This window comes from Rhinolophus sinicus, chromosome 11, assembly GCF_057876585.1.
Source record: "Rhinolophus sinicus isolate RSI-liver-muscle chromosome 11, RSI-T2T, whole genome shotgun sequence".
NCBI classification, from domain to species: Eukaryota; Metazoa; Chordata; class Mammalia; order Chiroptera; family Rhinolophidae; genus Rhinolophus; species Rhinolophus sinicus.
Genome location: NC_142511.1, coordinates 26,826,234 through 26,929,145, shown reverse-complemented (window position 1 = coordinate 26,929,145; position 102,912 = coordinate 26,826,234). Strand labels below are relative to the sequence as shown.

Below are 102,912 nucleotides of genomic sequence, written 5' to 3'. Positions count from 1 at the left end.
CCCCCCGTCCCCCCGGTCTACCTGTCCCCATGTCCCCTCGGTCCCCCCGTCCCCCGGTCCCCTGGTCTCCCCGTCCGCCGGTCCCCTGGTCCCCCCATCCCTTGTTCTCCCCGTATCCACGTCCCCCCGTCCCCCTGGTCTCCCCATCCCCCGGTCCACGGGTCCCCCGGTCCCCCTGTCCCCCGGTCTCCCCGTTTCCCGTCTCCCCGTCCCACCTGTCCCCCTATCCACCGGTATCACCATCTCCCCTTCTCCCCGGTCCCATGATCCCCCATCCCCCGGTCCACGGGTCCCCCGGTCCCCCTGTCCCCCGGTCTCCCCGTCCCCCCGTCTCCCCGTCTCCCCGTCCCCCCGGTCCCCCGGTCGCCCCGTCCCCCGGTCCCCCGGTTCCCTGGTCTCCCCGTCTCCCCGTCCCACTGTCCCCCGTCGCCCTGGTCCCCCCGGTCTCCCCGTCCCCCGGTCCCCCGGTTCCCCGGTCCCCCGCTGTCCCCGTCTCCCAGTCTCCCCGTGCCCCCAGTCCCCCCATCCCCCGGTCTACCCATCTACCAGTCCACAGGTCTCCCCGTCCCCCCGTCCCCCCATCTCCCCGGACTCCCCGTCCCCCCGTCCCCCCGTCCCCCCGGTCTCCCCGTCCCCCAGTCTCCCGGTCCCCTGGACTCCCCGTCTCCCTGTCCCCCGCTCCCCCAGGTCCCCCGTCCCACCGTCTCCCCGTCCCCCCTTCCCCCGGTCTCCCCGTCTACCCGTCCCCTAGGTCCTCCCGTCCACGGGTCTCCCCGTCTCCCTGTCCCCCCTGTTCCCCAGGTCCCCCACACACCCAGTCCCATGGTCTCCCCATCCCCCCGTCCCTTCAGTCCCCCGGTCCCCCGTGCCCCGGTCTACACGTCACCCCTCCCCCAGTACCAACTGTGTCCCCGTTTCCCCGTCCCCCCATTTCCCCTGTCTCCCCGTCCCACTGTCCCACGTTCCACACTTCCCCCTTTCCCCCAGGCCCCTGTCCCTCGGTCTCCCCGTACCCCCGTCCCCCCATCCCCCGGTCTCCCCGTCTCCTCGTCCCCCCGCTCCCCCAGGTCCCCCGGTCCACCCTTCTCACGTCCCCCTGTCCCCCGGTATTCCCGTCTCCCCGTCTCCCCGTCCCCCGATCCCCCGGTCCACCGGTCCCCCTGTCCCCCAGTCTCCCAGTCTCCCTGTCCCCCCATCCCCTTGTCTCCCCGTCTCCCTGTCCCCCCGTACCCCCGGGTTCCCCGTCTCCCAGTCCCCCCTTACCCCCGGGCTCCCCGTCCCCCGGTCTCCCCTTCCCCCTGTCCCCCGGTCTCCCCGTCTCCCTGTCTCGCCGTCCCCCTGGTCCCCGGGTCTCCCCGTCATCATGGTCTCCAGTTCCCCCGGGCCCCCGTCCGCCGGTCCCCGGTCTCCCCATCCCCTGTTCCCCCGCTCCCCCAGTCCCCCCGTCACCCGGTCTGCCCGTTCCCCTGGTCCCCACGAACCCCGGTCTCCCCATCCCCCGGTCCCCCGTTCCCCTTGTCCCCCGGTCTCCCCGACCCCACTCCCTCGGTCCCTCGGTCTCCCTGTCTCCCCGTCTCCACATCCCCGAGGTCCCCCGGTCCCCCGTTCCCCGTTCCGCCCGTCCACCGGTCTCCCCGTCCCACCGTCCCCCCGTCTCCCCGTCCCCCCGGTCCCCCGGTCGCCCCGTCCCCCCGGTCCCCCCATCCCCCCGGTCTCCCTGTCTCCGCGTCCCCTCCATTCCCCGGTCCCCCTGTCACCCGGGTCTCTCTTTCCCCCGTCCCCTCGGTCCCTCCGTCCCTTGGTCTCCCTGTCTCCCCATCTCCCTTTTCCCCCGGTCCCACCGTCCTTATGTCTCCCCGTCTCCCCCTCTCCCCGTCCACCCATCCCCCCGTCTCCCGTTTCCCCAGTACCCCCGTCCCCGTGTCTCCCCATGTCCCAGTACCCCCGGTCCCCCCGTCTCCCGGTCTCCCCGTCTCCCCGTCCTCCCGTCCCCCCTGTCTTCCCGTCCCCCGGTCCCCCAGTCCCCCGGTGCCCCCATCCCCCAATCTCCAACTCCCCCCGGTCCCACCGTCCCCCCGTCCCCCCGGTCTACCTGTCCCCACGTCCCCTCGGTCCCCCCATACCCCGGTCCGCTGGTCTCCCCGTCCCCCGGTCCCCCGGTCTCCCCGTCTCCCTGTCTCGCCGTCCCCCTAGTCCCCCGTCTCCCAGTCATCATGGTCTCCCGTTCCCCCGGGCCCCCGTCCGCCGGTCCCCGGTCTCCCCGTCCCCTGTTCCCCCGTCCCACGGTCCCCCGTACCCCGGTCTCCCCGTCTCCCCGTCACCCCGTCCACCCTTCTCAATGTGTCCTGGTCCCCCCTTCCCCTCCGTCCCCCAGTCCACCGGTCCCCCGGTTCCCCAGTCCCCCGGTCCCCCCGTCCCCCAGTCTCCCAGTACCCCGTCCCCCGGTCTCCGCGTCCCCCCGTTCCCCCAGTCCCCAGTCCCCCCAGTCCCCCCGTTTCCCGGATCCTCGTTCCCCCGTCCCCAGGTCTCCCCTTGTCTCCGTACCCCCGGTCCCCCCGTCTCCCGGTCTCCCCGTCTCCCCTTCCTCCCGGTCCCCCCGTCCCACGGTCCCCCGGTCTCCCCGTCCCCCTGTCCCCCGGGCCCCCTGTCCCCCGGTCTCCACGTCCCCCCGTCCTCCCTTCTCCCGGTCTCCCCGTCTCCCCGTCCCCACGTCCCTCGGTCCCCCCATCCCCCCGGTCTCCCCATCTCCACATCCCCCTGTTCCCCCGGTCCCCCGTCCCCCAGTCTCCCCTCCCACCAGTCCCCCCGTCCCCCGGTCCCCCCGTCCCCCGGTCTCCCCGTCCCCCAGTCTCCCCTCCCACCAGTCCCCCCGTCCCCCGGTCCCCCCGTCCCCCGGTCCCCCAGTACCCCGGTCCCCCCGTCCCGCGGTCTCCCCGTGTCCCCGTACTCCCGGTCCCCCTGTCCCCCGGTCTCCCCGTCTCCCCATACCCCCGGTCCCCTGTCCCCCTGTCTCCCCATCTTCCCGTGTCCCCGTCCCCCCGGTCCCCCCATCCACCGGTCTCCCCGTCTCCCCATACCCCCGGTCCCCTGTCCCCCTGTCTCCCCGTCTCCCCGTCCCCCCATCCTCTCGGTCCCCTCGTCCCCCGGTCTCCCCGTCTCCCCGTCTCCCTGTCCCCCCTGTACCCACGACCTTAGGTCTCCCCATCTCCCCGTCTACCCGTCCCGCCATCTCCCCGTCACCCCGGTCCGCCCGATCTCCCCGTCCCCCGATTCCCGGTTCCCCAGTCCCCCTGTCCCACGGTCTCCCCGTCCCCCTGGTCCCCCCGTCCCGCGTTCCCACAGTCTCCCCGTCTCCCCATCCCACTATCCCCCCGTCCCCCGGTCTCCCCATCTCCCTGTCTCCCTGTCCCCCAGTCCCCCAGTACCCCTTCCCCAGTCTCCCCGTCCCACGTTCCCACGGTCCCCCCGTCCCCCGGTCTCCGCGTCCCCCTTGTACCCCTGTCCCCCGGTCACCCCGTACACCGGTCTCCCTGTCCCCCCGTCCCCTCGGTCCCCCCGTCCTTCGGTCTCCCTGTCTCCCCATCTCCCTGTCCCCCCGTCCGCCCGTCTCCCCGGTCTCCCCGTCCGCCCGTACCCCCGTCTCCCTGTCTCCGCGTCCCCTCCATCCCCCCGTCCCCCTGTCACCCGGGTCTCCCTTTCCCCCCGTCCCCTCGGTCCCTCCGTCCCTTGGTCTCCCTGTCTCCCCATGTCTCTGTTCCCCCGGTCGCACCGTCCTTAGGTGTCCCCGTCTCCCCCTCTCCCCGGTCCTCCCGTCCCCCGGTCCCCCGGTATCCCCGTCCCCCCTTCCCCCCTTCTCCCGGTCTCCCCGTCTCCCCGTCCCCACTTCCCTCCGTCCCCACATCCCCCTGTTCTCTCCATCTCCCCATCCCCCGGTCTCCCGGTCCCCCTGTCCCCTCTGTCCGCCCTTCCCCGGTGTCCCTGTCTCCCAGTCTCCCCATCCCCCCAGTCCCCCCATCCCCCGGTCTACCCGTCTCCCAGTCGCCCCGTCCTCCCAGTCCCCCCGGTCCCCCGGTCTCCCCGTCCCCCCGGTCCGCCAGTCCCCCGTTCCCCCGGTCTCCCAGTCCCCCGGTCCCTCCGTCCCCCGGTCTCCCCGTCCCCCGGTCCCCTTGTCCCCAGGTCTCCTTTCTCCCAGTCCCCCTGTCCCCTCGTCCTCCCGGTCTCCCCGTCTCCCCGTCTCCCCTTCCCACCTTCCACCCGTCCCCCGGTCCCCCGGTCCCCCCATCCCCTGCTCTCCCCGTATCCCCGTCTCCCCGTCCCCCGGTCCCCCCGTCCCCCGGTTTCCCCATCACCCTCTCTCACCATCCCCCTGTTCCCCCCGTCCCCTGGTCACCAAGTCTCCCCGTCCACCCGGTCCCCCGTCCTCCGGTCTCCCCGTCTCCCCGTCTCCCCGTCCCACTGTCCCCCGTCACCCCGGTACCCCCGGTCTCCCCGTCCCCCGGTCCCCCGGTTCCCCGGTCCCCCGGTGTCCCCGTCTCCCAGTCTCCCAATGCCCCCAGTCCCCCCATCCCCCGGTCTACCCATCTCCCAGTCGCCCCGTCCCCCCAGTCCCTCCGGTCCCCCGGTCTCCCCGTCCCCCCGGTCCCCCCGTCCCCCGGTCCCGCGGTCCCCCGGTCCACCTGTCCCCCGTCCAGCGGTCTCCAGGTCCCCCCGTCCACTCGTACCACCGGTCTCCCCGTCTCCCGGTCTCCCGTCACCCTGGTCCAATCGTCCCCTGGTCCCCCGGTCCCCCAGTCTCCCCGTCTCCCCTTCCCCCCATTCCCTGGTCTCCCCGTCTCCCCGTCCCCCCATTCCACGGTCTCCCCGTCACCCCGGTCCCCCCGTCCCCCAGTCTCCCCGTCCCCCCGTCCCCCCATCCCCCCGGTCTCCTGGTCCCACGGTTCCCCGGTCCCCCTGTCCCCCGGTCTCCCCGTCTCCCCGTCTCCCCGTCCCCCGGTCCACCCGTGCCCCAGTCTCCCCGTCTCCCCGTCTCCCTGTCCCCTGGTCCCCCCGTCTCCCCGTCCCACCGTCCCCCGGTCCCCCCGTCTCCCCTTCCCACCGTCCCCCGGTCTCCCCGTCTCCCCTTCCCCCCGGTCCCCCCGTCCCACTGTCCCCCGGTCTCCCCGTCCCACTGTCCCCCGGGCCCCCTGTCCCCCGGTCTCCCCTTCCCCCCGTCCCCCCTTCTCCCGGTCTCCCCGTCTCCCCGTCCCCACGTCCCTCGGTCCCCCCATCCCCCCGGTCTCCCCATCTCCCCGTCTCCCCGTCCCCCGATCCCCCGTTCCACCGGTCCCCCTGTCCCCCAGTCTCCCCGTCTCCCCGTCCCCCCATCCCCTGGTCTCCCCGTCTCCCTGTCCCCCCGTACCCCGGGTTCCCCGTCTCCCAGTCCCCCCTTACCCCCGGGCTCCCCGTCCCCCGGTCTCCCCTTCCCCCTGTCCCCCGGTCTCCCCGTCTCCCTGTCTCGCCATCCCCCTGGTCCCCCGGTCTCCTCGTCATCATGGTCTCCCGTTCCCCCGGGCCCCCGTCCGCCGGTCCCCCGGTCTCCCCGTCCCCTGTTCCCCCGCTCCCCCGGTCCCCCCGTCACCCGGTCTGCCCGTCCCCCGGTCTCCCCGTCCCCCACTCCCTCGGTCCCTCGGTCTCCCCGTCTCCCCGTCTCCACATCCCCCAGGTCCCCCGGTCCCCCGTTCCCCGGTTCCCCGGTCTCCCCGTCTCCCCGCCCCCCGGTCCCCCTGTCCCCCCATCCCCCGGTCTCCCCGTCTCCCCGTCCCACCGTACCCCCGGGCTATCCGTCCCCCGGTCCCCCGGTCCCCCCGTCCCCCAGTTTCCCGGTCCCATGTCTCCACGTCCCACGGTCACCCTGTCCCCCGGACTCCCCGTCTCCCTGTCTCCAGGTCCCCCCGGTCCTCCCGTGCCCCGTCCCCCGTCCCCCCTTCCCCCATCCCCCGGTCCCCCGGTCCCCCCGTCCCCCAGTTTCCCGGTCCCATGTCTCCACGTCCCACGGTCCCCCTGTCCCCCGGTCTCCCCATCTCCCTGTCTCCAGGTCCCCCCGGTCCTCCCGTGACCCATACCCCGTCCCCCCTTCCTCCGTCACCCCGTTCCTCCGGTCCCCCAGTCACACCGTCCCCCGGTCTCCCCGTCTCCCCGTCCCCCAGTACCCCCGGGTTACCCGTCCCCCAGTGCCCCGGTCCCCCGGTCCCCCCGTCCCTCGGTCTCCCCGTCTCACCGTCTCCCCGTACCCCCGGGTTCCCCGTCTCCCCGTCCCCCCGTACCCCCGGGTTCCCCGTCTCCCATTCCCCCGGTCTCCCCGTCCCCGGTCTCCCGTCCCCCTGGTCCACTCGTCCCCCGTTCCCCGGTCCCCCCGTCCCCTGGTCTCCCCGTCCCCCCGTCCCCCCGGACCCCCAGTCCCCCGGTCTACCCGTCCCCCGGTCTCCCCTTCCCCCCGTCCCCCGGTCTCCCCGTCTCCCCATCCCCCCGGTCCCCCGGTCCCCCCGTTCCCCAGTCTCCCCTACCCCAGTCCCCCCGTCCCCCGTCCCCCGGTCTCCACGTCTCCCCGACTCCACATCCCCCCGGTCCCCCCGTCCCCCGGTCCCCCGGTCCCCCGTTCCCCGTTCCGCCGGTCCACCGGTCTCCCCGTCCCCCCGTCCCCCCATGCCCCCGGTCTCCTGGTCCCACGGTTCCCCGGTCCCCCTGTCCCCCGGTCTCCCCGTCTCCCCGTCTCCCCGTCCCCCGGTCCACCCGTGCCCCAGTCTCCCCGTCTCCCCGTCTCCCTGTCCCCTGGTCCCCCCGTCTCCCCGTCCCACCGTCCCCCGGTCCCCCCGTCTCCCAGTCCCACCGTCCCCCGGTCTCCCCGTCTCCCCTTCCCCCCGGTTCCCCAGGTGCCCCGGTCCCCCCATCCCCCGGTCTCCCCGTCTCCCCGTCTCTCCCTCACCCCGGTCCCCCGTCCCCCGGTCTCCCCGTCCCCCCGGTCCGCCAGTCCCCCGTTCCCCCGGTCTCCCAGTCCCCCGGTCTCTCCGTCCCCCGGTCCCCCGTCCCCCGGTCCCCTTGTCCCCAGGTCTCCTTTCTCCCAGTCCCCCTGTCCCCTCGTCCTCCCGGTCTCCCCGTCTCCCCGTCTCCCCTTCCCTCCTTCCACCCGTCCCCCTGTCCCCCGGTCCCCCGATCCCCTGCTCTCCACGTCTCCCCTTCCCCCCGGTTCCCCAGGTGCCCCGGTCCCCCCATCCCCCGGTCTCCCCGTCTCCCCGTCTCTCCGTCACCCCGGTCCCCCCGTCCCCCGGTCTCCTTGTCTCACCGCACACTGTACCCCGTTCCCCGGGTCCCCCGGTCTCCCCGTCTCCCCGTCCCCCCCGTGACCCCGGTCTCCCCGTCCACCGGTCTCCCCGTCCCCCCTTCCCCCTGTCTATCTGGTCTCCCCTTCCCCTCGTCCTACGGTCCCCCGGTCTCCCCTTCCCTCTGTCACCCCGGTCTCCGCGTCACCCCGTCCCACCGTCCCCCCGGTCTGCCCGTCTGCCCATCCCCCCCGTTCCCCCGTCACCCTGTCCCCCTGTCCCCCGGTCTCACCGTCCCCCCGATCCTCCCATCCCCCATTCCCCCGGTCTCCCCGTCCCCTGGTCTCCCCGTCCCCCCGTCCCCCCTTCCCACTGTCTCCCCGTCCCCCCGTCCCCCCGGACCCCCAGTCCACAGGCCCCCAGTACCCCCGTCCCCCGGTCCCCCGGTCTACCCGTCCCCCGGTCTCCCCTTCTCCCCGACCCCAGGTCTCCCCGTCTCCCCATCCCCCCCCGTTCCCACGTCCCCCCGTCCCCCCGGTCTCCCGGTCCCCCTGTCCCCTCTGTCCGCCCTTCCCCGGTCTCCCCGTCTCCCCGTCTCCATGTCCCCCCTGTTCCCCGGTCCCCCGGTGTCCCTGTCTCCCAGTCTCCCCATCCCCCCAGTCCCCCCATCCCCCGGTCTACCCGTCTCCCAGTCGCCCCGTCCTCCCAGTCCCCCCGGTCCCCCGGTCTCCCCGTCCCCCCGGTCCGCCAGTCCCCCGTTCCCCCGGTCTCCCAGTCCCCCGGTCCCTCCGTCCCCCGGTCTCCCCGTCCCCCGGTCCCCTTGTCCCCAGGTCTCCTTTCTCCCAGTCCCCCTGTCCCCTCGTCCTCCCGGTCTCCCCGTCTCCCCGTCTCCCCTTCCCTCCTTCCACCCGTCCCCCTGTCCCCCGGTCCCCCGATCCCCTGCTCTCCACGTCTCCCCTTCCCCCCGGTTCCCCAGGTGCCCCGGTCCCCCCATCCCCCGGTCTCCCCGTCTCCCCGTCTCTCCGTCACCCCGGTCCCCCCGTCCCCCGGTCTCCTTGTCTCACCGCACACTGTACCCCGTTCCCCGGGTCCCCCGGTCTCCCCGTCTCCCCGTCCCCCCGTGACCCCGGTCTCCCCGTCCACCGGTCTCCCCGTCCCCCCTTCCCCCTGTCTATCTGGTCTCCCCTTCCCCTCGTCCTACGGTCCCCCGGTCTCCCCTTCCCTCTGTCACCCCGGTCTCCGCGTCACCCCGTCCCACCGTCCCCCCGGTCTGCCCGTCTGCCCATCCCCCCCGTTCCCCCGTCACCCTGTCCCCCTGTCCCCCGGTCTCACCGTCCCCCCGATCCTCCCATCCCCCATTCCCCCGGTCTCCCCATCCCCCGGTCTCCCGTCCCCCTGGTCCACTCGTCCCCCGGTCCCCCGGTCCCCCCGTCCCCTGGTCTCCCCGTCCCCCCGTCCCCCCTTCCCACTGTCTCCCCGTCCTCCCGTCCCCCCGGACCCCCAGTCCACAGGCCCCCAGTACCCCCGTCCCCCGGTCCCCCGGTCTACCCGTCCCCCGGTCTCCCCTTCTCCCCGACCCCAGGTCTCCCCGTCTCCCCATCCCCCCCCGTTCCCACGTCCCCCCGTCCCCCCGGTCTCCCGGTCCCCCTGTCCCCTCTGTCCGCCCTTCCCCGGTCTCCCCGTCTATCCGTCTCCATGTCCCCCCGGTTCCCCGGTCCCCCGGTGTCCCTGTCTCCCAGTCTCCCCATCCCCCCAGTCCCCCCATCCCCCGGTCTACCCGTCTCCCAGTCGACCCGTCCTCCCAGTCCCCCCGGTCCCCCGGTCTCCCCGTCCCCCCGGTCCGCCAGTCCCCCGTTCCCCCGGTCTCCCAGTCCCCCGGTCCCTCCGTCCCCCGGTCTCCCCGTCCCCCTGTCCCCTTGTCCCCAGGTCTCCTTTCTCCCAGTCCCCCTGTCCCCTCGTCCTCCCGGTCTCCCCGTCTCCCCGTCTCCCCTTCCCCCCTTCCACCCGTCCCCCGGTCCCCCGGTCCCCCCATCCCCTGCTCTCCCCGTATCCCCGTCTCCCCGTCCCCCGGTTTCCCCATCCCCCTCTCTCACCATCCCCCTGTTCCCCCCGTCCCCTGGTCACCAAGTCTCCCCGTCCACCCGGTCCCCCGTCCTCCGGTCTCCCCGTCTCCCCGTCTCCCCGTCCCACTGTCCCCCGTCGCCCCGGTACCCCCGGTCTCCCCGTCCCCCGGTCCCCCTGTTCCCCGGTCCCCCGGTGTCCCCGTCTCCCAGTCTCCCAATGCCCCCAGTCCCCCCATCCCCCGGTCTACCCATCTCCCAGTCGCCCCGTCCCCCCAGTCCCTCCGGTCCCCCGGTCTCCCCGTCCCCCCGGTCCCCCCGTCCCCCGGTCCCGCAGTCCCCCGGTCCACCTGTCCCCCGTCCAGCGGTCTCCAGGTCCCCCCGTCCACTCGTACCACCGGTCTCCCCGTCTCTCGGTCTCCCGTCACCCTGGTCCAATCGTCCCCTGGTCCCCCGGTCCCCCAGTCTCCCCGTCTCCCCGTCCCCCCATTCCCTGGTCTCCCCGTCTCCCCGTCCCCCCATTCCACGGTCTCCCCGTCACCCCGGTCCCCCCGTCCCCCAGTCTCCCCGTCTCCCCGTCCCCCCATCCCCTGGTCTCCCCGTCTCCCTGTCCCCCCGTACCCCCGGGTTCCCCGTCTCCCAGTCCCCCCTTATCCCCGGGCTCCCCGTCCCCCGGTCTCCCCTTCCCCCTGTCCCCCGGTCTCCCCATCTCCCTGTCTCGCCGTCCCCCTGGTCCCCCGGTCTCCCCGTCATCATGGTCCCCCGTTCCCCCGGGCCCCCGTCCGCCGGTCCCCCGGTCTCCCTGTCCCCTGTTCCCCCGCTCCCCCGGTCCCCCCGACCGGTGGACGGGGAGACCGGGGGACAGGGGGCCCGGGGGACAGGGGTACGGGGAGACCAGGGGACCGTGGGACGGGGGACCGGGGGGAAGGGGAGACGGGGAGAGCGGGGTACGGTGTACCGGGGGGACGGGGACACGGTGAGACAGGGAGACCGGGGGATGGGGGGACCCTGGGGACGGGGGGAACCTGGGGAAAAGGAGACGGGGAGACGAGGAGACCGGGGAACCGGGGGTGGGGGGACATGGGGGACGGGGAGACGGGGAGACGGGGAGACCGGGGGACGGGGGGACGGGGGGACGTGGAGACAGGGAGACAGGGAGACCGGGGAACGGGGGGACCGGGGGACCGGGGGACGTGTGGTGGAGGGACTGGGAGACCGGGGGACGGGGGGACTGGGGGGACGGGAGGAAGGGGGGACCAGGGGACAGGGGGACGGGGGGACCGGGGAGACGGGGAGCCCGGGGGACCACGGGAGGAGGGGACCGGGCGGACGGGGAGACCGGGGCACTGGAGGGACTGGGGGGACGAGGCGACTGGGAGATGGGTAGACCGGGGGATGGGGGGACTGGGGGCACGGGGAGACTGGGAGACGGGGACACCGGGGGACTGGGGGACGGGGAGACCTGGGGGACCGGGGCGACGGGGGACAGTGGGACGGGCAGACGGGGAGACCGGGGAACCGGGGGACCGGGAGCCCGGGGGAAGGGAGGACCGGGAGACCGGGGGACCGGGAGACCGGGGGACAGGTAGACCGGGGGAACAGGAGACCGGGTGACACGGTACGGGTGGATGGAGAGTAGGGGGAACCGGGAGTCCGGTGGACCGAGGGACTGGTGGACAGAGACACCGGGGTAACAGGAGACTGGGGGAAGGGGGGACGGAGGGACCGAGAGACCGGGGGACCAGAGGACCAGGAGACAATGGGATGGGGGGACGAGTGGACGGGTCGACCAGGAGACCGGAAGACCGGGGGACGGGGGGATGGTAGGACGGGGAGACCGGGGGACGTGCAGACGGGGTGACAGGGCGACCGGGGGACCGGGAGACCGGGGAGAGCGAGGACGATGGGACCTGGGGAACAGGAGACCTGGGGAATGGGGGACGGGGGGACGGGGGGACCGGGAGACCGGTGCACAGAGGGACGGAGGGACCGTGTACGGGGGACAGGAGGGATGGGGGGACCGGGAGACCGAGAGACCGGGGGACCGGGAGAACGGGTGATGGAAGGACGGGGGACGGGGGGACCAGGGGATGGGGGGACGGGGGGATGGGGAGACCTGGGGATGGGGGGACCGGAGGTACTGGGAGACGTGGAGACATGGAGACCGGGGGACGGGGCGACGAGGGTCCGCGGGATGGGGGGACCGGGGGTACGGGGGGGACGGGGGACGGAGGGACGGGGAGACCGGGGGACGGGAGGACCGGGGAACGAGTGGACCTGGGTGACGGGGGACCGGGGGGAAAGAGGAACGGGGAGACTGTGGGATGGGGGGACAGGTGGACGGGGAGACCGGGGTCGGGGGGACGGGGGGACGGTGGGAAGGAGGGACGGGGGGACGGGGATATGGGGGACGGGGGACTGGGGGATTGGGGGACAGCAGGATTGGGGGTCGGGGAGAAGGGGGACGGGGGGACCGGGGAACTGGGGGAACGGGGGACGGGGAGACCGTGTGAATGGGGGACGGGGAGACCGTGTGATTGGGGGACGGGGGAATGGGGAGACCGGGGGATGAGGGGATGGGGGGACGGGGGGACGGGGAGACTGGCAGACCGGGGAGACGGGGGCATGGGGAGACGGGGAGCAGCGGAAACCGGGGACGGGGGAACCTGTGGACCGGGAGACGAGGAGACCGGGGGACGGGGGGACCGTGGGGACGGGGAGACGGGGAGACAGGGAGACCGGGGGTACGGGGATGCGGGGAGACGGGGAGACCGTGTGACGGGGTGACCCAGGGACCAGGGGACTTGGAGACCGGGGGACGGGGGGACCGGGGGGACGGTGGGACGGGGAGAACGGGGGACGGGGGAATTGGGGGATGGGGGACCGGGGGACGGGGCGAGGGGAGACGGGGAGACAGGGGGTTCGGGGGGACGGGGAGAACGGGGGACGGGGGATCGAGGGACCGGGGGACCGGGGGACGGGGAGACCTGGGGACCGGGGGACGCGGGGAACGGGGTGACGGGGAAACGGGGAGACCGGGGGAGAGGGCGACCGGGGGGACAGGGAGACGGGCAGACCGTGGGACCAGGGAACGTGGGGACTGGGGGGAAGGGGAGACCGTGGGACAGAGGGATCGGCGAACCGGGGGATCGACGGACAGGGAGATTGGGCGGACCGGGGCGACGGGGGGATGGGGGCACGGGTAGACGGGGAGATGGGGAGACCGAAGGACGGGGAGACCGAAGGACGGGGAGACCGGAGGGACGTGGGGACGTGGGGACGGAGAGACCCGGGGTTCAGGGGGACGGGGAGACCGAGGGACGGGGGATCCGGGGACCGGGAGACGGGGGTACTGGGGGGACTGGGGACTGGGGGGACGGGGGGACGCGGAGACCGGGGGATGGGGTACCGGGGGACCAGGGGACCGGGGGACCGGGGGTACGGGGACACGGGAGTTCGGGTGATGGGGGGACCAGGGAGACGGGGGGACGGGGGGACGGGGAGACCGGTGGACGTGGAGACCGGGGAACTGGGGGACCGGGGGACCGGGGGGATGGGGAGACGGGGAGACAGGGAGACCGGGTTACAGGGGTACCGAGGGGACGGGGGGACAGGGAGACCGAGGGGACGGGATGATGGGGGGACGGAGGGGACGGGGAGACGGGGAGCCCGGGGGGACGGGGGGACGGTGGGAAAGGGAGACCAGGGGACTGGGTGTGCGGGGGACCTGGGGAACGGGGGGACGGGGAGACGGGGAGACCGGTGGACGGGGGGACCTAGGGGACGGGTAGACGGGGAGACCGGGGGAAGGGGGGACGGGGAGATGGTGGGACGGGGGTCCTGGGTGAGTGGGGACAGGGAGACGGGGAGACCGGGGGACCGGGGGACCGGGGGACGGGGAGACAGGGGGGACGGGGGGACGGGGGGACGGGGAGTCCGGGGAGATGGGGGGACGGGGAGACCTGTGGACGGGGAGACGGGGAGACCGGGAGAAGGGGGGACTGGGGGACCGGGGGACGGGTAGACCGGGGGACCGAGGGACGGGGGACGGGGAGACCGTGGGATGGAGGGACCGGAGGACCGGGAGACGGGGAGACCGGGAGACGGGGGACTGGGGGTACTGGGACATGGGGAGACCCGGGGACGGGGGTACCGGGGAACCGGGAGACGGGGGGACTGGGGAGACTGGGGACTGGTGGCACGAGGGGACACGGAGCCCAGGGGACGGGGTACCGGGGGACTGGGTGACGGGGGGGCCCGGGGACTGGGGGACCGGGGGGACGGGGAGACCGTGGGACGGGGGGCCCGGGGAACCAGGGGACGTGGGGACCGTGGTGACGGGGATATCGGGGACGGGGGACTGGGGTACCGGGGGACCGGGGAACGGGGAGACCGTGGGACAGGGGGACGGGGGGACCGGGGGGACAGGGAGACCGTGGAACGGGGGGCCCGGGGAACCGGGGGACCGGTGAAAGGGGAGACCGGGTGGACCGGGGCGACGGTGGGATGAGGGGACAGGGAGACGGGGAGACAGTGAGACCGGGGAACGGGGGGACCGAGGGGAAAGGGAGACGAGGGGACAGGGAGACCGGGCGACGGGGGACCGTGGGCGGGGACACCAGGGGACCGGGGGAAGGGAGGACCGGTGTGACGAGGAGACCGGGAGATGGGGAGACAGGGGGACGGGGGGAACATGGGATAGGGGGACGGGGAGACGGGGAAATGGGGGGACGGGGAAATGGGTACACAGGGGGTACTGGGGGAGGAGTGACGTGTAGACCGGGGGAAGGGGGGACCGGGGGACTCAAGGGACGGGGGGATGGGGGGACGGTCGGACGGAGGGACGGGGGGACGGGGCAACGGGGGGACGGGGGGACGGGAAGACGAGGAGACCGGGGGACAGGGGGACGGGGGAATGGGGGAACGGGGGTAGGGGAAGACAAGGAAACCGGGGGACGGGGGGACCGTGGGACCGGGGGACCGGGTCGACGGGTAGATCGGGGATGGGGGGGGACCGTGGGAAGGGGAGACCAGGGGGACGGGGGGACGGCGAGACGGGGAGACAGGGGGTTCGGGGGGATGGGGAGACCGGGTGACCGGGGGACGCGGAGACCGGGGGGACGGCGAGATGGGGAGACCGGGGGACAGGGGGACCATGGGGGACGGGGAGACGGGGAGACGGGGAGACCGGGGGATGGGGGGATCGGGGGACCGGTGGACTGGGGGACGGAGGGGAAGGGGGGACGGGGAGATATTGGGAAGTGGGGACGGGGTGACGGGGAGACCGGTGTACGGGGGACCGTGGGACTGGGGGACGGGGGACCTGAGGACCAGTGGACGGGGAGCCCGGATGGACGGGGAGATGGGGGGATGGGGAGACCGGGGGACGGGGGGAGCGGGAGACCTGGGGAAACGGGGGGACGGGGAGACTGGGAGACCGGTGGACGGGGGGACCGAGGGGACGGATAGACAGGGAGACCAGGGGAAGGGCGGACAGGGAGACGGTGGGACCGGGGGGACAGCGGGACGGGGGGACGAGGAGCCCGGGGGGACGGGGGGACGGGGGGACGGGGAGACCGGGGAGACGGGGGGACGGGGGGACCGGGGGACCGGGGGCATGGGGAGATGGGGAGACCAGGGGGATGGGGGGACGGAGACACGTGGGGACGGGGAGACGGGAAGAACGGGAGAAGGGGGGACGGGGGGACGGGGAGACCGGGGGAAAGGGGGCCCGGGAGACAGGGGGACGGTGAGACCGGGGGACCGTGGGACGGGGGGACCGGGGGGAAGGGGAGACGGGGAGACCGGGAGACGGGGGGACTGGGGGGACGGGGGACTGGGGGGACGGGGGGACGGGGAGACTGGGATACGGTGAGACCGGGGGACGGTGGGAACGGGGAGACGGGGGGACGGGGAGTCCGGGGGACGGGAAGACGGGAATTCGGGGGACAGGGAGACGGGGAGACCGGGGGACAGGGGGACCGGCAAACCGGGGGATAGAGGAACAGGGAGATTGGGCGGACCGGGGCGACGGGTGGATGGGGAGACCGGGGGACGGGGGGACGGGGGGACTGGGGGACCTGGGGGAGCGGGGGGAAGGGGAGACGTGGAGACCGGTGGATGGGGGGACTGGCGGACCGGGGGACGGGGAGACCGTGGGACCAGGGGACGGGGGGACCGGGGGGACGGGGAGACCGTGGGACAGGGGGACCAGAGAACCGGGGGATCGAGGGACGGTGAGATCGGGTGGACCGGGGCGACGGGGGGATGGGGGCATGGGTAGACGGGGATATGGGGAGACCGAAGGACGGGGAGACCGGAGGGACGTGGGGATGGGGGGACGGAGATACAGGGGTATCGGGGGGACGGGGAGACCGGGGGACTGGGGATCGGGGGACCGGGGGACCGGGGGACAGGGAGACCGGGGGGATGGGGAGATTGGGAGACCGGGGCGAAAGGGCGACGGAGGGACGTGGGGATGGGGGGACGGAGAGACGGGGAGACAGGGTGTTAGGGGGGACGGGGAGACCGGGGGACGGGGGATCATGGGACCGGGGATAAGGGGAGATGGTGATACCGGTGGATGGGGCGACAGGGGGGACGGGGAGACGGGGAGACGGGGAGACCGGGGGACGGGGGGAAAGTGAGATGGGGAGACGGGGAGACTGTGGTACGGGGGGACCTGGAGACTGGGGTACGGTGGGACCAGAGGACCGGGGGAGTGGGGGGACGGGGAGACGGGGAGAGGGGAGACCTGGGGACGGGGGGACCGGGGGACGGGTGGACCGGGGGACAGGTTGATAGGGGACCGGGGGACAGGGGGCCGGGGGAACGGAGGACAGGGGGACCGGGGGGACGGGGAGACGGAGAGACCGGGGGACGGGGGGACCGGAGGAACGGGAGACGGGGGGACTGGGTGGACTGGGGACTGGGGTACGGGGGGACGCGGAGACCGGGGGACGGTGTACCGGGGGACTGGGGTCGCGGGGACGGGGAGACAGGGAGATGGGGAGACCGGGGGACGGGGGGACCGTGGGAACGTGGGACGGGGAGACTGGGGAAGGGGTACTGGGGGACTGGGGGACAGGGAGACAGGGAGATGGGGAGACCGGGGGACGGGGGGAAAGTGGGATGGGGAGACGGGGAGACTGTGGTACGGGGGACCGGGAGACTGGGGTACGGTGGGACCAGAGGACCGGGGGAGCGGGGGGACAGGGAGACGGGAAGAGGGGAGACCTGGGGACGGGGGGACCGGGGGATGGGTGGACCGGGAAACGGGGACACAGGGGGTACTGGGGGAGGGGTGACGTGTAGACCTGGGGACGGGGGGACCCGGGGACTGAAGGGACGGGGGGATGGGGGGACGGTGGGACGTAGGGACGGGCGGACGGGGCAATGGGGGGACGGGAAGACGAGGAGACAGGGGGACGGGGGGACGAAGGGACAGGGGAATGGGGGGACGGGAAGACGAGAAGACCGGGGGACGGGGGGACTGTGGGATCGGGGGACCGGGGCGACGGGGAGATCGGGGACGGGGGGACAGTGGGACGGGGAGACCGGGAGGACGGGGGGATGGAGGGACGTGGGGACGGGGAGACTGGGAAACCGGGAGAAGAGGGGATGGGGGTACGGGGAGACCGGGGGACAGGGGGACCGGGGGGCAGGGGGATGGGGAGACCGGGGGACCGGGGGACGGGGGGACCGGGGGAAGGGGAGACGGGAGACCGGGAGACGGGGAGACCGGGGGACCGGTGGACCGAGGGGACGGGGGGACAGGGAGACCGGGGGGACGGGGGGACTGGGGGACGGAGGGGACGGGGAGACGGGGAGACCGGGGAGACGGCGGGACGGGGGGACGGGGAGACCAGGGGGACGGGGGGACGGGGGGAAGGGGAGACTGGGCAGACGGTGGGATGGGGGCACGGGGAGACCGGTGGACAGGGAGACCGGGGGACTTGGGGACGGGCGGACTGGGTGGAAGGGGAGACTGGGGGACGGGGGGACCGGGGGACCGGGGGGATGGGGAGATGGGGAGACCGGGGGGATGGGGGGACGGAGGGACGTGGGGACGGGCAGATGGGGAGACCGGGAGAAGGGAGGACGGGGAGACCGGGGGACCGGGGGACGGGGGGACCGGGGGGAAGGGGAGATGTGGAGACCGGGAGACGGTGGGACCGAGGATCCGGGAAACGGGGGGACTGGGGGGACTCAGGACTGGGGGGACGGGGGGACGCGGAGAAGGGGGACGGGGGGACCGGGGGACTGGGGGACGGGGGGACCGGGGGACTGGGGTACCGGGGGGACGCGGAGACCGGGGGACGGGGGGACCGGGGGACTGGGGGACGGGGAGACCGGGGGACGGGGTACTGGGGGACTGGGGGAAAGGGAGACAGGGAAATGGGGAGATCGGGGGACGGGGGGAAAGTGGGATGGGGAGACTGGGGTACGGTGGGACCAGAGGACCGGGGGAGCGGGGGGACGGGGAGACGGGGAGAGGGGAGACCTGGGGACGGGGGGACGGGGGACGGGTGGACCGGGAGACAGGTTGATAGGGGGACCGGGGGACAGGGGGACCGGGGGGACGGGGAGACGGGGGGACGGGGAGACCCAGGGACGGGGGGACCGGGGTAACGGGGAATGGGGAGACCGGGGCACGGGGGACGGGGGGACCGGGGGACCGGGAGACTGGGGGGACCGGGGGGATGGGGGGACAGGGAGACCTGGGGTCGGGGGGACCGGTGGACCGGGGGACCGGGGGACTGGGAAACGGGGAGACAGGGGGACAGGGGGACCGGGGGAACGGGGGACGGGGGGACCAGGGGGACGGGGAGACCGTGGGACGGGGGGACCGGGGAATCGGGAGACGGGGGGACTGGGTGGACTGGGGACTGGGGTACGGGGGGACGTGGAGTCCTGGGGACGGTTTACCGGGAGACTGGGGGACGGGGGGACCGGGGGACTGGGGGACCGGGGAGACGGGGAGACCGGGGGACGGGGGACTGGGGGACTGGGGGACTGGGGGACGGGGAGACCGGGGAGACGGGGGGACGGGGGCACGTGGAGACCGGTGGATGGGGAGACCGGGGGACTTGGGGACGGGGGGAATGGGGGGAGGGGAGACTGGGGGACAGGGGGACCGGGGAACCGGGGGGATGGGGAGATGGGGAGACCGAGGGGATGGGGGGACGGAAGGATGTCGGGACGGGGAGACGGGGAGACCGGGAGAAGGGGGGACGGGGGGACAGGGAGACCGGGGGACAGGGGGCCCGGGGGACAGGAGGACGGGGAGAACGGGGTACCGTGGGACAGGGGGACCGGGGGGAAGGGGAGACGGGGAGACCGGGAGACGGGGGTACGGGGGTACGGGGACATGGGGAGACCCGGGGACGGGGTAACCGTGGAACCGGGAGACGGGGGGACTGGGGGGACTGGGGACTGGGGGGACGGGGGGGACGCGGCGACCGGGGGACGGGGGACCGGGGGACTGGGGGACGGGGGGACTGGGGGATTGGGGGACAGGGAGACCGGGGGACGGGGGAACGTGGGACAGGGGGACGGGGAGACCTGGGAAATGGGGGGACGTGGAAACGGGGACACAGGGGGTACTGGGGGAGGGGTGACGTGTAGACCGGGGGACGGGGGGTCCGGGGGACTGAAGGGACGGGGGGACGGGGGGACGGGGGGACAGGTGAATGGGGGGATGGGAAGACGAGGAGAACTGGGGACGGGGGGACCGTGGGACCGGGGGACCGGGGCGACGGGGAGATCGGGGACGTGGGGACCTTGGGACGGGGAGACCGGGGGGACGCGGGGACGGAGGGACGTGGGGACGGGGAGACGGGGAGACCCGGAGAAGGGGGGACGGGGGGACGGGGAGATCGGGGACCGGGGGACAGGGGGACGGGGGGACCAGGGGGAAGGGGAGACGGGGAGGCCGGGAGCCGGGGAGACTGGGGGACCGGTGGACCAAGGGGACGGGGGGGACAGGGAGACCGGGGAGACGGGGGGACAGGTGGACCGGGTGGATGTGGAGACTGGGGGATGTGGGCACCGGGGGAAAGGGGGACCGGGGGGACGGTGAGACGGGGAGAGGGGAGACCGGGGGGACGGCGGGACGGGGCGACGGGGAGACCAGGGGGACAGGGGGACGGGGGGAGGGGTCGACGGGGAGACCAGGGCGACGGGGGGACGGGGGGACGGGGAGACCGGGGAGACGGTGGGACGGGGGCACGGGGAGACCGGTGGACAGGGAGACCAGGGGGACGCGGGGACCGGGGTGACGGGGAAACGGGTAGACAGGGGGAGAGGGGCACGGGGGGGCGGGGAGACGGGGAGACCGTGGGAACAGGGGACGTGGGGACGGGGAGACCTGGGGACGGGGGGACCAGGGGACCGGGGGACGGTGAGACACGGGGACCAGGGGACGGGGGGATGGGGAGACCGTGGGACGGGGGACCGGGGGACTAGGGTACCGGGGGGACGCGGAGACAGGGGACGGTGGGACCGAGGTGATGGGGGGACAGGGAGACCAGGGGGACGGGCTACAGGGGGACGGAGGGCACGTGGAGAAGGCGGAACGGGGGGACGGGGGGACGGGGGGATGGGTAGATTGGGGGGACGGGGGGACAGGGGGAAGGGGAGACCAGATAGACAGGGGGATGGGGGGACGGGGAGACCGGGGGACGGGGAGACCGTGGGGACAGGGGGACGGGGGGTAGGGGAGACCGGATAGACCGGGCGACGGGGGGACGGGGAGACCGGTGGACAGGGAGACCGGGGGGACGGGGGGATGGGGAGACGGGGAGACAGGGGGTTCGGGGGGACGGGGTGACCAGGGGACGGGGGATCATGGGACCGGGGAGAAGGGGAGATGGTGATACCGGTGGATGGGGGGACAGGGGGGACGGGGAGACGGGGAGACCGGGGGACGGGGGGACCAGGTGACCCGGGGACCGGGGGATGGGGCGACCAGGGGGATGGGGGGACGTGGATACGGGGAGACCAAGGGATGGGGGGACCAGAGGACCGGGGGACGGGGATACCAGGGGACCGGGGGGAGGTGGAGACTGGGGGATGGGGGCACCGGGGGACTGGGGGACCGTGGGGACGGGGGACGGGGGGACCAGGGGGACGGGGAGACCGTGGGACGGGGGGACCGGGGGGGACGGGGAGACCGAGGAGACGGGGAGATGGGGGGACGGGGAGACCGTGGATACGGGGGGATGGTGGGACGGGGAGACCGGGGAGATGAGGGGATGGGGGACGGGGAGACCGGGGGACGGGGGATCGCGGGTTGGGTACCGGGGGACGGGGAGACCGGGGGACGGGTGACCGGGAGACCGGGGGGATGGGGAGATGGAGAGACCGGGGGGATGTGGGGACGGAAGGACGTGGGGACGGGGAGACGGGGAGACCGGGAGAAGGGGGTCAATGGGGACGGGGAGACCGAGGGACAGGGGGACCGGGGGACAGGGGCATGGGGAGAACGGGGGACCGAGGGACGGGGGGACCGGGGGGAATGGGAGACGGGGAGACCGGGAGACGGGGGGACCGGAGGTACGGGGACACGGGGAGACCGGGGGACGGGGGGACCGGAGGTACGGGGACACGGGGAGACCGAGGGACGGGGGGACCAAGGATCCGGGAAACGGGGGGACTGGGGGGACTGGGGACTGGGGGGACAGGGGGACACGGAGACCGGGGGATGGGGCGACCGGGGGACTGGGGTACGGGGGGACCGGGGGACAGGGGTACCGGGGGGACGCAGAGACCGGGGGACGGGGGGACAGTGGGATGGGGAGACGGGGAGACTGTGGTACGGGGGGACCAGGAGAATGGGTACGGTGGGACCAGAGGACTGGGAGACCGGGGGGACCGGGGAGACGGGGAGAGGGGAGACCTGGGGACGGGGGGACCGGGGGACGGGGGGACCTGGGGACAGGGTGACGGGGGGACTGGGGGACAGGGGGACCGGGGGGACGAGGAGACAGGGAGACGGGGAGACCGAGGAATGGGGGGACCGGGGGACCGGGGGATGGGGAGACCGGGGAACGGGGGACCGGGGGACCGGGGGACAGGGAGACCGGGGGGACCGGGGGGATGGGGGGACGGGGGGACGGGGAGACCTGGGGACGGGGGGACCGGTGGACCGGGGGACCGGGGGATGGGGAGACGGGGAGACCGGGGGACGGGGTGGGGACCGGTGGAACGGGGGACGGGGGGAACGGAGGACCAGGGGACGGGGAGCCCGGGGCGACGGGGGGACCTGGGGAAATGGGGGGACGGGAACACGGGGAGACCGGGGGCCGGGGGGACGGGAGACGGGGGGACCGGGGGACCTGCCGGAGCGGGGGGACGGGGAGACGGGGAGACCTGGGGATGGGGGGACCGGCGGACCGGGAGACTGGTAGACCGTGGGACCGGGGGACGGGGGGACCAGGGGGACAGGGAGACCGTGGGACGGGGGGACCGGGGAACCGGGGATCGGGGGACGGGGAGATCGGGCGGACCGGGGTGACGGGGAGATGGCGGGACGGGTAGACGGAGAGATGGGGAGACCGAAGGTCGTGGCTACAGTGGGGACATGGAGACGGGGAGAACGGGGGATGGGGGACAGGGGGGACAGGGAGACAGGGAGACAGGGAGACCAGGGGAAGGGGGGACCGAGGGGACGGGGGGACTGGGAGACCGGGGTACCAGGGGACGGGAGGACCTGGGGGACGGGGAGACCGGTGGATGGGGGGACCGGGGAACCGGGTGACGGGGTGACCGGGGTAACGGGGATATCGGGGATGGAGGGACCGGGGGACCGGAGGACCAGGGGATGGGTAGACCGGGCGGACCGGTGCGACGGGGGGATGGGGGGACAGGGAGAGGGGGAGACGGGGAATCCGAAGTACGGGGGGACAGGGGGGGCATGGAGACGGGGAGACAGGGAGACTGGGGGACTGGGGCAATGAGGGGACAAGGAGACGGGGGGGACAGGGAGACCGGGGGATGGGGGGACGTAGGTGACGGGGAGACGGGGAGACCCGGGTGACTGGGGGACGGGGGGACTAGGAGACCGGAGGGACGGGGGGACAGGGGGACGGGGAGACCAGGGGAAGGGCGGACGGGGAGACGGTGGGACCGGAGGAACTGGGGGAGCGGGGGACAGGGAGACGTGGAGACCGGGGAATGGGGGACAGGGGGGATAGGGAGACAGGGAGACAGGGAGACCGGGGGAAGGGGGGACCGAGGGGACGGGGGGGACGGGGAGACCGGGAGGATGGGGGGACGGGGGGACGGAGGGGACGGGGAAACTGGGAGAAGGGGGGGACAGGGGGACGGGGGGACGGGAAGACCAAGGGAACAGGGGGACGGGGGGACGGGGAGACCGGGGGACTGGGGGACGGGGGTAACGGGGGGACGGGGAGAATGGGGGGACGGGGAGACGGGGAAGCGGGGAGACCGAGGGACGGGGGGACCGGGGGACCGGGGGACGTGGAGACGTGTAGACCGGCAGACCGGGGGACGCGGGGACCGGGGGGATGGGGAAACGGGGAGACCGGGGGACAGGGGGACGGGGAGACGGGGGGACCGGGGGACCTGGGGAACCGAGGGGATGGGGAGACGGGGAGACCGGTGGACAGGGGGACGGGGAGACGGGGGGACCGGGGGACCTGGGGGAGCGGGGGGACAGGGAGACGGGGAGACCGGGGGATGGGGGGACCGGGGAAACGGGGGACGGGGTGACCGGGGTGACGGGGATATCGGGGACGGAGGGACCGGGGGACCGGAGGACCGGGGGATGGGGGGACAGGGGGACGGGGAGTCCGGGGAGACGGGGGGACTGGGGGATGGGGAGACGGGGTGACGGGGGGACGGGGTAACGGGTGGACAGGAGGACGGCGGGACCTGGAGACCGAGGGACGGGGGATCAGGAGAAGGGGGGATGGCGGTACGTGGGGACAGGGAGACCAGGGGACTGGGGTATGGGGGGACGGGGGAACCGGGGGACCGGGAGACAGGGGGTTGGGGGGACGGTGGGACCGGGAGACCAGGGGGACGTGGGAATGGGGTTTACCCCCAACCGCACGCCCAAGGGTGGTGGAGGCTTGCACCAGCAGGCAACCCTGGGCTTGGGAGTTGTGGGAGGACCCCGCGGCGGCGGCGTGGGCAGCTGTGGAGGAGGCGGCTGAGGCGGCGGCAGCGGGGGCAGCGGCAGCGGGAGAAGCGGCGGAGGCAAGGGAGGGTGGGGAGGTAGGCGATGGCAACCGAAAGGATGGCGCCAGGGCGGCGATGGCGGCGGAGACAATGGGGGCTTTGACGGTGGGCGCTGGGGCAAGTGGGGGGCGATGGCGGCGGCGGGGGCGGGGGAAAGGGCTAGGGCAGCGCTGGCGGAGGGGGTGGTGAGAGCGGTGATCGCGGCGGCGGCGGGAGAAGCGGGAGCTGATCGCGAGCAGCGATGGCGGCAGCGGCGGCGGCGGTGGCGGCGCGGCAGGGTTGCGAGGTCAGCGATGGTGGCGGCGGCAGCGTTGGGGGCTGTGTCTGCGGGCGCTGGGCGCGGGGAGGGTTGGCGCCTGCGGCGGCGGTAGCGGGGAAGAGGGCAGTGCTGGCGGCGGAGGAGGGGAGAGCAGAGGCGGGAGATTGAAGCAGTACAGCGATGGCGGTGGCGAGGGCGGGGGCAGGGGTGAGGGCAGCGCTGGAGGGGGGTGTGGAGATCGCGGTGATGGCGGCGGATTTCGCGGTGGCGGCGGGGGCGAGGGCAGCGCTGGTGGCGGAGGCGGCGACCGAGGGTCGGCGAAGGGATCGAGATGACAGCCTCCGGGACTGAAGAGGCCTGAGAAGAGGGTGTGCGGGGGAGCCCTGGCCGACGGGCCTGGTGTGCGGCCGGGGCTGCCAGCTTGTAGTGCCTGGCGGCTAACCCTCTGCTAGTCAGGGGGACCTTCGGCTGGCTGGGCGGCTGCAGAGAGGCAAGGGGCGGCAGGGGTTCGGAGGGAGCCACGCCTGGGCGGCGATGCAAAAGGAGAGGCGAGCAAAAGCCTACAGGTATTCCCAGGCGGAATCCCATCCAAGTACTAACCAGGCCCGACCCTGCTTAGCTTCCCAGATCAGACGAGATCTGGCGCGTGCAGGGTGGTATGGCCTTAGGCGCTGGGACCCGGCTCCCGGCACTCCAAGAGCCTGCTCCCGGCCTGCTTCTGAGCGCACGCCATGCTGCTGGGCCGCTCGGGTGGCGAGCACGTCTGCCCGAGCGCCTCCCGCCCGCTCCCCGCCTCCTCCGGACGCCGCTGGTGTGGGCGACGGGCTACTCCTGGCCCGCAGCGAGGCCCCTTCGCGCCCCCCAGTGGCTCCACGGGCATCTGTCACTTCCCTGACTGTGACATATGTCTGGGCGCCCTGGCATCCTGGGCCTCCCCAGGCCCCGAAGGGCTTTTACCCCGCCCCCCTACCCCCAACCCTCTCATCTCCCCCCAGCCCCACAACCGCACACCCCCCTTGCTGCTGTGCTGTCCCCACCTCTCAGGGCCACCGAGGGGGTCGCAGGGTCCTCTCAGTCCCCTCCGGCCCTAGGGACGTGCAACCCAGGCCCTGGCCCTGACCGGACCCATCCACTGGCCCAAAGCCAGGGAGAGCCACCCGCCACCAGGGGGCAGCACCTCCAGTCGGCCGCCACCCTTCCTCACACAGCCTTCTTTCTGGGTTGTCACCCCTCGTCAGCGACCGGCGTCCCGCCCGATCACTGTTCACTTCACTGGCTACACGTCACCTCTCCTGACCCAGGGAGGTGAGAGAGAGGATGAGAAAAGGCCAGAGACGGAGCAAGAGAGAGGCGGAGAGAGACAGACGGGGACTGTGGGGACAGACTCGCAGAGAGCACTTTCCAGGCTCTGGGCCTCGCGTGCAGGGGTGCTGCGTGCGGGCTGCATGGATATCAGCTGTGACCGCTTGGCCATCAGCTGTTGCCAGTTGGCCATTGGCCACCGGCAGAGCTGCGGTGGCCAAGCTAGGAAGCGCGGATGGTGGACTGCAAATTGCAGAGGGGCGCGGATTGCAGTGGGCCCGCTTGGCGGGTCGACGGGCGGTGTGTCGGTGGGTTGGCAGAGAATCGGCCGACAGGTTGGGGATCGGGCGGCTCCGGCTTGCCGTGTCTCCGAGCCAGCCGCCCGTGAGACATAGTGCTATGAGCCCCCTATCCGTGGCTCTGTTGGTGTTCCCTCTTGGCCTCGCCATATCCTGCGTTCTTGTGCGGGCAGAGGGACTAGAGTCCCCGCAGGACAGGGACCGACAGAGAGAACGGGAGGAGGAGAAAGAGGGAGCGAGATCGAAATATACACCTATATGTACCTGTATGTACCTAGACATACAGAGAGACATGGACAGAGACAGAGAAAGAGGGGGCTGGCACGCGGGGAGAGAGCTCCTGAGCCAGAGCCAGAGCCCAACAGGCACGTCACAGAGCCAGAGAGACATGGGGTGGGGGAGGGGGGAGGGACGCACAAGCGGGCACACGGACTGGGACAGACGCACTGACGCTGCTTTGAAGTGGCAGCTTCTCAACCGAAGTGTGGTCATGCCCGTGGCTGGGCTCCACTAAGGAGGCAGTGCCCGGGCATTGAAAGTCACCCTTGAAGCCCCCGGGCCGGGCGGGAGGGCCAGTGGGCTCCGAGCCCCGCCCAGGAACCCCCCGCCCCGCGGGAGGAGAGTGGCAGCCCACAGGCACCCTGGTTGAGAGTGTTGTGTGCCTGCGTGCCTGCACTTCCCCTTGTGGTGGTCTCTCCTGGAGTCCGAGGGCGTGCGGTGTGTTGGGGTGCTGCTCCCTCAGTCCCCTGCTTTGTCCCGGCTCTTTGTACCCTGTGTGTTGGGGCCACTGCGGGAAGGGAGGGTTCCTGGCTCTTGTGGGCGATGGGAGGGGGCGCGCGGGGGTGTGGGGAGAGGTGCCTGCCGGCGGAGACACAGGCTCGGCTAACTGCTGCTGGCTGACTGCCTGCCTCAGCGAAGAGGACTAAGAAGAGGGTGTGGGGGTGAGCCCTGGCCGACGGGCCTGGTGTGCGGCCGGGGCTGCCAGCTTGTAGCGCCGGGCGGCTGACCGGCCTCTGGCCAGGGGGACCTTCGGCTGGATGGGCGGCTGCAGAGGGGCAAGGGGCGGCAGGGGTTCGGAGGGAGCCACGCAGGGGCGGCGGCGCAAAAGGAGAGGCGAGCAAAAGCCTACAGGTATTCCCAGGCGGTCTCCCATCCAAGCACTAACCGGGCCCCTCCCTGCTTAGCTCCCGAGATCAGAGGAGATCGGGCGCATTCAGGGTGGTATGGCCATAGACGATGGGACTCGGCTCCCCGCGACCCAAGAGCCTGCTCCCGGCCTGCCTCGTGAGCGCCCGCCATGCAGATGCGCGGCTCCGGTGGCGAGCATCGACCTGCTGGCCGGCTCTGCCAGCACCGCGTCCCCCCCCCCCCAGTCCGGCTCCCCGCCTCTTCCGAATGCCCCTGGCGTGGGCGGCGGGCTACTCCTGGCCGGCAGCGAGGCCCCTTCGCGCCACCCGAGGCTCCATGGGACACTGCCACTTCCCTGATGGTGCCAGAAGTCGTGGAACTCTGGCATCCTGGGACTCCCCGGACCCAGACCGCCATACACCCCGCCCCCCTACCGCCACCAGGTTTACCAACAACCGCACCCCCAAGGCTGGGGGAGGCCTGCACCAGCAGGCAACCCTGGGCTTGGGAGTTGTGGGAGGACCCCGCGGCGGCGGCTTGGGCGGCTGCAGAGGGGGGGGCTGCGGGGGCGGCGGCGGCGGCGGCGGCGGCGGCAGCAGCGGCGGCGGGGGACGCGGCGGAGGCGAGGGAGGGTGGGGAGGTAGGCGATGGCAACCGCGAGGATGGCGCCAGGGCGGCGATGGCGGTGGCGACAATGGGGGCTTTGACGGTGGGCGCTGGGGCACGGGGGTCGATGGCGGCGGCGGCGGCGGAGTCGGCGGCGGCGGCGGGGGCGGAGGAGGCCGGGAGAGCAGAGGCGGGAGATTGAGGGAGTATGGCGATGGTGGCGGCGGCGGGCCTGGGGCGGGGGCGGGGGAGATGGCGGTGCAGGAGGCGGGGAGAGCAGAGGAGGGAGATTGAGGGAGTGCGGCAATGGCGGCGGCGGGGGCGGGGGTGGGGAAGAGGGCAGCACTGGCGGCGGGGATGGGGAGCGCGGTGCTGGCGGCCGAGGGGGGGAGAGCAGAGGAGGGAGTTTGAGGGAGTACGGCGATGGCGGCAGCGGGGGCGGGGAGGGGGCGAGGGCAGCGCTGGCGGAGGGGGTGGGGAGCGCGGTGATCGCGGCGGCGGCGGCGGGAGAAGCGGGGGCTGATCGCGAGCAGCGATGGCGGCGGCGGCGGCGGCGGCGGCGGCGGCGGCGGCTGCGGCGCGGGAGGGTTGCGAGGTCGGCGATGGAGGCGGCGGCAGCGTTGGGGGCTGTGTCGGTGGGCGCTGGGCGCGGGGAGGGTTGGCGCTGGCGGTAGCGGGGAAGAGGGCGGTGCTGGCGGCGGAGGAGGGGAGAGCAGAGGCGGGAGATTGAAGCAGTACAGCGATGGCGGTGGCGAGGGCGGGGGCAGGGGTGAGGTCAGCGCTGGAGGGGGTGTGGGGAGCGCGGTGATGGCGGCGGATTTGGCGGTGGCGGCGGGGGCGAGGGCAGCGCTGTTGCGGTGGCGGCGATCGAAGGTCGGCGAAGGGATCGAGATGACAGCCTCCGGGACTGAAGAGGACTGAGAAGAGGGTGTGCGGGGGAGCCCTGGCCGACGGGCCTGGTGTGCGGCCGGGGCTGCCAGCTTGTAGTGCCTGGCGGCTAACCCTGTGCTGGTCAGGGGGACCTTCGGCTGGCTGGGCGGCTGCAGAGAGGCAAGGGGCGGCAGGGGTTCGGAGGGAGCCACGCCGGGGCGGCGGCGCAAAAGGAGAGGCGAGCAAAAGCCTGCAGCTATTCCCAGGCGGTCTCCCATCCAAGTACTAACCAGGCCCCTCCCTGCTTAGCTCCCGAGATCAGACGACATCTGGCGCGTGCAGGGTGGTGTGGCCTTAGGCGCTGGGACCCGGCTCCCGGCACTCCAAGAGCCTGCTCCCGACCTGCTTCTGAGCGCACGCCGTGCTGCTGGGCCGCTCGGGTGGCGAGCATGTCTGCCCGAGCGCCTCCCGCCAGCTCCCCGCCTCCTCCAGACGCCGCTGGTGTGGGCGACGGGCTCCTCCTGGCCCGCAGCGAGGCCCCTTCGCGCCCCCCAGTGGCTCTAACGGGCCTCTGTCACTTCCCTGACTGTGACATATGTCTGGGCGCCCTGGCATCCTGGGCCTCCCCAGGCCCCGAAGGGCTTTTACCCCACCCCCCTACCCCAACCCCTCTCATCTCCCCCCAGCCCCACAACCGCACACCCCCCTTGCTGCTGTGCTGTCCCCACCTCTCAGGGCCACCGAGGGGGTCGCAGGGTCCTCTCAGTCCCCTCCACCCTAGGGACGTGCAACCCAGGCCCTGGCCCTGGCCGGCCCCACCCACTGGCCCAAAGCCAGGGAGAGCCACCCGCCACCAGGGGGCAGCACCTCCAGTCTGCCGCCACCCTTCCTCACACAGCCTTCTTTCTGGGTTCTCGCCCCTCGTCAGCGACCGGCGTCCCGCCCGATCACTGTTCACTTCACTGGCTACACGTCACCTCTCCTGACCCAGGGAGGTGAGAGAGAGGATGAGAGAAGGCCAGAGACGGAGCAAGAGAGAGGCGGAGAGAGACAGACGGGGACTGTGGGGACAGACTCGCAGAGAGCACTCTCCAGGCTCTGGGCCTCGCGTGGAGGGGTGCTGCGTGCGGGCTGCATGGATACCAGCTGTGACCGCTTGGCCATCAGCTGTTGCCAGTTGGCCATTGGCCACCGGCAGAGCTGCGGTGGCCAAGCTAGGAAGCGCGGATTGTGGACTGCAAATTGCAGAGGGGCGCGGACTGCAGTTGGCCGGCTTGGTGGGTCGGTAGGTTGGTGGGTCTGTTGGTTGGCAGAGAATCGGCCGGCAGGCTGGGGATCGGGCGGCTCCGGCTTGCCGAGTCTCCAAGCCAGCCGCCCGTGAGACATGGTGCTATGAGCCCCCTATCCGTGGTCTGTTGGTGTTCCCTCTTGGCCTCGCCAAATCCTGCATTCTTGTGCGGGCAGAGGGGCTAGAGTCCCCGCAGGACAGGGACAGACAGACAGAACGGGAGGAGGAGTAAGAGGGAGCGAGATGGAAATATGCTCGTATATGTACATGTATGTATCTAGACATACAGAGAGACATGGACAGAGACAGAGAAAGAGGGGGCTGGCACGCGAGGAGAGAGCTCCTGAGCCAGAGCCAGAGCCCAACAGGCACGTCACAGAGCCCGACGGATATGGGGTGGGGGAGGGTGTGAGGGACGCACAGGCGGGCACACGGACTGTTACAGACGCACTGAGGCTGTGTTGAAGTGGCAGCTCCTCCACCGGAGTGTGGTCGTGCCCGGGGCTGGGCTCCGCTAAGGAGGCATTGCCCTGGCGTTGGCAGTCACCATTGAAGCCTCCGGGGCGGGCCGCCAGGGTCTCCGGAGGGCCTGTGGTCTCTGAGCCCCGCCCAGGCACCCGCCCGCGGGAGGAGAGTGGCAGCCCCCAGGCACCCTGGTTGTGAGGGTTGTGCGCCTGCGTGCCTGCTCTGCCCTTGTGGTGGTCTCCCCCGGAGTCGATGGCGCGTGGTGTGTTGGGGTGCTGCTCCCGCCGTCCCCTGGTTTGTCCCGGCTCTTTGTGCCCTGTGTTTCAGGGACACCGTGGCCGGCGGGAAGGGAGGGCTCCTGGCTCTTGTGGTAGACGGGAGGGGCGCGCGGGGGTGTGGGGCGAGGTGCCTGCCAGCGGAGACAGAAGACTCCGGTGGGGCGGGGCGGGTGGGCGTCCCGTTTGCCCGAGGACGCGCCGATCCTGTGTGTCGGGTCCCGGGGGCAGGCGCAGGGATGGGCGTGCCCTGGGCTCGGGCCGAGGTGCAAAGCACCGGCACGTCCTGGGATGGAGAGAGCCTGGTGGAGGCCTGCGCCGGCAGGCAGCCCTGGGCTTGGGCGTTGGGGGTTGCGGCGGCGGCAGGGTCGGGGAGCGAGAGGGAGCCCTGCGATGGCGGTGGCGGCGGCGGCGGCGACCGAGACGCGGCTGACTGCTGCAGGCTGACGGCCTGCCTCGGCGAAGAGCACTAAGAAGAGGGAGTGGGGGGGAGCCCTGGCCGACAGGCCTGGTGTGCGGCCGGGGATGCGAGCTTGTAGTGCTGGGCGACTGACCCTCCTCTGGCCAGGGGGACCTTCGGCTGCCTGGGCGGCTGCAGAGGGGCAAAGGGCGGCAGGGGTTCGGAGGGAGCCACGCCGGGGCAGCGGCGCAAAAGGAGAGGCGAGCAAAAGCCTGCAGCTATTCCCAGGTGGTCTCCCATCCAAGTACTAACCAGGCCCCTCCCTGCTTAGCTCCCGAGATCAGAGGAGATCGGGCGCGTTCAGGGTGGTATGGCCGTAGACGCTGGGACCCGGCTCCCCGCGCCCCAAGAGCCTGCTCCCGGCCTGCCTCTGACCGCGCGCCGTGCTGCTGGGCCGCTAGGGTGGCGAGCACGTCTGCCTGAGCGCCTGCTGCCCGCTCCCCGCCTCCTCCGGACGCCGCTGGTGTGGGCGACGGGCTACTCCTGGCCCGCAGCGAGGCCCCTTCGCGCCCCCCAGTGGCTCCACGGGCCTCTGTCACTTCCCTGACTGTGACATATGTCTGGGCGCCCTGGCATCCTGGGCCTCCCCAGGCCCCGAATGGCTTTCACCCCGCCCCCCTACCCCAACCCCTCTCATCTCCCCCCAGCCCCACAACCGCACACCCCCCTTGCTGCTGTGCTGTCCCCACCTCTCAGGGCCACCGAGGGGGTCGCAGGGTCCTCTCAGTCCCCTCCGGCCCTAGGGACGTGCAACCCAGGCCCTGGCCCTGACCGGACCCATTCACAGGCCCAAAGCCAGGGAGAGCCACCCGTGCCACCAGGGTGCAGCATCTCCAGTCTGCAGCCACCCTTCGTCACAAGCCTTCAGTCTGGGCCCTGGAACCCTCGTCAGCGACCGGAGCCCCGCCCGATGTCCGGTCCCTTCACTGGCTACACGTCACCTCTCCTGACCCAGGGAGGTGAGAGAGAGGATGAGAGAAGGCCAGAGACGGAGCAAGAGAGAGGCGGAGAGAGACAGACGGGGACTGTGGGGACAGACTCGCAGAGAGCACTCTCCAGGCTCTGGGCCTCGCGTGGAGGGCTGCTGCTTGGGGGCTGCATGGTCATCAGCTGTGACCGCTTGGCCATCAGCTGTTGCCAGTTGGCCACTGGCCACCGGAGGAGCTGCGGTGGCCAAGCTAGGAAGCGCGGATGGTGGACTGCAAATTGCAGAGGGGCGCGGATTGCAGTGGGCCCGCTTGGCGGGTCGACGGGCGGTGTGTCGGTGGGTTGGCAGAGAAGCGGCCGACAGGTTGGGGATCGGGCGGCTCCGGTTTGCCGTGTCTCCGAGCCAGCCGCCCGTGAGACATAGTGCTATGAGCCCCCTATCCGTGGCTCTGTTGGTGTTCCTTCTTGGCCTCGCCATATCCTGCGTTCTTGTGCGGGCAGAGGGACTAGAGTCCCCGCAGGACAGGAACCGACAGAGAGAACGGGAGGAGGAGAACGAGGGAGCGAGATCGAAATATACACCTATATGTACCAGTATGTACCTAGACATACAGAGAGACATGGACACAGACAGAGAAAGAGGGGGCTGGCACGCGGGGAGAGAGCTCCTGAGCCAGAGCCAGAGCCCAACAGGCACGTCACAGAGCCAGAGAGACATGGGGTGGGGGAGGGGGGAGGGACGCACAAGCGGGCACACGGACTGGGACAGACGCACTGACGCTGCTTTGAAGTGGCAGCTTCCCAACCGAAGTGTGGTCATGCCCGTGGCTGGGCTCCACTAAGGACGCAGTGCCCGGGCATTGAAAGTCACCCTTGAAGCCCCCGGGCCGGGCGGGAGGGCCAGTGGGCTCCGAGCCCCGCCCAGGAACCCCCCGTCACGCGGGAGGGGAGTGGCAGCCCACAGGCATCCGGGTTGAGAGTGTTGTGTGCCTGCGTGCCTGGACTTCCCCTAGTGGTGGTCTCTCCTGGAGTCCGAGGGCGTGCGGTGTGTTGGGGTGCTGCTCCCTCAGTCCCCTGCTTTGTCCCGGCTCTTTGTGCCCTGTGTGTTGGGGCCACCGCGGGAAGGGAGGGTTCCTGGCTCTTGTGGGCGATGGGAGGGGGCGCGCGGGGGTGTGGGGAGAGGTGCCTGCCGGCGGAGACACAGGCTCGGCTAACTGCTGCTGGCTGACTGCCTGCCTCAGCGAAGAGGACTAAGAAGAGGGTGTGGGGGTGAGCCCTGGCCGACGGGCCTGGTGTGCGGCCGGGGCTGCCAGCTTGTAGCGCCGGGCGGCTGACCGGCCTCTGGCCAGGGGGACCTTCGGCTGGATGGGCGGCTGCAGAGGGGCAAGGGGCGGCAGGGGTTCGGAGGGAGCCACGCCGGGGCGACGGCGCCAAAGGAGAGGCGAGCAAAAGCCTACAGGTATTCCCAGGCGGTCTCCCATCCAAGTACTAACCAGGCCCCTCCCTGCTTAGATCCCGAGATCAGAGGAGATCGGGCGCGTTCAGGGTGGTATGGCCATAGACGCTGGGACCCGGCTCCCCGCGCCCCAAGAGCCTGCTCCCGGCCTGCCTCGTGAGCGCGCGCCATGCAGATGCGCGGCTCCGGTGGCGAGCATCGACCCGCTGGCCGGCTCTGCCAGCACCGCGTCCCCCACCCCAGTCAGGCTCCCCGCCTCTTGCGAATGCCCCTGGCGTGGGCGGCGGGCTACTCCTGGCCGGCAGCGAGGCCCCTTCGCGCCACCCGAGGCTCCATGGGACACTGCCACTTCCCTGATGGTGCCAGAAGTCGTGGAACTCTGGCATCCTGGGACTCCCCGGACCCAGACCGCCACACACCCCGCACCCCTACCGCCACCAGTTTTACCCCCAACCGCAGCCCCAAGGCTGGTGGAGGCCTGCACCAGCAGGCAACCCTGGGCTTGGGAGTTGTGGGAGGACCCCGCGGCGGGGGCGTGGGCGGCTGCGGAGGGGGGAGGGGTTCGGCGGCGGCGCGGCCACGGGGGACGCAGCTGAGGCAGGGGAGGGTGGGGAGGTAGGCGATGGCAACCGCAAGGATGGCGCCAGGGCGGCGATGGCGGCGGCGAGAATGGGGGCTTTGACGGTGGGCGCTGGGGCACGGGGGTCGATGGCGGCGGCGGTGGCGGCGGGGGCGGAGGAGGCCGGGAGAGCAGAGGCGGCAGATTGAGGGAGTATGGCGATGGTGGCGGCGGCGGGCCTGGGCGGGGGCGGGGGAGATGGCGGTGCTGGAGGCGGGGAGAGCAGAGGAGGGAGATTGAGGGAGTGCGGCAATGGCGGCGGCGGGGGCGGGGGTGGGGAAGAGGGCAGCACTGGCGGCGGGGATGGGGAGCGCGGTGCTGGCGGCCGAGGGGGGGAGAGCAGAGGAGGGAGTTTGAGGGAGTACGGCGATGGCGGCAGCGGGGGCGGGGGAGGGGCGAGGGCAGCGCTGGCGGAGGGGGTGGGGAGCGCGGTAATCACGGCGGCGGCGGGAGAAGCGGGGGCTGATCGCGAGCAGCGATGGCGGCGGCGGCGGCGGCGGCTGCGGCGCGGGAGGGTTGCGAGGTCGGCGATGGAGGCGGCGGCAGCGTTGGGGGCTGTGTCGGCGGGCGCTGGGCGCGGGGAGGGTTGGCGCCGGCGCCGGCGGCGGCGGCGGCGGTAGCGGGGAAGAGGGCGGTGCTGGCGGCGGAGGAGGGGAGAGCAGAGGCGGGTGATTGAAGCAGTACAGCGATGGCGGCGGCGAGGGCGGGGGCAGGGGTGAGGGCAGCGCTGGAGGGGGGTGTGGAGATCGCGGTGATGGCGGCGGATTTGGCGGTGGCGGCGGGGGCGAGGGCAGCGCTGGTGGCGGTGGCGGCGACCGAGGGTTGGCGAAGGGATCGAGATGACAGCCTCCGGGACTGAAGAGGACTAAGAAGAGGGTGTGCGGGGGAGCCCTGGCCGACGGGCCTGGTGTGCGGCCGGGGCTGCCAGCTTGTAGTGCCTGGCGGCTAACCCTCTGCTGGTCAGGGGGACCTTCGGCTGCCTGGGCGGCTGCAGAGAGGCAAGGGGCGGCAGGGGTCCCGAGGGAGCCACGCCGGGGCGGCGATGCAAAAGGAGAGGCGAGCAAAAGCCTGCAGCTATTCCCAGGCGGTCTCCCATCCAAGTACTAACCAGGCCCCTCCCTGCTTAGCTCATGAGATCAGACGAGATCTGGCGCGTGCAGGGTGGTATGGCCTTAGGCGCTGGGACCCGGCTCCCGGCACTCCAAGAGCCTGCTCCCGACCTGCTTCTCAGCGCGCGCCATGCTGCTGGGCCGCTCGGGTGGCGAGCATGTCTGCCTGAGCGCCTCCCGCCCGCTCCCCGCCTCCTCCACACGCCGCTGGTGTGGGCGACGGGCGACTCCTGGCCCGCAGCGAGGCCCCTTCGCGCCCCCCAGTGGCTCCACGGGCCTCTGTCACTTCCCTGACTGTGACATATGTCTGGGCGCCCTGGCATCCTGGGCCTCCCCAGGCCCCCAACGGCTTTTACCCCGCCCCCCTACCCCAACCCCTCTCATCTCCCCCCAGCCCCACAACCGCACACCCCCCTTGCTGCTGTGCTGTCCCCACCTCTCAGGGCCACCGAGGGGGTCGCAGGGTCCTCTCAGTCCCCTCCACCCTAGGGACGTGCAACCCAGGCCCTGACCCTGGCCGGCCCCACCCACTGGCCCAAAGCCAGGGAGAGCCACCCGCCACCAGGGGGCAGCACCTCCAGTCCGCCGCCACCCTTCGTCACACAGCCTTCTTTCTGGGTTCTCGCCCCTCGTCAGCGACCGGCGTCCCGCCCGATCACTGGTCACTTAACTGGCTACACGTCACCTCTCCTGACCCAGGGAGGTGAGAGAGAGGATGAGAGAAGGCCAGAGACGGAGCAAGAGAGAGGCGGAGAGAGACAGACGGGGACTGTGGGGACAGACTCGCAGAGAGCACTTTCCAGGCTCTGGGCCTCGCGTGGAGGGGTGCTGCGTGGGGGCTGCATGGATATCAGCTGTGACCGCTTGGCCATCAGCTGTTGCCAGTTGGCCATTGGCCACCGGCAGAGCTGCGGTGGCCAAGCTAGGAAGCGCGGATTGTGGACTGCAAATTGCAGAGGGGCGCGGACTGCAGTTGGCCGGCTTGGTGGGTCGGTAGGTTGGTGGGTGTGTTGGTTGGCAGAGAATCGGCCGGCAGGCTGGGGATCGGGCGGCTCCGGCTTGCCGAGTCTCCAAGCCAGCCGCCCGGGGGACATGGTGCTATGAGCCCCCTATCCGTGGCTCTGTTGGTGTTCCCTCTTGGCCTCGCCATACCCTGCGTTCTTGTGCGGGCAGAGGGGCTAGAGTCCCCGCAGGACAGGGACAGACAGACAGAACGGGAGGAGGAGTAAGAGGGAGCGAGATGGAAATATACACGTATATGTACATGTATGTATCTAGACATACAGAGAGACATGGACAGAGACAGAGAAAGAGGGGGCTGGCACGCGGGGAGAGAGCTCCTGAGCCAGAGCCAGAGCCCAACAGGCACGTCACAGAGCCCGACAGACATGGGGTGGGGGAGGGTGGGAGGGACGCACAGGCGGGCACACGGACTGTTACAGACGCACTGAGGCTGTGTTGAAGTGGCAGCTCCTCCACCGGAGTGTGGTCGTGCCTGGGGCTGGGCTCCGCTAAGGAGGCATTGCCCTGGCGTTGGCAGTCACCATTGCAGCCTCCGGGGCGGGCCGCCAGGGTCTCCGGAGGGCCTGTGGTCTCTGAGCCCCGCCCAGGCACCCGCCCGCGGGAGGAGAGTGGCAGCCCCCAGGCACCCTGGTTGTGAGGGTTGTGTGCCTGCGTGCCTGCTCTTCCCTTGTGGTGGTCTCCCCTGGAGTCGATGGCGCGTGGTGTGTTGGGGTGCTGCTCCCGCCGTCCCCTGGTTTGTCCCGGCTCTTTGTGCCCTGTGTTTCAGGGACACCGTGGCCGGCGGGAAGGGAGGGCTCCTGGCTCTTGTGGGAGACGGGAGGGGCGCGCGGGGGTGTGGGGCGAGGTGCCTGCCAGCGGAGACAGAAGACTCCGGTGGGGCGGGGCGTGTGGGCGTCCCGTTGGCCCGAGGACACGCCGATCCTGTGTGTCGGGTCCCGGGGGCAGGCGCAGGGATGGGCGTCCCCTGGGCTCGGGCCGAGGTGCAAAGCACCGGCACGTCCTGGGATGGAGAGAGCCTGGTGGAGGCCTGCGCCGGCAGGCAGCCCTGGGCTTGGGCGTTGGGGGTTGCTGCGGCGGCAGGGTCGGGGAGCGGGAGGGAGCCCTGCGATGGCGGTGGCGGCGGCGGCGACCGAGACGCGGCTGACTGCTGCAGGCTGACGGCCTGCCTCGGCGAAGAGCACTAAGAAGAGGGAGTGGGGGGGAGCCCTGACCGACAGGCCTGGTGTGCGGCCGGGGATGCGAGCTTGTAGTGCTGGGCGGCTGACCCTCCTCTGGCCAGGGGGACCTTCGGCTGCCTGGGCGGCTGCAGAGGGGCAAGGGGCGGCAGGGGTTCGAGGGAGCCACGCCGGGGCGGCGGCGCAAAAGGAGAGGCGAGCAAAAGCCTACAGGTATTCCCAGGCGGTCTCCCATCCAAGTACTAACCAGGCCCCTCCCTGCTTAGCTCCCGAGATCAGAGCAGATCGGGCGCCTTCAGGGTGGTATGGCCGTAGACGCTGGGACCCGGCTCCCCGCGCCCCAAGAGCCTGCTCCCGGCCTGCCTCTGACCGCACGCCACGCTGCTGGGCCGCTCGGGTGGCGAGCATGTCTGCCTGAGCGCCTCCCGCCCGCTCCCCGCCTCCTCCGGACGCCGCTGGTGTGGGCGACGGGCGACTCCTGGCCCGCAGCGAGGCCCCTTCGCGCCCCCCAGTGGCTCCACGGGCCTCTGTCACTTCCCTGACTGTGACATATGTCTGGGCGCGCTGGCATCCTGGGCCTCCCCAGGCCCCGAAGGGCTTTTACCCCGCCCCCCTACCCCAACCCCTCTCATCTCCCCCCAGCCCCACAACCACACACCCCCCTTGCTGCTGTGCTGTCCCCACCTCTCAGGGCCACCGAGGGGGTCGCAGGGTACTCTCAGTCCCCTCCGGCCCTAGGGACGTGCAACCCAGGCCCTGGCCCTGACCGGACCCATTCACAGGCCCAAAGCCAGGGAGAGCCACCCGCGCCACCAGGGTGCAGCATCTCCAGTCTGCAGCCACCCTTCGTCACAAGCCTTCAGTCTGGGCCCTCGAACCCTCCTCAGCGACCGGAGCCACGCCCGATGTCCGGTCCCTTCACTGGCTACACGTCACATCTCCTGACACAGGGAGGTGAGAGAGAGAGGTTGAGAGAAGGCCAGAGATGGAGCAAGACAGAGGCGGAGAGAGACAGACGGGGACTGTGGGGACAGACTCCCAGAGAGCACTCTCCAGGCTCTGGGCCTCGCGTGGAGGGGTGCTGCTTGGGGGCCGCATGGTCATCAGCTGTGACCGCTTGGCCATCAGCTGTTGCCAGTTGGCCATTGGCCACCGGAGGAGCTGCGGTGGCCAAGCTAGGAAGCGCGGATGGTGGACTGCAAATTGCAGTGGGCCCGCTTGGTGGGTCGACGGGCGGTGTGTCGGTGGGTTGGCAGAGAAGCGGCCGACAGGTTGGGGATCGGGCGGCTCCGGTTTGCCGTGTCTCCGAGCCAGCCGCCCGTGAGACATAGTGCTATGAGCCCCCTATCCGTGGCTCTGTTGGTGTTCCTTCTTGGCCTCGCCATATCCTGCGTTCTTGTGCGGGCAGAGGGACTAGAGTCCCCGCAGGACAGGAACCGACAGAGAGAACGGGAGGAGGAGAACGAGGGAGCGAGATCGAAATATACACCTATATGTACCAGTATGTACCTAGACATACAGAGAGACATGGACAGAGACAGAGAAAGAGGGGGCTGGCACGCGGGGAGAGAGCTCCTGAGCCAGAGCCAGAGCCCAACAGGCACGTCACAGAGCCAGAGAGACATGGGGTGGGGGAGGGGGGAGGGACGCACAAGCGGGCACACGGACTGGGACAGACGCACTGACGCTGCTTTGAAGTGGCAGCTTCCCAACCGAAGTGTGGTCATGCCCGTGGCTGGGCTCCACTAAGGACGCAGTGCCCGGGCATTGAAAGTCACCCTTGAAGCCCCCGGGCCGGGCGGGAGGGCCAGTGGGCTCCGAGCCCCGCCCAGGAACCCCCCGTCACGCGGGAGGGGAGTGGCAGCCCACAGGCATCCGGGTTGAGAGTGTTGTGTGCCTGCGTGCCTGGACTTCCCCTAGTGGTGGTCTCTCCTGGAGTCCGAGGGCGTGCGGTGTGTTGGGGTGCTGCTCCCTCAGTCCCCTGCTTTGTCCCGGCTCTTTGTGCCCTGTGTGTTGGGGCCACCGCGAACGGCGGGAAGGGAGGGTTCCTGGCTCTTGTGGGCGATGGGAGGGGGCGCGCGGGGGTGTGGGGAGAGGTGCCTGCCGGCGGAGACACAGGCTCGGCTAACTGCTGCTGGCTGACTGCCTGCCTCAGCGAAGAGGACTAAGAAGAGGGTGTGGGGGTGAGCCCTGGCCGACGGGCCTGGTGTGCGGCCGGGGCTGCCAGCTTGTAGCGCCGGGCGGCTGACCGGCCTCTGGCCAGGGGGACCTTCGGCTGGATGGGCGGCTGCAGAGGGGCAAGGGGCGGCAGGGTTCGGAGGGAGCCACGCCGGGGCGACGGCGCCAAAGGAGAGGCGAGCAAAAGCCTACAGGTATTCCCAGGCGGTCTCCCATCCAAGTACTAACCAGGCCCCTCCCTGCTTAGATCCCGAGATCAGAGGAGATCGGGCGCGTTCAGGGTGGTATGGCCATAGACGCTGGGACCCGGCTCCCCGCGCCCCAAGAGCCTGCTCCCGGCCTGCCTCGTGAGCGCGCGCCATGCAGATGCGCGGCTCCGGTGGCGAGCATCGACCCGCTGGCCGGCTCTGCCAGCACCGCGTCCCCCACCCCAGTCAGGCTCCCCGCCTCTTGCGAATGCCCCTGGCGTGGGCGGCGGGCTACTCCTGGCCGGCAGCGAGGCCCCTTCGCGCCACCCGAGGCTCCATGGGACACTGCCACTTCCCTGATGGTGCCAGAAGTCGTGGAACTCTGGCATCCTGGGACTCCCCGGACCCACACCGCCATACACCCCGCCCCCCTACCGCCACCAGGTTTACCCCCAACCGCAGCCCCAAGGCTGGTGGAGGCCTGCACCAGCAGGCAACCCTGGGCTTGGGAGTTGTGGGAGGACCCCGCGCCGGCGGCGTGGGCGGCTGCGGAGGGGGGAGGGGTTCGGCGGCGGCGGCGGCGGCGGCGGGGGCGGCCGCCGCGGGGGACGCAGCTGAGGCAGGGGAGGGTGGGGAGGTAGGCGATGGCAACCGCAAGGATGGCGCCAGGGCGGCGATGGCGGCGGCGAGAATGGGGGCTTTGACGGTGGGCGCTGGGGCACGGGGGTCGATGGCGGCGGCGGCGGCGGCGGGGGCGGAGGAGGCCGGGAGAGCAGAGGAGGCAGATTGAGGGAGTATGGCGATGGTGGCGGCGGCGGGCCTGGGCGGGGGCGGGGGAGATGGCGGTGCTGGAGGCGGGGAGAGCAGAGGAGGGAGATTGAGGGAGTGCGGCAATGGCTGCGGCGGGGGCGGGGGTGGGGAAGAGGGCAGCGCTGGCGGAGGGGGTGGGGAGCGCGGTAATCACGGCGGCGGCGGGAGAAGCGGGGGCTGATCGCGAGCAGCGATGGCGGCGGCGGAGGCGGCGGCTGCGGCGCGGGAGGGTTGCGAGGTCGGCGATGGAGGCGGCGGCAGCGTTGGGGGCTGTGTCGGCGGGCGCTGGGCGCGGGGAGGGTTGGCGCCGGCGCCGGCGGCGGCGGTAGCGGGGAAGAGGGCGGTGCTGGCGGCTGAGGAGGGGAGAGCAGAGGCGGGTGATTGAAGCAGTACAGCGATGGCGGCGGCGAGGGCGGGGGCAGGGGTGAGGGCAGCGCTGGAGGGGGGTGTGGAGATCGCGGTGATGGCGGCGGATTTGGCGGTGGCGGCGGGGGCGAGGGCAGCGCTGGTGGCGGTGGCGGCGACCGAGGGTCGGCGAAGGGATCGAGATGACAGCCTCCGGGACTGAAGAGGACTAAGAAGAGGGTGTGCGGGGGAGCCCTGGCCGACGGGCCTGGTGTGCGGCCGGGGCTGCCAGCTTGTAGTGCCTGGCGGCTAACCCTCTGCTGGTCAGGGGGACCTTCGGCTGCCTGGGCGGCTGCAGAGAGGCAAGGGGCGGCAGGGGTCCCGAGGGAGCCACGCCGGGGCGGCGATGCAAAAGGAGAGGCGAGCAAAAGCCTGCAGCTATTCCCAGGCGGTCTCCCATCCAAGTACTAACCAGGCCCCTCCCTGCTTAGCTCCCGAGATCAGACGACATCTGGCGCGTGCAGGGTGGTATGGCCTTAGGCGCTGGGACCCGGCTCCCGGCACTCCAAGAGCCTGCTCGCGACCTGCTTCTGAGCGCGCGCCATGCTGCTGGGCCGCTCGGGTGGCGAGCATGTCTGCCTGAGCGCCTCCCGCCCGCTCCCCGCCTCCTCCACACGCCGCTGGTGTGGGCGATGGGCGACTCCTGGCCCGCAGCGAGGCCCCTTCGCGCCCCCCAGTGGCTCCACGGGCCTCTGTCACTTCCCTGACTGTGACATATGTCTGGGCGCCCTGGCATCCTGGGCCTCCCCAGGCCCCCAACGGCTTTTACCCCGCCCCCCTACCCCAACCCCTCTCATCTCCCCCCAGCCCCACAACCGCACACCCCCCTTGCTGCTGTGCTGTCCCCACCTCTCAGGGCCACCGAGGGGGTCGCAGGGTCCTCTCAGTCCCCTCCACCCTAGGGACGTGCAACCCAGGCCCTGACCCTGGCCGGCCCCACCCACTGGCCCAAAGCCAGGGAGAGCCACCCGCCACCAGGGGGCAGCACCTCCAGTCCGCCGCCACCCTTCGTCACACAGCCTTCTTTCTGGGTTCTCGCCCCTCGTCAGCGACCGGCGTCCCGCCCGATCACTGGTCACTTAACTGGCTACACGTCACCTCTCCTGACCCAGGGAGGTGAGAGAGAGGATGAGAGAAGGCCAGAGACGGAGCAAGAGAGAGGCGGAGAGAGACAGACGGGGACTGTGGGGACAGACTCGCAGAGAGCACTTTCCAGGCTCTGGGCCTCGCGTGGAGGGGTGCTGCGTGGGGGCTGCATGGATATCAGCTGTGACCGCTTGGCCATCAGCTGTTGCCAGTTGGCCATTGGCCACCGGCAGAGCTGCGGTGGCCAAGCTAGGAAGCGCGGATTGTGGACTGCAAATTGCAGAGGGGCGCGGACTGCAGTTGGCCGGCTTGGTGGGTCGGTAGGTTGGTGGGTGTGTTGGTTGGCAGAGAATCGGCCGGCAGGCTGGGGATCGGGCGGCTCCGGCTTGCCGAGTCTCCAAGCCAGCCGCCCGGGGGACATGGTGCTATGAGCCCCCTATCCGTGGCTCTGTTGGTGTTCCCTCTTGGCCTCGCCATACCCTGCGTTCTTGTGCGGGCAGAGGGGCTAGAGTCCCCGCAGGACAGGGACAGACAGACAGAACGGGAGGAGGAGTAAGAGGGAGCGAGATGGAAATATACACGTATATGTACATGTATGTATCTAGACATACAGAGAGACATGGACAGAGACAGAGAAAGAGGGGGCTGGCACGCGGGGAGAGAGCTCCTGAGCCAGAGCCAGAGCCCAACAGGCACGTCACAGAGCCCGACAGACATGGGGTGGGGGAGGGTGGGAGGGACGCACAGGCGGGCACACGGACTGTTACAGACGCACTGAGGCTGTGTTGAAGTGGCAGCTCCTCCACCGGAGTGTGGTCGTGCCTGGGGCTGGGCTCCGCTAAGGAGGCATTGCCCTGGCGTTGGCAGTCACCATTGCAGCCTCCGGGGCGGGCCGCCAGGGTCTCCGGAGGGCCTGTGGTCTCTGAGCCCCGCCCAGGCACCCGCCCGCGGGAGGAGAGTGGCAGCCCCCAGGCACCCTGGTTGTGAGGGTTGTGTGCCTGCGTGCCTGCTCTTCCCTTGTGGTGGTCTCCCCTGGAGTCGATGGCGCGTGGTGTGTTGGGGTGCTGCTCCCGCCGTCCCCTGGTTTGTCCCGGCTCTTTGTGCCCTGTGTTTCAGGGACACCGTGGCCGGCGGGAAGGGAGGGCTCCTGGCTCTTGTGGGAGACGGGAGGGGCGCGCGGGGGTGTGGGGCGAGGTGCCTGCCAGCGGAGACAGAAGACTCCGGTGGGGCGGGGCGTGTGGGCGTCCCGTTGGCCCGAGGACACGCCGATCCTGTGTGTCGGGTCCCGGGGGCAGGCGCAGGGATGGGCGTCCCCTGGGCTCGGGCCGAGGTGCAAAGCACCGGCACGTCCTGGGATGGAGAGAGCCTGGTGGAGGCCTGCGCCGGCAGGCAGCCCTGGGCTTGGGCGTTGGGGGTTGCTGCGGCGGCAGGGTCGGGGAGCGGGAGGGAGCCCTGCGATGGCGGTGGCGGCGGCGGCGACCGAGACGCGGCTGACTGCTGCAGGCTGACGGCCTGCCTCGGCGAAGAGCACTAAGAAGAGGGAGTGGGGGGGAGCCCTGACCGACAGGCCTGGTGTGCGGCCGGGGATGCGAGCTTGTAGTGCTGGGCGGCTGACCCTCCTCTGGCCAGGGGGACCTTCGGCTGCCTGGGCGGCTGCAGAGGGGCAAGGGGCGGCAGGGGTTCGAGGGAGCCACGCCGGGGCGGCGGCGCAAAAGGAGAGGCGAGCAAAAGCCTACAGGTATTCCCAGGCGGTCTCCCATCCAAGTACTAACCAGGCCCCTCCCTGCTTAGCTCCCGAGATCAGAGCAGATCGGGCGCCTTCAGGGTGGTATGGCCGTAGACGCTGGGACCCGGCTCCCCGCGCCCCAAGAGCCTGCTCCCGGCCTGCCTCTGACCGCACGCCACGCTGCTGGGCCGCTCGGGTGGCGAGCATGTCTGCCTGAGCGCCTCCCGCCCGCTCCCCGCCTCCTCCGGACGCCGCTGGTGTGGGCGACGGGCGACTCCTGGCCCGCAGCGAGGCCCCTTCGCGCCCCCCAGTGGCTCCACGGGCCTCTGTCACTTCCCTGACTGTGACATATGTCTGGGCGCGCTGGCATCCTGGGCCTCCCCAGGCCCCGAAGGGCTTTTACCCCGCCCCCCTACCCCAACCCCTCTCATCTCCCCCCAGCCCCACAACCACACACCCCCCTTGCTGCTGTGCTGTCCCCACCTCTCAGGGCCACCGAGGGGGTCGCAGGGTACTCTCAGTCCCCTCCGGCCCTAGGGACGTGCAACCCAGGCCCTGGCCCTGACCGGACCCATTCACAGGCCCAAAGCCAGGGAGAGCCACCCGCGCCACCAGGGTGCAGCATCTCCAGTCTGCAGCCACCCTTCGTCACAAGCCTTCAGTCTGGGCCCTCGAACCCTCCTCAGCGACCGGAGCCACGCCCGATGTCCGGTCCCTTCACTGGCTACACGTCACATCTCCTGACACAGGGAGGTGAGAGAGAGAGGTTGAGAGAAGGCCAGAGATGGAGCAAGACAGAGGCGGAGAGAGACAGACGGGGACTGTGGGGACAGATCCCAGAGAGCACTCTCCAGGCTCTGGGCCTCGCGTGGAGGGGTGCTGCTTGGGGGCCGCATGGTCATCAGCTGTGACCGCTTGGCCATCAGCTGTTGCCAGTTGGCCATTGGCCACCGGAGGAGCTGCGGTGGCCAAGCTAGGAAGCGCGGATGGTGGACTGCAAATTGCAGTGGGCCCGCTTGGTGGGTCGACGGGCGGTGTGTCGGTGGGTTGGCAGAGAAGCGGCCGACAGGTTGGGGATCGGGCGGCTCCGGTTTGCCGTGTCTCCGAGCCAGCCGCCCGTGAGACATAGTGCTATGAGCCCCCTATCCGTGGCTCTGTTGGTGTTCCTTCTTGGCCTCGCCATATCCTGCGTTCTTGTGCGGGCAGAGGGACTAGAGTCCCCGCAGGACAGGAACCGACAGAGAGAACGGGAGGAGGAGAACGAGGGAGCGAGATCGAAATATACACCTATATGTACCAGTATGTACCTAGACATACAGAGAGACATGGACAGAGACAGAGAAAGAGGGGGCTGGCACGCGGGGAGAGAGCTCCTGAGCCAGAGCCAGAGCCCAACAGGCACGTCACAGAGCCAGAGAGACATGGGGTGGGGGAGGGGGGAGGGACGCACAAGCGGGCACACGGACTGGGACAGACGCACTGACGCTGCTTTGAAGTGGCAGCTTCCCAACCGAAGTGTGGTCATGCCCGTGGCTGGGCTCCACTAAGGACGCAGTGCCCGGGCATTGAAAGTCACCCTTGAAGCCCCCGGGCCGGGCGGGAGGGCCAGTGGGCTCCGAGCCCCGCCCAGGAACCCCCCGTCACGCGGGAGGGGAGTGGCAGCCCACAGGCATCCGGGTTGAGAGTGTTGTGTGCCTGCGTGCCTGGACTTCCCCTAGTGGTGGTCTCTCCTGGAGTCCGAGGGCGTGCGGTGTGTTGGGGTGCTGCTCCCTCAGTCCCCTGCTTTGTCCCGGCTCTTTGTGCCCTGTGTGTTGGGGCCACCGCGAACGGCGGGAAGGGAGGGTTCCTGGCTCTTGTGGGCGATGGGAGGGGGCGCGCGGGGGTGTGGGGAGAGGTGCCTGCCGGCGGAGACACAGGCTCGGCTAACTGCTGCTGGCTGACTGCCTGCCTCAGCGAAGAGGACTAAGAAGAGGGTGTGGGGGTGAGCCCTGGCCGACGGGCCTGGTGTGCGGCCGGGGCTGCCAGCTTGTAGCGCCGGGCGGCTGACCGGCCTCTGGCCAGGGGGACCTTCGGCTGGATGGGCGGCTGCAGAGGGGCAAGGGGCGGCAGGGTTCGGAGGGAGCCACGCCGGGGCGACGGCGCCAAAGGAGAGGCGAGCAAAAGCCTACAGGTATTCCCAGGCGGTCTCCCATCCAAGTACTAACCAGGCCCCTCCCTGCTTAGATCCCGAGATCAGAGGAGATCGGGCGCGTTCAGGGTGGTATGGCCATAGACGCTGGGACCCGGCTCCCCGCGCCCCAAGAGCCTGCTCCCGGCCTGCCTCGTGAGCGCGCGCCATGCAGATGCGCGGCTCCGGTGGCGAGCATCGACCCGCTGGCCGGCTCTGCCAGCACCGCGTCCCCCACCCCAGTCAGGCTCCCCGCCTCTTGCGAATGCCCCTGGCGTGGGCGGCGGGCTACTCCTGGCCGGCAGCGAGGCCCCTTCGCGCCACCCGAGGCTCCATGGGACACTGCCACTTCCCTGATGGTGCCAGAAGTCGTGGAACTCTGGCATCCTGGGACTCCCCGGACCCACACCGCCATACACCCCGCCCCCCTACCGCCACCAGGTTTACCCCCAACCGCAGCCCCAAGGCTGGTGGAGGCCTGCACCAGCAGGCAACCCTGGGCTTGGGAGTTGTGGGAGGACCCCGCGCCGGCGGCGTGGGCGGCTGCGGAGGGGGGAGGGGTTCGGCGGCGGCGGCGGCGGCGGCGGGGGCGGCCGCCGCGGGGGACGCAGCTGAGGCAGGGGAGGGTGGGGAGGTAGGCGATGGCAACCGCAAGGATGGCGCCAGGGCGGCGATGGCGGCGGCGAGAATGGGGGCTTTGACGGTGGGCGCTGGGGCACGGGGGTCGATGGCGGCGGCGGCGGCGGCGGGGGCGGAGGAGGCCGGGAGAGCAGAGGAGGCAGATTGAGGGAGTATGGCGATGGTGGCGGCGGCGGGCCTGGGCGGGGGCGGGGGAGATGGCGGTGCTGGAGGCGGGGAGAGCAGAGGAGGGAGATTGAGGGAGTGCGGCAATGGCTGCGGCGGGGGCGGGGGTGGGGAAGAGGGCAGCGCTGGCGGAGGGGGTGGGGAGCGCGGTAATCACGGCGGCGGCGGGAGAAGCGGGGGCTGATCGCGAGCAGCGATGGCGGCGGCGGAGGCGGCGGCTGCGGCGCGGGAGGGTTGCGAGGTCGGCGATGGAGGCGGCGGCAGCGTTGGGGGCTGTGTCGGCGGGCGCTGGGCGCGGGGAGGGTTGGCGCCGGCGCCGGCGGCGGCGGTAGCGGGGAAGAGGGCGGTGCTGGCGGCTGAGGAGGGGAGAGCAGAGGCGGGTGATTGAAGCAGTACAGCGATGGCGGCGGCGAGGGCGGGGGCAGGGGTGAGGGCAGCGCTGGAGGGGGGTGTGGAGATCGCGGTGATGGCGGCGGATTTGGCGGTGGCGGCGGGGGCGAGGGCAGCGCTGGTGGCGGTGGCGGCGACCGAGGGTCGGCGAAGGGATCGAGATGACAGCCTCCGGGACTGAAGAGGACTAAGAAGAGGGTGTGCGGGGGAGCCCTGGCCGACGGGCCTGGTGTGCGGCCGGGGCTGCCAGCTTGTAGTGCCTGGCGGCTAACCCTCTGCTGGTCAGGGGGACCTTCGGCTGCCTGGGCGGCTGCAGAGAGGCAAGGGGCGGCAGGGGTCCCGAGGGAGCCACGCCGGGGCGGCGATGCAAAAGGAGAGGCGAGCAAAAGCCTGCAGCTATTCCCAGGCGGTCTCCCATCCAAGTACTAACCAGGCCCCTCCCTGCTTAGCTCCCGAGATCAGACGACATCTGGCGCGTGCAGGGTGGTATGGCCTTAGGCGCTGGGACCCGGCTCCCGGCACTCCAAGAGCCTGCTCGCGACCTGCTTCTGAGCGCGCGCCATGCTGCTGGGCCGCTCGGGTGGCGAGCATGTCTGCCTGAGCGCCTCCCGCCCGCTCCCCGCCTCCTCCACACGCCGCTGGTGTGGGCGATGGGCGACTCCTGGCCCGCAGCGAGGCCCCTTCGCGCCCCCCAGTGGCTCCACGGGCCTCTGTCACTTCCCTGACTGTGACATATGTCTGGGCGCCCTGGCATCCTGGGCCTCCCCAGGCCCCCAACGGCTTTTACCCCGCCCCCCTACCCCAACCCCTCTCATCTCCCCCCAGCCCCACAACCGCACACCCCCCTTGCTGCTGTGCTGTCCCCACCTCTCAGGGCCACCGAGGGGGTCGCAGGGTCCTCTCAGTCCCCTCCACCCTAGGGACGTGCAACCCAGGCCCTGACCCTGGCCGGCCCCACCCACTGGCCCAAAGCCAGGGAGAGCCACCCGCCACCAGGGGGCAGCACCTCCAGTCCGCCGCCACCCTTCGTCACACAGCCTTCTTTCTGGGTTCTCGCCCCTCGTCAGCGACCGGCGTCCCGCCCGATCACTGGTCACTTCACTGGCTACACGTCACCTCTCCTGACCCAGGGAGGTGAGAGAGAGGATGAGAGAAGGCCAGAGACGGAGCAAGACAGAGGCTGAGAGAGACAGACGGGGACAGTGGGGACAGACTCGCAGAGAGCACTTTCCAGGCTCTGGGCCTCGCGTGGAGGGGTGCTGCGTGGGGGCTGCATGGATATCAGCTGTGACCGCTTGGCCATCAGCTGTTGCCAGTTGGCCATTGGCCACCGGCAGAGCTGCGGTGGCCAAGCTAGGAAGCGCGGATTGTGGACTGCAAATTGCAGAGGGGCGCGGACTGCAGTTGGCCGGCTTGGTGGGTCGGTAGGTTGGTGGGTGTGTTGGTTGGCAGAGAATCGGCCGGCAGGCTGGGGATCGGGCGGCTCCGGCTTGCCGAGTCTCCAAGCCAGCCGCCCGGGGGACATGGTGCTATGAGCCCCCTATCCGTGGCTCTGTTGGTGTTCCCTCTTGGCCTCGCCAAATCCTGCGTTCTTGTGCGGGCAGAGGGGCTAGAGTCCCCGCAGGACAGGGACAGACAGACAGAATGGGAGGAGGAGTAAGAGGGAGCGAGATGGAAATATACACGTATATGTACATGTATGTATCTAGACATACAGAGAGACATGGACAGAGACAGAGAAAGAGGGGGCTGGCACGCGGGGAGAGAGCTCCTGAGCCAGAGCCAGAGCCCAACAGGCACGTCACAGAGCCCGACAGACATGGGGTGGGGGAGGGTGGGAGGGACGCACAGGCGGGCACACGGACTGTTACAGACGCACTGAGGCTGTGTTGAAGTGGCAGCTCCTCCACCGGAGTGTGGTCGTGCCCGGGGCTGGGCTCCGCTAAGGAGGCATTGCCCTGGCGTTGGCAGTCACCATTGCAGCCTCCGGGGCGGGCCGCCAGGGTCTCCGGAGGGCCTGTGGTCTCTGAGCCCCGCCCAGGCACCCGCCCGCGGGAGGAGAGTGGCAGCCCCCAGGCACCCTGGTTGTGAGGGTTGTGTGCCTGCGTGCCTGCTCTTCCCTTGTGGTGGTCTCCCCTGGAGTCGATGGCGCGTGGTGTGTTGGGGTGCTGCTCCCGCCGTCCCCTGGTTTGTCTCGGCTCTTTGTGCCCTGTGTTTCAGGGACACCGTGGCCGGCGGGAAGGGAGGGCTCCTGGCTCTTGTGGGAGACGGGAGGGGCGCGCGGGGGTGTGGGGCGAGGTGCCTGCCAGCGGAGACAGAAGACTCCGGTGGGGCGGGGCGTGTGTCGTCCCGTTGGCCCGAGGACACGCCGATCCTGTGTGTCGGGTCCCGGGGGCAGGCGCAGGGATGGGCGTCCCCTGGGCTCGGGCCGAGGTGTAAAGCACCGGCACGTCCTGGGATGGAGAGAGCCTGGTGGAGGCCTGCGCCGGCAGGCAGCCCTGGGCTTGGGCGTTGGGGGTTGCTGCGGCGGCAGGGTCGGGGAGCGAGAGGGAGCCCTGCGATGGCGGTGGCGGCGGCGGCGACCGAGACGCGGCTGACTGCTGCAGGCTGACGGCCTGCCTCGGCGAAGAGCACTAAGAAGAGGGAGTGGGGGGGAGCCCTGGCCGACAGGCCTGGTGTGCGGCCGGGGATGCGAGCTTGTAGTGCTGGGCGGCTGACCCTCCTCTGGCCAGGGGGACCTTCGGCTGCCTGGGCGGCTGCAGAGGGGCAAGGGGCGGCAGGGGTTCGGAGGGAGCCACGCCGGGGCGGCGGCGCAAAAGGAGAGGCGAGCAAAAGCCTACAGGTATTCCCAGGCGGTCTCCCATCCAAGTACTAACCAGGCCCCTCCCTGCTTAGCTCCCGAGATCAGAGGAGATCGGGCGCCTTCAGGGTGGTATGGCCGTAGACGCTGGGACCCGGCTCCCCGCGCCCCAAGAGCCTGCTCCCGGCCTGCCTCTGACCGCACGCCACGCTGCTGGGCCGCTCGGGTGGCGAGCATGTCTGCCTGAGCGCCTCCCGCCCGCTCCCCGCCTCCTCCGGACGCCGCTGGTGTGGGCGACGGGCGACTCCTGGCCCGCAGCGAGGCCCCTTCGCGCCCCCCAGTGGCTCCACGGGCCTCTGTCACTTCCCTGACTGTGACATATGTCTGGGCGCCCTGGCATCCTGGGCCTCCCCAGGCCCCGAAGGGCTTTTACCCCGCCCCCCTACCCCAACCCCTCTCATCTCCCCCCAGCCCCACAACCACACACCCCCCTTGCTGCTGTGCTGTCCCCACCTCTCAGGGCCACCGAGGGGGTCGCAGGGTACTCTCAGTCCCCTCCGGCCCTAGGGACGTGCAACCCAGGCCCTGGCCCTGACCGGACCCATCCACAGGCCCAAAGCCAGGGAGAGCCACCCGCGCCACCAGGGTGCAGCATCTCCAGTCTGCAGCCACCCTTCGTCACAAGCCTTCAGTCTGGGCCCTCGAACCCTCCTCAGCGACCGGAGCCACGCCCGATGTCCGGTCCCTTCACTGGCTACACGTCACATCTCCTGACCCAGGGAGGTGAGAGAGAGAGGATGAGAGAAGGCCAGAGATGGAGCAAGACAGAGGCGGAGAGAGACAGACGGGGACTGTGGGGACAGACTCCCAGAGAGCACTCTCCAGGCTCTGGGCCTCGCGTGCAGGGGTGCTGCTTGGGGGCTGCATGGTCATCAGCTGTGACCGCTTGGCCATCAGCTGTTGCCAGTTGGCCATTGGCCACCGGAGGAGCTGCGGTGGCCAAGCTAGGAAGCGCGGATGGTGGACTGCAAATTGCAGTGGGCCCGCTTGGTGGGTCGACGGGCGGTGTGTCGGTGGGTTGGCAGAGAAGCGGCCGACAGGTTGGGGATCGGGCGGCTCCGGTTTGCCGTGTCTCCGAGCCAGCCGCCCGTGAGACATAGTGCTATGAGCCCCCTATCCGTGGCTCTGTTGGTGTTCCTTCTTGGCCTCGCCATATCCTGCGTTCTTGTGCGGGCAGAGGGACTAGAGTCCCCGCAGGACAGGAACCGACAGAGAGAACGGGAGGAGGAGAACGAGGGAGCGAGATCGAAATATACACCTATATGTACCAGTATGTACCTAGACATACAGAGAGACATGGACACAGACAGAGAAAGAGGGGGCTGGCACGCGGGGAGAGAGCTCCTGAGCCAGAGCCAGAGCCCAACAGGCACGTCACAGAGCCAGAGAGACATGGGGTGGGGGAGGGGGGAGGGACGCACAAGCGGGCACACAGACTGGGACAGACGCACTGACGCTGCTTTGAAGTGGCAGCTTCCCAACCGAAGTGTGGTCATGCCCGTGGCTGGGCTCCACTAAGGACGCAGTGCCCGGGCATTGAAAGTCACCCTTGAAGCCCCCGGGCCGGGCGGGAGGGCCAGTGGGCTCCGAGCCCCGCCCAGGAACCCCCCGTCACGCGGGAGGGGAGTGGCAGCCCACAGGCATCCGGGTTGAGAGTGTTGTGTGCCTGCGTGCCTGGACTTCCCCTAGTGGTGGTCTCTCCTGGAGTCCGAGGGCGTGCGGTGTGTTGGGGTGCTGCTCCCTCAGTCCCCTGCTTTGTCCCGGCTGTTTGTACCCTGTGTGTTGGGGCCACCGCGAACGGCGGGAAGGGAGGGTTCCTGGCTCTTGTGGGCGATGGGAGGGGGCGCGCGGGGGTGTGGGGAGAGGTGCCTGCCGGCGGAGACACAGGCTCGGCTAACTGCTGCTGGCTGACTGCCTGCCTCAGCGAAGAGGACTAAGAAGAGGGTGTGGGGGTGAGCCCTGGCCGACGGGCCTGGTGTGCGGCCGGGGCTGCCAGCTTGTAGCGCCGGGCGGCTGACCGGCCTCTGGCCAGGGGGACCTTCGGCTGGATGGGCGGCTGCAGAGGGGCAAGGGGCGGCAGGGGTTCGGAGGGAGCCACGCCGGGGCGACGGCGCCAAAGGAGAGGCGAGCAAAAGCCTACAGGTATTCCCAGGCGGTCTCCCATCCAAGTACTAACCAGGCCCCTCCCTGCTTAGATCCCGAGATCAGAGGAGATCGGGCGCGTTCAGGGTGGTATGGCCATAGACGCTGGGACCCGGCTCCCCGCGCCCCAAGAGCCTGCTCCCGGCCTGCCTCGTGAGCGCGCGCCATGCAGATGCGCGGCTCCGGTGGCGAGCATCGACCCGCTGGACGGCTCTGCCAGCACCGCGTCCCCCACCCCAGTCAGGCTCCCCGCCTCTTGCGAATGCCCCTGGCGTGGGCGGCGGGCTACTCCTGGCCGGCAGCGAGGCCCCTTCGCGCCACCCGAGGCTCCATGGGACACTGCCACTTCCCTGATGGTGCCAGAAGTCGTGGAACTCTGGCATCCTGGGACTCCCCGGACCCACACCGCCATACACCCCGCCCCCCTACCGCCACCAGGTTTACCCCCAACCGCAGCCCCAAGGCTGGTGGAGGCCTGCACCAGCAGGCAACCCTGGGCTTGGGAGTTGTGGGAGGACCCCGCGCCGGCGGCGTGGGCGGCTGCGGAGGGGGGAGGGGTTCGGCGGCGGCGGCGGCGGAGGCGGCCGCCGCGGGGGACGCAGCTGAGGCAGGGGAGGGTGGGGAGGTAGGCGATGGCAACCGCAAGGATGGCGCCAGGGCGGCGATGGCGGCGGCGAGAATGGGGGCTTTGACGGTGGGCGCTGGGGCACGGGGGTCGATGGCGGCGGCGGCTGCGGCGGGGGCGGAGGAGGCCGGGAGAGCAGAGGCGGCAGATTGAGGGAGTATGGCGATGGTGGCGGCAGCGGGCCTGGGCGGGGGCGGGGGAGATGGCGGTGCTGGAGGCGGGGAGAGCAGAGGAGGGAGATTGAGGGAGTGCGGCAATGGCGGCGGCGGGGGCGGGGGTGGGGAAGAGGGCAGCGCTGGCGGAGGGGGTGGGGAGCGCGGTAATCACGGCGGCGGCGGGAGAAGCGGGGGCTGATCGCGAGCAGCGATGGCGGCGGCGGCGGCGGCGGCTGCGGCGCGGGAGGGTTGCGAGGTCGGCGATGGAGGCGGCGGCAGCGTTGGGGGCTGTGTCGGCGGGCGCTGGGCGCGGGGAGGGTTGGCGCCGGCGCCGGCGGCGGCGGCGGTAGCGGGGAAGAGGGCGGTGCTGGCGGCTGAGGAGGGGAGAGCAGAGGCGGGTGATTGAAGCAGTACAGCGATGGCGGCGGCGAGGGCGGGGGCAGGGGTGAGGGCAGCGCTGGAGGGGGGTGTGGAGATCGCGGTGATGGCGGCGGATTTGGCGGTGGCGGCGGGGGCGAGGGCAGCGCTGGTGGCGGTGGCGGCGACCGAGGGTCGGCGAAGGGATCGAGATGACAGCCTCCGGGACTGAAGAGGACTAAGAAGAGGGTGTGCGGGGGAGCCCTGGCCGACGGGCCTGGTGTGCGGCCGGGGCTGCCAGCTTGTAGTGCCTGGCGGCTAACCCTCTGCTGGTCAGGGGGACCTTCGGCTGCCTGGGCGGCTGCAGAGAGGCAAGGGGCGGCAGGGGTCCCGAGGGAGCCACGCCGGGGCGGCGATGCAAAAGGAGAGGCGAGCAAAAGCCTGCAGCTATTCCCAGGCGGTCTCCCATCCAAGTACTAACCAGGCCCCTCCCTGCTTAGCTCCCGAGATCAGACGACATCTGGCGCGTGCAGGGTGGTATGGCCTTAGGCGCTGGGACCCGGCTCCCGGCACTCCAAGAGCCTGCTCGCGACCTGCTTCTGATCGCGCGCCATGCTGCTGGGCCGCTCGGGTGGCGAGCATGTCTGCCTGAGCGCCTCCCGCCCGCTCCCCGCCTCCTCCACACGCCGCTGGTGTGGGCGACGGGCGACTCCTGGCCCGCAGCGAGGCCCCTTCGCGCCCCCCAGTGGCTCCACGGGCCTCTGTCACTTCCCTGACTGTGACATATGTCTGGGCGCCCTGGCATCCTGGGCCTCCCCAGGCCCCCAACGGCTTTTACCCCGCCCCCCTACCCCAACCCCTCTCATCTCCCCCCAGCCCCACAACCGCACACCCCCCTTGCTGCTGTGCTGTCCCCACCTCTCAGGGCCACCGAGGGGGTCGCAGGGTCCTCTCAGTCCCCTCCACCCTAGGGACGTGCAACCCAGGCCCTGACCCTGGCCGGCCCCACCCACTGGCCCAAAGCCAGGGAGAGCCACCCGCCACCAGGGGGCAGCACCTCCAGTCCGCCGCCACCCTTCGTCACACAGCCTTCTTTCTGGGTTCTCGCCCCTCGTCAGCGACCGGCGTCCCGCCCGATCACTGGTCACTTCACTGGCTACACGTCACCTCTCCTGACCCAGGGAGGTGAGAGAGAGGATGAGAGAAGGCCAGAGACGGAGCAAGACAGAGGCTGAGAGAGACAGACGGGGACAGTGGGGACAGACTCGCAGAGAGCACTTTCCAGGCTCTGGGCCTCGCGTGGAGGGGTGCTGCGTGGGGGCTGCATGGATATCAGCTGTGACCGCTTGGCCATCAGCTGTTGCCAGTTGGCCATTGGCCACCGGCAGAGCTGCGGTGGCCAAGCTAGGAAGCGCGGATTGTGGACTGCAAATTGCAGAGGGGCGCGGACTGCAGTTGGCCGGCTTGGTGGGTCGGTAGGTTGGTGGGTGTGTTGGTTGGCAGAGAATCGGCCGGCAGGCTGGGGATCGGGCGGCTCCGGCTTGCCGAGTCTCCAAGCCAGCCGCCCGGGGGACATGGTGCTATGAGCCCCCTATCCGTGGCTCTGTTGGTGTTCCCTCTTGGCCTCGCCAAATCCTGCGTTCTTGTGCGGGCAGAGGGGCTAGAGTCCCCGCAGGACAGGGACAGACAGACAGAACGGGAGGAGGAGTAAGAGGGAGCGAGATGGAAATATGCTCGTATATGTACATGTATGTATCTAGACATACAGAGAGACATGGACAGAGACAGAGAAAGAGGGGGCTGGCACGCGGGGAGAGAGCTCCTGAGCCAGAGCCAGAGCCCAACAGGCACGTCACAGAGCCCGACAGACATGGGGTGGGGGAGGGTGGGAGGGACGCACAGGCGGGCACACGGACTGTTACAGACGCACTGAGGCTGTGTTGAAGTGGCAGCTCCTCCACCGGAGTGTGGTCGTGCCCGGGGCTGGGCTCCGCTAAGGAGGCATTGCCCTGGCGTTGGCAGTCACCATTGCAGCCTCCGGGGCGGGCCGCCAGGGTCTCCGGAGGGCCTGTGGTCTCTGAGCCCCGCCCAGGCACCCGCCCGCGGGAGGAGAGTGGCAGCCCCCAGGCACCCTGGTTGTGAGGGTTGTGTGCCTGCGTGCCTGCTCTTCCCTTGTGGTGGTCTCCCCTGGAGTCGATGGCGCGTGGTGTGTTGGGGTGCTGCTCCCGCCGTCCCCTGGTTTGTCCCGGCTCTTTGTGCCCTGTGTTTCAGGGACACCGTGGCCGGCGGGAAGGGAGGGCTCCTGGCTCTTGTGGGAGACGGGAGGGGCGCGCGGGGGTGTGGGGCGAGGTGCCTGCCAGCGGAGACAGAAGACTCCGGTGGGGCGGGGCGTGTGGGCGTCCCGTTGGCCCGAGGACACGCCGATCCTGTGTGTCGGGTCCCGGGGGCAGGCGCAGGGATGGGCGTCCCCTGGGCTCGGGCCGAGGTGTAAAGCACCGGCACGTCCTGGGATGGAGAGAGCCTGGTGGAGGCCTGCGCCGGCAGGCAGCCCTGGGCTTGGGCGTTGGGGGTTGCTGCGGCGGCAGGGTCGGGGAGCGAGAGGGAGCCCTGCGATGGCGGTGGCGGCGGCGGCGACCGAGACGCGGCTGACTGCTGCAGGCTGACGGCCTGCCTCGGCGAAGAGCACTAAGAAGAGGGAGTGGGGGGGAGCCCTGGCCGACAGGCCTGGTGTGCGGCCGGGGATGCGAGCTTGTAGTGCTGGGCGGCTGACCCTCCTCTGGCCAGGGGGACCTTCGGCTGCCTGGGCGGCTGCAGAGGGGCAAGGGGCGGCAGGGGTTCGGAGGGAGCCACGCCGGGGCGGCGGCGCAAAAGGAGAGGCGAGCAAAAGCCTACAGGTATTCCCAGGCGGTCTCCCATCCAAGTACTAACCAGGCCCCTCCCTGCTTAGCTCCCGAGATCAGAGGAGATCGGGCGCCTTCAGGGTGGTATGGCCGTAGACGCTGGGACCCGGCTCCCCGCGCCCCAAGAGCCTGCTCCCGGCCTGCCTCTGACCGCACGACACGCTGCTGGGCCGCTCGGGTGGCGAGCATGTCTGCCTGAGCGCCTCCCGCCCGCTCCCCGCCTCCTCCGGACGCCGCTGGTGTGGGCGACGGGCGACTCCTGGCCCGCAGCGAGGCCCCTTCGCGCCCCCCCAGTGGCTCCACGGGCCTCTGTCACTTCCCTGACTGTGACATATGTCTGGGCGCCCTGGCATCCTGGGCCTCCCCAGGCCCCGAAGGGCTTTTACCCCGCCCCCCTACCCCAACCCCTCTCATCTCCCCCCAGCCCCACAACCACACACCCCCCTTGCTGCTGTGCTGTCCCCACCTCTCAGGGCCACCGAGGGGGTCGCAGGGTCCTCTCAGTCCCCTCCGGCCCTAGGGACGTGCAACCCAGGCCCTGGCCCTGACCGGACCCATCCACAGGCCCAAAGCCAGGGAGAGCCACCCGCGCCACCAGGGTGCAGCATCTCCAGTCTGCAGCCACCCTTCGTCACAAGCCTTCAGTCTGGGCCCTCGAACCCTCCTCAGCGACCGGAGCCACGCCCGATGTCCGGTCCCTTCACTGGCTACACGTCACATCTCCTGACCCAGGGAGGTGAGAGAGAGAGGATGAGAGAAGGCCAGAGATGGAGCAAGACAGAGGCGGAGAGAGACAGACGGGGACTGTGGGGACAGACTCCCAGAGAGCACTCTCCAGGCTCTGGGCCTCGCGTGCAGGGGTGCTGCTTGGGGGCTGCATGGTCATCAGCTGTGACCGCTTGGCCATCAGCTGTTGCCAGTTGGCCATTGGCCACCGGAGGAGCTGCGGTGGCCAAGCTAGGAAGCGCGGATGGTGGACTGCAAATTGCAGTGGGCCCGCTTGGTGGGTCGACGGGCGGTGTGTCGGTGGGTTGGCAGAGAAGCGGCCGACAGGTTGGGGATCGGGCGGCTCCGGTTTGCCGTGTCTCCGAGCCAGCCGCCCGTGAGACATAGTGCTATGAGCCCCCTATCCGTGGCTCTGTTGGTGTTCCTTCTTGGCCTCGCCATATCCTGCGTTCTTGTGCGGGCAGAGGGACTAGAGTCCCCGCAGGACAGGAACCGACAGAGAGAACGGGAGGAGGAGAACGAGGGAGCGAGATCGAAATATACACCTATATGTACCAGTATGTACCTAGACATACAGAGAGACATGGACACAGACAGAGAAAGAGGGGGCTGGCACGCGGGGAGAGAGCTCCTGAGCCAGAGCCAGAGCCCAACAGGCACGTCACAGAGCCAGAGAGACATGGGGTGGGGGAGGGGGGAGGGACGCACAAGCGGGCACACGGACTGGGACAGACGCACTGACGCTGCTTTGAAGTGGCAGCTTCCCAACCGAAGTGTGGTCATGCCCGTGGCTGGGCTCCACTAAGGACGCAGTGCCCGGGCATTGAAAGTCACCCTTGAAGCCCCCGGGCCGGGCGGGAGGGCCAGTGGGCTCCGAGCCCCGCCCAGGAACCCCCCGTCACGCGGGAGGGGAGTGGCAGCCCACAGGCATCCGGGTTGAGAGTGTTGTGTGCCTGCGTGCCTGGACTTCCCCTAGTGGTGGTCTCTCCTGGAGTCCGAGGGCGTGCGGTGTGTTGGGGTGCTGCTCCCTCAGTCCCCTGCTTTGTCCCGGCTGTTTGTACCCTGTGTGTTGGGGCCACCGCGAACGGCGGGAAGGGAGGGTTCCTGGCTCTTGTGGGCGATGGGAGGGGGCGCGCGGGGGTGTGGGGAGAGGTGCCTGCCGGCGGAGACACAGGCTCGGCTAACTGCTGCTGGCTGACTGCCTGCCTCAGCGAAGAGGACTAAGAAGAGGGTGTGGGGGTGAGCCCTGGCCGACGGGCCTGGTGTGCGGCCGGGGCTGCCAGCTTGTAGCGCCGGGCGGCTGACCGGCCTCTGGCCAGGGGGACCTTCGGCTGGATGGGCGGCTGCAGAGGGGCAAGGGGCGGCAGGGGTTCGGAGGGAGCCACGCCGGGGCGACGGCGCCAAAGGAGAGGCGAGCAAAAGCCTACAGGTATTCCCAGGCGGTCTCCCATCCAAGTACTAACCAGGCCCCTCCCTGCTTAGATCCCGAGATCAGAGGAGATCGGGCGCGTTCAGGGTGGTATGGCCATAGACGCTGGGACCCGGCTCCCCTCGCCCCAAGAGCCTGCTCCCGGCCTGCCTCCTGAGCGCGCGCCATGCAGATGCGCGGCTCCGGTGGCGAGCATCGACCCGCTGGCCGGCTCTGCCAGCACCGCGTCCCCCACCCCAGTCAGGCTCCCCGCCTCTTGCGAATGCCCCTGGCGTGGGCGGCGGGCTACTCCTGGCCGGCAGCGAGGCCCCTTCGCGCCACCCGAGGCTCCATGGGACACTGCCACTTCCCTGATGGTGCCAGAAGTCGTGGAACTCTGGCATCCTGGGACTCCCCGGACCCACACCGCCATACACCCCGCCCCCCTACCGCCACCAGGTTTACCCCCAACCGCAGCCCCAAGGCTGGTGGAGGCCTGCACCAGCAGGCAACCCTGGGCTTGGGAGTTGTGGGAGGACCCCGCGCCGGCGGCGTGGGCGGCTGCGGAGGGGGGAGGGGTTCGGCGGCGGCGGCGGCGGCGGCGGCGGCGGCGGCCGCGGGGGACGCAGCTGAGGCAGGGGAGGGTGGGGAGGTAGGCGATGGCAACCGCAAGGATGGCGCCAGGGCGGCGATGGCGGCGGCGAGAATGGGGGCTTTGACGGTGGGCGCTGGGGCACGGGGGTCGATGGCGGCGGCGGCGGCGGCGGGGGCGGAGGAGGCCGGGAGAGCAGAGGCGGCAGATTGAGGGAGTATGGCGATGGTGGCGGCGGCGGGCCTGGGCGGGGGCGGGGGAGATGGCGGTGCTGGAGGCGGGGAGAGCAGAGGAGGGAGATTGAGGGAGTGCGGCAATGGCGGCGGCGGGGGCGGGGGTGGGGAAGAGGGCAGCGCTGGCGGAGGGGGTGGGGAGCGCGGTAATCACGGCGGCGGCGGGAGAAGCGGGGGCTGATCGCGAGCAGCGATGGCGGCGGCGGCGGCGGCGGCTGCGGCGCGGGAGGGTTGCGAGGTCGGCGATGGAGGCGGCGGCAGCGTTGGGGGCTGTGTCGGCGGGCGCTGGGCGCGGGGAGGGTTGGCGCCGGCGCCGGCGGCGGCGGTAGCGGGGAAGAGGGCGGTGCTGGCGGCTGAGGAGGGGAGAGCAGAGGCGGGTGATTGAAGCAGTACAGCGATGGCGGCGGCGAGGGCGGGGGCAGGGGTGAGGGCAGCGCTGGAGGGGGGTGTGGAGATCGCGGTGATGGCGGCGGATTTGGCGGTGGCGGCGGGGGCGAGGGCAGCGCTGGTGGCGGTGGCGGCGACCGAGGGTCGGCGAAGGGATCGAGATGACAGCCTCCGGGACTGAAGAGGACTAAGAAGAGGGTGTGCGGGGGAGCCCTGGCCGACGGGCCTGGTGTGCGGCCGGGGCTGCCAGCTTGTAGTGCCTGGCGGCTAACCCTCTGCTGGTCAGGGGGACCTTCGGCTGCCTGGGCGGCTGCAGAGAGGCAAGGGGCGGCAGGGGTCCCGAGGGAGCCACGCCGGGGCGGCGATGCAAAAGGAGAGGCGAGCAAAAGCCTGCAGCTATTCCCAGGCGGTCTCCCATCCAAGTACTAACCAGGCCCCTCCCTGCTTAGCTCCCGAGATCAGACGACATCTGGCGCGTGCAGGGTGGTATGGCCTTAGGCGGAGGGACCCGGCTCCCGGCACTCCAAGAGCCTGCTCGCGACCTGCTTCTGAGCGCGCGCCATGCTGCTGGGCCGCTCGGGTGGCGAGCATGTCTGCCTGAGCGCCTCCCGCCCGCTCCCCGCCTCCTCCACACGCCGCTGGTGTGGGCGACGGGCTCCTCCTGGCCCGCAGCGAGGCCCCTTCGCGCCCCCCAGTGGCTCCACGGGCCTCTGTCACTTCCCTGACTGTGACATATGTCTGGGCGCCCTGGCATCCTGGGCCTCCCCAGGCCCCCAACGGCTTTTACCCCGCCCCCCTACCCCAACCCCTCTCATCTCCCCCCAGCCCCACAACCGCACACCCCCCTTGCTGCTGTGCTGTCCCCACCTCTCAGGGCCACCGAGGGGGTCGCAGGGTCCTCTCAGTCCCCTCCACCCTAGGGACGTGCAACCCAGGCCCTGACCCTGGCCGTCCCCACCCACTGGCCCAAAGCCAGGGAGAGCCACCCGCCACCAGGGGGCAGCACCTCCAGTCCGCCGCCACCCTTCGTCACACAGCCTTCTTTCTGGGTTCTCGCCCCTCGTCAGCGACCGGCGTCCCGCCCGATCACTGGTCACTTCACTGGCTACACGTCACCTCTCCTGACCCAGGGAGGTGAGAGAGAGGATGAGAGAAGGCCAGAGACGGAGCAAGACAGAGGCTGAGAGAGACAGACGGGGACAGTGGGTTCAGACTCGCAGAGAGCACTTTCCAGGCTCTGGGCCTCGCGTGGAGGGGTGCTGCGTGGGGGCTGCATGGATATCAGCTGTGACCGCTTGGCCATCAGCTGTTGCCAGTTGGCCATTGGCCACCGGCAGAGCTGCGGTGGCCAAGCTAGGAAGCGCGGATTGTGGACTGCAAATTGCAGAGGGGCGCGGACTGCAGTTGGCCGGCTTGGTGGGTCGGTAGGTTGGTGGGTGTGTTGGTTGGCAGAGAATCGGCCGGCAGGCTGGGGATCGGGCGGCTCCGGCTTGCCGAGTCTCCAAGCCAGCCGCCCGGGGGACATGGTGCTATGAGCCCCCTATCCGTGGCTCTGTTGGTGTTCCCTCTTGGCCTCGCCAAATCCTGCGTTCTTGTGCGGGCAGAGGGGCTAGAGTCCCCGCAGGACAGGGACAGACAGACAGAACGGGAGGAGGAGTAAGAGGGAGCGAGATGGAAATATACACGTATATGTACATGTATGTATCTAGACATACAGAGAGACATGGACAGAGACAGAGAAAGAGGGGGCTGGCACGCGGGGAGAGAGCTCCTGAGCCAGAGCCAGAGCCCAACAGGCACGTCACAGAGCCCGACAGACATGGGGTGGGGGAGGGTGGGAGGGACGCACAGGCGGGCACACGGACTGTTACAGACGCACTGAGGCTGTGTTGAAGTGGCAGCTCCTCCACCGGAGTGTGGTCGTGCCCGGGGCTGGGCTCCGCTAAGGAGGCATTGCCCTGGCGTTGGCAGTCACCATTGCAGCCTCCGGGGCGGGCCGCCAGGGTCTCCGGAGGGCCTGTGGTCTCTGAGCCCCGCCCAGGCACCCGCCCGCGGGAGGAGAGTGGCAGCCCCCAGGCACCCTGGTTGTGAGGGTTGTGTGCCTGCGTGCCTGCTCTTCCCTTGTGGTGGTCTCCCCTGGAGTCGATGGCGCGTGGTGTGTTGGGGTGCTGCTCCCGCCGTCCCCTGGTTTGTCCCGGCTCTTTGTGCCCTGTGTTTCAGGGACACCGTGGCCGGCGGGAAGGGAGGGCTCCTGGCTCTTGTGGGAGACGGGAGGGGCGCGCGGGGGTGTGGGGCGAGGTGCCTGCCAGCGGAGACAGAAGACTCCGGTGGGGCGGGGCGTGTGGGCGTCCCGTTGGCCCGAGGACACGCCGATCCTGTGTGTCGGGTCCCGGGGGCAGGCGCAGGGATGGGCGTCCCCTGGGCTCGGGCCGAGGTGTAAAGCACCGGCACGTCCTGGGATGGAGAGAGCCTGGTGGAGGCCTGCGCCGGCAGGCAGCCCTGGGCTTGGGCGTTGGGGGTTGCTGCGGCGGCAGGGTCGGGGAGCGAGAGGGAGCCCTGCGATGGCGGTGGCGGCGGCGGCGACCGAGACGCGGCTGACTGCTGCAGGCTGACGGCCTGCCTCGGCGAAGAGCACTAAGAAGAGGGAGTGGGGGGGAGCCCTGGCCGACAGGCCTGGTGTGCGGCCGGGGATGCGAGCTTGTAGTGCTGGGCGGCTGACCCTCCTCTGGCCAGGGGGACCTTCGGCTGCCTGGGCGGCTGCAGAGGGGCAAGGGGCGGCAGGGGTTCGGAGGGAGCCACGCCGGGGCGGCGGCGCAAAAGGAGAGGCGAGCAAAAGCCTACAGGTATTCCCAGGCGGTCTCCCATCCAAGTACTAACCAGGCCCCTCCCTGCTTAGCTCCCGAGATCAGAGGAGATCGGGCGCCTTCAGGGTGGTATGGCCGTAGACGCTGGGACCCGGCTCCCCGCGCCCCAAGAGCCTGCTCCCGGCCTGCCTCTGACCGCACGCCACGCTGCTGGGCCGCTCGGGTGGCGAGCATGTCTGCCTGAGCGCCTCCCGCCCGCTCCCCGCCTCCTCCGGACGCCGCTGGTGTGGGCGACGGGCGACTCCTGGCCCGCAGCGAGGCCCCTTCGCGCCCCCCAGTGGCTCCACGGGCCTCTGTCACTTCCCTGACTGTGACATATGTCTGGGCGCCCTGGCATCCTGGGCCTCCCCAGGCCCCGAAGGACTTTTACCCCGCCCCCCTACCCCAACCCCTCTCATCTCCCCCCAGCCCCACAACCACACACCCCCCTTGCTGCTGTGCTGTCCCCACCTCTCAGGGCCACCGAGGGGGTCGCAGGGTCCTCTCAGTCCCCTCCGGCCCTAGGGACGTGCAACCCAGGCCCTGGCCCTGACCGGACCCATCCACAGGCCCAAAGCCAGGGAGAGCCACCCGCGCCACCAGGGTGCAGCATCTCCAGTCTGCAGCCACCCTTCGTCACAAGCCTTCAGTCTGGGCCCTCGAACCCTCCTCAGCGACCGGAGCCACGCCCGATGTCCGGTCCCTTCACTGGCTACACGTCACATCTCCTGACCCAGGGAGGTGAGAGAGAGAGGATGAGAGAAGGCCAGAGATGGAGCAAGACAGAGGCGGAGAGAGACAGACGGGGACTGTGGGGACAGACTCCCAGAGAGCACTCTCCAGGCTCTGGGCCTCGCGTGCAGGGGTGCTGCTTGGGGGCTGCATGGTCATCAGCTGTGACCGCTTGGCCATCAGCTGTTGCCAGTTGGCCATTGGCCACCGGAGGAGCTGCGGTGGCCAAGCTAGGAAGCGCGGATGGTGGACTGCAAATTGCAGTGGGCCCGCTTGGTGGGTCGACGGGCGGTGTGTCGGTGGGTTGGCAGAGAAGCGGCCGACAGGTTGGGGATCGGGCGGCTCCGGTTTGCCGTGTCTCCGAGCCAGCCGCCCGTGAGACATAGTGCTATGAGCCCCCTATCCGTGGCTCTGTTGGTGTTCCTTCTTGGCCTCGCCATATCCTGCGTTCTTGTGCGGGCAGAGGGACTAGAGTCCCCGCAGGACAGGAACCGACAGAGAGAACGGGAGGAGGAGAACGAGGGAGCGAGATCGAAATATACACCTATATGTACCAGTATGTACCTAGACATACAGAGAGACATGGACACAGACAGAGAAAGAGGGGGCTGGCACGCGGGGAGAGAGCTCCTGAGCCAGAGCCAGAGCCCAACAGGCACGTCACAGAGCCAGAGAGACATGGGGTGGGGGAGGGGGGAGGGACGCACAAGCGGGCACACGGACTGGGACAGACGCACTGACGCTGCTTTGAAGTGGCAGCTTCCCAACCGAAGTGTGGTCATGCCCGTGGCTGGGCTCCACTAAGGACGCAGTGCCCGGGCATTGAAAGTCACCCTTGAAGCCCCCGGGCCGGGCGGGAGGGCCAGTGGGCTCCGAGCCCCGCCCAGGAACCCCCCGTCACGCGGGAGGGGAGTGGCAGCCCACAGGCATCCGGGTTGAGAGTGTTGTGTGCCTGCGTGCCTGGACTTCCCCTAGTGGTGGTCTCTCCTGGAGTCCGAGGGCGTGCGGTGTGTTGGGGTGCTGCTCCCTCAGTCCCCTGCTTTGTCCCGGCTGTTTGTACCCTGTGTGTTGGGGCCACCGCGAACGGCGGGAAGGGAGGGTTCCTGGCTCTTGTGGGCGATGGGAGGGGGCGCGCGGGGGTGTGGGGAGAGGTGCCTGCCGGCGGAGACACAGGCTCGGCTAACTGCTGCTGGCTGACTGCCTGCCTCAGCGAAGAGGACTAAGAAGAGGGTGTGGGGGTGAGCCCTGGCCGACGGGCCTGGTGTGCGGCCGGGGCTGCCAGCTTGTAGCGCCGGGCGGCTGACCGGCCTCTGGCCAGGGGGACCTTCGGCTGGATGGGCGGCTGCAGAGGGGCAAGGGGCGGCAGGGGTTCGGAGGGAGCCACGCCGGGGCGACGGCGCCAAAGGAGAGGCGAGCAAAAGCCTACAGGTATTCCCAGGCGGTCTCCCATCCAAGTACTAACCAGGCCCCTCCCTGCTTAGATCCCGAGATCAGAGGAGATCGGGCGCGTTCAGGGTGGTATGGCCATAGACGCTGGGACCCGGCTCCCCTCGCCCCAAGAGCCTGCTCCCGGCCTGCCTCCTGAGCGCGCGCCATGCAGATGCGCGGCTCCGGTGGCGAGCATCGACCCGCTGGCCGGCTCTGCCAGCACCGCGTCCCCCACCCCAGTCAGGCTCCCCGCCTCTTGCGAATGCCCCTGGCGTGGGCGGCGGGCTACTCCTGGCCGGCAGCGAGGCCCCTTCGCGCCACCCGAGGCTCCATGGGACACTGCCACTTCCCTGATGGTGCCAGAAGTCGTGGAACTCTGGCATCCTGGGACTCCCCGGACCCACACCGCCATACACCCCGCCCCCCTACCGCCACCAGGTTTACCCCCAACCGCAGCCCCAAGGCTGGTGGAGGCCTGCACCAGCAGGCAACCCTGGGCTTGGGAGTTGTGGGAGGACCCCGCGCCGGCGGCGTGGGCGGCTGCGGAGGGGGGAGGGGTTCGGCGGCGGCGGCGGCGGCGGCGGGGGCGGCCGCCGCGGGGGACGCAGCTGAGGCAGGGGAGGGTGGGGAGGTAGGCGATGGCAACCGCAAGGATGGCGCCAGGGCGGCGATGGCGGCGGCGAGAATGGGGGCTTTGACGGTGGGCGCTGGGGCACGGGGGTCGATGGCGGCGGCGGCGGCGGCGGGGGCGGAGGAGGCCGGGAGAGCAGAGGAGGCAGATTGAGGGAGTATGGCGATGGTGGCGGCGGCGGGCCTGGGCGGGGGCGGGGGAGATGGCGGTGCTGGAGGCGGGGAGAGCAGAGGAGGGAGATTGAGGGAGTGCGGCAATGGCGGCGGCGGGGGCGGGGGTGGGGAAGAGGGCAGCGCTGGCGGAGGGGGTGGGGAGCGCGGTAATCACGGCGGCGGCGGGAGAAGCGGGGGCTGATCGCGAGCAGCGATGGCGGCGGCGGAGGCGGCGGCTGCGGCGCGGGAGGGTTGCGAGGTCGGCGATGGAGGCGGCGGCAGCGTTGGGGGCTGTGTCGGCGGGCGCTGGGCGCGGGGAGGGTTGGCGCCGGCGCCGGCGGCGGCGGTAGCGGGGAAGAGGGCGGTGCTGGCGGCTGAGGAGGGGAGAGCAGAGGCGGGTGATTGAAGCAGTACAGCGATGGCGGCGGCGAGGGCGGGGGCAGGGGTGAGGGCAGCGCTGGAGGGGGGTGTGGAGATCGCGGTGATGGCGGCGGATTTGGCGGTGGCGGCGGGGGCGAGGGCAGCGCTGGTGGCGGTGGCGGCGACCGAGGGTCGGCGAAGGGATCGAGATGACAGCCTCCGGGACTGAAGAGGACTAAGAAGAGGGTGTGCGGGGGAGCCCTGGCCGACGGGCCTGGTGTGCGGCCGGGGCTGCCAGCTTGTAGTGCCTGGCGGCTAACCCTCTGCTGGTCAGGGGGACCTTCGGCTGCCTGGGCGGCTGCAGAGAGGCAAGGGGCGGCAGGGGTCCCGAGGGAGCCACGCCGGGGCGGCGATGCAAAAGGAGAGGCGAGCAAAAGCCTGCAGCTATTCCCAGGCGGTCTCCCATCCAAGTACTAACCAGGCCCCTCCCTGCTTAGCTCCCGAGATCAGACGACATCTGGCGCGTGCAGGGTGGTATGGCCTTAGGCGCTGGGACCCGGCTCCCGGCACTCCAAGAGCCTGCTCGCGACCTGCTTCTGAGCGCGCGCCATGCTGCTGGGCCGCTCGGGTGGCGAGCATGTCTGCCTGAGCGCCTCCCGCCCGCTCCCCGCCTCCTCCACACGCCGCTGGTGTGGGCGACGGGCGACTCCTGGCCCGCAGCGAGGCCCCTTCGCGCCCCCCAGTGGCTCCACGGGCCTCTGTCACTTCCCTGACTGTGACATATGTCTGGGCGCCCTGGCATCCTGGGCCTCCCCAGGCCCCCAACGGCTTTTACCCCGCCCCCCTACCCCAACCCCTCTCATCTCCCCCCAGCCCCACAACCGCACACCCCCCTTGCTGCTGTGCTGTCCCCACCTCTCAGGGCCACCGAGGGGGTCGCAGGGTCCTCTCAGTCCCCTCCACCCTAGGGACGTGCAACCCAGGCCCTGACCCTGGCCGGCCCCACCCACTGGCCCAAAGCCAGGGAGAGCCACCCGCCACCAGGGGGCAGCACCTCCAGTCCGCCGCCACCCTTCGTCACACAGCCTTCTTTCTGGGTTCTCGCCCCTCGTCAGCGACCGGCGTCCCGCCCGATCACTGGTCACTTCACTGGCTACACGTCACCTCTCCTGACCCAGGGAGGTGAGAGAGAGGATGAGAGAAGGCCAGAGACGGAGCAAGACAGAGGCTGAGAGAGACAGACGGGGACAGTGGGGACAGACTCGCAGAGAGCACTTTCCAGGCTCTGGGCCTCGCGTGGAGGGGTGCTGCGTGGGGGCTGCATGGATATCAGCTGTGACCGCTTGGCCATCAGCTGTTGCCAGTTGGCCATTGGCCACCGGCAGAGCTGCGGTGGCCAAGCTAGGAAGCGCGGATTGTGGACTGCAAATTGCAGAGGGGCGCGGACTGCAGTTGGCCGGCTTGGTGGGTCGGTAGGTTGGTGGGTGTGTTGGTTGGCAGAGAATCGGCCGGCAGGCTGGGGATCGGGCGGCTCCGGCTTGCCGAGTCTCCAAGCCAGCCGCCCGGGGGACATGGTGCTATGAGCCCCCTATCCGTGGCTCTGTTGGTGTTCCCTCTTGGCCTCGCCAAATCCTGCGTTCTTGTGCGGGCAGAGGGGCTAGAGTCCCCGCAGGACAGGGACAGACAGACAGAACGGGAGGAGGAGTAAGAGGGAGCGAGATGGAAATATACACGTATATGTACATGTATGTATCTAGACATACAGAGAGACATGGACAGAGACAGAGAAAGAGGGGGCTGGCACGCGGGGAGAGAGCTCCTGAGCCAGAGCCAGAGCCCAACAGGCACGTCACAGAGCCCGACAGACATGGGGTGGGGGAGGGTGGGAGGGACGCACAGGCGGGCACACGGACTGTTACAGACGCACTGAGGCTGTGTTGAAGTGGCAGCTCCTCCACCGGAGTGTGGTCGTGCCCGGGGCTGGGCTCCGCTAAGGAGGCATTGCCCTGGCGTTGGCAGTCACCATTGCAGCCTCCGGGGCGGGCCGCCAGGGTCTCCGGAGGGCCTGTGGTCTCTGAGCCCCGCCCAGGCACCCGCCCGCGGGAGGAGAGTGGCAGCCCCCAGGCACCCTGGTTGTGAGGGTTGTGTGCCTGCGTGCCTGCTCTTCCCTTGTGGTGGTCTCCCCTGGAGTCGATGGCGCGTGGTGTGTTGGGGTGCTGCTCCCGCCGTCCCCTGGTTTGTCCCGGCTCTTTGTGCCCTGTGTTTCAGGGACACCGTGGCCGGCGGGAAGGGAGGGCTCCTGGCTCTTGTGGGAGACGGGAGGGGCGCGCGGGGGTGTGGGGCGAGGTGCCTGCCAGCGGAGACAGAAGACTCCGGTGGGGCGGGGCGTGTGGCGTCCCGTTGGCCCGAGGACACGCCGATCCTGTGTGTCGGGTCCCGGGGGCAGGCGCAGGGATGGGCGTCCCCTGGGCTCGGGCCGAGGTGTAAAGCACCGGCACGTCCTGGGATGGAGAGAGCCTGGTGGAGGCCTGCGCCGGCAGGCAGCCCTGGGCTTGGGCGTTGGGGGTTGCTGCGGCGGCAGGGTCGGGGAGCGAGAGGGAGCCCTGCGATGGCGGTGGCGGCGGCGGCGACCGAGACGCGGCTGACTGCTGCAGGCTGACGGCCTGCCTCGGCGAAGAGCACTAAGAAGAGGGAGTGGGGGGGAGCCCTGGCCGACAGGCCTGGTGTGCGGCCGGGGATGCGAGCTTGTAGTGCTGGGCGGCTGACCCTCCTCTGGCCAGGGGGACCTTCGGCTGCCTGGGCGGCTGCAGAGGGGCAAGGGGCGGCAGGGGTTCGGAGGGAGCCACGCCGGGGCGGCGGCGCAAAAGGAGAGGCGAGCAAAAGCCTACAGGTATTCCCAGGCGGTCTCCCATCCAAGTACTAACCAGGCCCCTCCCTGCTTAGCTCCCGAGATCAGAGGAGATCGGGCGCCTTCAGGGTGGTATGGCCGTAGACGCTGGGACCCGGCTCCCCGCGCCCCAAGAGCCTGCTCCCGGCCTGCCTCTGACCGCACGCCACGCTGCTGGGCCGCTCGGGTGGCGAGCATGTCTGCCTGAGCGCCTCCCGCCCGCTCCCCGCCTCCTCCGGACGCCGCTGGTGTGGGCGACGGGCGACTCCTGGCCCGCAGCGAGGCCCCTTCGCGCCCCCCAGTGGCTCCACGGGCCTCTGTCACTTCCCTGACTGTGACATATGTCTGGGCGCCCTGGCATCCTGGGCCTCCCCAGGCCCCGAAGGGCTTTTACCCCGCCCCCCTACCCCAACCCCTCTCATCTCCCCCCAGCCCCACAACCACACACCCCCCTTGCTGCTGTGCTGTCCCCACCTCTCAGGGCCACCGAGGGGGTCGCAGGGTCCTCTCAGTCCCCTCCGGCCCTAGGGACGTGCAACCCAGGCCCTGGCCCTGACCGGACCCATCCACAGGCCCAAAGCCAGGGAGAGCCACCCGCGCCACCAGGGTGCAGCATCTCCAGTCTGCAGCCACCCTTCGTCACAAGCCTTCAGTCTGGGCCCTCGAACCCTCCTCAGCGACCGGAGCCACGCCCGATGTCCGGTCCCTTCACTGGCTACACGTCACATCTCCTGACCCAGGGAGGTGAGAGAGAGAGGATGAGAGAAGGCCAGAGATGGAGCAAGACAGAGGCGGAGAGAGACAGACGGGGACTGTGGGGACAGACTCCCAGAGAGCACTCTCCAGGCTCTGGGCCTCGCGTGGAGGGGTGCTGCTTGGGGGCTGCATGGTCATCAGCTGTGACCGCTTGGCCATCAGCTGTTGCCAGTTGGCCATTGGCCACCGGAGGAGCTGCGGTGGCCAAGCTAGGAAGCGCGGATGGTGGACTGCAAATTGCAGTGGGCCCGCTTGGTGGGTCGACGGGCGGTGTGTCGGTGGGTTGGCAGAGAAGCGGCCGACAGGTTGGGGATCGGGCGGCTCCGGTTTGCCGTGTCTCCGAGCCAGCCGCCCGTGAGACATAGTGCTATGAGCCCCCTATCCGTGGCTCTGTTGGTGTTCCTTCTTGGCCTCGCCATATCCTGCGTTCTTGTGCGGGCAGAGGGACTAGAGTCCCCGCAGGACAGGAACCGACAGAGAGAACGGGAGGAGGAGAACGAGGGAGCGAGATCGAAATATACACCTATATGTACCAGTATGTACCTAGACATACAGAGAGACATGGACACAGACAGAGAAAGAGGGGGCTGGCACGCGGGGAGAGAGCTCCTGAGCCAGAGCCAGAGCCCAACAGGCACGTCACAGAGCCAGAGAGACATGGGGTGGGGGAGGGGGGAGGGACGCACAAGCGGGCACACGGACTGGGACAGACGCACTGACGCTGCTTTGAAGTGGCAGCTTCCCAACCGAAGTGTGGTCATGCCCGTGGCTGGGCTCCACTAAGGACGCAGTGCCCGGGCATTGAAAGTCACCCTTGAAGCCCCCGGGCCGGGCGGGAGGGCCAGTGGGCTCCGAGCCCCGCCCAGGAACCCCCCGTCACGCGGGAGGGGAGTGGCAGCCCACAGGCATCCGGGTTGAGAGTGTTGTGTGCCTGCGTGCCTGGACTTCCCCTAGTGGTGGTCTCTCCTGGAGTCCGAGGGCGTGCGGTGTGTTGGGGTGCTGCTCCCTCAGTCCCCTGCTTTGTCCCGGCTCTTTGTACCCTGTGTGTTGGGGCCACCGCGAACGGCGGGAAGGGAGGGTTCCTGGCTCTTGTGGGCGATGGGAGGGGGCGCGCGGGGGTGTGGGGAGAGGTGCCTGCCGGCGGAGACACAGGCTCGGCTAACTGCTGCTGGCTGACTGCCTGCCTCAGCGAAGAGGACTAAGAAGAGGGTGTGGGGGTGAGCCCTGGCCGACGGGCCTGGTGTGCGGCCGGGGCTGCCAGCTTGTAGCGCCGGGCGGCTGACCGGCCTCTGGCCAGGGGGACCTTCGGCTGGATGGGCGGCTGCAGAGGGGCAAGGGGCGGCAGGGGTTCGGAGGGAGCCACGCCGGGGCGACGGCGCCAAAGGAGAGGCGAGCAAAAGCCTACAGGTATTCCCAGGCGGTCTCCCATCCAAGTACTAACCAGGCCCCTCCCTGCTTAGATCCCGAGATCAGAGGAGATCGGGCGCGTTCAGGGTGGTATGGCCATAGATGCTGGGACCCGGCTCCCCGCGCCCCAAGAGCCTGCTCCCGGCCTGCCTCGTGAGCGCGCGCCATGCAGATGCGCGGCTCCGGTGGCGAGCATCGACCCGCTGGACGGCTCTGCCAGCACCGCGTCCCCCACCCCAGTCAGGCTCCCCGCCTCTTGCGAATGCCCCTGGCGTGGGCGGCGGGCTACTCCTGGCCGGCAGCGAGGCCCCTTCGCGCCACCCGAGGCTCCATGGGACACTGCCACTTCCCTGATGGTGCCAGAAGTCGTGGAACTCTGGCATCCTGGGACTCCCCGGACCCACACCGCCATACACCCCGCCCCCCTACCGCCACCAGGTTTACCCCCAACCGCAGCCCCAAGGCTGGTGGAGGCCTGCACCAGCAGGCAACCCTGGGCTTGGGAGGTGTGGGAGGACCCCGCGCCGGCGGCGTGGGCGGCTGCGGAGGGGGGAGGGGTTCGGCGGCGGCGCGGCCGCGGGGGACGCAGCTGAGGCAGGGGAGGGTGGGGAGGTAGGCGATGGCAACCGCAAGGATGGCGCCAGGGCGGCGATGGCGGCGGCGAGAATGGGGGCTTTGACGGTGGTCGGTGGGGCACGGGGGCGGGGCGGGCGATGGAGGCGGCGGCGGCGGCGGCGGCGGCGGCGGGGGCGGAGGAGGCCGGGAGAGCAGAGGCGGCAGATTGAGGGAGTATGGCGATGGTGGCGGCGGCGGGCCTGGGCGGGGGCGGGGGAGATGGCGGTGCTGGAGGCGGGGAGAGCAGAGGAGGGAGATTGAGGGAGTGGGGCAATGGCGGCGGCGGGGGCGGGGGTGGGGAAGAGGGCAGCGCTGGCGGAGGGGGTGGGGAGCGCGGTAATCACGGCGGCGGCGGGAGAAGCGGGGGCTGATCGCGAGCAGCGATGGCGGCGGCGGCGGCGGCGGCGGCTGCGGCGCGGGAGGGTTGCGAGGTCGGCGATGGAGGCGGCGGCAGCGTTGGGGGCTGTGTCGGCGGGCGCTGGGCGCGGGGAGGGTTGGCGCCGGCGCCGGCGGCGGCGGTAGCGGGGAAGAGGGCGGTGCTGGCGGCTGAGGAGGGGAGAGCAGAGGCGGGTGATTGAAGCAGTACAGCGATGGCGGCGGCGAGGGCGGGGGCAGGGGTGAGGGCAGCGCTGGAGGGGGGTGTGGAGATCGCGGTGATGGCGGCGGATTTGGCGGTGGCGGCGGGGGCGAGGGCAGCGCTGGTGGCGGTGGCGGCGACCGAGGGTCGGCGAAGGGATCGAGATGACAGCCTCCGGGACTGAAGAGGACTAAGAAGAGGGTGTGCGGGGGAGCCCTGGCCGACGGGCCTGGTGTGCGGCCGGGGCTGCCAGCTTGTAGTGCCTGGCGGCTAACCCTCTGCTGGTCAGGGGGACCTTCGGCTGCCTGGGCGGCTGCAGAGAGGCAAGGGGCGGCAGGGGTCCCGAGGGAGCCACGCCGGGGCGGCGATGCAAAAGGAGAGGCGAGCAAAAGCCTGCAGCTATTCCCAGGCGGTCTCCCATCCAAGTACTAACCAGGCCCCTCCCTGCTTAGCTCCCGAGATCAGACGACATCTGGCGCGTGCAGGGTGGTATGGCCTTAGGCGGAGGGACCCGGCTCCCGGCACTCCAAGAGCCTGCTCGCGACCTGCTTCTGAGCGCGCGCCATGCTGCTGGGCCGCTCGGGTGGCGAGCATGTCTGCCTGAGCGCCTCCCGCCCGCTCCCCGCCTCCTCCACACGCCGCTGGTGTGGGCGACGGGCGACTCCTGGCCCGCAGCGAGGCCCCTTCGCGCCCCCCAGTGGCTCCACGGGCCTCTGTCACTTCCCTGACTGTGACATATGTCTGGGCGCCCTGGCATCCTGGGCCTCCCCAGGCCCCCAACGGCTTTTACCCCGCCCCCCTACCCCAACCCCTCTCATCTCCCCCCAGCCCCACAACCGCACACCCCCCTTGCTGCTGTGCTGTCCCCACCTCTCAGGGCCACCGAGGGGGTCGCAGGGTCCTCTCAGTCCCCTCCACCCTAGGGACGTGCAACCCAGGCCCTGGCCCTGGCCGGCCCCACCCACTGGCCCAAAGCCAGGGAGAGCCACCCGCCACCAGGGGGCAGCACCTCCAGTCCGCCGCCACCCTTCGTCACACAGCCTTCTTTCTGGGTTCTCGCCCCTCGTCAGCGACCGGCGTCCCGCCCGATCACTGGTCACTTCACTGGCTACACGTCACCTCTCCTGACCCAGGGAGGTGAGAGAGAGGATGAGAGAAGGCCAGAGACGGAGCAAGACAGAGGCTGAGAGAGACAGACGGGGACAGTGGGGACAGACTCGCAGAGAGCACTTTCCAGGCTCTGGGCCTCGCGTGGAGGGGTGCTGCGTGGGGGCTGCATGGATATCAGCTGTGACCGCTTGGCCATCAGCTGTTGCCAGTTGGCCATTGGCCACCGGCAGAGCTGCGGTGGCCAAGCTAGGAAGCGCGGATTGTGGACTGCAAATTGCAGAGGGGCGCGGACTGCAGTTGGCCGGCTTGGTGGGTCGGTAGGTTGGTGGGTGTGTTGGTTGGCAGAGAATCGGCCGGCAGGCTGGGGATCGGGCGGCTCCGGCTTGCCGAGTCTCCAAGCCAGCCGCCCGGGGGACATGGTGCTATGAGCCCCCTATCCGTGGCTCTGTTGGTGTTCCCTCTTGGCCTCGCCAAATCCTGCGTTCTTGTGCGGGCAGAGGGGCTAGAGTCCCCGCAGGACAGGGACAGACAGACAGAACGGGAGGAGGAGTAAGAGGGAGCGAGATGGAAATATACACGTATATGTACATGTATGTATCTAGACATACAGAGAGACATGGACAGAGACAGAGAAAGAGGGGGCTGGCACGCGGGGAGAGAGCTCCTGAGCCAGAGCCAGAGCCCAACAGGCACGTCACAGAGCCCGACAGACATGGGGTGGGGGAGGGTGGGAGGGACGCACAGGCGGGCACACGGACTGTTACAGACGCACTGAGGCTGTGTTGAAGTGGCAGCTCCTCCACCGGAGTGTGGTCGTGCCCGGGGCTGGGCTCCGCTAAGGAGGCATTGCCCTGGCGTTGGCAGTCACCATTGCAGCCTCCGGGGCGGGCCGCCAGGGTCTCCGGAGGGCCTGTGGTCTCTGAGCCCCGCCCAGGCACCCGCCCGCGGGAGGAGAGTGGCAGCCCCCAGGCACCCTGGTTGTGAGGGTTGTGTGCCTGCGTGCCTGCTCTTCCCTTGTGGTGGTCTCCCCTGGAGTCGATGGCGCGTGGTGTGTTGGGGTGCTGCTCCCGCCGTCCCCTGGTTTGTCCCGGCTCTTTGTGCCCTGTGTTTCAGGGACACCGTGGCCGGCGGGAAGGGAGGGCTCCTGGCTCTTGTGGGAGACGGGAGGGGCGCGCGGGGGTGTGGGGCGAGGTGCCTGCCAGCGGAGACAGAAGACTCCGGTGGGGCGGGGCGTGTGGGCGTCCCGTTGGCCCGAGGACACGCCGATCCTGTGTGTCGGGTCCCGGGGGCAGGCGCAGGGATGGGCGTCCCCTGGGCTCGGGCCGAGGTGTAAAGCACCGGCACGTCCTGGGATGGAGAGAGCCTGGTGGAGGCCTGCGCCGGCAGGCAGCCCTGGGCTTGGGCGTTGGGGGTTGCTGCGGCGGCAGGGTCGGGGAGCGAGAGGGAGCCCTGCGATGGCGGTGGCGGCGGCGGCGACCGAGACGCGGCTGACTGCTGCAGGCTGACGGCCTGCCTCGGCGAAGAGCACTAAGAAGAGGGAGTGGGGGGGAGCCCTGGCCGACAGGCCTGGTGTGCGGCCGGGGATGCGAGCTTGTAGTGCTGGGCGGCTGACCCTCCTCTGGCCAGGGGGACCTTCGGCTGCCTGGGCGGCTGCAGAGGGGCAAGGGGCGGCAGGGGTTCGCAGGGAGCCACGCCGGGGCGGCGGCGCAAAAGGAGAGGCGAGCAAAAGCCTACAGGTATTCCCAGGCGGTCTCCCATCCAAGTACTAACCAGGCCCCTCCCTGCTTAGCTCCCGAGATCAGAGGAGATCGGGCGCCTTCAGGGTGGTATGGCCGTAGACGCTGGGACCCGGCTCCCCGCGCCCCAAGAGCCTGCTCCCGGCCTGCCTCTGACCGCACGCCACGCTGCTGGGCCGCTCGGGTGGCGAGCATGTCTGCCTGAGCGCCTCCCGCCCGCTCCCCGCCTCCTCCGGACGCCGCTGGTGTGGGCGACGGGCGACTCCTGGCCCGCAGCGAGGCCCCTTCGCGCCCCCCAGTGGCTCCACGGGCCTCTGTCACTTCCCTGACTGTGACATATGTCTGGGCGCCCTGGCATCCTGGGCCTCCCCAGGCCCCGAAGGGCTTTTACCCCGCCCCCCTACCCCAACCCCTCTCATCTCCCCCCAGCCCCACAACCACACACCCCCCTTGCTGCTGTGCTGTCCCCACCTCTCAGGGCCACCGAGGGGGTCGCAGGGTCCTCTCAGTCCCCTCCGGCCCTAGGGACGTGCAACCCAGGCCCTGGCCCTGACCGGACCCATCCACAGGCCCAAAGCCAGGGAGAGCCACCCGCGCCACCAGGGTGCAGCATCTCCAGTCTGCAGCCACCCTTCGTCACAAGCCTTCAGTCTGGGCCCTCGAACCCTCCTCAGCGACCGGAGCCACGCCCGATGTCCGGTCCCTTCACTGGCTACACGTCACATCTCCTGACCCAGGGAGGTGAGAGAGAGAGGATGAGAGAAGGCCAGAGATGGAGCAAGACAGAGGCGGAGAGAGACAGACGGGGACTGTGGGGACAGACTCCCAGAGAGCACTCTCCAGGCTCTGGGCCTCGCGTGCAGGGGTGCTGCTTGGGGGCTGCATGGTCATCAGCTGTGACCGCTTGGCCATCAGCTGTTGCCAGTTGGCCATTGGCCACCGGAGGAGCTGCGGTGGCCAAGCTAGGAAGCGCGGATGGTGGACTGCAAATTGCAGTGGGCCCGCTTGGTGGGTCGACGGGCGGTGTGTCGGTGGGTTGGCAGAGAAGCGGCCGACAGGTTGGGGATCGGGCGGCTCCGGTTTGCCGTGTCTCCGAGCCAGCCGCCCGTGAGACATAGTGCTATGAGCCCCCTATCCGTGGCTCTGTTGGTGTTCCTTCTTGGCCTCGCCATATCCTGCGTTCTTGTGCGGGCAGAGGGACTAGAGTCCCCGCAGGACAGGAACCGACAGAGAGAACGGGAGGAGGAGAACGAGGGAGCGAGATCGAAATATACACCTATATGTACCAGTATGTACCTAGACATACAGAGAGACATGGACACAGACAGAGAAAGAGGGGGCTGGCACGCGGGGAGAGAGCTCCTGAGCCAGAGCCAGAGCCCAACAGGCACGTCACAGAGCCAGAGAGACATGGGGTGGGGGAGGGGGGAGGGACGCACAAGCGGGCACACGGACTGGGACAGACGCACTGACGCTGCTTTGAAGTGGCAGCTTCCCAACCGAAGTGTGGTCATGCCCGTGGCTGGGCTCCACTAAGGACGCAGTGCCCGGGCATTGAAAGTCACCCTTGAAGCCCCCGGGCCGGGCGGGAGGGCCAGTGGGCTCCGAGCACCGCCCAGGAACCCCCCGTCACGCGGGAGGGGAGAGGCAGCCCACAGGCATCCGGGTTGAGAGTGTTGTGTGCCTGCGTGCCTGGACTTCCCCTAGTGGTGGTCTCTCCTGGAGTCCGAGGGCGTGCGGTGTGTTGGGGTGCTGCTCCCTCAGTCCCCTGCTTTGTCCCGGCTCTTTGTACCCTGTGTGTTGGGGCCACCGCGAACGGCGGGAAGGGAGGGTTCCTGGCTCTTGTGGGCGATGGGAGGGGGCGCGCGGGGGTGTGGGGAGAGGTGCCTGCCGGCGGAGACACAGGCTCGGCTAACTGCTGCTGGCTGACTGCCTGCCTCAGCGAAGAGGACTAAGAAGAGGGTGTGGGGGTGAGCCCTGGCCGACGGGCCTGGTGTGCGGCCGGGGCTGCCAGCTTGTAGCGCCGGGCGGCTGACCGGCCTCTGGCCAGGGGGACCTTCGGCTGGATGGGCGGCTGCAGAGGGGCAAGGGGCGGCAGGGGTTCGGAGGGAGCCACGCCGGGGCGACGGCGCCAAAGGAGAGGCGAGCAAAAGCCTACAGGTATTCCCAGGCGGTCTCCCATCCAAGTACTAACCAGGCCCCTCCCTGCTTAGATCCCGAGATCAGAGGAGATCGGGCGCGTTCAGGGTGGTATGGCCATAGACGCTGGGACCCGGCTCCCCGCGCCCCAAGAGCCTGCTCCCGGCCTGCCTCGTGAGCGCGCGCCATGCAGATGCGCGGCTCCGGTGGCGAGCATCGACCCGCTGGACGGCTCTGCCAGCACCGCGTCCCCCACCCCAGTCAGGCTCCCCGCCTCTTGCGAATGCCCCTGGCGTGGGCGGCGGGCTACTCCTGGCCGGCAGCGAGGCCCCTTCGCGCCACCCGAGGCTCCATGGGACACTGCCACTTCCCTGATGGTGCCAGAAGTCGTGGAACTCTGGCATCCTGGGACTCCCCGGACCCACACCGCCATACACCCCGCCCCCCTACCGCCACCAGGTTTACCCCCAACCGCAGCCCCAAGGCTGGTGGAGGCCTGCACCAGCAGGCAACCCTGGGCTTGGGAGTTGTGGGAGGACCCCGCGCCGGCGGCGTGGGCGGCTGCGGAGGGGGGAGGGGTTCGGCGGCGGCGGCGGCGGCGGCTGGGGCCGCCGCGGGGGACGCAGCTGAGGCAGGGGAGGGTGGGGAGGTAGGCGATGGCAACCGCAAGGATGGCGCCAGGGCGGCGATGGCGGCGGCGAGAATGGGGGCTTTGACGGTGGGCGCTGGGGCACGGGGGTCGATGGCGGCGGCGGCGGCGGCGGGGGCGGAGGAGGCCGGGAGAGCAGAGGCGGCAGATTGAGGGAGTATGGCGATGGTGGCGGCGGCGGGCCTGGGCGGGGGCGGGGGAGATGGCGGTGCTGGAGGCGGGGAGAGCAGAGGAGGGAGATTGAGGGAGTGCGGCAATGGCGGCGGCGGGGGCGGGGGTGGGGAAGAGGGCAGCGCTGGCGGAGGGGGTGGGGAGCGCGGTAATCACGGCGGCGGCGGGAGAAGCGGGGGCTGATCGCGAGCAGCGATGGCGGCGGCGGCGGCGGCGGCTGCGGCGCGGGAGGGTTGCGAGGTCGGCGATGGAGGCGGCGGCAGCGTTGGGGGCTGTGTCGGCGGGCGCTGGGCGCGGGGAGGGTTGGCGCCGGCGCCGGCGGCGGCGGTAGCGGGGAAGAGGGCGGTGCTGGCGGCTGAGGAGGGGAGAGCAGAGGCGGGTGATTGAAGCAGTACAGCGATGGCGGCGGCGAGGGCGGGGGCAGGGGTGAGGGCAGCGCTGGAGGGGGGTGTGGAGATCGCGGTGATGGCGGCGGATTTGGCGGTGGCGGCGGGGGCGAGGGCAGCGCTGGTGGCGGTGGCGGCGACCGAGGGTCGGCGAAGGGATCGAGATGACAGCCTCCGGGACTGAAGAGGACTAAGAAGAGGGTGTGCGGGGGAGCCCTGGCCGACGGGCCTGGTGTGCGGCCGGGGCTGCCAGCTTGTAGTGCCTGGCGGCTAACCCTCTGCTGGTCAGGGGGACCTTCGGCTGCCTGGGCGGCTGCAGAGAGGCAAGGGGCGGCAGGGGTCCCGAGGGAGCCACGCCGGGGCGGCGATGCAAAAGGAGAGGCGAGCAAAAGCCTGCAGCTATTCCCAGGCGGTCTCCCATCCAAGTACTAACCAGGCCCCTCCCTGCTTAGCTCCCGAGATCAGACGACATCTGGCGCGTGCAGGGTGGTATGGCCTTAGGCGGAGGGACCCGGCTCCCGGCACTCCAAGAGCCTGCTCGCGACCTGCTTCTGAGCGCGCGCCATGCTGCTGGGCCGCTCGGGTGGCGAGCATGTCTGCCTGAGCGCCTCCCGCCCGCTCCCCGCCTCCTCCACACGCCGCTGGTGTGGGCGACGGGCGACTCCTGGCCCGCAGCGAGGCCCCTTCGCGCCCCCCAGTGGCTCCACGGGCCTCTGTCACTTCCCTGACTGTGACATATGTCTGGGCGCCCTGGCATCCTGGGCCTCCCCAGGCCCCCAACGGCTTTTACCCCGCCCCCCTACCCCAACCCCTCTCATCTCCCCCCAGCCCCACAACCGCACACCCCCCTTGCTGCTGTGCTGTCCCCACCTCTCAGGGCCACCGAGGGGGTCGCAGGGTCCTCTCAGTCCCCTCCACCCTAGGGACGTGCAACCCAGGCCCTGACCCTGGCCGGCCCCACCCACTGGCCCAAAGCCAGGGAGAGCCACCCGCCACCAGGGGGCAGCACCTCCAGTCCGCCGCCACCCTTCGTCACACAGCCTTCTTTCTGGGTTCTCGCCCCTCGTCAGCGACCGGCGTCCCGCCCGATCACTGGTCACTTCACTGGCTACACGTCACCTCTCCTGACCCAGGGAGGTGAGAGAGAGGATGAGAGAAGGCCAGAGACGGAGCAAGACAGAGGCTGAGAGAGACAGACGGGGACAGTGGGGACAGACTCGCAGAGAGCACTTTCCAGGCTCTGGGCCTCGCGTGGAGGGGTGCTGCGTGGGGGCTGCATGGATATCAGCTGTGACCGCTTGGCCATCAGCTGTTGCCAGTTGGCCATTGGCCACCGGCAGAGCTGCGGTGGCCAAGCTAGGAAGCGCGGATTGTGGACTGCAAATTGCAGAGGGGCGCGGACTGCAGTTGGCCGGCTTGGTGGGTCGGTAGGTTGGTGGGTGTGTTGGTTGGCAGAGAATCGGCCGGCAGGCTGGGGATCGGGCGGCTCCGGCTTGCCGAGTCTCCAAGCCAGCCGCCCGGGGGACATGGTGCTATGAGCCCCCTATCCGTGGCTCTGTTGGTGTTCCCTCTTGGCCTCGCCAAATCCTGCGTTCTTGTGCGGGCAGAGGGGCTAGAGTCCCCGCAGGACAGGGACAGACAGACAGAACGGGAGGAGGAGTAAGAGGGAGCGAGATGGAAATATACACGTATATGTACATGTATGTATCTAGACATACAGAGAGACATGGACAGAGACAGAGAAAGAGGGGGCTGGCACGCGGGGAGAGAGCTCCTGAGCCAGAGCCAGAGCCCAACAGGCACGTCACAGAGCCCGACAGACATGGGGTGGGGGAGGGTGGGAGGGACGCACAGGCGGGCACACGGACTGTTACAGACGCACTGAGGCTGTGTTGAAGTGGCAGCTCCTCCACCGGAGTGTGGTCGTGCCCGGGGCTGGGCTCCGCTAAGGAGGCATTGCCCTGGCGTTGGCAGTCACCATTGCAGCCTCCGGGGCGGGCCGCCAGGGTCTCCGGAGGGCCTGTGGTCTCTGAGCCCCGCCCAGGCACCCGCCCGCGGGAGGAGAGTGGCAGCCCCCAGGCACCCTGGTTGTGAGGGTTGTGTGCCTGCGTGCCTGCTCTTCCCTTGTGGTGGTCTCCCCTGGAGTCGATGGCGCGTGGTGTGTTGGGGTGCTGCTCCCGCCGTCCCCTGGTTTGTCCCGGCTCTTTGTGCCCTGTGTTTCAGGGACACCGTGGCCGGCGGGAAGGGAGGGCTCCTGGCTCTTGTGGGAGACGGGAGGGGCGCGCGGGGGTGTGGGGCGAGGTGCCTGCCAGCGGAGACAGAAGACTCCGGTGGGGCGGGGCGTGTGGGCGTCCCGTTGGCCCGAGGACACGCCGATCCTGTGTGTCGGGTCCCGGGGGCAGGCGCAGGGATGGGCGTCCCCTGGGCTCGGGCCGAGGTGTAAAGCACCGGCACGTCCTGGGATGGAGAGAGCCTGGTGGAGGCCTGCGCCGGCAGGCAGCCCTGGGCTTGGGCGTTGGGGGTTGCTGCGGCGGCAGGGTCGGGGAGCGAGAGGGAGCCCTGCGATGGCGGTGGCGGCGGCGGCGACCGAGACGCGGCTGACTGCTGCAGGCTGACGGCCTGCCTCGGCGAAGAGCACTAAGAAGAGGGAGTGGGGGGGAGCCCTGGCCGACAGGCCTGGTGTGCGGCCGGGGATGCGAGCTTGTAGTGCTGGGCGGCTGACCCTCCTCTGGCCAGGGGGACCTTCGGCTGCCTGGGCGGCTGCAGAGGGGCAAGGGGCGGCAGGGGTTCGCAGGGAGCCACGCCGGGGCGGCGGCGCAAAAGGAGAGGCGAGCAAAAGCCTACAGGTATTCCCAGGCGGTCTCCCATCCAAGTACTAACCAGGCCCCTCCCTGCTTAGCTCCCGAGATCAGAGGAGATCGGGCGCCTTCAGGGTGGTATGGCCGTAGACGCTGGGACCCGGCTCCCCGCGCCCCAAGAGCCTGCTCCCGGCCTGCCTCTGACCGCACGCCACGCTGCTGGGCCGCTCGGGTGGCGAGCATGTCTGCCTGAGCGCCTCCCGCCCGCTCCCCGCCTCCTCCGGACGCCGCTGGTGTGGGCGACGGGCGACTCCTGGCCCGCAGCGAGGCCCCTTCGCGCCCCCCAGTGGCTCCACGGGCCTCTGTCACTTCCCTGACTGTGACATATGTCTGGGCGCCCTGGCATCCTGGGCCTCCCCAGGCCCCGAAGGGCTTTTACCCCGCCCCCCTACCCCAACCCCTCTCATCTCCCCCCAGCCCCACAACCACACACCCCCCTTGCTGCTGTGCTGTCCCCACCTCTCAGGGCCACCGAGGGGGTCGCAGGGTCCTCTCAGTCCCCTCCGGCCCTAGGGACGTGCAACCCAGGCCCTGGCCCTGACCGGACCCATCCACAGGCCCAAAGCCAGGGAGAGCCACCCGCGCCACCAGGGTGCAGCATCTCCAGTCTGCAGCCACCCTTCGTCACAAGCCTTCAGTCTGGGCCCTCGAACCCTCCTCAGCGACCGGAGCCACGCCCGATGTCCGGTCCCTTCACTGGCTACACGTCACATCTCCTGACCCAGGGAGGTGAGAGAGAGAGGATGAGAGAAGGCCAGAGATGGAGCAAGACAGAGGCGGAGAGAGACAGACGGGGACTGTGGGGACAGACTCCCAGAGAGCACTCTCCAGGCTCTGGGCCTCGCGTGGAGGGGTGCTGCTTGGGGGCTGCATGGTCATCAGCTGTGACCGCTTGGCCATCAGCTGTTGCCAGTTGGCCATTGGCCACCGGAGGAGCTGCGGTGGCCAAGCTAGGAAGCGCGGATGGTGGACTGCAAATTGCAGTGGGCCCGCTTGGTGGGTCGACGGGCGGTGTGTCGGTGGGTTGGCAGAGAAGCGGCCGACAGGTTGGGGATCGGGCGGCTCCGGTTTGCCGTGTCTCCGAGCCAGCCGCCCGTGAGACATAGTGCTATGAGCCCCCTATCCGTGGCTCTGTTGGTGTTCCTTCTTGGCCTCGCCATATCCTGCGTTCTTCTGCGGGCAGAGGGACTAGAGTCCCCGCAGGACAGGAACCGACAGAGAGAACGGGAGGAGGAGAACGAGGGAGCGAGATCGAAATATACACCTATATGTACCTGTATGTACCTAGACATACAGAGAGACATGGACACAGACAGAGAAAGAGGGGGCTGGCACGCGGGGAGAGAGCTCCTGAGCCAGAGCCAGAGCCCAACAGGCACGTCACAGAGCCAGAGAGACATGGGGTGGGGGAGGGGGGAGGGACGCACAAGCGGGCACACGGACTGGGACAGACGCACTGACGCTGCTTTGAAGTGGCAGCTTCCCAACCGAAGTGTGGTCATGCCCGTGGCTGGGCTCCACTAAGGACGCAGTGCCCGGGCATTGAAAGTCACCCTTGAAGCCCCCGGGCCGGGCGGGAGGGCCAGTGGGCTCCGAGCCCCGCCCAGGAACCCCCCGTCACGCGGGAGGGGAGTGGCAGCCCACAGGCATCCGGGTTGAGAGTGTTGTGTGCCTGCGTGCCTGGACTTCCCCTAGTGGTGGTCTCTCCTGGAGTCCGAGGGCGTGCGGTGTGTTGGGGTGCTGCTCCCTCAGTCCCCTGCTTTGTCCCGGCTCTTTGTACCCTGTGTGTTGGGGCCACCGCGAACGGCGGGAAGGGAGGGTTCCTGGCTCTTGTGGGCGATGGGAGGGGGCGCGCGGGGGTGTGGGGAGAGGTGCCTGCCGGCGGAGACACAGGCTCGGCTAACTGCTGCTGGCTGACTGCCTGCCTCAGCGAAGAGGACTAAGAAGAGGGTGTGGGGGTGAGCCCTGGCCGACGGGCCTGGTGTGCGGCCGGGGCTGCCAGCTTGTAGCGCCGGGCGGCTGACCGGCCTCTGGCCAGGGGGACCTTCGGCTGGATGGGCGGCTGCAGAGGGGCAAGGGGCGGCAGGGGTTCGGAGGGAGCCACGCCGGGGCGACGGCGCCAAAGGAGAGGCGAGCAAAAGCCTACAGGTATTCCCAGGCGGTCTCCCATCCAAGTACTAACCAGGCCCCTCCCTGCTTAGATCCCGAGATCAGAGGAGATCGGGCGCGTTCAGGGTGGTATGGCCATAGACGCTGGGACCCGGCTCCCCGCGCCCCAAGAGCCTGCTCCCGGCCTGCCTCGTGAGCGCGCGCCATGCAGATGCGCGGCTCCGGTGGCGAGCATCGACCCGCTGGACGGCTCTGCCAGCACCGCGTCCCCCACCCCAGTCAGGCTCCCCGCCTCTTGCGAATGCCCCTGGCGTGGGCGGCGGGCTACTCCTGGCCGGCAGCGAGGCCCCTTCGCGCCACCCGAGGCTCCATGGGACACTGCCACTTCCCTGATGGTGCCAGAAGTCGTGGAACTCTGGCATCCTGGGACTCCCCGGACCCACACCGCCATACACCCCGCCCCCCTACCGCCACCAGGTTTACCCCCAACCGCAGCCCCAAGGCTGGTGGAGGCCTGCACCAGCAGGCAACCCTGGGCTTGGGAGGTGTGGGAGGACCCCGCGCCGGCGGCGTGGGCGGCTGCGGAGGGGGGAGGGGTTCGGCGGCGGCGGCGGCGGCGGCCGCGGGGGACGCAGCTGAGGCAGGGGAGGGTGGGGAGGTAGGCGATGGCAACCGCAAGGATGGCGCCAGGGCGGCGATGGCGGCGGCGAGAATGGGGGCTTTGACGGTGGTCGGTGGGGCACGGGGGCGGGGCGGGCGATGGAGGCGGCGGCGGCGGCGGCGGCGGCGGCGGGGGCGGAGGAGGCCGGGAGAGCAGAGGCGGCAGATTGAGGGAGTATGGCGATGGTGGCGGCGGCGGGCCTGGGCGGGGGCGGGGGAGATGGCGGTGCTGGAGGCGGGGAGAGCAGAGGAGGGAGATTGAGGGAGTACGGCGATGGCGGCGGCGGGGGCGGGGGTGGGGAAGAGGGCAGCGCTGGCGGAGGGGGTGGGGAGCGCGGTAATCACGGCGGCGGCGGGAGAAGCGGGGGCTGATCGCGAGCAGCGATGGCGGCGGCGGCGGCGGCTGCGGCGCGGGAGGGTTGCGAGGTCGGCGATGGAGGCGGCGGCAGCGTTGGGGGCTGTGTCGGCGGGCGCTGGGCGCGGGGAGGGTTGGCGCCGGCGCCGGCGGCGGCGGTAGCGGGGAAGAGGGCGGTGCTGGCGGCTGAGGAGGGGAGAGCAGAGGCGGGTGATTGAAGCAGTACAGCGATGGCGGCGGCGAGGGCGGGGGCAGGGGTGAGGGCAGCGCTGGAGGGGGGTGTGGGGAGCGCGGTGATGGCGGCGGATTTGGCGGTGGCGGCGGGGGCGAGGGCAGCGCTGGTGGCGGTGGCGGCGACCGAGGGTCGGCGAAGGGATCGAGATGACAGCCTCCGGGACTGAAGAGGACTAAGAAGAGGGTGTGCGGGGGAGCCCTGGCCGACGGGCCTGGTGTGCGGCCGGGGCTGCCAGCTTGTAGTGCCTGGCGGCTAACCCTCTGCTGGTCAGGGGGACCTTCGGCTGCCTGGGCGGCTGCAGAGAGGCAAGGGGCGGCAGGGGTCCCGAGGGAGCCACGCCGGGGCGGCGATGCAAAAGGAGAGGCGAGCAAAAGCCTGCAGCTATTCCCAGGCGGTCTCCCATCCAAGTACTAACCAGGCCCCTCCCTGCTTAGCTCCCGAGATCAGACGACATCTGGCGCGTGCAGGGTGGTATGGCCTTAGGCGCTGGGACCCGGCTCCCGGCACTCCAAGAGCCTGCTCGCGACCTGCTTCTGAGCGCGCGCCATGCTGCTGGGCCGCTCGGGTGGCGAGCATGTCTGCCTGAGCGCCTCCCGCCCGCTCCCCGCCTCCTCCACACGCCGCTGGTGTGGGCGACGGGCGACTCCTGGCCCGCAGCGAGGCCCCTTCGCGCCCCCCAGTGGCTCCACGGGCCTCTGTCACTTCCCTGACTGTGACATATGTCTGGGCGCCCTGGCATCCTGGGCCTCCCCAGGCCCCCAACGGCTTTTACCCCGCCCCCCTACCCCAACCCCTCTCATCTCCCCCCAGCCCCACAACCGCACACCCCCCTTGCTGCTGTGCTGTCCCCACCTCTCAGGGCCACCGAGGGGGTCGCAGGGTCCTCTCAGTCCCCTCCACCCTAGGGACGTGCAACCCAGGCCCTGACCCTGGCCGGCCCCACCCACTGGCCCAAAGCCAGGGAGAGCCACCCGCCACCAGGGGGCAGCACCTCCAGTCCGCCGCCACCCTTCGTCACACAGCCTTCTTTCTGGGTTCTCGCCCCTCGTCAGCGACCGGCGTCCCGCCCGATCACTGGTCACTTCACTGGCTACACGTCACCTCTCCTGACCCAGGGAGGTGAGAGAGAGGATGAGAGAAGGCCAGAGACGGAGCAAGACAGAGGCTGAGAGAGACAGACGGGGACAGTGGGGACAGACTCGCAGAGAGCACTTTCCAGGCTCTGGGCCTCGCGTGGAGGGGTGCTGCGTGGGGGCTGCATGGATATCAGCTGTGACCGCTTGGCCATCAGCTGTTGCCAGTTGGCCATTGGCCACCGGCAGAGCTGCGGTGGCCAAGCTAGGAAGCGCGGATTGTGGACTGCAAATTGCAGAGGGGCGCGGACTGCAGTTGGCCGGCTTGGTGGGTCGGTAGGTTGGTGGGTGTGTTGGTTGGCAGAGAATCGGCCGGCAGGCTGGGGATCGGGCGGCTCCGGCTTGCCGAGTCTCCAAGCCAGCCGCCCGGGGGACATGGTGCTATGAGCCCCCTATCCGTGGCTCTGTTGGTGTTCCCTCTTGGCCTCGCCAAATCCTGCGTTCTTGTGCGGGCAGAGGGGCTAGAGTCCCCGCAGGACAGGGACAGACAGACAGAACGGGAGGAGGAGTAAGAGGGAGCGAGATGGAAATATACACGTATATGTACATGTATGTATCTAGACATACAGAGAGACATGGACAGAGACAGAGAAAGAGGGGGCTGGCACGCGGGGAGAGAGCTCCTGAGCCAGAGCCAGAGCCCAACAGGCACGTCACAGAGCCCGACAGACATGGGGTGGGGGAGGGTGGGAGGGACGCACAGGCGGGCACACGGACTGTTACAGACGCACTGAGGCTGTGTTGAAGTGGCAGCTCCTCCACCGGAGTGTGGTCGTGCCCGGGGCTGGGCTCCGCTAAGGAGGCATTGCCCTGGCGTTGGCAGTCACCATTGCAGCCTCCGGGGCGGGCCGCCAGGGTCTCCGGAGGGCCTGTGGTCTCTGAGCCCCGCCCAGGCACCCGCCCGCGGGAGGAGAGTGGCAGCCCCCAGGCACCCTGGTTGTGAGGGTTGTGTGCCTGCGTGCCTGCTCTTCCCTTGTGGTGGTCTCCCCTGGAGTCGATGGCGCGTGGTGTGTTGGGGTGCTGCTCCCGCCGTCCCCTGGTTTGTCCCGGCTCTTTGTGCCCTGTGTTTCAGGGACACCGTGGCCGGCGGGAAGGGAGGGCTCCTGGCTCTTGTGGGAGACGGGAGGGGCGCGCGGGGGTGTGGGGCGAGGTGCCTGCCAGCGGAGACAGAAGACTCCGGTGGGGCGGGGCGTGTGGGCGTCCCGTTGGCCCGAGGACACGCCGATCCTGTGTGTCGGGTCCCGGGGGCAGGCGCAGGGATGGGCGTCCCCTGGGCTCGGGCCGAGGTGTAAAGCACCGGCACGTCCTGGGATGGAGAGAGCCTGGTGGAGGCCTGCGCCGGCAGGCAGCCCTGGGCTTGGGCGTTGGGGGTTGCTGCGGCGGCAGGGTCGGGGAGCGAGAGGGAGCCCTGCGATGGCGGTGGCGGCGGCGGCGACCGAGACGCGGCTGACTGCTGCAGGCTGACGGCCTGCCTCGGCGAAGAGCACTAAGAAGAGGGAGTGGGGGGGAGCCCTGGCCGACAGGCCTGGTGTGCGGCCGGGGATGCGAGCTTGTAGTGCTGGGCGGCTGACCCTCCTCTGGCCAGGGGGACCTTCGGCTGCCTGGGCGGCTGCAGAGGGGCAAGGGGCGGCAGGGGTTCGCAGGGAGCCACGCCGGGGCGGCGGCGCAAAAGGAGAGGCGAGCAAAAGCCTACAGGTATTCCCAGGCGGTCTCCCATCCAAGTACTAACCAGGCCCCTCCCTGCTTAGCTCCCGAGATCAGAGGAGATCGGGCGCCTTCAGGGTGGTATGGCCGTAGACGCTGGGACCCGGCTCCCCGCGCCCCAAGAGCCTGCTCCCGGCCTGCCTCTGACCGCACGCCACGCTGCTGGGCCGCTCGGGTGGCGAGCATGTCTGCCTGAGCGCCTCCCGCCCGCTCCCCGCCTCCTCCGGACGCCGCTGGTGTGGGCGACGGGCGACTCCTGGCCCGCAGCGAGGCCCCTTCGCGCCCCCCAGTGGCTCCACGGGCCTCTGTCACTTCCCTGACTGTGACATATGTCTGGGCGCCCTGGCATCCTGGGCCTCCCCAGGCCCCGAAGGGCTTTTACCCCGCCCCCCTACCCCAACCCCTCTCATCTCCCCCCAGCCCCACAACCACACACCCCCCTTGCTGCTGTGCTGTCCCCACCTCTCAGGGCCACCGAGGGGGTCGCAGGGTCCTCTCAGTCCCCTCCGGCCCTAGGGACGTGCAACCCAGGCCCTGGCCCTGACCGGACCCATCCACAGGCCCAAAGCCAGGGAGAGCCACCCGCGCCACCAGGGTGCAGCATCTCCAGTCTGCAGCCACCCTTCGTCACAAGCCTTCAGTCTGGGCCCTCGAACCCTCCTCAGCGACCGGAGCCACGCCCGATGTCCGGTCCCTTCACTGGCTACACGTCACATCTCCTGACCCAGGGAGGTGAGAGAGAGAGGATGAGAGAAGGCCAGAGATGGAGCAAGACAGAGGCGGAGAGAGACAGACGGGGACTGTGGGGACAGACTCCCAGAGAGCACTCTCCAGGCTCTGGGCCTCGCGTGCAGGGGTGCTGCTTGGGGGCTGCATGGTCATCAGCTGTGACCGCTTGGCCATCAGCTGTTGCCAGTTGGCCATTGGCCACCGGAGGAGCTGCGGTGGCCAAGCTAGGAAGCGCGGATGGTGGACTGCAAATTGCAGTGGGCCCGCTTGGTGGGTCGACGGGCGGTGTGTCGGTGGGTTGGCAGAGAAGCGGCCGACAGGTTGGGGATCGGGCGGCTCCGGTTTGCCGTGTCTCCGAGCCAGCCGCCCGTGAGACATAGTGCTATGAGCCCCCTATCCGTGGCTCTGTTGGTGTTCCTTCTTGGCCTCGCCATATCCTGCGTTCTTGTGCGGGCAGAGGGACTAGAGTCCCCGCAGGACAGGAACCGACAGAGAGAACGGGAGGAGGAGAACGAGGGAGCGAGATCGAAATATACACCTATATGTACCAGTATGTACCTAGACATACAGAGAGACATGGACACAGACAGAGAAAGAGGGGGCTGGCACGCGGGGAGAGAGCTCCTGAGCCAGAGCCAGAGCCCAACAGGCACGTCACAGAGCCAGAGAGACATGGGGTGGGGGAGGGGGGAGGGACGCACAAGCGGGCACACGGACTGGGACAGACGCACTGACGCTGCTTTGAAGTGGCAGCTTCCCAACCGAAGTGTGGTCATGCCCGTGGCTGGGCTCCACTAAGGACGCAGTGCCCGGGCATTGAAAGTCACCCTTGAAGCCCCCGGGCCGGGCGGGAGGGCCAGTGGGCTCCGAGCCCCGCCCAGGAACCCCCCGTCACGCGGGAGGGGAGAGGCAGCCCACAGGCATCCGGGTTGAGAGTGTTGTGTGCCTGCGTGCCTGGACTTCCCCTAGTGGTGGTCTCTCCTGGAGTCCGAGGGCGTGCGGTGTGTTGGGGTGCTGCTCCCTCAGTCCCCTGCTTTGTCCCGGCTCTTTGTACCCTGTGTGTTGGGGCCACCGCGAACGGCGGGAAGGGAGGGTTCCTGGCTCTTGTGGGCGATGGGAGGGGGCGCGCGGGGGTGTGGGGAGAGGTGCCTGCCGGCGGAGACACAGGCTCGGCTAACTGCTGCTGGCTGACTGCCTGCCTCAGCGAAGAGGACTAAGAAGAGGGTGTGGGGGTGAGCCCTGGCCGACGGGCCTGGTGTGCGGCCGGGGCTGCCAGCTTGTAGCGCCGGGCGGCTGACCGGCCTCTGGCCAGGGGGACCTTCGGCTGGATGGGCGGCTGCAGAGGGGCAAGGGGCGGCAGGGGTTCGGAGGGAGCCACGCCGGGGCGACGGCGCCAAAGGAGAGGCGAGCAAAAGCCTACAGGTATTCCCAGGCGGTCTCCCATCCAAGTACTAACCAGGCCCCTCCCTGCTTAGATCCCGAGATCAGAGGAGATCGGGCGCGTTCAGGGTGGTATGGCCATAGACGCTGGGACCCGGCTCCCCGCGCCCCAAGAGCCTGCTCCCGGCCTGCCTCGTGAGCGCGCGCCATGCAGATGCGCGGCTCCGGTGGCGAGCATCGACCCGCTGGACGGCTCTGCCAGCACCGCGTCCCCCACCCCAGTCAGGCTCCCCGCCTCTTGCGAATGCCCCTGGCGTGGGCGGCGGGCTACTCCTGGCCGGCAGCGAGGCCCCTTCGCGCCACCCGAGGCTCCATGGGACACTGCCACTTCCCTGATGGTGCCAGAAGTCGTGGAACTCTGGCATCCTGGGACTCCCCGGACCCACACCGCCATACACCCCGCCCCCCTACCGCCACCAGGTTTACCCCCAACCGCAGCCCCAAGGCTGGTGGAGGCCTGCACCAGCAGGCAACCCTGGGCTTGGGAGTTGTGGGAGGACCCCGCGCCGGCGGCGTGGGCGGCTGCGGAGGGGGGAGGGGTTCGGCGGCGGCGGCGGCGGCGGCTGGGGCCGCCGCGGGGGACGCAGCTGAGGCAGGGGAGGGTGGGGAGGTAGGCGATGGCAACCGCAAGGATGGCGCCAGGGCGGCGATGGCGGCGGCGAGAATGGGGGCTTTGACGGTGGGCGCTGGGGCACGGGGGTCGATGGCGGCGGCGGCGGCGGCGGGGGCGGAGGAGGCCGGGAGAGCAGAGGCGGCAGATTGAGGGAGTATGGCGATGGTGGCGGCGGCGGGCCTGGGCGGGGGCGGGGGAGATGGCGGTGCTGGAGGCGGGGAGAGCAGAGGAGGGAGATTGAGGGAGTGCGGCAATGGCGGCGGCGGGGGCGGGGGTGGGGAAGAGGGCAGCGCTGGCGGAGGGGGTGGGGAGCGCGGTAATCACGGCGGCGGCGGGAGAAGCGGGGGCTGATCGCGAGCAGCGATGGCGGCGGCGGCGGCGGCGGCTGCGGCGCGGGAGGGTTGCGAGGTCGGCGATGGAGGCGGCGGCAGCGTTGGGGGCTGTGTCGGCGGGCGCTGGGCGCGGGGAGGGTTGGCGCCGGCGCCGGCGGCGGCGGTAGCGGGGAAGAGGGCGGTGCTGGCGGCTGAGGAGGGGAGAGCAGAGGCGGGTGATTGAAGCAGTACAGCGATGGCGGCGGCGAGGGCGGGGGCAGGGGTGAGGGCAGCGCTGGAGGGGGGTGTGGAGATCGCGGTGATGGCGGCGGATTTGGCGGTGGCGGCGGGGGCGAGGGCAGCGCTGGTGGCGGTGGCGGCGACCGAGGGTCGGCGAAGGGATCGAGATGACAGCCTCCGGGACTGAAGAGGACTAAGAAGAGGGTGTGCGGGGGAGCCCTGGCCGACGGGCCTGGTGTGCGGCCGGGGCTGCCAGCTTGTAGTGCCTGGCGGCTAACCCTCTGCTGGTCAGGGGGACCTTCGGCTGCCTGGGCGGCTGCAGAGAGGCAAGGGGCGGCAGGGGTCCCGAGGGAGCCACGCCGGGGCGGCGATGCAAAAGGAGAGGCGAGCAAAAGCCTGCAGCTATTCCCAGGCGGTCTCCCATCCAAGTACTAACCAGGCCCCTCCCTGCTTAGCTCCCGAGATCAGACGACATCTGGCGCGTGCAGGGTGGTATGGCCTTAGGCGGAGGGACCCGGCTCCCGGCACTCCAAGAGCCTGCTCGCGACCTGCTTCTGAGCGCGCGCCATGCTGCTGGGCCGCTCGGGTGGCGAGCATGTCTGCCTGAGCGCCTCCCGCCCGCTCCCCGCCTCCTCCACACGCCGCTGGTGTGGGCGACGGGCGACTCCTGGCCCGCAGCGAGGCCCCTTCGCGCCCCCCAGTGGCTCCACGGGCCTCTGTCACTTCCCTGACTGTGACATATGTCTGGGCGCCCTGGCATCCTGGGCCTCCCCAGGCCCCCAACGGCTTTTACCCCGCCCCCCTACCCCAACCCCTCTCATCTCCCCCCAGCCCCACAACCGCACACCCCCCTTGCTGCTGTGCTGTCCCCACCTCTCAGGGCCACCGAGGGGGTCGCAGGGTCCTCTCAGTCCCCTCCACCCTAGGGACGTGCAACCCAGGCCCTGACCCTGGCCGGCCCCACCCACTGGCCCAAAGCCAGGGAGAGCCACCCGCCACCAGGGGGCAGCACCTCCAGTCCGCCGCCACCCTTCGTCACACAGCCTTCTTTCTGGGTTCTCGCCCCTCGTCAGCGACCGGCGTCCCGCCCGATCACTGGTCACTTCACTGGCTACACGTCACCTCTCCTGACCCAGGGAGGTGAGAGAGAGGATGAGAGAAGGCCAGAGACGGAGCAAGACAGAGGCTGAGAGAGACAGACGGGGACAGTGGGGACAGACTCGCAGAGAGCACTTTCCAGGCTCTGGGCCTCGCGTGGAGGGGTGCTGCGTGGGGGCTGCATGGATATCAGCTGTGACCGCTTGGCCATCAGCTGTTGCCAGTTGGCCATTGGCCACCGGCAGAGCTGCGGTGGCCAAGCTAGGAAGCGCGGATTGTGGACTGCAAATTGCAGAGGGGCGCGGACTGCAGTTGGCCGGCTTGGTGGGTCGGTAGGTTGGTGGGTGTGTTGGTTGGCAGAGAATCGGCCGGCAGGCTGGGGATCGGGCGGCTCCGGCTTGCCGAGTCTCCAAGCCAGCCGCCCGGGGGACATGGTGCTATGAGCCCCCTATCCGTGGCTCTGTTGGTGTTCCCTCTTGGCCTCGCCAAATCCTGCGTTCTTGTGCGGGCAGAGGGGCTAGAGTCCCCGCAGGACAGGGACAGACAGACAGAACGGGAGGAGGAGTAAGAGGGAGCGAGATGGAAATATACACGTATATGTACATGTATGTATCTAGACATACAGAGAGACATGGACAGAGACAGAGAAAGAGGGGGCTGGCACGCGGGGAGAGAGCTCCTGAGCCAGAGCCAGAGCCCAACAGGCACGTCACAGAGCCCGACAGACATGGGGTGGGGGAGGGTGGGAGGGACGCACAGGCGGGCACACGGACTGTTACAGACGCACTGAGGCTGTGTTGAAGTGGCAGCTCCTCCACCGGAGTGTGGTCGTGCCCGGGGCTGGGCTCCGCTAAGGAGGCATTGCCCTGGCGTTGGCAGTCACCATTGCAGCCTCCGGGGCGGGCCGCCAGGGTCTCCGGAGGGCCTGTGGTCTCTGAGCCCCGCCCAGGCACCCGCCCGCGGGAGGAGAGTGGCAGCCCCCAGGCACCCTGGTTGTGAGGGTTGTGTGCCTGCGTGCCTGCTCTTCCCTTGTGGTGGTCTCCCCTGGAGTCGATGGCGCGTGGTGTGTTGGGGTGCTGCTCCCGCCGTCCCCTGGTTTGTCCCGGCTCTTTGTGCCCTGTGTTTCAGGGACACCGTGGCCGGCGGGAAGGGAGGGCTCCTGGCTCTTGTGGGAGACGGGAGGGGCGCGCGGGGGTGTGGGGCGAGGTGCCTGCCAGCGGAGACAGAAGACTCCGGTGGGGCGGGGCGTGTGGGCGTCCCGTTGGCCCGAGGACACGCCGATCCTGTGTGTCGGGTCCCGGGGGCAGGCGCAGGGATGGGCGTCCCCTGGGCTCGGGCCGAGGTGTAAAGCACCGGCACGTCCTGGGATGGAGAGAGCCTGGTGGAGGCCTGCGCCGGCAGGCAGCCCTGGGCTTGGGCGTTGGGGGTTGCTGCGGCGGCAGGGTCGGGGAGCGAGAGGGAGCCCTGCGATGGCGGTGGCGGCGGCGGCGACCGAGACGCGGCTGACTGCTGCAGGCTGACGGCCTGCCTCGGCGAAGAGCACTAAGAAGAGGGAGTGGGGGGGAGCCCTGGCCGACAGGCCTGGTGTGCGGCCGGGGATGCGAGCTTGTAGTGCTGGGCGGCTGACCCTCCTCTGGCCAGGGGGACCTTCGGCTGCCTGGGCGGCTGCAGAGGGGCAAGGGGCGGCAGGGGTTCGCAGGGAGCCACGCCGGGGCGGCGGCGCAAAAGGAGAGGCGAGCAAAAGCCTACAGGTATTCCCAGGCGGTCTCCCATCCAAGTACTAACCAGGCCCCTCCCTGCTTAGCTCCCGAGATCAGAGGAGATCGGGCGCCTTCAGGGTGGTATGGCCGTAGACGCTGGGACCCGGCTCCCCGCGCCCCAAGAGCCTGCTCCCGGCCTGCCTCTGACCGCACGCCACGCTGCTGGGCCGCTCGGGTGGCGAGCATGTCTGCCTGAGCGCCTCCCGCCCGCTCCCCGCCTCCTCCGGACGCCGCTGGTGTGGGCGACGGGCGACTCCTGGCCCGCAGCGAGGCCCCTTCGCGCCCCCCAGTGGCTCCACGGGCCTCTGTCACTTCCCTGACTGTGACATATGTCTGGGCGCCCTGGCATCCTGGGCCTCCCCAGGCCCCGAAGGGCTTTTACCCCGCCCCCCTACCCCAACCCCTCTCATCTCCCCCCAGCCCCACAACCACACACCCCCCTTGCTGCTGTGCTGTCCCCACCTCTCAGGGCCACCGAGGGGGTCGCAGGGTCCTCTCAGTCCCCTCCGGCCCTAGGGACGTGCAACCCAGGCCCTGGCCCTGACCGGACCCATCCACAGGCCCAAAGCCAGGGAGAGCCACCCGCGCCACCAGGGTGCAGCATCTCCAGTCTGCAGCCACCCTTCGTCACAAGCCTTCAGTCTGGGCCCTCGAACCCTCCTCAGCGACCGGAGCCACGCCCGATGTCCGGTCCCTTCACTGGCTACACGTCACATCTCCTGACCCAGGGAGGTGAGAGAGAGAGGATGAGAGAAGGCCAGAGATGGAGCAAGACAGAGGCGGAGAGAGACAGACGGGGACTGTGGGGACAGACTCCCAGAGAGCACTCTCCAGGCTCTGGGCCTCGCGTGGAGGGGTGCTGCTTGGGGGCTGCATGGTCATCAGCTGTGACCGCTTGGCCATCAGCTGTTGCCAGTTGGCCATTGGCCACCGGAGGAGCTGCGGTGGCCAAGCTAGGAAGCGCGGATGGTGGACTGCAAATTGCAGTGGGCCCGCTTGGTGGGTCGACGGGCGGTGTGTCGGTGGGTTGGCAGAGAAGCGGCCGACAGGTTGGGGATCGGGCGGCTCCGGTTTGCCGTGTCTCCGAGCCAGCCGCCCGTGAGACATAGTGCTATGAGCCCCCTATCCGTGGCTCTGTTGGTGTTCCTTCTTGGCCTCGCCATATCCTGCGTTCTTCTGCGGGCAGAGGGACTAGAGTCCCCGCAGGACAGGAACCGACAGAGAGAACGGGAGGAGGAGAACGAGGGAGCGAGATCGAAATATACACCTATATGTACCTGTATGTACCTAGACATACAGAGAGACATGGACACAGACAGAGAAAGAGGGGGCTGGCACGCGGGGAGAGAGCTCCTGAGCCAGAGCCAGAGCCCAACAGGCACGTCACAGAGCCAGAGAGACATGGGGTGGGGGAGGGGGGAGGGACGCACAAGCGGGCACACGGACTGGGACAGACGCACTGACGCTGCTTTGAAGTGGCAGCTTCCCAACCGAAGTGTGGTCATGCCCGTGGCTGGGCTCCACTAAGGACGCAGTGCCCGGGCATTGAAAGTCACCCTTGAAGCCCCCGGGCCGGGCGGGAGGGCCAGTGGGCTCCGAGCCCCGCCCAGGAACCCCCCGTCACGCGGGAGGGGAGTGGCAGCCCACAGGCATCCGGGTTGAGAGTGTTGTGTGCCTGCGTGCCTGGACTTCCCCTAGTGGTGGTCTCTCCTGGAGTCCGAGGGCGTGCGGTGTGTTGGGGTGCTGCTCCCTCAGTCCCCTGCTTTGTCCCGGCTCTTTGTACCCTGTGTGTTGGGGCCACCGCGAACGGCGGGAAGGGAGGGTTCCTGGCTCTTGTGGGCGATGGGAGGGGGCGCGCGGGGGTGTGGGGAGAGGTGCCTGCCGGCGGAGACACAGGCTCGGCTAACTGCTGCTGGCTGACTGCCTGCCTCAGCGAAGAGGACTAAGAAGAGGGTGTGGGGGTGAGCCCTGGCCGACGGGCCTGGTGTGCGGCCGGGGCTGCCAGCTTGTAGCGCCGGGCGGCTGACCGGCCTCTGGCCAGGGGGACCTTCGGCTGGATGGGCGGCTGCAGAGGGGCAAGGGGCGGCAGGGGTTCGGAGGGAGCCACGCCGGGGCGACGGCGCCAAAGGAGAGGCGAGCAAAAGCCTACAGGTATTCCCAGGCGGTCTCCCATCCAAGTACTAACCAGGCCCCTCCCTGCTTAGATCCCGAGATCAGAGGAGATCGGGCGCGTTCAGGGTGGTATGGCCATAGACGCTGGGACCCGGCTCCCCGCGCCCCAAGAGCCTGCTCCCGGCCTGCCTCGTGAGCGCGCGCCATGCAGATGCGCGGCTCCGGTGGCGAGCATCGACCCGCTGGACGGCTCTGCCAGCACCGCGTCCCCCACCCCAGTCAGGCTCCCCGCCTCTTGCGAATGCCCCTGGCGTGGGCGGCGGGCTACTCCTGGCCGGCAGCGAGGCCCCTTCGCGCCACCCGAGGCTCCATGGGACACTGCCACTTCCCTGATGGTGCCAGAAGTCGTGGAACTCTGGCATCCTGGGACTCCCCGGACCCACACCGCCATACACCCCGCCCCCCTACCGCCACCAGGTTTACCCCCAACCGCAGCCCCAAGGCTGGTGGAGGCCTGCACCAGCAGGCAACCCTGGGCTTGGGAGGTGTGGGAGGACCCCGCGCCGGCGGCGTGGGCGGCTGCGGAGGGGGGAGGGGTTCGGCGGCGGCGGCGGCGGCGGCCGCGGGGGACGCAGCTGAGGCAGGGGAGGGTGGGGAGGTAGGCGATGGCAACCGCAAGGATGGCGCCAGGGCGGCGATGGCGGCGGCGAGAATGGGGGCTTTGACGGTGGTCGGTGGGGCACGGGGGCGGGGCGGGCGATGGAGGCGGCGGCGGCGGCGGCGGCGGCGGCGGGGGCGGAGGAGGCCGGGAGAGCAGAGGCGGCAGATTGAGGGAGTATGGCGATGGTGGCGGCGGCGGGCCTGGGCGGGGGCGGGGGAGATGGCGGTGCTGGAGGCGGGGAGAGCAGAGGAGGGAGATTGAGGGAGTACGGCGATGGCGGCGGCGGGGGCGGGGGTGGGGAAGAGGGCAGCGCTGGCGGAGGGGGTGGGGAGCGCGGTAATCACGGCGGCGGCGGGAGAAGCGGGGGCTGATCGCGAGCAGCGATGGCGGCGGCGGCGGCGGCTGCGGCGCGGGAGGGTTGCGAGGTCGGCGATGGAGGCGGCGGCAGCGTTGGGGGCTGTGTCGGCGGGCGCTGGGCGCGGGGAGGGTTGGCGCCGGCGCCGGCGGCGGCGGTAGCGGGGAAGAGGGCGGTGCTGGCGGCTGAGGAGGGGAGAGCAGAGGCGGGTGATTGAAGCAGTACAGCGATGGCGGCGGCGAGGGCGGGGGCAGGGGTGAGGGCAGCGCTGGAGGGGGGTGTGGGGAGCGCGGTGATGGCGGCGGATTTGGCGGTGGCGGCGGGGGCGAGGGCAGCGCTGGTGGCGGTGGCGGCGACCGAGGGTCGGCGAAGGGATCGAGATGACAGCCTCCGGGACTGAAGAGGACTAAGAAGAGGGTGTGCGGGGGAGCCCTGGCCGACGGGCCTGGTGTGCGGCCGGGGCTGCCAGCTTGTAGTGCCTGGCGGCTAACCCTCTGCTGGTCAGGGGGACCTTCGGCTGCCTGGGCGGCTGCAGAGAGGCAAGGGGCGGCAGGGGTCCCGAGGGAGCCACGCCGGGGCGGCGATGCAAAAGGAGAGGCGAGCAAAAGCCTGCAGCTATTCCCAGGCGGTCTCCCATCCAAGTACTAACCAGGCCCCTCCCTGCTTAGCTCCCGAGATCAGACGACATCTGGCGCGTGCAGGGTGGTATGGCCTTAGGCGCTGGGACCCGGCTCCCGGCACTCCAAGAGCCTGCTCGCGACCTGCTTCTGAGCGCGCGCCATGCTGCTGGGCCGCTCGGGTGGCGAGCATGTCTGCCTGAGCGCCTCCCGCCCGCTCCCCGCCTCCTCCACACGCCGCTGGTGTGGGCGACGGGCGACTCCTGGCCCGCAGCGAGGCCCCTTCGCGCCCCCCAGTGGCTCCACGGGCCTCTGTCACTTCCCTGACTGTGACATATGTCTGGGCGCCCTGGCATCCTGGGCCTCCCCAGGCCCCCAACGGCTTTTACCCCGCCCCCCTACCCCAACCCCTCTCATCTCCCCCCAGCCCCACAACCGCACACCCCCCTTGCTGCTGTGCTGTCCCCACCTCTCAGGGCCACCGAGGGGGTCGCAGGGTCCTCTCAGTCCCCTCCACCCTAGGGACGTGCAACCCAGGCCCTGACCCTGGCCGGCCCCACCCACTGGCCCAAAGCCAGGGAGAGCCACCCGCCACCAGGGGGCAGCACCTCCAGTCCGCCGCCACCCTTCGTCACACAGCCTTCTTTCTGGGTTCTCGCCCCTCGTCAGCGACCGGCGTCCCGCCCGATCACTGGTCACTTCACTGGCTACACGTCACCTCTCCTGACCCAGGGAGGTGAGAGAGAGGATGAGAGAAGGCCAGAGACGGAGCAAGACAGAGGCTGAGAGAGACAGACGGGGACAGTGGGGACAGACTCGCAGAGAGCACTTTCCAGGCTCTGGGCCTCGCGTGGAGGGGTGCTGCGTGGGGGCTGCATGGATATCAGCTGTAACCGCTTGGCCATCAGCTGTTGCCAGTTGGCCATTGGCCACCGGCAGAGCTGCGGTGGCCAAGCTAGGAAGCGCGGATTGTGGACTGCAAATTGCAGAGGGGCGCGGACTGCAGTTGGCCGGCTTGGTGGGTCGGTAGGTTGGTGGGTGTGTTGGTTGGCAGAGAATCGGCCGGCAGGCTGGGGATCGGGCGGCTCCGGCTTGCCGAGTCTCCAAGCCAGCCGCCCGGGGGACATGGTGCTATGAGCCCCCTATCCGTGGCTCTGTTGGTGTTCCCTCTTGGCCTCGCCAAATCCTGCGTTCTTGTGCGGGCAGAGGGGCTAGAGTCCCCGCAGGACAGGGACAGACAGACAGAACGGGAGGAGGAGTAAGAGGGAGCGAGATGGAAATATACACGTATATGTACATGTATGTATCTAGACATACAGAGAGACATGGACAGAGACAGAGAAAGAGGGGGCTGGCACGCGGGGAGAGAGCTCCTGAGCCAGAGCCAGAGCCCAACAGGCACGTCACAGAGCCCGACAGACATGGGGTGGGGGAGGGTGGGAGGGACGCACAGGTGGGCACACGGACTGTTACAGACGCACTGAGGCTGTGTTGAAGTGGCAGCTCCTCCACCGGAGTGTGGTCGTGCCCGGGGCTGGGCTCCGCTAAGGAGGCATTGCCCTGGCGTTGGCAGTCACCATTGCAGCCTCCGGGGCGGGCCGCCAGGGTCTCCGGAGGGCCTGTGGTCTCTGAGCCCCGCCCAGGCACCCGCCCGCGGGAGGAGAGTGGCAGCCCCCAGGCACCCTGGTTGTGAGGGTTGTGTGCCTGCGTGCCTGCTCTTCCCTTGTGGTGGTCTCCCCTGGAGTCGATGGCGCGTGGTGTGTTGGGGTGCTGCTCCCGCCGTCCCCTGGTTTGTCCCGGCTCTTTGTGCCCTGTGTTTCAGGGACACCGTGGCCGGCGGGAAGGGAGGGCTCCTGGCTCTTGTGGGAGACGGGAGGGGCGCGCGGGGGTGTGGGGCGAGGTGCCTGCCAGCGGAGACAGAAGACTCCGGTGGGGCGGGGCGTGTGGGCGTCCCGTTGGCCCGAGGACACGCCGATCCTGTGTGTCGGGTCCCGGGGGCAGGCGCAGGGATGGGCGTCCCCTGGGCTCGGGCCGAGGTGTAAAGCACCGGCACGTCCTGGGATGGAGAGAGCCTGGTGGAGGCCTGCGCCGGCAGGCAGCCCTGGGCTTGGGCGTTGGGGGTTGCTGCGGCGGCAGGGTCGGGGAGCGAGAGGGAGCCCTGCGATGGCGGTGGCGGCGGCGGCGACCGAGACGCGGCTGACTGCTGCAGGCTGACGGCCTGCCTCGGCGAAGAGCACTAAGAAGAGGGAGTGGGGGGGAGCCCTGGCCGACAGGCCTGGTGTGCGGCCGGGGATGCGAGCTTGTAGTGCTGGGCGGCTGACCCTCCTCTGGCCAGGGGGACCTTCGGCTGCCTGGGCGGCTGCAGAGGGGCAAGGGGCGGCAGGGGTTCGGAGGGAGCCACGCCGGGGCGGCGGCGCAAAAGGAGAGGCGAGCAAAAGCCTACAGGTATTCCCAGGCGGTCTCCCATCCAAGTACTAACCAGGCCCCTCCCTGCTTAGCTCCCGAGATCAGAGGAGATCGGGCGCCTTCAGGGTGGTATGGCCGTAGACGCTGGGACCCGGCTCCCCGCGCCCCAAGAGCCTGCTCCCGGCCTGCCTCTGACCGCACGCCACGCTGCTGGGCCGCTCGGGTGGCGAGCATGTCTGCCTGAGCGCCTCCCGCCCGCTCCCCGCCTCCTCCGGACGCCGCTGGTGTGGGCGACGGGCGACTCCTGGCCCGCAGCGAGGCCCCTTCGCGCCCCCCAGTGGCTCCACGGGCCTCTGTCACTTCCCTGACTGTGACATATGTCTGGGCGCCCTGGCATCCTGGGCCTCCCCAGGCCCCGAAGGGCTTTTACCCCGCCCCCCTACCCCAACCCCTCTCATCTCCCCCCAGCCCCACAACCACACACCCCCCTTGCTGCTGTGCTGTCCCCACCTCTCAGGGCCACCGAGGGGGTCGCAGGGTCCTCTCAGTCCCCTCCGGCCCTAGGGACGTGCAACCCAGGCCCTGGCCCTGACCGGACCCATCCACAGGCCCAAAGCCAGGGAGAGCCACCCGCGCCACCAGGGTGCAGCATCTCCAGTCTGCAGCCACCCTTCGTCACAAGCCTTCAGTCTGGGCCCTCGAACCCTCCTCAGCGACCGGAGCCACGCCCGATGTCCGGTCCCTTCACTGGCTACACGTCACATCTCCTGACCCAGGGAGGTGAGAGAGAGAGGATGAGAGAAGGCCAGAGATGGAGCAAGACAGAGGCGGAGAGAGACAGACGGGGACTGTGGGGACAGACTCCCAGAGAGCACTCTCCAGGCTCTGGGCCTCGCGTGCAGGGGTGCTGCTTGGGGGCTGCATGGTCATCAGCTGTGACCGCTTGGCCATCAGCTGTTGCCAGTTGGCCATTGGCCACCGGAGGAGCTGCGGTGGCCAAGCTAGGAAGCGCGGATGGTGGACTGCAAATTGCAGTGGGCCCGCTTGGTGGGTCGACGGGCGGTGTGTCGGTGGGTTGGCAGAGAAGCGGCCGACAGGTTGGGGATCGGGCGGCTCCGGTTTGCCGTGTCTCCGAGCCAGCCGCCCGTGAGACATAGTGCTATGAGCCCCCTATCCGTGGCTCTGTTGGTGTTCCTTCTTGGCCTCGCCATATCCTGCGTTCTTGTGCGGGCAGAGGGACTAGAGTCCCCGCAGGACAGGAACCGACAGAGAGAACGGGAGGAGGAGAACGAGGGAGCGAGATCGAAATATACACCTATATGTACCAGTATGTACCTAGACATACAGAGAGACATGGACACAGACAGAGAAAGAGGGGGCTGGCACGCGGGGAGAGAGCTCCTGAGCCAGAGCCAGAGCCCAACAGGCACGTCACAGAGCCAGAGAGACATGGGGTGGGGGAGGGGGGAGGGACGCACAAGCGGGCACACGGACTGGGACAGACGCACTGACGCTGCTTTGAAGTGGCAGCTTCCCAACCGAAGTGTGGTCATGCCCGTGGCTGGGCTCCACTAAGGACGCAGTGCCCGGGCATTGAAAGTCACCCTTGAAGCCCCCGGGCCGGGCGGGAGGGCCAGTGGGCTCCGAGCCCCGCCCAGGAACCCCCCGTCACGCGGGAGGGGAGTGGCAGCCCACAGGCATCCGGGTTGAGAGTGTTGTGTGCCTGCGTGCCTGGACTTCCCCTAGTGGTGGTCTCTCCTGGAGTCCGAGGGCGTGCGGTGTGTTGGGGTGCTGCTCCCTCAGTCCCCTGCTTTGTCCCGGCTCTTTGTACCCTGTGTGTTGGGGCCACCGCGAACGGCGGGAAGGGAGGGTTCCTGGCTCTTGTGGGCGATGGGAGGGGGCGCGCGGGGGTGTGGGGAGAGGTGCCTGCCGGCGGAGACACAGGCTCGGCTAACTGCTGCTGGCTGACTGCCTGCCTCAGCGAAGAGGACTAAGAAGAGGGTGTGGGGGTGAGCCCTGGCCGACGGGCCTGGTGTGCGGCCGGGGCTGCCAGCTTGTAGCGCCGGGCGGCTGACCGGCCTCTGGCCAGGGGGACCTTCGGCTGGATGGGCGGCTGCAGAGGGGCAAGGGGCGGCAGGGGTTCGGAGGGAGCCACGCCGGGGCGACGGCGCCAAAGGAGAGGCGAGCAAAAGCCTACAGGTATTCCCAGGCGGTCTCCCATCCAAGTACTAACCAGGCCCCTCCCTGCTTAGATCCCGAGATCAGAGGAGATCGGGCGCGTTCAGGGTGGTATGGCCATAGACGCTGGGACCCGGCTCCCCGCGCCCCAAGAGCCTGCTCCCGGCCTGCCTCGTGAGCGCGCGCCATGCAGATGCGCGGCTCCGGTGGCGAGCATCGACCCGCTGGACGGCTCTGCCAGCACCGCGTCCCCCACCCCAGTCAGGCTCCCCGCCTCTTGCGAATGCCCCTGGCGTGGGCGGCGGGCTACTCCTGGCCGGCAGCGAGGCCCCTTCGCGCCACCCGAGGCTCCATGGGACACTGCCACTTCCCTGATGGTGCCAGAAGTCGTGGAACTCTGGCATCCTGGGACTCCCCGGACCCACACCGCCATACACCCCGCCCCCCTACCGCCACCAGGTTTACCCCCAACCGCAGCCCCAAGGCTGGTGGAGGCCTGCACCAGCAGGCAACCCTGGGCTTGGGAGGTGTGGGAGGACCCCGCGCCGGCGGCGTGGGCGGCTGCGGAGGGGGGAGGGGTTCGGCGGCGGCGGCGGCGGCGGCGGCCGCGGGGGACGCAGCTGAGGCAGGGGAGGGTGGGGAGGTAGGCGATGGCAACCGCAAGGATGGCGCCAGGGCGGCGATGGCGGCGGCGAGAATGGGGGCTTTGACGGTGGTCGGTGGGGCACGGGGGCGGGGCGGGCGATGGAGGCGGCGGCGGCGGCGGCGGCGGCGGCGGGGGCGGAGGAGGCCGGGAGAGCAGAGGCGGCAGATTGAGGGAGTATGGCGATGGTGGCGGCGGCGGGCCTGGGCGGGGGCGGGGGAGATGGCGGTGCTGGAGGCGGGGAGAGCAGAGGAGGGAGATTGAGGGAGTGGGGCAATGGCGGCGGCGGGGGCGGGGGTGGGGAAGAGGGCAGCGCTGGCGGAGGGGGTGGGGAGCGCGGTAATCACGGCGGCGGCGGGAGAAGCGGGGGCTGATCGCGAGCAGCGATGGCGGCGGCGGCGGCGGCGGCGGCTGCGGCGCGGGAGGGTTGCGAGGTCGGCGATGGAGGCGGCGGCAGCGTTGGGGGCTGTGTCGGCGGGCGCTGGGCGCGGGGAGGGTTGGCGCCGGCGCCGGCGGCGGCGGTAGCGGGGAAGAGGGCGGTGCTGGCGGCTGAGGAGGGGAGAGCAGAGGCGGGTGATTGAAGCAGTACAGCGATGGCGGCGGCGAGGGCGGGGGCAGGGGTGAGGGCAGCGCTGGAGGGGGGTGTGGAGATCGCGGTGATGGCGGCGGATTTGGCGGTGGCGGCGGGGGCGAGGGCAGCGCTGGTGGCGGTGGCGGCGACCGAGGGTCGGCGAAGGGATCGAGATGACAGCCTCCGGGACTGAAGAGGACTAAGAAGAGGGTGTGCGGGGGAGCCCTGGCCGACGGGCCTGGTGTGCGGCCGGGGCTGCCAGCTTGTAGTGCCTGGCGGCTAACCCTCTGCTGGTCAGGGGGACCTTCGGCTGCCTGGGCGGCTGCAGAGAGGCAAGGGGCGGCAGGGGTCCCGAGGGAGCCACGCCGGGGCGGCGATGCAAAAGGAGAGGCGAGCAAAAGCCTGCAGCTATTCCCAGGCGGTCTCCCATCCAAGTACTAACCAGGCCCCTCCCTGCTTAGCTCCCGAGATCAGACGACATCTGGCGAGTGCAGGGTGGTATGGCCTTAGGCGCTGGGACCCGGCTCCCGGCACTCCAAGAGCCTGCTCGCGACCTGCTTCTGAGCGCGCGCCATGCTGCTGGGC

The 102,912-nt window shown here is 70.4% G+C and overlaps 26 pseudogenes; all 26 read right to left on the bottom strand.

Moving 5' to 3' along the window:
* Nucleotides 1-24,369: 24,369 nt before the first annotated feature.
* LOC148756691 (5S ribosomal RNA) lies at nt 24,370-24,489 on the bottom strand (annotated as a pseudogene).
* A 2,046-nt stretch (nt 24,490-26,535) lies between these two features.
* Nucleotides 26,536-26,655, bottom strand: LOC148756690 (5S ribosomal RNA; annotated as a pseudogene).
* Nucleotides 26,656-30,714: 4,059 nt separating this feature from the next.
* LOC148756689 (5S ribosomal RNA) lies at nt 30,715-30,834 on the bottom strand (annotated as a pseudogene).
* A 2,048-nt stretch (nt 30,835-32,882) lies between these two features.
* On the bottom strand, nt 32,883-33,002 carry LOC148756688 (5S ribosomal RNA; annotated as a pseudogene).
* A 4,016-nt stretch (nt 33,003-37,018) lies between these two features.
* Nucleotides 37,019-37,138, bottom strand: LOC148756687 (5S ribosomal RNA; annotated as a pseudogene).
* Nucleotides 37,139-39,177: 2,039 nt separating this feature from the next.
* On the bottom strand, nt 39,178-39,297 carry LOC148756686 (5S ribosomal RNA; annotated as a pseudogene).
* A 3,913-nt stretch (nt 39,298-43,210) lies between these two features.
* Nucleotides 43,211-43,330, bottom strand: LOC148756685 (5S ribosomal RNA; annotated as a pseudogene).
* A 2,038-nt stretch (nt 43,331-45,368) lies between these two features.
* LOC148756684 (5S ribosomal RNA) lies at nt 45,369-45,488 on the bottom strand (annotated as a pseudogene).
* A 3,913-nt stretch (nt 45,489-49,401) lies between these two features.
* LOC148756683 (5S ribosomal RNA) lies at nt 49,402-49,521 on the bottom strand (annotated as a pseudogene).
* A 2,040-nt stretch (nt 49,522-51,561) lies between these two features.
* Nucleotides 51,562-51,681, bottom strand: LOC148756682 (5S ribosomal RNA; annotated as a pseudogene).
* Nucleotides 51,682-55,592: 3,911 nt separating this feature from the next.
* Nucleotides 55,593-55,712, bottom strand: LOC148756681 (5S ribosomal RNA; annotated as a pseudogene).
* Nucleotides 55,713-57,753: 2,041 nt separating this feature from the next.
* Nucleotides 57,754-57,873, bottom strand: LOC148756680 (5S ribosomal RNA; annotated as a pseudogene).
* A 3,914-nt stretch (nt 57,874-61,787) lies between these two features.
* Nucleotides 61,788-61,907, bottom strand: LOC148756679 (5S ribosomal RNA; annotated as a pseudogene).
* Nucleotides 61,908-63,947: 2,040 nt separating this feature from the next.
* Nucleotides 63,948-64,067, bottom strand: LOC148756678 (5S ribosomal RNA; annotated as a pseudogene).
* Nucleotides 64,068-67,980: 3,913 nt separating this feature from the next.
* Nucleotides 67,981-68,100, bottom strand: LOC148756677 (5S ribosomal RNA; annotated as a pseudogene).
* A 2,040-nt stretch (nt 68,101-70,140) lies between these two features.
* On the bottom strand, nt 70,141-70,260 carry LOC148756676 (5S ribosomal RNA; annotated as a pseudogene).
* Nucleotides 70,261-74,178: 3,918 nt separating this feature from the next.
* Nucleotides 74,179-74,298, bottom strand: LOC148756675 (5S ribosomal RNA; annotated as a pseudogene).
* Nucleotides 74,299-76,338: 2,040 nt separating this feature from the next.
* LOC148756674 (5S ribosomal RNA) lies at nt 76,339-76,458 on the bottom strand (annotated as a pseudogene).
* A 3,911-nt stretch (nt 76,459-80,369) lies between these two features.
* On the bottom strand, nt 80,370-80,489 carry LOC148756673 (5S ribosomal RNA; annotated as a pseudogene).
* A 2,040-nt stretch (nt 80,490-82,529) lies between these two features.
* LOC148756672 (5S ribosomal RNA) lies at nt 82,530-82,649 on the bottom strand (annotated as a pseudogene).
* Nucleotides 82,650-86,568: 3,919 nt separating this feature from the next.
* Nucleotides 86,569-86,688, bottom strand: LOC148756671 (5S ribosomal RNA; annotated as a pseudogene).
* A 2,040-nt stretch (nt 86,689-88,728) lies between these two features.
* LOC148756670 (5S ribosomal RNA) lies at nt 88,729-88,848 on the bottom strand (annotated as a pseudogene).
* A 3,911-nt stretch (nt 88,849-92,759) lies between these two features.
* Nucleotides 92,760-92,879, bottom strand: LOC148756669 (5S ribosomal RNA; annotated as a pseudogene).
* A 2,040-nt stretch (nt 92,880-94,919) lies between these two features.
* On the bottom strand, nt 94,920-95,039 carry LOC148756668 (5S ribosomal RNA; annotated as a pseudogene).
* Nucleotides 95,040-98,958: 3,919 nt separating this feature from the next.
* LOC148756667 (5S ribosomal RNA) lies at nt 98,959-99,078 on the bottom strand (annotated as a pseudogene).
* Nucleotides 99,079-101,118: 2,040 nt separating this feature from the next.
* On the bottom strand, nt 101,119-101,238 carry LOC148756666 (5S ribosomal RNA; annotated as a pseudogene).
* Nucleotides 101,239-102,912: the final 1,674 nt, after the last annotated feature.